At 36.7% G+C, this 144179-nt stretch overlaps 2 protein-coding genes across 2 annotated transcripts; one reads left to right on the plus strand and one right to left on the minus strand.

Annotated features, from left to right (window-relative positions):
• The first annotated feature begins 644 nt into the window (after positions 1–644).
• LOC121388299 (hydrocephalus-inducing protein homolog) lies at positions 645–94580 on the plus strand. The gene is made up of 59 exons (XM_041519587.1): positions 645–675; positions 1758–1882; positions 3520–3721; positions 4271–4397; positions 5284–5783; positions 8348–8415; positions 9020–9347; positions 10391–10580; positions 11640–11756; positions 12804–12956; positions 13477–13580; positions 14254–14388; positions 15480–15621; positions 16988–17100; positions 18144–18294; positions 19053–19190; positions 19945–20073; positions 20641–20970; positions 21642–21755; positions 23317–23505; positions 24996–25205; positions 25988–26125; positions 27764–28051; positions 28817–29004; positions 29774–30047; positions 31992–32186; positions 34949–35095; positions 35585–35824; positions 36218–36320; positions 38605–38703; positions 39960–40115; positions 44481–44642; positions 45143–45385; positions 46621–46760; positions 47737–47877; positions 48776–48959; positions 49829–49970; positions 52442–52522; positions 54711–54947; positions 55747–56033; positions 57874–57956; positions 60655–60831; positions 62062–62213; positions 62448–62708; positions 70500–70682; positions 71999–72118; positions 73564–73896; positions 77780–77981; positions 78598–78697; positions 79515–79614; positions 80450–80701; positions 85777–85947; positions 87779–87868; positions 89448–89589; positions 90271–90702; positions 91591–91824; positions 92686–92782; positions 93167–93433; positions 94385–94580. The coding sequence occupies exons 2-59, from the start codon at positions 1807–1809 to the stop codon at positions 94429–94431; spliced, it is 10404 nt and encodes a 3467-aa protein (XP_041375521.1). The 5' UTR covers positions 645–675; positions 1758–1806; the 3' UTR covers positions 94432–94580.
• A 30553-nt stretch (positions 94581–125133) lies between these two features.
• LOC121388912 (uncharacterized protein KIAA1143 homolog) lies at positions 125134–133874 on the minus strand. The gene is made up of 3 exons (XM_041520450.1): positions 133691–133874; positions 128446–128593; positions 125134–125743 (listed from the first exon to the last, which is right to left on the minus strand). The coding sequence occupies exons 1-3, from the start codon at positions 133808–133810 to the stop codon at positions 125538–125540; spliced, it is 474 nt and encodes a 157-aa protein (XP_041376384.1). The 5' UTR covers positions 133811–133874; the 3' UTR covers positions 125134–125537.
• Positions 133875–144179: the final 10305 nt, after the last annotated feature.

The raw sequence follows: 144179 nt of genomic DNA on the forward strand, positions 1-144179 counted from the left end.
TTTTTTACTGTTTAGATGAATCACGAAAAATTTCCAGTTTTTAGAAATTTCCAGTTTACAGAGGATTCTGTTTTTAAGGGTTTCACTGTATAAGTGATCTTCTTTGTAGGATTATTGTCACGAGCTCGTGTGCATCACGGAGAGAGAAAAGTTTCTTGTTCCTGTCAAGGCAATCGGTGCCCGCGCCATCTTGGATTTCCCCGACGAAATCATCTTCCCAGTGTGTCCAGTCAAGTACCCAAACACAAAAACACTGCTCATCGGCAACAGAGAGGCCAAACACTGCTGATCTGGCGTAAAAACATCGGCAACATCGGCAACAGAGGCCAAGTTCACACTGCAGATTGACAGGTAATCATCTGGGCTGATTGTAAAAACACTGCTGATCCGAAACATCGGCAACAGAGAGGCCAAGTTCACACTGCAGGTTGACAGGTAATCATGTGGCTTGTAAAAACACTGCTGATCCGAAACATCGGCAACAGAGAGGCCAAGTTCACACTGCAGATTGACAGGTAATCATCTGGCTTGTAAAAACACTGCTGATCCGAAACATCGGCAACAGAGAGGCCAAGTTCACACTGCAGGTTGACAGGTAATCATGTGGCTTGTAAAAACACTGCTGATCCGAAACATCGGCAACAGAGAGGCCAAGTTCACACTGCAGATTGACAGGTAATCATGTGGCTTGTAAAAACACTGCTGATCCGAAACATCGGCAACAGAGAGGCCAAGTTCACACTGCAGGTTGACAGGTAATCATCTGGCTTGTAAAAATAAGCTGGAAATGAGAACATTTCTGAGGCTATTATAATTACCTACATATTGACTACCTTTTGCAGAGTGTTCCTACGGTCTTCAGATTCGGCTGTCTGTGCTCCCTAGCACTTGCTTGTTTGAGTATTGAGTCCTTTATTTTCCCTTTCCAACTCTCTTTCTGTTTTGGACTGGCCCACATCAGAACCTGCACCTAAGACAGCTTGCTCTGAACACAATCCATGCAGTGAAGAAATTGTCTACAGCAAAAGCAAATGTTGTGGTAAAAAAACCCAGAATATTGTCCACAGCAAAACAAAATAACTCTACGGCATTGCCTATTGCTGTGGACAATTGCATGGGTTGGAACATGCACATTAAGAAGGTAGTCAAAGGAACAAACCCATGAAATAATTATAAGATGGTTTATGTGTTGAAAATATGCATACCCAGAGCACTAACACCAACTGACTGTTCAGCAAATAAAATCCACAGATTGTTTTTAATTAATTAAAAACCTTGATTATTCCTGCTAAATGGAGGCAGCCATGAAACCACTGTAATAAGCCTATGATCACGATACAGAAAATTGATGAAAAGACTGGGTTTAGGGGGACCTTTATTCTATAACCTTATTCTTGTATCAGTTTACATTGCTGCTGCAGTGGAAACCTGTTCTGAATATATGATCAGGTGAAATGATAAAAATAATAAATTCACTTTGATTTTCCTGACTTTGCCGTATCATTGCCTCCACAGTACAATTGATATCACATTGTAAAACAACAATCAGAAATTCCAATTTAATTTAATAAAGTATTTAACCAAACATATTTCAGTTAATATTAAATATTATGAAAAGATATTTAAGTATTGTTCCCTCTGTTAAAATACTGAGAAAAAGATTATATACATCTGAGCAAAAGTTGTCAATCAAGTTAATTGATGAACAGCAGAGATTTCATAATATGTGTTTTTATGCATGAATGTTTATTTTGCAGACCTTTTGCAGTGAGCCCTGATATTGGCACCCTGGGTGTTAATGACAGTATGCAGGTTACTGTGGAATTCACACCTGAAAATGTTGGTGACATCACAACCGATCTTGTTCTGCACTACGATACAGGTATTACTTGTTTTTTATTGTTCAGTATTCCAGGGGCTGCACGTAGACCAGTGGTAAAGAGCTCGCTTGATGCGCTGTCGGAGTGGGATCAACCCCCATCAGTGGGCCCATTGGGCTATTTCTCGTTCAAGCCAGTGTACCACAACTGGTATATCAAAGGCCATGGTATGTGCTATCCTGTCTGGGAAAGTGCATATAAAAGATCCTTTTCTGCATTAGGAAAGATGTAGTGGGTTTTCTCTGATGACTACTAGTCAGAATTACCAAATGTTTGACATCCAATAGCCGATGATTGATTAATCAATGTACTCTAGTGGTGTTGTTAAACAAAACAAACAAATTTGTTCAGTATTCATTACATAATTACATGGGAGAATGAGTATTTTAGGAGTGTTGGGAGTGCAGTAAAACTTTACAAAGAAATTATGTTCTAAGATCTGACTTTAATGGAATGCCAAGCACCAAAGGCACATATGATCGTTTAGGTATTGGTTTGAAAATAGAAATATAAAATTCTTGTTTTAAAACAAGGTAGCCAAAAGGGTGAGTCTACAGATGAAGATTGTATTGTTTTTATACACCATGCACTGAATGAGATATATAGTGTTAAACCTGTCTGTCCGTCCAGCTGCACAAACTCTGGCAGTGTTTAATAATAATAATAATCATACCAATAATAATAATAATAATAATAATAATAATAATTTTGTTTCCAAATGTATGTCAAATCCAGTTTGTACTGGCTGAACCATATCCAATAAAATAAATTCTAATAAAAAAACTATTATCTCTCAATAGCTTTTTGATGAATTTATTGTTAAATATATCCACTGACTTCATCTTAAGCCATCTTTGACTATTTTAATGACTGACAGATTAAAACATGCATTGGTACCAATACACTTTTTTCTAGTTGTTTGATTAATTTAGCTGTTCATTTCTGACTATTATTCACCTAATTTCTTTTCAACATCACCTGTCCTCAAACAAGTGAAAATCAGAGTCAAAGACAAATACGTCCAAACCAAACAGCGAAGGAAAAAAGAAGAAAGTTAGTCACGTGACCTGAATTAGAGGGAGCATACATTAGAAGAATTTTAGGCCATCCCATTGGCTGTTGGGATGTTAGGACCAGACTACTAGCCATAGGGGGGAGGAAGGAAGGAATGTTTTATTTAATGATGCACTCAACACATTTTATTTATGGTTATATGGCATTGGACATATGGTTAAGGACCACACAGATATTGAGAGAGGAAACCTGATGTCGCTACTTCATGGGTTACTCTTTTCCGTAGGGAGGGAGTGCACTTGTTTGAGGACAGGTGATGCAGCTATAAAAGAGAAAACACCTCAAGTTTTCTCACTAATATCAAAACCTATATTAGCTCAGCCATTTACCTTTCAATTGACTGTTCAAAATTGCGCCAAATTTGCTCAATCAAAATTGCGCACCCCTTTCTCTTTGGCATTAACGGCTCCATTAAAAATTCCATAGCACCACCACCACCCCCATCCCTCCTCACCCCTCACCCCACCTTTCCTGTCATGCGCCACAACAGCTTGTTCTGAATGTGCACGTAAAACCCTATGACCTCACCTGACCTAAGTTTTCTCTTTTGTTGTTATATTTTCAGGTGAAGATATCTACATAGCTCTGTACGGAGCTGCCCAGGACTGCAATGTGAGACTGGACAAGAACTCGATCCGGATAGAAAACACATACATCTCGATGGCCAACGAGAGAACGGTCACCATCCAGAACCGGTCGGATGTGATTGCTCATTTCCGCTGGACACAGTACGCCACTCGGGAGGAGGAGGAACAGCAGAAGTTTCTGTTAGTATTCATTTGATTTGAAAATAATATAACTTAAAGCTGATTCTAGTTTTTGAGCATAGCAAAACAAGTTTCAGCAGGAACAGCATTTTACTGTTAACTTACATGTTACAAGATCTTGGTTATATTTTTAATTTTAGCAAATCCAATGTGTTTCTGGTCATTCTAAAAAAGTACATACCTGTGTCATTTAATTTAGGCTCAGTGGCTTTAAAATGTATTTTGGTTACAGATATTCTCCTTGTTTCATCTATGTGAAAATTTAAATTTAATGACTATTTGGCTACAGATTTGCTAAGCCATCTTAGTACTACGATATCGTAAAACCGCCTTAAGCTGTTACATCACTACGACACTTGCCATAGCATACAATGGTTATACGATATTGTACTGCTAAGTTAGCTTCGAAAATATGGGCCAAGGGCTTTACAAAGCAGAAACAAAACAATAATGAAAGTGCTGTTTGTGTCTAAATGGAGAAGACTGTGTTCCTGTGCCCATAGATTCATTTCCGTACTGACATGATGATTATGTATTTGTTTATTACAGGAAGCAACTGGACCTGGAGAAGGAGGAGCGAGATGACACTGACCGATTCCTGGATGAGTGCATCGCCGACCCGACACTCCGAGACAAACTCTCCATCCTCGGACGAACTTTCAAGAACAGGCAGAAGGTAATCTCACATGGTGGACACTAACCTGGAAATGCATGATGTAGTGGGGGGGGGGGGGGGGGGGGCTTGGCTAGGAGTTACGTAAAGACTTAATGGGGGGTGAGGCTTGGCTGGGAGTTCTGTAAAGACTTAGTACTTGGGGGGGGGGGGCACTGGGCTAGGAGTTCTGTAAAGGCTTATTGGAGGGGGGGGGGGGGCTGGGCAAGGAGTTATGTAAAGGCTTAGTTGAGGGGGTGCTGGGCAAGGAGTTAAATGTAAAGGCTTAGTGGGGGGCTGGGCCAGGAGATCTGTAAAGGCTTAGTGGGGAGTTAGTCAAGGGGACATTGCTCCTTCCAGTTCTGAATATAATACATTAACCACACCACTCACCCAGTGGAAGGCAGATTAATACCTTACTGGCTCCTCCAATTGCTATCATTTTCTGACATCTATGTTCAGTGGTACAGTGCTTGTTCAGCTGAGATGCAAATGATAATAGGATTGTTCGTCCTTAGTGAACCCTTTAAGTAGGTTCCAGTCCTATCCCAGTCAATAACTGATACTGTAAAGCATGAAATTGTTGTGAGTAAGATAATGTGAAAAATGTGCCTGATGTATTGGCGCAATAAGTACTTGACACATTATATTTTTTACCAATAATTCATAATATCATGGTGCATTATTTTTGTGATTTACAGTATATCAAAGGCCATGATAGTATGTTCATGTCTTTTGGGGGAAACGCATGCATAGAATATCCCTTACTGCTATTTTAGTAGTTTAATCATAAGTTGAATCAAAAGCTTGTTATTTAAAAGTTACTTAAATTGTTTGGACTGCAAAGCTTAATTCTTTTTAACATCTTATAAACCTAAACAAAAATCTTCTTTTTTATTTTTCCACCCAGTTTGTTGAAAATGACAAACTGCTGTTCAATGATGAAGTCATAAAGATTGATCCGATTGATGGAGACATTTGGCCAAACTCGACCTTCGACGTGAGCATTGTATTTAAACCAAGGGAGGCTCAGATATACACACAGACGGCCTACTGTGACATAACCGGACGAGAGAGTCGCTTACCACTGCGTATCCGTGGAGATGGACAAGGACCAAACGTTGAGTTTTCCTTCGACACCCTCAAGATGAGCAACATTTTCATAGGCTCTGTGCACATGTATGAGGTTGTACTGTCAAACAAGGGAAACATTGACGCCATTTTCAGCGTCATTCCAAGGACGTCAATATTTGGACCGTGTTTCCAGTTCAATCCCGCTGAAGGGATTGTCATGCCGGGAGGCTACCAAGCGATACAGATCATCTTCAAGAGTCCATACCTCGGAGATTTCTCTGAAGAATTTTCCTTCCAAGTTGATGGCTCACCACAGCAGCTTACCATCACGTTCGTGTGAGTGTTGGAAAATTAGATTGTTTTGCTTTGTGTCTGTTTAAAATATTTCTTTTCAACTCGGCCTGACCTCAAATGGCATTTTCCCCATATGTTAGTTGAGGTGAGGCTAAGTATTCATAAAAGAGGAAATGAACCAAGTTTTCTGCATATTTTGTAGGAGGTGAAGGGTTTTTAAAAAGGCATGCAGATTTTATACTTAAATCAAAGGAAAGAAATAAGAGATCACATGAATGGTAACAGTAAATAGTGATTTGAAACCAAAACCCTCATCCATAAAGTGAGAATGTTACCTGTTACTGACATTGTATCCCACTTTACATCTTTGTATCTTACACATACATCACAGGGTTTGCACACATCCAGGAAAATCCTGGAAAGTGCTTTAGAAAAGTTTCACCCTGCGAAATATTTAACGGCTAATGATAGTTATGCTATTAATTAATTAAATTTGGTCTAGAATACTAAGTGTTTCCTTATTTCTGTTTATCAGTGTTTGTATTGTAATTCATTATTGAATGGGTGGTATATGGCTCGGTTGTAGAGAACTGCCTGATGTCAGGTGGGTCATAGGATTGATCACACTTGTTGCACACTTCAGGGTTTTTTCCCCATCCAGTGTCCAATAACTGTTACCTCAAAGACAATGGCATGTACTGTCTATAGGTGGGAAAGTATTTATGTCATCTTTATTACCTTTTTTTTTTTGACCGGCCTCGGTGGCGTCGTGGTTAGCCATCGGTCTACAGGCTGGTAGGTACTGGGTTCGGATCCCAGTCGAGGCATGGGGTTTTTAATCCAGATACCGACTCCAAACCCTGAGTGAGTGCTCCGCAATGCTCAATGGGTAGGTGTAAACCTCTTGCACCGACCAGTGATCCATAACTGGTTCAACAAAGGCCATGGTTTGTGCTATCCTGCCTGTGGGAAGCGCAAATAAAATATCCCTTGCTGCCTGTCGTAAAAGAGTAGCCTGTGTGGCGACAGCGGGTTTCCTCTCAAAATCTGTGTGGTCCTTAACCATATGTCTGATGCCATATAACCGTAAATAAAATGTGTTCGAGTGCGTCGTTAAATAAAACATTTCTTTCTTTATTACCATTTTGTTCCTGTCCTGGATGAAGGAGCCTACGTAAGTTGACACCTCTGCCCATGACAGCCGTTTGCTACAACAGCTTGCTGTGAATGTGCAGGTTAAGGGGACAGTGAACTCAAACAAGAGATTTATGTGTTGGAAAGATGCATACCCGGATCACCAACACATACTGACACTTTAACAAATGAAAAATACGTAATTTTAGAGTTAATACAAAAACATGATTATTCCTGCTAACTGAGGGAAGCCATTTTGTTTCATTTTTTTGTGAACATCCGGTTGTATAGCTTGGGGTGAAGTGACGTCATCTCCGTCCTACACCTCTATGCACAGTGTAAACAAACGCTCTAATTTACGACAAGGTGCTTTGCTTTCATCAACGGGACTTGTAAAACAACATAAATGACTTGATAGTATAATAAACTGTATAACTAAATATATTTCAATTTGCATCAATAGAACGAAATGGACTTACAGTATTTTTGTCTTTTAAAAAATCCAAAGAAAAAATGCATATTATTAGGCCTATTGGTAGGGTATGTTTGAAAACACTCCGATTATTATTTCAGTACCTGAATTAATTTATGTACAAAACATATCTACAGTTATTTCGACACTTTGACAATGGTGGTTTATTTTGTATTGAAAAATAATATATACTTGGTGCTGGCTTACTGGGATTGATATTATTACAGAACATTGCGATGCATCCGCAAAAATCAGGCACGTTTTGTTTCTTCAGTTCAAAGACTAATTCCTGATGTGACACGTTAGGTATTACGTAACCACTAGCTCGCCAGAAGGCGTATTCACTGAGATGGTACAAAATGGCTGCGCCCCTTATATATAATAGCCGTCATATTTAACCGTTTTATTAATTAACTATACATTGACTATGCATACCAGGCCAAATGCTTTAATTGTCACTTCCTTAAAGTCCTATGACCTGACTGACCTAATATATTTTAGGATAAGCCTTTGGTGCAGCAGTGGGTTTCCTCTCCAACTCTTGGACTATGTATTAAAATAGCCATACGTTAGACACAAAAAAAGCAATAGGTTAAAATGTGTGAAGTTATAAAAAAATATTTTATTCATTTCATTTCACACTGTTGAGCATTAGCTCTCAGTACCAGGGCTCGAAATTAAGAATTTAGAAACCTATGACTATTTTGAAAGGCTTTTGGCATAGGTAAAATGCTAACCAATGGCAATTTTTAGCCTGTCTGCAACAATTGTAAACCATTAACCTTTGCAGCAAATATAAAAAGCAAACATTATCACTTCAACTGACAGCAGTTGTTTTTTATCCAATTGAAAAGCAAACTGCCATCGGTGAAGTACCTGATCAATGGCAATTCATGTCGCAACAACAGCAATTTCTGTCATTAAGTTCAAGCCCTGCAGTACTACCAAATATGTTTGTTACTGTCTTCAATATTTATTTGTTCCTTCTTAATTTTTTCAGTGGATCAGTGATTGGTCCAACCTTCCAGTTTAATGTCCCAAAGCTGAAGTTTGGAACAATTTCCTATGGTGAGTATATTAAATTTAATTAGATTTCAAGTTGTTGCATTTAATGCAGGTTGTGGGATGGTGCATATAAATGGGAAAATATAGGATGTTTCCTCTCTCTAAGACTATATGTCAAAATTATCAAATGTTTGAATTCCAATCGATGTGCTCTAGTGAAATCATTAAACAAAATAAACTTTAACTTTCAGTGAAGAAATTTAATAGTATTAACTAAAGAAACAAAATGGCAGAGTTAAGAAGTTTGTTTTATTTAACGACACCACTAGAGCACATTGATTTATTAATCATCGGCTATTGGATGTCAAACATTTGGTCATTTTGACATATTGTCTCAGAGAGGAAACCTGCTACATTTTTCCATCAGTGGCAAGGGATCGTTTTATACACCATCCCACAGACAGGATAGCACATACCACATCCTTTGATATACCAGTCGTGGTGCACTGGCTCGAATGAGAAATATCCCATTGGGCCCACAAATGGGGATCGATCCCAAACTGACCGCACACCAAGCAAATGCTTTACCACCGGAGTGGGCTACGTCCCGCCCTGGCCGAGTTATTGGATCATATTTTCTATTTTTAAATTGATGTATGATTTTCAGGTTTTCTGAATACCCAGACATGTACTTTGTTGAATACATCGCTGGTACCGATGACGTTTCGTCTGCGGATTCCCACAGACGGTGTCGTAGAAAGTATTTGCTGCACCACTGATCTGAATGGAGAGGAGCCTGAGCGGAATTCCAGTGCGCGAGTTGGACCTCCGAGAGAGTTTGAGATTATTCCTGTGACGGAGACGCTCCTGGCACAGAGCGAGATGAAGATCACTGTGAACTTTGTGTCAAACACGATCAAGAAATACGACGTCGCACTTGTGGTTGATGTCGACAAGGTCGGGGAAGAAGTTTTGTCTTTGCCCCTTTCAGCCAGGTAAAACTTCTTAGTTAAGTTTTAATGGATAAGAATATACAATTTTTACAAAGAATATAAAACTGATTTTTTTTTTCAGTCCACATCTTTTATTTTTTGTGGATTTGTTTTCATACTGATGACATTTTTTCTGATTGATATTGCATCACTTTAGAAAATTTATCTCTGCGCTGTGTCAGAATATTTATCCAAAATACTAAAAATGTTAATGAGTATTTGTGTGACAGTTACTTAGTGTGTCTATATTTTGTATATACAGTTTAAGCATTTGTTCACAAAACTGAATTTGACAAATATATTTCATAAAATTAGCAAAATAGCTAATTTAAGAATTTGCCTGTTTAATTAGTGTTTTATGTTCATGCATTTTGTTTGCAAAGGACACATTGGGCAGCTTAATTCATTTAATTGCTTGCAGTATTTTTCTTATTCTGCTTGAACCCTGCATACTCAACACAGTCATTCCCATATTTGGCAGTATAATGTATTTCTTTTCAACTTAACCTGACCTGAACAAATGTCATATTCACTCCTGTATAAGTAGATTGGTCCAAACATCCCAACAACTAATGGGATGACTTAAAATCTTCCAGTGAGTTTTCTGTTCGGACCAGTCTACTTACATAGGGGGAATATGACATTTATTGAGGTCAGGTTAAGTATTTGTCATTTATTAATTTATTTATTATCCATTTACCAGCGGTGGGGAAAAATAAAATTGTCAATCGGTCTCATGTGACGTCATCACTAGGCTGCCACCAAAAAAAACTTTTATCCAATAAAAAACAGACACATGCTTCGGACTGACAAGAATGACAGATGTGGGACTGGCAAATATATGTTTTTAAAAAATAAAATCAGTCTTGGAGATCAAGAATGGGTCCCATATAGGGATAAAAGGGCTTTTTCACATCCCTGCCATATACTATTATCAGTAAAATTAATATGATTATGAGCGCATTTTCTAAATTGGTCAGCAACTGTTAATCAGAATTGTATTTTGTGTGGCATGAACTAATCTTTCATCTCCCTGTTATTTCCAGATGTGTCGTGCCAGCCGTCACTGTGCTGAGTCCTATCCTGGACTATGGCCGCTGTTTCCTCCGCCACCCGTACGAACACAGCATCAGACTGCACAATGACACCGATCTGCCAGCCAAATACGAGATAGTGCCTCAAGAAAGCCTGGGGGTTGATAACCCCCCAATACTCTATCACAGCCCAGTGCCAAAAGTAAGTCAGAATCTATCACGGACTTGTCCCAAAAGTAAGTCAGAATCTATCACGGACTTGTCCCAAAAGTAAGTCAGAATCTATCACAGACTTGTTCCAAAAGTAAGTCAGAATCCTTAACAGCCCTATTTCAGAAGTAATTTTGAATCCATCACAGCTGTATTCTAAATGTAAATCAGAATCTATTACGGCTGTATTCTAAAAGTAAATCAGAATCTATCACAGCTATATTCTAAAAGTAAGTCTGAATCTATCACAGCTGTATTCTAAATGTAGATCAGAATCTATTACGGCTATATTCTAAAAGTAAATCAGAATCTATCACAGCTACATTCTAAAAGTAAGTCTGAATCTATCACAGCTGTATTCTAAAAGTAAGTTTGAATCTATCACAGCTACATTCTAAAAGTAAGTCTGAATCTATCACAGCTGTATTCTAAAAGTAAGTCTGAATCTATCACAGCGACATTCTAAAACTAAGTCTGAATTTATCACAGCTGTATTCTAAATGTAAATCAGAATCTATCACAGCTGTATTCTAAATGTAAATCAGAATCTATCACAGCTACATTCTAAAAGTAAGTGAATCTATCACAGCTGTATTCTAAATGTAAATCAGAATCTATTACGGCTGTATTCTAAAAGTAAATCAGAATCTATCACAGCTATATTCTAAAAGTAAGTGAATCTATCACAGCTACATTCTAAAAGTACATGTAAGTCTGAATCTATCACAGCTGTATTCTAAATGTAAATCAGAATCTATTACGGCTGTATTCTAAAAATAAGTCTGAATCTATCACAGCTGTATTCTGAAAGTAAGTCTGAATCTATCACAGTTTTATTTTAAAAGTAATTCAAAATTACAAAATTAAATCAGCTAAGTAGTGTCAATGTGAATAACACTTCCAATCAATATTTTACAATAGTTTTACCACAGAGGCATGTTGACATTTATGATCTATTAACATTACATAGTTATGCCTCAAAGGTAAACTTATACACATTAATATTTCTTTGAAAACATAGGTTATAGTTTTGTTCTTTGTTTGTTCACAGGGAGTGATCGCCCCTCATGATGTGTATGATGTGGCCCTGCTGATCGAGGCCCAGGTTTTAGAGGAACTAGATATTTCTGTCTACGTTCACATCTTCGGCTCTCCTGACCCACCAATGGTTTGTCTTCTTTCATTCTTATCACATAGTAACATAACCATTCATATCACACAGTAACATAACCATTCATATCACAGTAACATAACCATTCATATCACACAGTAACGTAACCATTCATATCACACAGTAACGTAAACATAACCATTCATATCACACAGTAACGTAACCATTCATATCACACAGTAACATAACCTTTCCTTTGGCTAAAGCAACCGTGCCTCCCCATCTTGTTTTATCTATGCTAATGTGTTGTCAATAAATATCATCATCAAGTCTTTGCCATGATCAGTCTCTTAAAATGGGGTTAGGTAAGCAATCACATGAACTTTCAAATGAAAGTTATTAAACTTTTTATTTCAAGGCAATTGGTTTACCGTTCTGGTGAAGCTTTCCAGTTGACTAAGGAGGAGAGTGTGCGAGTGATCACTTGCCTTTTCTGACAATGACTGGTCAACCGGTCTATGATATACAACTCTTACAGCCATTTTTAACACTAAACAACTAAAAGAGTATTAGTCTTATGTTTTTCTGCTTGTCTGTACATGGTATGCATGTCACCTCTTGTATATTCAAATAAATAAATATTGGTCATAAGAGAAATCTTTGGCCCAAGCATGCTTATAAAGATGTTAAAGTCAGGAGACTTACCAAGGATAGTAATATAATATGAATATAAATATAATTATGTACATAAGTGTACAAAACAGGGGACAGGGGAGCAACTGCCTCTCTGGTTCTGAAAATACTCAAATTCGGGTAAAAACAATAGAGATATTCAGGCAAAATGAACTAGCCTGAAACGTTTTCATCATATATTTCCATCATTCTAACTACAATATTAATTGTAATCCATGTAAAAATGTACAGTGATTCATTTGAAACCCTATATATAACTGTTTGGTAATAATGTCAATATAAATAAATGTTGTTATCCAGATTCGGGTATTTTCGTTTAATTCAGGGGAAAATCAACCTGCCCTCCTACAAAAAATGGGAGCCTGTATGCCTATGATTATGTATTATGTTTATTAATGTTGTTTGTTTCAGCCTGTGCATGTGACGTGTGTGGGTGAGGGACCTGTGGTTCACATCCTGCCCCTGGAACTCGACTGGGGGCTTGTGCCTGTTCTCACAGATATACCAAAGAAAATATTGCTTGCCAATGAATCCCTCATCTCTGCCAAGTTCACAGCAAACATGGTATGTTACAGTCTTGGCATTAGCCATACTAGTGTAGTAGTTAAACTCAACGAGCTATATCATCTGAGATGTGATGGGTCACATGATTGATCACATGACTGATCATCCTCTGTGGACTGACTTGGTAGGTGGGTCTGGGTCCCCATTCCAACCAATGCCCCACAGGTTCACCAACTATCATGGTACTAACTATGATGTCAATGTTAAGATGGACGTAAGAATAACATCATGATTGAGTTCATTATAATAAAATAATGTTTATTCAGTAACCACTAGAAAATATTAGTACCTGCTCCCATAGATAAGTAGCCATCTTGGCATTATTTGGTGCACTACTATCTACTTTTAAACATAAGTTTATGTACAAACAAGGCTATTAATGTTTGTAATGAAACAAAAATTAAGAAGAAACTATGGTTTGAACAACTGAGTAGGCTAGTTGTGATTTTTATGATAAATTTAAAGTTGAATTTTCATTATCAACTTGTTTGTATAAATTTATTAATTAAAATTTGTTTAGGTTCGCCCGAACACAGTGTTTCAAATAGAGCCGACAGAAGGAGAAATTGGTCCCGAGGAAACGATGACAGTGACAGTCATTGCACACCTTGATGATTGTGTCAGGTAACAATATATTTAATCATGATAAATATGTTGTTAATATTGAATATTTAAACATTGTATTATCTATAGTCATTACTTTTTAATTAACTAAAATGACTTGGAATTTAAGAAAAATTAATGTTGACCTATGTACATGTACAATATAAAATATGTATTATTTAGCCTTTAGAAGGAAATGTTTTATTTAACGATGCACTCAACACATTTTATTTACGGTTATATGGCATCGGACATATGGTTAAGGACCACATAAAAACCCACTGTCGCCACTTCATGGGCTACTCTTTTCGATTAGCAGCAAAGGATCTTTTATATGCACCATCCCACAGACAGGATAGCTCATGCCATGGCCTTAGATACACCAGTCGTGGTGTACTGGCTGTAACGAGAAATAGCCCAATGGGCCCACCGACGGGGATCAATCCCAGACCGACCGCGCATCAAGCGAGCGCTGTACCACTGAGCTATGTCCTGACCCTTAGCCTTTAGAATGTTACCATTGCACCATGAAATGTGGATCAAAGTCTTTGGTATATGCTGTCCTATCTGGAAAAACTGCACTAAAATCAAGAGGTCAGAATATGTATATTTGTTAAAAAGAGAAATCGTAAATTATATTCTAACGTTTGATATTTGATTTTGATCTTTAATTTTGATCTCCCCTCCCACCCAGGTTTCAAGACAAACTTCAAATCAACTTCATTGAGAGCCAGGCACGATTCATTCCACTGACAGCATACGGGCAAGGTACCACAGTCCTCTCTGATCCTCCGATGACACCAAAACTAGATCTGGGACCCAACTTCAGGTAAAATATTAAAATTATATTTCACAGCTGTATTTGATGGTGTGATAACAGGGGCGGCACAGTGTTAAAAATAGTGGTATGGCTCAAGGTTGCCAGACTCTCCTTTCAAATTCACCTGTGAAGGACATTTTCACAGATATAACAAATATAACCCACCAAACAAACATAAAGTGATACAGCCATGCCGTACCTTTTTGAAAAGTGGTATGGCCATGGCCCTACCGGCCACACCGTCTGCACTGCTCTTGGATAAACTAGTTATAAATAATATTGGCATGAGTATAACGAATTTTCCTAGATTTAGTTTTATTTATTTTTTATTTGAAGTATTGCTTATTTTAATACATATTTTTTTGAAGGTGGGTGGAGTAACTGCAGGGTATTATTATATTGTAATACTATTATATTGTTATTGTTGTATTACTATATTGTAATACTATCGTATTACTTCTTTTTTGTATTATCACATGGTAATACTATTTGGCATTATTACATTTGTATTACTACCACTACTACTATTATAACTACTACTACCACTACCATTACTAACTACTTACTACTTTGTGATAGTGGTATTAGGACATTGTAATACTTTTTACGGCTATTGGGAATTGGCAGTGAAATGTTAAAATAATAATTGATATCTGATTTAAAATCATATCAAGGAGAATGAGACATTTCAAATATTTTAATTTTTATGAGATATTTAAAAAACCCACAAAGAAACCCAGGCCTACTGGTTGGGAACATTTATGAATACTAGATGAAATAGGTCACCAGCCTCCTTTGGATTTAAAAGTGATTAGTATGAAAATAGTTCAATTTAGGAAGGACATATTAAAATAGAAATTAATAAAAAAAAATTAATAAGTTGACCTGATATCAGGGATTGAAAGAAAACAACAACCAAAATAAAATATCCAGATTTTAATGTCACCCAAAAACTGTTTGTGTTTTTCGCTCACCATACTTTTCAAGACCCTGCAAGGTTTTTCAGATGTGTTTTGTTCACGGTCATTTTCATCTCTGTGTTACAAAATTCACTAAATTGGAAGACAATAAATTTTAAAATTCAGTTTTTCTGTTTTCAGTAATCGTCCGTTGAAGAAGACGTTCAAACTGACAAACAGCGGCCGACGTCACCAACAGCTGGTCTGGAGTACTGACGGCTTTCAGATCAGCAAGGCCAAGAAGGAAATGGCTTCCTACAACTCAAAGGATATGAAGTTCAAGGTAATGTTTTACAGTATTTATGGATGGGGTTTTTTTCTTGCTTTAGTGGGGTGGGACGTAGCCCAGTGGTAAAGTGCTTACTTGATGCATGGTCGGTATGATATTGATCCCCATCGGTGGGCCCATTGGGCTATTTCTTGTTCCAGCCAGTGCACCATGACTGGTATATTAAAGGTCAGGTATGTGCTATGCTGTCTGTGGGATGGTGTATATAAAAGATCCCTTGCTAGTAATAGAAATTTTTTTGCAGGTTTCCTTTCTATAACTGTGTCAAAGTGACCATATGTATGACATCCAATAGCCGATGATTAATAAATCAATGTCCTCTAGTGGTGTCATTAAACAAAACAAACATTTTCTTGCTTTACTGTAGATCATGTGTGGTGGGTTCCAAATCAGTTAATTCAGGTTTTTTTGGTCCCAACCAGGACTGAAGGAAGGAAGGAAATGTTTTATTTAATGACATACTCAACAAATTTTATTGTCAGACATATGGTTAAGGACCACACAGATATTGAGAGAGGAAACCTGCTGTCACCACTTCATGGGCTACTCTTTTCGATTATCAGCAAGTGATCTTTTATATGCACTATCCCACAGACAGGATAGTACATACCAAGGCCTTTGTTACACTAGTTGTGGAGCACTGGCTGGAACGAGAAATAGGGCTGGACCTGCCCCTCCAGGACTGGTACATCAAAAGTATGTTCTATCTTGTCTATGGAAACATGCATAGAAAAGAAAATTACCTGCCACTTTATGAGTAGAAGTAGTGTTATGTAGCAGCAACAGGCCCATGCATTGGACCGGTATCTGGAGTGAGGTTGCACAGTCTCTAGTATGTGGGATAGTCTATAGGGGGGGGGGGGGGGGGGGGGGAATCCAGATTTGTTTTTCTTTATAAACCATAGAACAAAACAACATACATTTTTGTCCTAAGTTGGGGGGCACAGGACCCCCACCACTCACCCCTGATTCAGTGGGTTTCTTATCTTTTTGTCCTAAGTTGGGGGCACAGGACCCCCACCACCCACCCCTGATTCAGTGGGTTTCTTCTCTTTTTGTCAACCCAGAGTAGTTTTTAAAAAGCCGACAAAACCAACCTAATTTAAAAATGTTGTGCACATTCCCAGAAATACACAGTTTGTTTTTAGGCTTAATTGCATTAGTAAAATTATTTTAAATATTCCATTGACTACCATCATGATCTTAATATTTTATATTTAACTTTTGACTAGAAAGACATGAAGATTATAAAATTGGTCTGCAGTTGCTACACGTAACAAGATATTTTAGAATTTGGAGCAGCTAAAGTTTGGAAATGTAACCTCCAATTGTTATTAAATACAGTGTATTTTATGCTCAGAATCATCCGCCACCCTCCGAGCCACTGATGCCTGTTTTCAAGCTGAATCCTAACAGAATGGATCTGCCTCCTGGCCAGAGTGTCGAGATGAATATTGAAGGATGCGTTGATTCGTAAGTTTGTCCTACTTTTAATCAACATATTTGTCATGTAACATTTGTTCTCTTTTGCAGTTGTGTGCTTTGTGATATCATCTTTGCTTCCTGCTAAAAATCAGACAAAAAGATACTATGATTTTTTTTACTATGCTCCTATACCACTAAGGTTTCAGGCATGTCCATCCCGGGTCTTGATACTACCTTAGTCCCTGCCACTGGCAAAATTGAGGTGTTCAGTGTGTTCATTAGCAGGTGGCAATTGTTGGTGGCTATTGCTGCCACTGTTACTTCCTATTTTCATGCTTACAATTATTAACCTATCTATATTCAGTAAATAAAAACGTCAGGTTTTCTCAAACAGTATCCTGGTTTTAACATAATGAACACCTCAATAGTTACGTAACATCCAACACGCAATCTTTAAAATATATTTTATAGAATATCCAGGGATGCTTGCTTTGTAACACCATCATTGGAGGGGGTTTTTTCATATTTTCCTGGCCTGCCCCCTCACTTCCCACTAGATATGGTCCTGAAATTAAACACTGCATTATATTTATTATATTGCAGGCCTCAGTATTTTCAGGAGCACCTATTCTGTCATGCCATACTTTCCTTACCTGCACCCCCCCCCCCCCATGCCCAGTAGATATGGTCCTGAAATCAAATCTGCATTGTGTGTATTATGTTGCAGGTTTCAGTGTGTTCAGGAGTGCTTGCTGTGTCATGCCATACTTTCCTGACCTGCACACCCCACCCCATGCCCAGTAGATATGGTCCTGAAATCAAATCTGCATTGTGTTTATTTTGTTGCAGGCTTCAGTATGTTCAGGAGCACCTATTGTATCAAGCCATACCTTTCTGACCTGCCCCCTCCCACCACAAGATATGGTCCTAAAATCAAATCTGCATTGTGTTTATTCTGTTTCAGGCTTCAGTATGTTCAGGAGCACCTACTGTATCAAGCCATACTTTCCTGACCTGCCCCTCCTCTACCCCCACCCCACCACAAGATATGGTCCTGAAATCAAATTAGCGTTGTATATATTCTGTTGCAGACCTCAGTATGTCCAAGAGCGCCTGCTGTGTCACGCGATCATCGGACGCCAGGGTGGCAAGGAGCTGATCATGAAGGTGGATGTGTCCACCAACTTCATCACTCCACTACTGGAGTTCTCAACGAAAAGCGTTTTCTTCAGAGTCGACAAGGTAACATTTCTGTTGTCATCAGTTTAATTGTGTTTATTGTTGTAAAAATAGATTTATTTTAAATGGAAAGATGAGGTGAGGCAGGAACAAATTACGGAAGTTGATATATCTACATACATATTTTTGCTACAGTCTTTGCTCAAAGTTGTTCAGTATCAAAAGAGTGGATTTTGACAAAAAAAATTACTATTGATTTTTCATCTCATTCAGAATAAAAAAGATAAATTTTAATTTTTTTATTTATTGATTATCCTATCTGTCATTAGTGGACATAAAAGATCCATTGCTACTTTCCCTATATCTGTTTCTCTTTATTTCCCTCTTTGTCTTTCTCTCTCACTCTCTCTTTCTGTCTTTCCATATCTCTTCCCTTCTCCCCTTCCTCCTATCTCTCAACTGATTGATCGTACTATCGACCAGGGGACGGGATTTAGCTCAGTCAGTTGAGTGCTTGCTTGGGGTGCTTGCGTCGCAGGATCCATTCACCTCAGTGGATCCATTCAGCTGACTGGTTTTTTTAGTTCTAGTGGTGTCGTTAAACAAAACAAACTTCTTCTTACCATCGACCAACTTTGAATGTAGCCATATGTTAGAAATCAAACAGCCATAGTTTAAATTTGTTCTCCAGTAACATAATTGTTTGCTGCTTATTTCAGCTTTCTGGCACTTCTCTAGAGCTGGAGATTGATTAGTAACATTCAGAATAAAACAACAAAAACATTAATTAAATGGTTAAAATTGTTTACTGTTATTTTCAGCTTCCTGGCACTTCTCTAGAGCTGCTGACCAAAGAACTGACCATGAGCAACATGTCCAGTCTGCCACTGACCACAGCACTCAAGTTGGAGAAACCCTTTCAGATCATTCTTGACGATGGCACAGAAGTCTTAGAAACGGTTTGTTGTCTTCCACTTAACAGAGCCAGCATATTAGGTTATGTTGGTGGTAGCCAAAAATCTCTTGAATTTTTGTAGAAAAGATCATGGAAAATGTCATTAAATATCATGAACTGTCATGGAATTTGTTTGAGAACAGAGTGTATGAACCCTATGAATATACATTATGTTTCAAAGTGTTTATAGTAGGTAGCTAATTCATGAAGAGCCACTCACGGTTGTCAATGTTTTCACAAGTGTACAAATACATTGTGAAGTACCCCTCCTTAAAGTGTATGAAAAATGTTTATAGTAGGTAGCTAATTCATAAAGAGCCACTCACGGTTGTCAATGTTTTCACAAGTGTACAAATACATTGTGAAGTACCCCTCCTTAAAGTGCATGAAAAATGTTTATAGTAGGTAGCTAATTCATAAAGAGCCACTCACGGTTGTCAATGTTTTCACAAGTGTACAAATACATTGTGAAGTACCCCTCCTTAAAGTGTATGAAAAATGTTTATCGTGCAAAGGGATATCTTTATTGATGTGCTCTCTCTTCAGTCTGAATCTCTCTCTCTCTCTCTCTCTCTCTCTCTCTCTCTCTCTCTCTCTCTCTCTCTCTCTCTCTCTCTCTCTCTCTCTCTCTCTCTCTCTCTCTCTTCCTTTCTGTGTCAGTCTCAACAAAATAAACATACAGGAGACACCAAAGAGCTGTAATTTAAAATGTGTTGATCTGTCATTTCACAAATATTCCTTTCATTTGTTTTATGAAGGAGGTGACGCTGGATGTGCGAACCTCGTACATCCTGAAGATCCGGTTTGACCCAGCCTATAAAGATGATTCCCACATCCGGACTGTTGATGAAGTTTTACACATCACCTACAAAGAACATCCTCATGTGGTAAGTAGCCTGTATCACTAAAAGATGTTACTCTACAAATTACTCTTACTTACTTATATTTTATTATTTTTGACTTTTACTTGATGATCATGAATTACTGAATAAGGTTTATTATCAATGGTTTTCAAAATACATTAAAACACCTTAAACTATAAAACCCATTTGACCAAGTAAAAAGTCTGGTTATAAGAGGTATCCAGTTTAAAGAGGTTTCATTCTGTACTGATATTTATTAAGGGACCATGAAAAATGTCTGGTTTTGAGGCAATTACTGTTTACAAAGGGTCTGGTTTAGAGAGGTTTCTATAGGCCTTTAGATTAATTTCCAATATTACAAACACAGAATTATATTTTTTAAATAGGCCTGTAGAAAATGTTTGTAATATCAAGGTGTAGCCTAAAATAACACGGTTGGTGGACATTGAGAAAAGGAAAAAAGGGCAGTTCTAAAAATATCCCTTTTTAATTTATTTTTCAGTTGTGCAGTGGAGGCAACTGCTTCCTCTAACCTAACCTCTAATTACGACCATGGATATTATAAAACACATATCTTACTTTAATTTTAAGGATTATGTTGCTCTGAGAGGCGAGGTCTACTTTCCAAATCTGGCCTTTGAAAAGTCCACTGTGAACTTTGGCTGTATCTTGAACGACACAGAAGTGACTCGGTATGTGAACGTCACCAACAACAGCCCCATGGAGGTGAAGTACCGGTGGTCATTCCTGATTGACGACCAGCCGTGCACGGTTATCAACCGACCCCCCGAGAAGCCGTTCCTCGAAATGATCATGGAGGAAAACAAAGAAGTGGCTGATCCAACTGACCAGGTGGAGATAACTGTGGAGAGCTTTGAAGGAGGAGCCGGTTCAGACAATGAGGAAGATGAGCTGAAGGAGGTATGAAAATTAAACCAGATGGTGTTGGTTATTTATACTATAGTCTGTTCCATTCTCCTACAAAAATGTTTTTTTTTGTGTAAATAATTTCAGTTTTGTTTGATGTACAAAGAAAAGTAAAAGTGTTTTGGAAATAACAAAAAAATACTATTTTTGTGTCCAATTTAGAAAACAATTGGCTCACAAATAAAGAACTTGCAGTCAGTTCCATAGCATCATGCTCAGACTACCAACTGCTAGCAGAAACTTGGCCAAAACAACAGCTGCATTATTATTTCTGCAACTCCCCACTTCTGATGGGTGTGCTCATATTAACAACTAATGGATTATACAATGATAAATGAGTTGTAAGAGCACTCAGACTAGCAACTGGACAGTCATACAGCGCTGAACATGGATGTCAAACCATGCCATTGTATTGCATTTAGAAACCAGTTGATATGTTCAGTGTTGTGATGGACGGACGGACAGTTTAAAAAGAGAAACTAGCGCATGGTCATATAATTATTGTGTAACTTATATTGTTGAAATTATTGCTAGACTCAACCCATGTCCGAGTACTCGAGTACTCATGGAGACAATACTGGCAACACAATCAGCCATTACAATTATCAAGAAATAAATTTATAGCATATTGAAATGATGATTTTATGTTGTCACTGTTTGTTCAGGCTGATAATGAGAATATTGATGAGGACAAGGATGATGATATTAAAGAAGGGGAGACAATCGATGATAACATCATGAAGGAGGAAGAAGATATTTCTGATGAAGAATTAGAGAAGGTAAAACTCTGTTACAAGATTATTAAAAAAAACCCACATAATTATAACATTATAAAGGTAAGACAAAATTAAAACATATTAATGAAAAAAGCTTAATGAAATGCTTAGACGGGTCTTGGAGGTTGCCATCCCAACAACACCCACGTTACTAAAGAATTGGAACATTTCTTTTTTGGGACAAAAATTTAATTTGTTCTAGCAGTGACTGTAGTTGTATTTGGGGGTGTTTTTTTTTTTAAATTAGTAAACAGTATTTTAGGATTGAGAGAGGAGATTGCAGCTTTAAGACAAACATAAATATTTGGTTAAAGAGTCCGCTTGATGTGAAATAAAAAATATCATAATTGTGTCACGATAAAATTATATTCAAAATAAAATAAGTGTAAGATTTATGTGGCACAAAACTATTAAAGGGATAGACCCTAGTTTCAAACCATGAAAATTAACACTAAGTTTAGTTAATCTACAAACCTGTGACATATTTGTATAAAGTTACAACTGAGTGAAACATGAGTCTGTGACTTTGAAATGGTGAAATACATTTTAAAAATAGACTAAAACTTGACTCCATAACTTCTCAGATGGATGTGCCTTTTTAAAATATGAGAAGTGCATTTTGTAATATTAAAAACACTAGGGTGACCAAAAACACTTCAATGTACGGAAATGGATAATCTAAACAATAAAATCTAAATAAAGTATGATTTCAGTTGTCAAAAATGGCTCTAATAGTAAAAAATATGCCGTAGTGTTTAAAAACCAGAGTATGTCCCTTTAAAGATATATGGTGAAACTCCTTTAAGCAGGACACTTTTAAGTGGTGTCCATTGTAAAGAAGTCCTATACTGATATTTGAAAAAGGACTGTGAAAAACATCTGGTTTTGAAGGAATTTCGTTTTACTATGGGTCTGAGCCTAATTTCACAAGACATTGTAGGCCTATTTTTGCAAATAAACATAAATCTATGACTAAGCCATAGTTCTTATTACTATACTTACTGACACCTTACTGACAATTTTCACATTTTCATACCTGGGCTCCCAAGCACCATTTAACGACGTGACAGTTACACATTTTATTTTGTATTGAAAATCTCACTGACAAATGATGCCTCAGTTAAATCCAGTGTCTGATTTCATTTTATAAGTCATGAGTTTCTTTTATTTAAGCACATTTACCAAATTGCTCAACTTTGTTTGGCTAACTATATTAACAGTGTAACAAATATATAGTTTCAAGTACACATATTTCAGTTCCTCATTGTCATTAAAGTGCTCCATCTTCCATAATGATGTAATTTTCTGTGTGAAATAGATGCTAAGCACATGTAAATGCATGGGACAAGTTATTTGCTTATTACTTATATATTTTGGGCCAGTGGCTTTAATACTGAATAAAGCTTGTTTTGTCATATAAACAAATGGCTTGGTATAATTGCTAGTCGCAGCCATAAATTTACGATTATTTTTGTGGAATTGGCTCTCTGGTTTTGAGGGCCAGGTTTCACTGTAGTAACTGTGTTAAGACAAAACTATAATACTAAACCATTGCTGCTTCCAGGGTCAGCTTGACATTGAGCAGGAGAAGTCGAAGGATGACATGAAGGAGGACCGAGAGGATGAGATCGCGCGACTCGCATTGAGTCGTCTGTCGTACCGGGCGGAGGACGACGCACTCAAGTCGAACCGAGCCTTGTCAGCGCTCCTTGAGCGAGACCTCGAGATGGTCTCACCCATTGGCATTGAAGAGGTACCACCAAATGTATTCTCTATTGTCTGTGTTAATAATGAGTTGAACCTAGCCTTGTCAGTGCTCATTGAAGATACCTCAAAATGGTCTCAGCCATTGGCATTGAAGAGGTACCACCAAATGTATTCTCTATTGTCTGTGTTAATAATGAGTTGAACATAGCCTTGTCAGTGCTCATTGAAGATACCTCAAAATGGTCACAGCCATTGGCATTGAAGAGGTACCACCAAATGTATTCTCTATTGTCTGTGTTAATAATGAGTTGAACCTAGCCTTGTCAGTGCTCATTGAAGATACCTCAAAATGGTCTCGGCCATTGGCATTGAAGAGGTACCACCAAATGTATTCTCTATTGTCTGTGTTAATAATGAGTTGAACCTAGCCTTGTCAGTGCTCATTGAAGATACCTCAAAATGGTCTCGGCCATTGGCATTGAAGAGGTACCACCAAATGTATTCTCTATTGTCTGTGTTAATAATGAGTTGAACCTAGCCTTGTCAGTGCTCATTGAAGATACCTCAAAATGGTCTCGGCCATTGGCATTGAAGAGGTACCACCAAATGTATTCTCTATTGTCTGTGTTAATAATGAGTTGAACATAGCCTTGTCAGTGCTCATTGAAGATACCTCAAAATGGTCTCGGCCATTGGCATTGAAGAGGTACCACCAAATGTATTCTCTATTGTCTGTGTTAATAATGAGTTGAACATAGCCTTGTCAGTGCTCATTGAAGATACCTCAAAATGGTCTTGGCCATTGGCATTGAAGAGGTACCACCAAATGTATTCTCTATTGTCTGTGTTAATAATGAGTTGAACCTAGCCTTGTCAGTGCTCATTGAAGATACCTCAAAATGGTCTCAGCCATTGGCATTGAAGAGGTACCACCAAATGCATTCTCTATCGTTGATATTAATAATGATAATTACTGTCTGTTAAATACAATTTATCTTATGAATTGTTTCATAAATAGAGGATAATAAACAAGTTACCAGTTATAATCAAATTTATATCCTGAGTGAAATAATTTTCAGTTGTCACAAGCGTTATGAGTGACCACTGGGGTAATAAACATATCTTAAGAAGTGAAAGTAAGTTGGATACATTTTTATGAAATTAATTGTAAGATAAATGGTATCTAATGAATATGAGTGTATTATTCTATTTCTGATATATCTTTAAAAACCAGTGTGGTTTCTTTTCTAACATTTGTGCTTGCAGTTAACTTATATGTTGCAGAACAATCAATTTCAATTTCACTTGCATGCTCAATGAGCAGTAAATTTTGGCCATGCTTATTTCATTAGATGGGTATAGCTGTGGTGACCAGGTCATCATTATGGAGTAGCCAATCAGAGGTAATTAAGTCAATATTTCACTAGTGGAATATTGCTGTGTGATACTAAAAGTCTCATACAGATATAAAATCATTGTTTATTTTCATGTTTTTTGTGAGTTTTGTTTTTTCAAAAGTATTTTTTCTCTTCTCAGGTGTTTGATATCTTGCCTCTATATGGAACTTTACAACCTGGTGACACACAACAGATCACCTTGACCTTTTATGGTCATGCTGACATCTGGGGTCAGGTAAAGGCCATTTGTGAGGTGGAAGGGGGACCGACGTACGAGCTCGTACTGAAAGGCGAAGCCTCGCTTGTAGAGTACACGTTTGATACGAGAAACATTGACTTTGGACAGCAGGTGAGTCTTGTCTTCTCAATTCTCTTTCTCTGTTGTGGGCGGGATTTACCTCAGTCGGTTGGGTGCTCATCTGAGGTGCTTGCATCGCGGGATCGAATCACCTCGGTGGATCCATTCAACTGATTGGGTTTTTTCTCATTCCAACCAGTACGCCACAACTGGTCAAAGGCTGTGGTATGTGCTTTCCTGTCTGTGGGAAAGTGCATATAAAAGATCCATTGCTGTTAATGGGAAAATGTAGCAGGTTTCCTCTGATTATGAATCGAATTACTAAATGTTCGACATCCAATAGCTGATGATTAATTAATCAATGTGCTCTAGTGGTGTCATTGTTGAAGCAATAATCAAGCTGACTTGGATAATTACAGAGACAGTGACATACAGTCAAGTTACATATTAAGTAGCAGGTCCATTGGAGAGAATTTTGAACTGACAAATGTGAATGATGTGGGCGAGGGCATGGTAGTAATAACAGACTTACCGAGGTTCTTTTACCTGCTTGCTGGAGATACAGTAACATTTATCTGTAGATTAGGACATTGTAGCTTCAAAGTGTGTGAGACAAAGGGTTTGAATGTATAAAATACCAAACTTTTAATAGATCTGAATATTTGTAATCAATATTTATATGGGAAGGCTATGAGTTACCTAGGGAAGGGGGAATTATGAAGGATGCTGCACTGACTTTTTGTCTTACCTTCATGTTTAGCACCATTTTTTACAAACTAAGATCATTGAAATTTGGTTTGAGGTTGTTAAGAGGTGTATGTTTTTGTTTTCAGATGTATGATCAGGTAGCCTCATCCGAGATCACACTGATAAATACAGGAAAGGTTGGATTTTCATTCAGCTCCATCAACATGGATCCATCACTTGCCAAACATCCTCCTCCGGGAATCCCTGTGATGGTGCCACACTCGGTAAGTCCTGTCGGTGCACCTCAAATAACAGATTTAATGTTTAGAAATAAATTATAGCAGTGTTTAAGGTAGACAAAGGAAAATAACTTCAGGTGTTACTTCTTTTCTAGAATATTTATCCTCACCTCTCAACTTTTGTATACATCCCCCTCTTTAACAATGAACTGGTCCGAATATTCCAATAGCTAATGGAAAATGTTGCTAGTTTCCTCTGAAGACTGTGTCTCTGAACTACCGAATGTTTGACTCTAGTAGCCAATGGTTAATAAATCAGTTTGCTCTAGTGGTGTCATTAAACAAACAAACTTTTTCGATTCTTATGGAAATGCACAGAGGTGGTTATAGGACGAAAAAAAAGGTTTTTGATTACCTAATTAAAGAGCTACATTTAATTAAAGGGCTACATTGAACCAAAATGTTTTCGATTACCTAATTAAAGGGCTACATGGAACGGAATGTTTTTGATTACCTAATTAAAGGGCTACATTGAACCAAAATTGTTTTTGATTACCTAATTAAAGTGCTACATTGAACCAAAATTGTTTTTGATTACCTAATTAAAGGGCTACATGGAACGGAATGTTTTTGATTACCTAATTAAAGTGCTACATTGAACCAAAATTGTTTTTGATCACCTAATTAAAGGGCTACATGGAACGGAATGTTTTTGATTACCTAATTAAAGGGCTACATTGAACCAAAATTGTTTTTGATTACCTAATTAAAGGGCTACATGGAACGGAATGTTTTTGATTACCTAATTAAAGGGCTACATTGAACCAAAATGTTTTTGATGACCTAATTAAAGTGCTACATTGAACCAAAATTGTTTTTGATTACCTAATTAAAGTGCTACATTGAACCAAAATTGTTTTTGATTACCTAATTAAAGTGCTACATTGAACCAAAATTGTTTTTGATTACCTAATTAAAGGGCTACATGGAACGGAATGTTTTTGATTACCTAATTAAAGGGTAGGGTCTCCACGAGTACTCGAGTACTCGGGCTCAGGTCGAGTCTAGCAAGTCTCAAGTCCATTCACAGGACTCATACCCATACACGGTGGAATACAATTATAAACTATAATACAATGGACAATGTAGGACAATAATTTCAGCAGTAGATAATCAACGATATAAGTTACACAGTAATTATATGATAATGCGTTAGTTTCTCCTTTTAAACTGGCCGTCCATCCATCACATCACTGAACATATCAACCGGTTTCTAAATCCATGTTCAGCCCTGGAATTAAGATGCATAATGCTATTTTACTACATTCCTTAATCTCATCATCATCTAGTGTAAGTGTCGGGTACTCGGGTCCGGGTCGAGTTTGACCATCAAGTACTCGAGTCCAATATTTTGGACTCATGGAGGCCCTATTAAAGGGCTACACTGAACCAAAATGTTTTCGATTACCTAATTAAAGGGTTACAGGGAACTGAAATGTTTTCGATTACCTAATTAAAGGGTTACAGGGAACTGAAATGTTTTTGATTACCTAATTAAAGGGTTACAGGGAACTGAAATGTTTTCGATTACCTAATTAAAGGGTTACAGGGAACTGAAATGTTTTTGATTACCTAATTAAAGGGCTACATGGAACTGAAATGGTTTTGATTACCTAATTAAAGGGCTACATTGAACCGCTGAGTGAACAAGTCCTGACCGTCAAGTTCCTGGCAGCAGTTCCAGAAAAGTTCCACAAGAATTTCCTCATTCAAGTGGCCCACTTTGAGCCAGACACCATCAACCTGTACGGGGAGGGGATGTTCCCGAGACTGTCCCTCGACCTACCCCGCCTCGTCGACGATGGCGGACATTACAACAGTCTGTTGAAGGAAGCCAGGGAGTCCCTGACGAGGAATGTCAACAAGCTGTCCAGCCATGAATGTCATACAACACATGATCACATGATGCAGGTAAATCTGCTTACTTATAATCTATATGAATATAATTACATTTCCAGTCACATTTGCCAGTGTCGTATGATCACAAGATACATAGAGATTATTATACAAGCTTGTGTGCCGTACTGATATGAAACGAGTGTCTGGATTCTTGTATTGCCTAAGTGAGAGTGAGGGAGGGTAATACATGAATCCTGACACAAGTTTTGTAAAATCACTACAGTTCACACACAAGTGTAATAATTTCTTTATTATCCATAATATTATTTTTATGAATAACAAGCTAGGACCATGTCAAAACATTTCAAATGTAACAAGAAGAAGAAGACAAAACGACATCATTTTCCAAAATGACGTCATTTTGGTAAGACAGAGCTAAGACTGGGGAAGCCCATTTATATTATGATGTCACTTCCCAAAATTACGTCATTCGTTGTGTGTGTGAAATCGTTATGACACATGTGTCATACTGGTTATATTTTCCTGAATATCTTGAACTATGTGGATAATAAATGTTTTTACAGATATGTTTAAAAACTTTTGCTTTTAAAAACTAATTACTGGATTTTGATTAGATGACATCACTAAAAGCCTGAATGTATACTTTTGTATATATAACACAGACATCACAACATTACAGAAAAAAAATTGTTTTTCATTTTGTGGTAATTTATTGATTTATAACTGTCATGTTATTATATTTTAAGGTCCATGAAAGTTGCTCTTAACCAAAAGTAATGTACAGTGTTAAATAGGGTAATATGCATGCTTTTTCAGCCTGAAGCAATTCCATCCGACCTTGAGCTGCAGATGGAAATTGAGCGGTTGGCCGTGCGAGACTTTGCCCTGGAGGTGCAGCATGAAACAGCACGCCTAGAGGCTGATAACATGCCCAACAGTAACGAGAGTCGGCAGACACAAACCTCCATTGACTCTAAGCGGAGCAAAAAGAAACACAAGCTCAAGTAGGAATGAAATCATGAACTTTCCTTTTGTCATTAAATAAAACACAAAGTGTATATCGATGAAATTCAAAGCTACTGCACCAATTAACATGACATTTGATAGTCCATGATGTTGACCTACTGCACCAATTAACATGACATTTGATAGTCCATGATGTTGACCTACTGCACCAATTAACATGACATTTGATAGTCCATGATGTTGACCTACTGCACCAATTAACATGACATTTGATAGTCCATGATGTTGACCTACTGCACCAATTAACATGACATTTGATAGTCCATGATGTTGACCTACTGCACCAATTAACATGACATTTGATAGTCCATGATGTTGACCTACTGCACCAATTAACATGACATTTGATAGTCCATGATGTTGACCTACTGCACTGATTCACATGGCATTTGATAGTCCATGATGTTAACCTACTGCACTGATTCACATGACATTTGATAGTCCATGATGTTAATCTACTGCACCAATTAACATGGCATTTGATAGTCCATGATGTTAACCTACTGCACTGATTCACATGACATTTTATATTCCCTAATGCACTGACTTGCATGGAATTTGACAGTTCATGTTGAGATGTCTTTATATAAATATTCCTAACTTTTCCTTATTTTCTGCAGTCACAACTAGCTAAAGCATATTTACTAAGAAACTGAACAATTAAACCATTTTTGAATAACTTGAATAATAAATATATTTTGACCAATTATGGTATTTAAATAATTCTTCCAGTTTTGTGTCTTTCAGACCTCGATTACCAGAATATGTTCTTGACTTTGGTTACGTTGTTCTGGGTACTGTGAGGACACATGTGGTCCACGCCACAAACACCGGCCCGTTTCCTGTGTCATTCCAAGTTGAACATGAAAACATTCGTAACTATGGGTTTCACGTGGAGCTGGACAGAGTGAGGGATTTACCAGGGGCTCCCGATCATGAGACTGTTGACTTTGTGGTCAGTTTTGACCCTCGGGGAGCAAATCTTCCACTGGGAGCAGTAGAGACTGTTGTTCATATTAAGGTATGGAATGTGTATGGAGCAATAGATGGTTGTAAATACTATTATCATTAAATGGAAAGTGTATGGAACAATAGATGGTTGTACAAATTATTATCATTAAGGTATGGAAAGTGTATGGAGTGATAGACGGTTGTACAATTATTATCATTAAGGTATGGAAAGTGTATGGAACAATAGACGGTTGTACAAATTATTATCATTAAGGTATGGAAAGTGTATGGAGCGATAGACGGTTGTACATATTATCATTAAGGTATGGAAAGTGTATGGATCAATAGATGGTTGTACATATTATCATTAAGGTATGGAAAGTGTATGGAGCAATAGATGGTTGTACATATTATCATTACGGTATGGAAAGTGTATGGAACAATAGACGGTTGTACATATTATTATCATTAAGGTATGGAAAGTGTATGGAGTGATAGACGGTTGTACAAATTATTATCATTAAGGTATGGAAAGTGTATGGAGCGATAGACGGTTGTACATATTATCATTAAGGTATGGAAAGTGTATGGATCAATAGATGGTTGTACATATTATCATTAAGGTATGGAAAGTGTATGGAGCAATAGATGGTTGTACATATTATTATCATTAAGGTATGGAAAGTGTATGGAGCGATAGACGGTTGTACATATTATCATTAAGGTATGGAAAGTGTATGGATCAATAGATGGTTGTACAAATTATTATCATTAAGGTATCGAAAGTGTATGGAGCAATAGACGGTTGTACATATTATTATCATTAAGGTATGAAAAGTGTATGGAGCAATAGATGGTTGTACATATTATTATCATTAAGGTATGGAAAGTGTTAGACCTCTGGGAGCAATAGAGACAGTTATACAAATGACATATTATTATTATCATTATTAAGGTGTGTAAAGTATTATAACTCCATGAGCAAAAGAGACATACTTTGTACATATTAAGGTATGGAAAGTGTTATAACTCATATAATTGGTATGTCAAAGGCTGTGGTATGTGCTGTCCTGTATGTGCTAATAGCAAAATGTAGCGGGTTTCCTCTCAAAACTTTGTGTCAGAATTATCAAATGTTTTGACATCCAGTAGCTGATGATGAACTAATCAATGTGCTCTAGTGGTATGATTAAACAAAACAGATTTTTTCTGTAATGGATTAGTGGGGTGTTGGCCAGGGGGACATTGCTCCCCTCCAATTCTGAAGATAATACATTAACCACCCCACCCACCCATTGGTGTCACTTTATTACTCATATAGATAAAAATAACTTTATTTATATTGAAATGGAACGAAAAACCTGAACGTCATATGATGCCATACAATTGGTACTCTACAACCTTACCAGAACATTAATCAAATGAGTCCAGTGATAAATTGGATGTTAAACTTGATTTCATATCATGTTTATGTGCCTCATCAAATAATTTTCATTGTCACATGCTACAGCTCGTGACAATTGAAAATTATTTCACTTGGGACATAAACAAGATAAGAAATGGAACATATGTAAATATTCTATATAGAGAATACTACGAGTTGTTTTAAAACTTGTCTAACGAAAGAAAACGAGTTGGATATATTTTTAAACAATGAGTTGTAAGATAAATGGTATCTAACAAATATCCTGAAAACACAGTTTTAAAATAGATTAAAATGCTTTTTTTAATGCAAACATATTTATGGCCCTTGTGCTTATAGTTAACCTGTGCATCACAGACAAGTCAATTTCAGGTCATCTTGTACGCCATGGAGTGATCGATTCAACCATTCGTTTTTTTCATTGGATGGTATGGCATAGGTGACCTGGTCATCACCTAGGAGCAGCTAGTTGTATGTCTTTAAAATGTTAACGCACGTATATGTGTTAACAAGTATGTGTTATAAAAAATAACGAATGATGTTCCCACAAACTGGTGTGTAAGAAAGTAATTTACCTCACTGTATTGTTAGATTGTGAATGGGCCGGCCGTCTGCATCAACCTGAAGGCCAACGTCACGATGCCCGACATGGAGATCTCCGACGACGTGTTGATGTTTAACGAGGTGCGCTGCGGGGAGTGCAAGGTGGTCACTGTGCAGCTACACAACCACCAACATGTGCCTTGTGAGTGGAACTCACTGCCGCTCGACAAGGACCGCAAAAATGTGAGTCATCAGCTTTCTGAGTTTAGTTTTTAAAAAAGCAAGGTTAAATTATTGTTTGGTAACAGTTTATTGTTATTCAGTCAAATGACTGGTTACTGTGTTTGTGATCTTTTTCAGTAAGAAGTTATAATGAAAAATTATGTGATGTTTGACTTATGATAATGAGATAATAATGATTGATATTCGTTGGAAAATCTTTTACAATTAATTTAATATTTCTTTTAAGAATAACAATACTGTTGTAAGTCTCTATCATAAATACTGAATATTAATTTCATATCTTTTTTATAACCAATTTTTGATCAGGCTTTACAGTCATAAGTGTATCCCATGATATTTGTGTATGTATACATTTTTTTCCCTCTCACATATATGTTGTAATTATAACCACATTGTATTTGTGTACTATGTGAATACAAGATCAAATAAAATTGAAAAATGTAAAAAAAAAAGGTCAAATGGGATAATAATTATTGATATTCATGGAAAAATCTTTTACAACTAATTTAATATTTGTTTTAAGAATATCAATAATCTTTGTAAGTCTCTATCATAAATACTGACTATTAATTTCATATCACTTTATTGTTTATCAATTATCTCTTTTCTTAGCAATAGTATAATATGATTTTTTATATTGTTTCAAAGATATTTCTTTCTTTACATACATATCCTGACCTCTAACTTATGGCACTCCATGCCATCACCCCCCCCCCCCCCCCATTCCATGGACTGGCTAAAATCTTCCATTGAGTCACTAGGCATGTAATATAAACACATGGCCTGCAGATCTTGACTTTAAAAATATATTACCATATTGATACCATATATATTCACATGCTAAGGGGAGCTACAAATGACTCTCCTTGAACTAGTTTCAGGGGAGTGATGGGGAGTGAGAATGATAGCTCCTCTTAAACGATGAGGTCCGAGTCTGGACATACATGTATATTATGTGATAGCTCCACTTAAACAGCGATGTCTGGGTCTGGGCATACATGCATATTATGTGATAGCTCCAATTAAACAGCGATGCCTGGGTCTGGGCATACATGCATATTATGTGATAGCTCCACTTAAACAGCGATGTCTGGGTCTGGGCATATTATGTGATAGCTCCACTTAAACAGCGATGTCTGAGTCTGGGTATATTATGTGATAGCTCCACTTAAACAGCGATGTCTGGGTCTGGGCATACATGTATATTATGTGATAGCTCCAATTAAACAGCGATGTCTGAGTCTGGGTATATTATGTGATAGCTCCACTTAAACAGCGATGTCTGGGTCTGGGCATACATGTATATTATGTGATAGCTCCACTTAAACAGCGATGTCTGGGTCTGGGCATACATGTATATTATGTGATAGCTCCACTTAAACAGCGATGTCTGGGTCTGGACATACATGTATATTATGTGATAGCTCCAATTAAACAGCGATGTCTGAGTCTGGGTATATTATGTGATAGCTCCACTTAAACAGCGATGTCTGGGTCTGGGCATACATGTATATTATGTGATAGCTCCACTTAAACAGCGATGTCTGGGTCTGGACATACATGTATATTATGTGATAGCTCCACTTAAACAGCGATGTCTGGGTCTGGGCATACATGTATATTATGTGATAGCTCCACTTAAACAGCGATGTCTGGGTCTGGACATACATGTATATTATGTGATAGCTCCAATTAAACAGCGATGTCTGGGTCTGGGCATACATGTATATTATGTGATAGCTCCAATTAAACAGCGATGTCTGAGTCTGGGTATATTATGTGATAGCTCCACTTAAACAGCGATGTCTGGGTCTGGGCATACATGCATATTATGTGATAGCTCCACTTAAACAGCGATGTCTGGGTCTGGACATACATGTATATTATGTGATAGCTCCACTTAAACAGCGATGTCTGGGTCTGGACATACATGCATATTATGTGATAGCTCCAATTAAACAGCGATGTCTGGGTCTGGGCATATTATGTGATAGCTCCAATTAAACAGCGATGTCTGAGTCTGGGTATATTATGTGATAGCTCCACTTAAACAGCGATGTCTGGGTCTGGGCATACGTGTATATTATGTGATAGCTCCACTTAAACAGCGATGTCTGGGTCTGGGCATACATGTATATTATGTGATAGCTCCAATTAAACAGCGATGTCTGAGTCTGGGTATATTATGTGATAGCTCCACTTAAACAGCGATGTCTGGGTCTGGGCATACATGCATATTATGTGATAGCTCCACTTAAACAGCGATGTCTGGGTCTGGACATAATGGATATTATGTGATAGCTCCACTTAAACAGCGATGTCTGGGTCTGGACATACATGCATATTATGTGATAGCTCCAATTAAACAGCGATGTCTGGGTCTGGGCATATTATGTGATAGCTCCAATTAAACAGCGATGTCTGAGTCTGGGTATATTATGTGATAGCTCCACTTAAACAGCGATGTCTGGGTCTGGGCATACGTGTATATTATGTGATAGCTCCACTTAAACAGCGATGTCTGGGTCTGGGCATACATGTATATTATGTGATAGCTCCAATTAAACAGCGATGTCTGAGTCTGGGTATATTATGTGATAGCTCCACTTAAACAGCGATGTCTGGGTCTGGGCATACGTGTATATTATGTGATAGCTCCACTTAAACAGCGATGTCTGGGTCTGGGCATACCCCTTACATGTATATTATGTGATAGCTCCACTTAAAAAGCGATCACTTATTTATCTTTATTTCAACATCAGGCTGACCGACATGTTCCAATGCACCTGCGTCGAAAGTTACGTCAGGAGAAAAAGAAGCCACTGCACTTTGAAATGATGCCACCGACAGGAATGCTGATGCCTGGACAAAGGACCAATGTCCAGGTCAAGTTCATGCCAACTGAGGAGGTACAAATTACAACACTTTCTGTTTTTTAAGTATACAGATAGGGTGACAAACTATAGGAATGTTCTGAACATTCTGGAAATTTTCAGTATTTGGAATTCTGGAAGCTTACATTTTTGGTGGGGGTTTTCAGATTTGTTAATAAAAAATAAACCATATCAGACTGAATTCTGATAACAAAATATTTATATAATTGGATACAATTTATGCCTATAGCTTATTGTTAATTTGTAATATATGTTTACAAAGTGCATTTTTGTGCACTTCATATAATTTCTTTTCCATAAGTGTATTTGCAAAATTCATAAGGAAAATCTCTGTAATAAAAACATCAGTATTCATTCATAACAATTTACATGCTTATGTATTATTTTCATTGTTCATACATTGTGATACTTGTGAAGCAAAGGTAAAAGTTTGCGTTATTAAATATATTTTATGTAGTCGTTGCCAGATTCTATGTAATCATAACCTGGCTGTTTGATTTTCAGAAATTTTATGAGCACCGGATTTCAGTTCGGATTGCTCAGAGCAGTCAGCGGATTTTGTTACTGTGTCGAGGTCAAGGCCTCGAGCCCCGTCTTGAGTTTGAGCAGAGTCTTGTTGAGTTTGGACCAATTCTTCCACATAGCAGTGGTGATGAACAGGATATTGTGGTGAAGAACCCATGCAGCTTTCCCATCGAAGTCTACAACCTCGAGTTTGACACAAATTATCTAGAAGAAGAAAAGGTGAGAATAACAGAACATATAATCAACATGGGGTGGTTGAGAAAGCTTCATAACAGGCCCGTAGGAACAATGTGTGAAATGGGAGCACATGCTATAAGAGGAAGAGAAGGGTGTTTTATATTTAGTGGAAGAAAAAAGTAAAGATTTCACCACCATAAGAGAGCAGCAAGCATGGTATATCAAGGATTATGCCATTTGTTGTGCTGTGTATGAGAGAGTGGTACAGAAGTGAGGTGTGTGTATTTTTCTGACAATCTTTATCAAGTGTCAGTTATCTGATTTTTGCATGTACTATTTACTCATTAGACAGTGTCGGGTATATCAGAATAGGATTATCACACTCTGTTCTTATTCCGATGTGCCAGGGTGCTGATATATTGTTTTGTATTACAGGTACTGCGGCTGATGAAGGGTTATGATGAATACAACACGATACTCCTCCCTCCCCGCCCTCCAGGAGACAAACTTCCCACAGAACTGTTGGACTATTATGAAGGTACAAATTGTGAAACAGTAGACACTTAATTGTCTAAGATTGTCACAGTTTAAATTGAACAGAATATGTTGTAAGCTGTTTGACAATTCTGTTTGAAAATGTTTTGTCAAATCCAGTTTCTGTTAACCAGATACAATGAGGCCTTAGGGGCAGGATGTAGCCCAGTGGTAAAGCGCTCGCTTGATGCGCGGTCGGTTTGGGTTATTTGGGTTAGTTGGGTTATTTCTCGTTCCAGCCAGTGCATCACGACTGGTATACCAAAGGCGGTGGTATGTGCTAACCTGTCTGTGGGAAAGTGCATATAAAAGATCCCTTGTTGCATTAGAAAAAATGTAGCGGGTTTCCTCTGATGACTATATGTCAAAATTACCAAATGTTTGACATCCAATAGCCGATGATTAATGAGACAATGTGCTCAAGTGGTGTCGTTAAACAAAAAACTCTCTTTTTTTCCAATCAGACCTTGACCTTAAGTTTTGTCAGTGGTAGCACACTGGGCTACCAGGTTATAAAATCTAGTAGCCCTCAGTAAAAACTGATACCACAATAACTTTAATACATTTTTTAAAAAGAGAGAAAAAAGCTAAATAATTTATTTTTATTTAAATATGTTGTTTTAGGGTCTGCTTGTTTTAAATCATGAACAATATACTGTGAAAATATATAACTACATTATAGCCCTTAATGAACAATAAAGTGTTTTGTGGAGTGACTGGACATGCCAAGAAATTTAGTAGCCCGACAAACAACCAGGATTAGACAACTCGTAGTTCGAGTCAGAAATCGGTAGCCAAAACACCCCGGGCTACTGCTAAGGTCGAGTCCTGTACAATGCAGACACATAAGAGCCCACTAAATATACTAAAACACCCCGGGCTACTGCTATATCATGTCATGTCATAGGGTTTTACGTGCACATTCAGAACAAGCTGTTGTAGTGCACGCCTGTCGTGGGCGCAAGAGCCGGCCTTGGCCGGCTCCTCCGTCCATGACAGGAAAGGTGGGGGGGAGGAGGGTGGGGGTGGGGGTGGTGCTATGGAATTTGAATGGAGCAGTTAAATGCCAAACAGAAAAGGGTGCACAATTTTGATTGAGGGAATTTAGCGCAATTTTGAACAGTCGGTTGAAAGGTTAGGGCTACTGCTAAGGTCGAGTCCTGTACAATGCAGACACATAAGAATCCACTAAATATACTAAAACACCCCGGGCTACTGCTAAGGTCGAGTCCTGTACAATGCAGACACATAAGAGCCCACTGAATATACTAAAACACCCCGGGCTACTGCTAAGGTCGAGTCCTGTACAACGCAGACACATAAGAGCCCACTGAATATACTAAAACACCCCGGGCTACTGCTAAGGTCGAGTCCTGTACAACGCAGACACATAAGAGCCCACTGAATATACTAAAAGACCCCGGGCTACTGCTAAGGTCGAGTCCTGTACAACGCAGACACATAAGAGCCCACTGAATATACTAAAAGAGCCCGGGCTACCGCTAAGGTCGAGTCCTGTACAACGCAGACACATAAGAGCCCACTGAATATACTAAAAGACCCCGGGCTACCGCTAAGGTCGAGTCCTGTACAATGCAGACACATAAGAGCCCACTAAATATACTAAAACAATTCTTTAGGTTTTTTGGTGAATTTATTATAAAACATTTTTGCTAAATTTAACTTGGCTATTTCTATCATTTGAGGTTTTTTCTTTCTCAAAAATAAAACAGAAAAAGTGTTCTTTAAACATACATTTGTTTGTGTACAATATCTTGAATTAATCTTTCAGTGAATACAATGAAATATTTTCCCCAAATTCAGTTGCTGGTTGTCATGACATGTGTCACAACTTTTTGGTACAGGTTTTATTTTGTTAAGAGTAGGAATCAATACTGATGGAAAGAAATATGGGATCACACCATCATGAACAGCAAAGAGTGACTTAAACCAAAACCCTCATATACAATGTCAGGAAGTTAACCATATTACTGACATTCAATCTCACAATACATCCTTGAACTTAATATGGACATTACAGTGCTAATAGTGACTGATATTTGGTCTACAATACCTTTTTTCTCAGTATATTTATGGAAGTGTGTATTTATGGATGTGCGTATTTATGGAAGTGTGTATTTATGGATGTGTATGTTTATGGATGTGTGTATTTATGGAGGTGTGTATTTATGGAAATGTGTATTTATGGATGTGTATGTTTATGGATGTGTGTATTTATGGATGTGTGTGTTTATGGATGTGTGTATTTATGGATGTGTGTATTTCAGAACAAATGAAGAAGCTGGAGGAAGAGGAGGCTCGAGAGCGTGAGGCGGAGGAGGCAGCCATGTCGACAAGAAACGAGCAAGAGGGAGCTGACAAGGAAGGTAGTGGATCGTCAAGTCAGCTACAATAACCGTATTATTGCTTTTATGCACTTGTATGTCATATGGGAAGGACGTAACCCAGTGGTTTCAGCCAGTGCTCCACGACTGGTATATCAGAGGCCATTATATGTGCTATCCTGTCTGTGGGATGGTGCATATAAAAGATCCCTTGCTACTAATGAAAAAATGTAGCAGGTTTCCTCTCTATGACTGTGTCAAAATTACCATATGTTAGACATCCAATAGCCGATGATTAATAAATCATTGTGCTCTAGTGGTGTCGTTAAACAAAACAAACTTTGTATGTCATATATATGATACCATTTAGCATTGTCTGTTTATTCATTCATTCATTCTATTCCATCAAATCACATCCCTATTTGCACATCCCTATTTCTATTCCTGTTTTCATCTCAAATCATATTTCCATCCCCATCCCAATTTCCAAGCATTTTTCCATTTCCATTTCTACTTCCATCTCCATCCATATTTCTATTTCCTTCCTCATCTCCATTCCTGTTTCCATCTCTATCCCTATTTCTGTCTCCATCTCCATCCCCATCCCTATTATTGTCTCTATCCCCATACATTTCCATTTTCATCCCATCTTCATCCCCATTTCCATCTTCATCTGCATTTTCTTCTTCATCCCCATTTCCATCTATACCCCTTTTTCAGTCTCCATTCCTGTATCATTTTCATCCCCATCTCCATCCCTATTTCTGTCTCCATGCCCATCATGATCCCTATTTCTGTTTCTATTTCTATTTTCATCATTATTCTTATCTTCATCTGTATTTTCATCTCCATCTCTATTTCTGTTTCCATCCATTTATTTACATCGCCATCTCATCTTCATCACTATCATTTTTTCTTGTGTGTTGAATATCTTCCAACATATATGACTCAAGATCATGGAACTTGGTGTGGTTGTGTACTCTGGGAAGCTGGTATACCATGTGCCTTCAAAGTGACCTACTTTTGGCACAATACTGTGATGAGAGTATCTTCCATTATGAATAAAGCAGAGTGATAGTTCAGCCAATGAGTCATATTAAAATTAGGTCCCTGTGTCATACTTATATAACACTGAAAATAAAGAAAATTGTCTGATGAATGTCCATGACTTTACCTAGTGGGGAGGCAAGGGATGCTGTTGCGCCCCCCAAACAAAAGTCATTTTTATTTCAGAAGTATCCTTTTTGTCTAACTATTGTAATGTTTGTAATGAAACTGCTTGGGTTGTTTTTGTTCAGGAGAAGGTGATGATGAAACAAATCGAGATGCTGAATCAGAATTAAAGACAGATGCTACCCCTGTTGTCATGACGACAGCTCCATCACAAGTCGACACACCCAGAGAACTACTGGTTAAAGATACTTCCTTTGATGATGATAAATTATCATTAGATGGTCAGTTTATTTTCAGATATTTACAAAATCAAATCAGTTATGGGCTATGGGCAACTGTATTAACGTGCCCCTATCCACGAAGGTTCAGGCACGCCCACTACGGATTTAGCCTCTGACTTCGCCAGTGACCAACTCCGGAGCAGGAGGGGGGGGATTGAGTTTGAAGTGGACGGAATTTGGAATGAAGCCATTTAGTGAAGTCCAGCGAGAGCGCGGACCGACTAGCAGACACCAAGTGATAGCCGTGCTGTGATTGGCTGAATTTCGATTCCTTGGTAAAACCTGTCAAAATCCTAAGTCTACTGAGAATATCTGCATCCAAAACATGTCTGGACTCTAAGTTAAGCCAAAAATTGGTTAAGACTGCTCGGCCGAAAAGGTTTTAAGGTGATTTTGAGCAATTGATCGGGCGCCAAAGTAAAATGAGTCGGACTATTTATAAAAAAAAATAAACATAAGAATTTTGAACTCGATCGAAAATGTTTAAAGTCCAACTAACCCAAAAAGGAGGTTGTTACCTGTCCTAGTTAAGGTTGGCGTAGTGGGATTCATGGCGAGGTGATGATCTGTTCAGGCTTGAAGGACGGGAGATCTGCGTTGAGGAGCTCGAGGTTCTTATCAATGACGTCCAGATAAATGCCTCGCAGCACGATCTTCATGATGTGATGGATGGTAGTGTTGGCATATCTGGGCTCAGAATTCCCTGCCTGAACAGTCCGTCCTGCTGTGCAGTCATATAAAGATGGTCGATGTTTCCTTCTGTTAATAACTGTATTTGGTACTTCCCTCTTCTGTCTGTTATTCTTCGCCAGTGGTTTTCCGACCAAGGTCCGGTCAATTGGCGGGGGCTGGAGTAGTCTCCAAAGATCGACGCCCGATACTTGGGATGGAGTTGGTCGCAAGTGATAGCCCAATCAGAGCGGTTGGGTGTTTCCGTTTCGGTGGCCGTTGACACCTTCCTTCTCTTGAGCTCTCGTTGCCCCGCTCCTTGGACAACAACTTTTGGAGGCGCTGGTGGGTTAGCTGGGGGGTCCGTGATTACCACGTGCCCAGTATCCATCTCAGCTGATGGGTCCACAGGAGGGATCGCCACTGTCAGTGGAGCTGACAGCTTTGGTCCCCCCTGTTCCGCTCCTGGCAAGTGCTTCTGTCGAGTCTCTGGGGGCGGCCAGGCAGAATGACCCGCCCCCGGTGGTTTAGCCACCGGGTTTGGGTCACTCTGTATCGCCCCTGTTGGTCTCGTTTTCCTCTTTGGAACAGGAGGGACTGCCCCTGGCGGTTGAGCCGCCAAGTTAGGTCCCCCCTGTGAAGTCTTAGGTCGCCGCCTCCGGATTCTCCCCTTCACTGCAGGTGTCTTGTTGGCTCCGTAACACAAGGTTACAGTGGCATTATCCCCATTGTGCTCGATGCGGTACTTGACCAGCGGGCCAAGTACACGCAGCACAGCCCCCAGGTTGGGGGGGAGAGCGATCACCACATTCTCGCTAATCAACTTCATCGCTTGAAGGTCAGCTTGGGAATGAAATCAGTTATAATAATAATAATAATAAAATCTTTATTTATAGAAGGTAACTCAGTTAGTTCTAGACTATTCTTCCCTGAGGCCTAACAACTCTTTCTTAAATCTATTATTAATACTTCTTTCATGGATTTACTAAACATTAAGAATCATACTCTGTGGCAGCCTTGTGTAATGTTTCAAATATGATGTGACATAATTTGTAAATAATATATGACATCATGTAACTAAAAGGCACTAACTGCAGTAAAAATAAAAAGGGAATTCCCCATTTAAAAGTTCCGGTCCATATCACATATATGTGCGATACAAAATAAATTTATCACACTGTTTGAAAATGTCTTTATCACTACAGTAAGATTGAATAGGTATATATAAAGTATAACATAAAGTCTTGAGTATTCAGTTAACCATTAATGACATGTAATTTATAAAATGTTAAAGTCCTAACTCGGACTTTGTGAAGTTTTCAAACTTTAAGTACATGCTATTTGTATGGGAAAGTCATAGTTAAGACTTGGCATTAAGCTTATAAAACTTGATGGTCTAGACTCGAGGCATTACGAACTTTTATGTAGTTAATGTCTGAGTGTAAAACTGTATTTATAAGCACCCTCTGGAGTGTGGACTTCAAAATTCTAAAACTAGAGAGTTTGAAGACTCGGTGGTGTAAGAAGGTGCCAGAAAGTGTGGAGGCACACACACACACACACACACATATATATATATATATATCTATCAGAGATGGGGTAATCGTAATCAGTAATCGTAATTGATTACATTGTTTGAGAATGTCATGTAATCGCAATCGTAATCGATTACATTGCTAATGTAATCTTAATCAGCGATTATTTTCATGATTACTTATAATTATTTACTAAACGTAGATGTGTTTAGCATCAACTCCAGTAACAGTGCCTATAGTTAGAAGCAGTACTGGTCAGTCAGTAGAACTGATTTCCCATTGTCTACTACTCTCATAGTAGAACTATTATTTGCCTTGAGAAACAGGGGATCATAACGTCTGGATTATTAAATGAATGTTACCCAGGGGATGAAGACATACATTCACATAATGGTATCTATCGTGTTTACGTTTACTATAAAACCACTTGAATGAATACAGTGTTCTAGCTAGCAATATATAAAAGGGCGCTGAACCATTCCCCAGTTTTGTGTCCTAATTCATTGCCTTCAAAAAATGAATAATATATATATATTTGTTTTTATAATAAAACACTTGTGTTCCTCTGAATGCATACACAGCGTTATCACGGGTCTGAATTCAACTAAGAAATGCTTGACAATATCTCGTTTTGTCACAGGTGTGAAAGTTCACCAATGGTACAGTGGCAAACTTTCTTTTCTTTTGTTAGTGGTTACGATTGTAGACGGGCAGCCAGCCAGTCGTATCAAGCTTGATTCCATGGGTAGTCATCCTCACCCTGTCACAGACACAACCACAAATAATGTAACTAATTAAGCAAACACCCAATTGAAAGTAGTCTATCACGATAAACCTTGGTTTATTTTTCTTTAAAATAGCTTAAACTATTAATATATCTGATAAAAATTCCTGAAAGCTGATTTTAATAGATGTTCTACGAAACGCAGTGCTTCTAATGATATGAAAATAAACACATCCAGACCTAGATACTTGTAATTTTCACCAATACAAATGGATCCTTATAATATGGCACAAAGCAAACTAGCAACACTGTTTAATTGATGTATGTAGGTATAAATGTGTAATTTAATAAAACCATAACTGCAAATCGATTCATTAATATTAGTCATTTTTAGAATGTCAACAATTAAATGCAATGAGCAACTTGTGCACATGTACATGTATGCAGATATCAATTTAATTATTTATTTACTTGTTTGTTCTTTTCTTTCGTTTTTTATTTCTTCATTTATAGGTTTTTAAAAAATAATAATTTATTTTAATTTGTGGATGGTATTAAATGGTATACATTCTAATTACTAATTATGGCTTATTTCAATAATATAACAAAATATATATGTTATGCATTGATACAATAATTATACCTATGGTTATGGGTACCTTTTCGTCATTAATCCAAATTTAAGAATAATAAATATGGTTTTGGAAACTGATTCCCTCCCTGTAGTATACATACATTTATAAATGTTTGAAATAATTTAATAAATAATCCCAAATTATCCATTATGTCTTTCAATGAATGAAATCAGTATGGTTGTGAAATAAAGTGCATAACTTCATGGTGGTAACATCATTTCACTATTTGTGTAGATTTGTGGAAATGTAATCATGATTGTAATCATGATTGCTAGACAATGTATTTGCAATCGTAATTCATTACTTTCAATTATCTTGTAATCATAATTGTAATCGTAATCGTGACATTCTAAAGTAATCGTAATCATAATCGATTACTTTTGTCAAGTAATCGCCCCATCTCTGATATATATATATATATATAACAATATAAATATAAAACTAAAAATATAAATATAAATACATATAAACCATCACTGCTGCTACTGGATCAAGAAAAGTGCTCCCCTACTTCCTACACCAGGGAGACTTTATTAAAAAATCTCGGAACTGTAGTTTAATATTAGTCATACAAGTAAGATGACCTGGCCCCATGCTTGTAGAACTCTTAAGAGTCTCAACTGAAGATTCTAATAGAGTCTGAGACTTTAACACCATACAAATTGGACATCATCAGAGTTTTGAGCCTAGTCTCTTAAGAGCATTTGAGCCTAGACTCTGAGAGCATTTGAAGCACTGGCCCTGCTATTGCATACAATACAATAAATGTTTCAACTACTGATCATTGTCTACTAACTTGCAGACAAAAAGGAACGGGCCAGCAGTACTGGGGTTGGTGAGCTAGAGATTACACCTGTGTCTGCAGCCATTGCCCGCCATCTTGGAATAGACCTCACTCCAGAGGGAAAAGCAGCTCGCAACAGACGTGGAATTGCTGTCATTGTACATGGTGCCCCCATGTCGGGTAAGTCTGTGTTTGTTGTCATGAGATGATTATTCATATTGTAAGTGTATATTTAGCTGAAAGTAATTCCAGCTCAGATTTTCAAAGACTGATAGAACCCAATATTGTTGAAAGGTTTTTCTTTTAATGCATTTTTCTTAATCAGGTTTTACTGCTATTTCATCCAATCACCCTAGGGTACAGTTTTGAACTTAGGGATGTAACTTTTTGAGGATTTTTCTTGTTCTTGTAATTATTAGAGTTTTGTTTCAGGGTGTTGTTTTTACTGTCATACCCTGTTAAAGCAAATTAACTCATGTCCAATTTTAGAGTGTTGGAAGAATTTTCTTCAAGATTGCTAAATGATGTAAATTATTGACTATTGACAAAAAAAACAAAAAACATTTATGAGTAATGATATCCTGTACAATTTATATACATCCTTTTTGCATCATAATACTGTGATCAACCCTCCTTTTGTGCATATTAAAAAAAAAAACATTTATTATTTTAAATTACAGGTAAGACTAGCACAGCTGTAAAACTTGCCAAAACATTCAAAGCAGCTATTCTAACTGTTGATGGGGTTGTCATGGAGTCGATATCCAACGGAAACACTCCTGCTGGTAAGAAAGCACGTGAACTTTGTTCTGAGGCCGCGAGGAGAGCTGAAGAGCTGAAGGGATTAGACGGGGAGGAAGGAGAGAAGAAACTCGCTGGAGGACTCAGCGTGGAGGCGGTGACAGCGCACACTCAGGGAGTTGGTAAGTCGGCCATTTTACACCTTTTTTCTTTGTTATTAAATGTTGTGTATTTTTGTTTTCTTATGTTAACCTGACCCTTTCACCTTCTGTGGTTCCCCTTTTATAAAGCTACTAGGTCTGACCCTTCCACCCCTTTTAAACAAACTAAGAGTCCAGATATTTTCATTATGTCAAGAGTGTCTATTATCTGAGTTAACTACAAGTTTCTATGTTAACCTGACTTCTCATTTTCTTTGCTACCCTAAACTCACTATGTCTGACCTATCCAACAACACAAAGGCTAGATTTTTCCATTGTGTCACAGGTATATAATTATTTTCTGTGAATTAAATACAATTTCCTATGTTAACCTGAAACTCTGGTTTTCTTTGTTTCAATCTTCCCCTCCTAAACCTACCAGGTCTGACCCTTTCAACAACCTAAATGCTAGGTCTGCCATAATGTCAAATGTATCCATTCATGACACTCAATTACAATTCCCTTCTCTCTTTTTTCATTGCTAGTTCACCACTATTGTTATATTATTTCAGTACATTATGCAATTTTATACAATTTATGACTGTTATTCATTGATAAATTTGCATACAATGAAAAATAAATAATTGTCTTGCCTCAATGAAAGAAATAAAAGAAATGTTTTATTGAACGATGCACACAACACATTGTATTTTACGGTTATATGGCGTCAGAAATATGGTTAAGGACCACACAGATATTGAGAGAGGAAACCTGCTGTCGCCACTTCATGGGCTAGTCTTTTCGATTAGCAGCAAGGGATCTTTTATATGCATCATCCAAGAAACAGGGTAGTACATACCACTGCCTTTGATATACCAATTGTGGTGCACTGGCTGGAATGAGAAATAGCCCAATGGGTCCACCGACGGGGTCAATCCCACACCAACTGTGCATCGTGCGAGCATTGTACCACTGGGCTACGTCCCGCCCCAATGAAGTCAGAATGCAAGATATAGGTATTACTTTTCCAGTGGCCATGGTGACAATATCAACTTTGGCGTTTAGATACAATGTTAAATTTTTGCATTTAGCTCCATTTTTCACAAGCCATAAATCCTAGATCAATGATACTTTATTTATGTATATTTTTTTAAACTAGATTAATCCTGAATGATACATCACAGATTATTTTTTATTTACCAAATTAGTCTATGGTAGGCAGGACATTTAATTCCGTGGTATTCTTGTATAACACTGGTGTGTGTTTGTCACAGCAGGTACTGGAGCACAGGCTACTAACCGCAAGACAAGCACCATCACAGACTCGAAGACAAAAGACAAACATCATGGTGGAAGCATTCTTGGAGCAAAGACGGTCGTAAACACATCGTCCATCGAGGGCGGGACAGGAAGTCAGGTACTAACACAAAGTTGTCATCAGCAGAACCATGTTGGGGGGAGGGGGGTGTCACATGGCTTCCGTGACCCTGCCACTTGCTTGAAGTGCCCTTTTTAATATTTTAAAAATCTTTCTTGAAAATTCATCATGCAGAATTTGTCACATTAAACTGCACCGAAAACAGGTCTCTGAGTATTTTTATATCAGATTTTCTGTGAGCATTCCCCATAATCCCCCTAGACCGCTGCTCCCTCCGACAAACTCAGACTTGCCATGTTTACAGGTTTGTGACCTCCACTTTACAAATGCCTGGATCTGCCGCTGGTTGTGACTGTTGTATCGCCACTTTAAAATTTAAGTGACAACAACATTGTTCAGTAAATACGGTTTCACTATAAACACTGTGTGACACGACTGATATTCTGCCTTATAATGTAGCAAATTAATGTAGCCTGGCCGTGACAAAAATATTCCTTTCTTTCCCTTTCTTCTGTATAGAGATAATGCAGAGTTACAATTTGGTACATATTTTAGACGTGTTCTTGCTGTACTTTTGTCATCTGGAAATAGTTAATTGTTGTTAATACTTAAAAACCCCATCTTGCTTGATATGCTCAGGTACTCATCCATAAATGGAAGAAAATATGAAAACAGATTGTACATAATAATAATTATTTTTTTAAAATTTCCAGCTAAACATTTAGGCAGACAGCTTTTGCTGATAATTTTCATGTTATTTCAATATTTGAATAATTATGTCATACGAATAATTGTTTTCATTAACAAGGCACATTTAATGTCCACTTGTGTTATAATTAAAGACATCCAAAACTTGTAGACTCCTTGGCATGTGTTTTAAATCCTGATTTGTTGTTTGTGCTGGAGTGTTGTTAACCAGTCAGACATTCAGATATAATAATTAAAGCCAGTTTAATACTTTGTCCCAGTGAGTTGCAATGGCTGACAACTTCAATTTGGTATTTTTCACACACAGGTCCCGAGCAGCCCTCCACCGCTAGCTGCCCCTGTGGCTCGCCGACTCAGCATCAGTGCCAGTGTGACCGGGGAGGATGGACTGATGAGTTGCTTGCTGCCTGAAGAGCTCCTTGTGGAAATCCTAGCTGAGAGAATGCAAGTAAGTGTGAACCATATATATAGATAATAACTAGTTAATGATGTCGGATATCTGCTTTATCCTGTGAAGGGAAGAATGGGAAATTCCACGAGGCTCTGCCGATCGGAATTTCACATTCGGCCTGAACAGGATAAAGTAGATATTTGACATCGTTAACTACATGTAGTGATTATCTTTTTCCTGCAGACCATAAAAATTATGTGAAAAAGCTATTATTTCTGTTATTTCAGCCACATTGTATGAGGTCCTACAGGTTAAATGAGCTGTTTTGTAATGTAGCTATGCATGTGACGTCACATGAGTGACATCAAAAGTCATATCCTGCTACTATACAGATATGACTTTGCTTTATCCATCATCATATTCTGTCAATAGAAATGGTGGTTGCAGGATTAAAGGCCTTCACTGTCCAAGTGCCAAACATCTGTGATGATGTTAATTGAGTTCAGGACTCTGCGTAACTCTTAACATCCACTCATCCTATAAGACAAGTCTCCATTTGTGTCCCATACAGATGTATCTGTTGTTAGTCAATTAGTGTTTAAGTTGGTTGTTAGTTTGTTAGAACAGTTGAATTGTAATACACAAAAAAATATCATTTGGGCTGAGAAAGCAGACAAACCATAACTTAGAGTTCTGCAAGTTTTGTGTAGGAGTGCCATCTAGTGCCCCACAACTTGTACATAAAAAACTGTGGTAGGTACTGTGCTGTCTGTGGGAAAATGCAGTAGGGTACCTCTGTCAGTTTTTTTAGCCAAGTCTGAAAATAATTATATGCCAAATAACTGTAATGTAAAAGGTGCTGAGGTGTCAATAAACAAATATTTATTTCCTTCCTCAACAACAGCATCAAACTGAGGACAGTGTGTGTAATATTTTGTCTGTGTTACGTTCCCAGCTTGACGACTGTCACCGTGGTGTTGTGTTTGATGGACTGGAGACTCTCTTCTCCATGAACGTGCTCACCACTGCCAATGCCATTCTGAAGTCATTCAACAACCGGCGCTTCATCTTCTTCGTCACCCTCAAACTCGACTACAACATCCTGAAAGAGCAGGAGAAGAAAGAATTGGAGGAGAAAGGTCAGTTTAATGAAGTTTTATCCACTTTTGTTTCACCTAAGTTAAAAGGTGAAATATAGTTATTACCTTTATGGCGGCAGTGGTCACGACATCAACTTTTGCATTAATGTTTAACGTTTTCATAAGCTATAATTCCAAGGTCAGTGAAACTTGGTTTATAGTTGCATCACAGTGCACCAAAACGTTTTATGATAGGTGAGATACTTAATATTTTGGATTTTTTTTTATTTAAAGGCAGTTCTGTGCCAGTGATCTCCTACCTGCTTGCAGCAAGTTTATAAAGGCAGATCTGCCCTACCTAAAGGCAGGTGTAAGTTTAACTGAGTCAACATTTTTATCTAAAGACAGGTCTGCAAAGGGTCATCTACCTGTTTACTGCATATTTAGTGGCTTCATCATTCATCTCATCATTATCTATATTAGATTATATTTTATATACGATAAAACCTGTCTAAACCAGACCCTGAACAAACCAAAATCCTGTCTAAACCGGCCCGAATTTTTAATTTCTAAAATGTGACTATCTAAACACTTGATCCTGTGTAAATCGGATAAATATTAGGTACCCAACATGATCCAGGTTAGACTGGATTCACTGTATATATATTTCATTGTCTGTGTTAAATGTGCATGGCTGGTTCTGTTTGTGTTTTTGAGGAGGTGGGGAGTTTCGAGGAGAATGTGGGGTTTTTTTTAATATTTGAAGGAGACTGGGTTATTTTAGGGTCACAGAAAGTCATATTATTCAGATCATGTTTAATATCATTTTGGTAGTCAAAGAAAATAATTTGTTATATCACTTTTTGATGTTAACTGAAAGTAATGTTATTATTTATGTGTATGTGATTGTTTTATTTGTTTGTGACCAGAGCGACTTGCCAAGCTGGCCGAGGAGGAGGAGAGACGCAGACTGGAGGAAATGTCTGAAGATGAGTACGATGCTCTCAGCGAGGAAGAGAAGGCGCACGTCGACAAGAAACGACTCGAGATCAAGAAACTCAGAATTAAAAAGTAATTTTGTTGTTTTTCTGTTTAATATATATTTTATTACATACCCATTTAATCTTATTATAGTAATGAAAACATTTTTAATCAGTGTAATAAAATTTTATTTTATTGTAGTTAGCTTTAAAAAGACTTTTTATAATTATTATCTCCCCTTACCATTGTTAAATAATGTTATTATAGTAACCGGCCTCGGTAGCATCGTGATTAAGCCATCAGACATAAGGCTGGTAGGTACAGGGTTTGCAGTCCGGTATCAGCTCCCACCCAGAGTGAGTTTTAATGACTCAATGAGTAGGTGTAAGACCACTACACCCTCTTCTCTCTCACTAACCACTAACTACTGTCCTGGACAGAGCCGAGATAGCTAGGTGTGTGACCAGGACAGCGTGCTTGAACCTTAATTGGATATAAGCACGAAAATAAATTGCAATGAAATAAATATTACAGTAATATAGAGATTTACTTGTGCTAACATTTTTTTTGGTCAAAAAATACATTAGGGTAAATAATTATCTACAGTAACATTATATAATGATAGTAAATGTGGTAGAATATTTGTTTTATCCTAATTGTTTATTCCATTAGTTTGTCCATCCAGACTATTTCTAGGTTAATAATGGGAAAAAAGAAAGTAAATTGGATTTTAAGTTGCTTGGAACAAAGATGGTCTTTCTTTTTAGACAGAGTTAAGGCCCGTTATTACTCTTACAACCGGACTTTGTTTTTGGTGTAGTAGCTTATGTCAAAATATTCTTGAATTGTATTTCACTTGTTTCAGTGTGATTTTGAATGTTAGACCAGTTATACTAATTTTGGGAACTTTGGAGGGAGTGGCAGTTGATTTTTTTTTATTAGAATTTGCATTTCATATTATACCATCTATTTTATTTCTCTCTTCCAGATTTCAGATTAATATATATATCATATGGATTTGTAACAGCAGTTGTCTTAAGTTGCAAATAAATGGATATATATGATATCGGTAAAGAAAAAGGAAAAGGAACTAAGCAATTAAACATAATTAATTGTTTTGATTGTTTGGGGTTTTGTAGTTACTTTGTAAAATGTTATTTGTTGGGGCTAGGTTTTTTTTGTTCTTTTAAAAAAATTAATTTAGGTATTCATTTGTTCAGTTTGTTTATTTCTTTGTTTATTTCTTTGTTATGTTTTTGTTATGTTTGTTTTGTTTTTTTATGTTTAATTTTTATTACTGTTCATTTTTAATTCTAATTTTGTGATAAAGAATGTTTTTTAAGATAAGCAATTTTATTTTTTGTTGGTAGTTATAGGAGCAAAACAAGGTAAAAGTTTAAACTTCTGTCTGTCTCTAAAACTGTAAGAGATGTTATCTTATTTCACTTTTCATGATTTCAAAACTGTAAATATTAGCACAAAATGTGCATGTTAGAAGCATTTTGCATTGTATTTTGTATCTCACTAATGTAATTTACTAGAATATAAGACTTTCTATAATTTATTCATTGCTGTACATTTCTGTGATTCACTCAGCTGTTTATTATTTACTCAGAGGTTTTATGATTCACTTTACTACCGTTATTTTATGATTCACTTTACTACCGTTATTTTATGAATCACTACACTGGACTTAGGATTTGTCATGATTCACTAAATTTAAGGAGTTTTCAGGATCAAATCACAAGGTGGTGTTTTTTAGATTCACTCACTTTTTGGAGTTTTAAAGATTAAATCAACTGATTCACTTAACTTGAAATATTTTCAGTCACTCAGTGGTAGCACGTTTGTTTATTCTGTTTTAATAGTTCATTTAGCTTTCAAGGATTTTAGATATGATTTAAAAATATTGGAAGAAATATAATTACTTAAGCATCAAACACACAATTTAATACATGGTATATATACACTGAAGGAATATCATGCTATCTTACTGTGTAATATATACATGTAGATATATAACCAAATGTATGTACAACATTTGGTTATATACCTATATATTGCAAAGTTATATGTATCACAAGATAAAATGTTTGCAAAGGTTTAAAATAAATTAATCTTTTACTTATTTTATTCAATTTTTTCTAACTTTTAACTGGTTAATGTTATAATACAGTGTAATAATAATAATAATAATAATAATAATAGAAATTGTAATAGAATTTGTTTTTAATTTAAAATAAATTGCTAAATAAAATAAATGCTGGAAATGATAACACACTCAGATGGTAGTTGGTCTTCGTTTAACTTAAGTGTTCTTTTCTGGAGCTACATTTGGTTTAATTTGGTTTAACAATAACAAATATGCATATGAGTTATATTTTGCATATATGTAAAAAAAAAAAAAGGGAAATGTCAAGATTGTATTTACAGTTTAATGACTTGCCTGTACTGAACATCATGGAAGATCAGGTATTGATTTGTGTTCTGAAATAATGTTACCATTTTATTTTAAAGTATTTCTGAGAAATTTTATTTTATTTTGTGTTTTCTGTATTTAGAGAGCTTGAAGAAAAAGCTGAAAGGGAGAGAAGAGAGCGAGAACAAAGAGAAGAGGAAGCAAAGAGACAAGAAGAGGAAGCGTAAGATTCAAATATCATAATTTTAAAACATTGAAAACTAGAATGTATTGAAAGCAAAAAAAAAGAAAAAGAAATGTTTTATTTTAACAACACACTCAACTCATTTTATATGGCATCAGACTTATGATTAAGGATTACACAGATATTGACAGAGGAAACCGGCTGTTGCCACTTCATGGGCTACTCTTTTTGATTAGCAGCAAGGGATCTTTTATATGCACGGTCCCACAGACAGGGTAGTACATACCACAGCCTTTGTTACACGAGTTGTGGTGCACTGTCTGGAACGAGAAATAGCCCAATGGGCCCACCGACAGGGATCGATCCCACACCGACAGTGCATTGAGCGAGTGCTGTACCACTGGAGTATATTGACAGCAATTGCACTTGCATAATTGACTTGTACATCATGACTTGCTCATCATAGACAGCACAGGACATAGCCCAGTGTTAAAGTGATTTAGGATCGATCTCGATTAGTGGACCCATTGGGCTATTTCTTGTTTCAGCTAGTGCCTCATGACTGATCTATCAAAGGCCATGGTATGTGCTATCCTGTCTGTGGGATGGTGCATACAAAAGATACCTTGACACTAACGGAAAAGATAAAAATTGAGTGGGGGTTCTTCTCTAAGACTATATGTAAAAATTACCAAATGTTTTTGACATCCAATAGCCAATGATTAATAAATGAACATGCTCTTGTGGTGTTGTTAAACAAAAACAAACTGTAAATCATAGATGAACCATTAGTATTTGTAGTGTTACTTTCAAGGAACAGTTTGAAATGGACATGTAGCCCATCGCCATGGAGTGACCAATTGAATGTCTTTAAATCAATCTCCAACATATATTGGATATTGACTACTAATATAAATCTCACATAATGTTCTGTTATATGGGTGTAAAAGCAATATATTACAGTCACAGACCCCAGTTTCAAACCCTTGAAAAGGGACAGTAAGTTTGGTTAATCTACAAATCTGCAATTTGGATCAAGTTAAAACGAATGAAATAAGAGTGTGTGATGTTGAAAAGGGGAAATACCCTTAATAAATAAACTAGAGCTCATCTGCATAACCATTCATTTTCTGAGGTACATGCATTTATAAATATATGACCACAACTAGTATATCAAAGGCTGTAGTATGTGCTATCCTGTCGGTGGGATGGTGCATATATAGAGATTATTATACGAGCTTGTGTGTCATAATGATTTTACGAAACAAGTGTCCGGATTATAGTATTACCCTCACTCTCACTCGGGTAATACATGAACCCTGACACGAGTTTCGTAAAATCAGTATGATTCACACGCGAGTGTAATTATTTATTATCCAAAATATTATTTTTGTGAATAACAAGCTAGGACCATGTCAAAACATTTTAAATGTAACTAAACAGGGACGACGAAATGATGTCGTTTTGATAAGCGTTTACACTGGGGAAGTCGCATTAAGTTATGACGTTGCTTCACAAAATTACGTCTAATTCACTGTGCACATCAAATCATTATGACACACGTGGGTCATACTGATTATATTTCCCTGAATATCTTGAACTATGTGGATAATAAGAAGGATTCTGCTACTAATGTAGCGGGTTTCCTCTCTTAGACTATATGTAAAAATTACCAAATGTTTGACATCCAATACCCAATGATTAATAAATCAATGTGCTCTAGTGTTGTCATTAAATAAAACAAACTTTTAAAATAAATATATGAAAATTAATTCCGTGGTATTACATGTACAAACAACAGGATGACCAAAAAACTTCATATGTATGGAAATGGATAATCTAAACAATAAAATCTAAATCGTGTCTGTTTTCAGTTATTAGAAATGGCTCTAATAATTATAGCATTCATCAATTATTATGTTTATGTCCCTCGTGAAATAATGTTCAGTTGTTACAAGCTTTAGAAAATGACAATAAAAATTATTTCATGAGGGACATAAACATGATATGAAATGGTTCAAGTTTAATATCCTATTTAACCATAATCGATTTCAATTTATATCACTAAACTGTCTGTATAGTTATTGTATACCAATCGTGTGACGTATCACACTTGACATTCTAGTGGGACATGACGCTTTGATATGTCCCAAGATATTTTTAACCATATGGGTAATAATGAGAAATATGTTTAAAAACTAGAGTTTTGTCTCTTTAAACTTAACAGGAAGAACAAGAAGAACAAGCGAGGTAAGGGAGGACAGCAGGACAGTAAAGAAAAGGACAAGAAGGGAGCGCCGACTGGACGTGGGACGGCTCAGCCCGGGGCAGAACGCGTCGGTCAGAAGTCTCAGGGGGGACCACGGCAACACGACAGTGAACATACGGGCAAGGCCGGCTCCAGCAGTGAACGCCCCGAGTCTCACCACACGGAGAAAAGTGACACGTTCATCGAGGATGTCAAGTATGTAAATAACTCTGTGAGGTCTCAGTTTACATTTTATTCTGTGAGGTCTCAGTTCACACTTTATTATTTAACGCCCCGAGTCTCACCATACAGAGAATAGTGACACGCTCATCGAGGATGTCAAGTATGTAGATATCTCTGTGAGGTCTCAGTTCACACTTTATTATTTAACGCTCCGAGTCTCACCACACAGAGAATACTTTATTCTGGGAAGTCTCAGTTCACACTTTATTATTTAACGCCCCAAGTCTCACCACATGGAGAAAAGTGACACACTCATCGAGGATGTCAAGTATGTAGATAACTCTGTGAGGTCACAGTTCACACTTTATTATTTAACACCCCGAGTCTCACCATACAGAGAATAGTGACATGGTCATCGAGAGATATCTCTGTGAGGTCTCAGTTCACACTTTATTCTGTGAGGTCTCAGTTCACACTTAATATTTTTGTTATGTTGTTTTAATACTTATTTTCATGCTTATATCTAATTAAGGTTGAAGCTTGCTGTCCTGGGTACACACCTCAGGACTTTGTCCAGGACAGTGGGTTAATGGTTAATTGTTAGTGAGAGAGAAGTCAGGCTACTGGCTTTACACCCACCCACTGTTGATAAACTTGTTCTCAGTGGGAGCCAGTACCAGAAGTTGAACCCAGTACCTACTAGTCTTAAGTCCACAGAAGCTATTACTGTTTACTTACTATTGTGTACCATGTGTTATACACCAAATAGCCACAATTTAAGATGTGCTGCAGTGACAGTAAACAACAATTCCTTTTCTTTTCTGTTTTCCAGAAGAAAGAAAAGCACCAAAGACATAAAACCAGGCAAACTGAAGGATGGGGAGCTGCAACCTGGGTCTGGACAGCCTGAGGAACAGGCCCGGGATCCCGCTAAAGAGGCAGAGCTGCTTCTGATGCAGCGGTTCCGGACATTCGAACATCTACAGAACGACCTGTGTTATCTGCTCGAATTCTGGGACAGGACGTCTCTGCAGGTTAGACGGCCGGTGACCCCTTCAGAGAAATCTGATGAGGATGGGGCACAGCATCCACCTTCGGGGAAGAAAGGAAAGGGCAAAGGTGAGTCTTTCATTTTATTAGTTTCCTACCACTGCAATTGGAGAAGACTATAGGTTTTGTCCAGTCTGTCTGTCCGTCTGTCCGTCCCACATATAGTTAGGGGTTTTCTGCAGTACCTCAAGATATTGAGCTGAAATTGTCTGTATAGCTTTATTATGTAGAGTTACAGATCAAGTTTGATGTTCATGGGGATTTACTAATTTTGACAGAATTATGGCCCTTGAACATAGAAGATATAAAAATTTGTTGGGCCTGATAGGGGACATGTATTTAGCAGCAGTAGCATAACATTACATGACCTGTCTGACTGAGCTCATTTGCTATTAGGATGAATGGGGAATTTCAATCATCAAGCATCATCAAAGTTTAACATTGTTACCTTCACAGGATAAAGCCAACACCCTATGTCATTAACGTGTTATTCTTTATTTAACATTGTTGGGAGTGCAGGCCCATGGGAGAGGAAATTGTGTGGTTCTTGGGGTGGTGGGAGGTACAGGCTCTGCTCATTTCTACAGTCCTTGAGTGGCACAAAGATCAGCTGGATCACATGGTAGGAATAGCAGAGCCGGGATGTACCTCTGCAGTGAGTCACAGACATGATCCAGATCCCTTTCAGTGAACTCAGTGTGGGAGTTTTACCGGTCTCGGTGGCATATCATGGTTAAGCCATCGGACATGAGGCTGGTAGGTACAGGGTTCGTAGCCTGGTACAGGCTCCCACCCAGAGCAAGTTTTAATGACTCAATAGGTCACTACACCCTCTTCTCTCTCATTAGCCACTAATTATTAACAACTAACCCCCTGTCCTGGACAGACAGCCCAGATAGCTGAGGTGTGTGCCCAGGACAGCATGCTTGAACCTTAATTTGATATAAGCACGGAAATAAGTTGAAATGAATGAGAGGGTTTTTTGGTACCATTTCAACCAGTTGAAGTGGAAAGGCTACTGGTAAAGGTCAGCATCAACAGGATGTAGTTTAGGGATAAAGTTTAAAGTTTGTTTGTTTATAGACATACAGTAGAATACACTGATGAATTCATCAGAGGAAACCTACTACATTTTTTCATTAGTATCAAGGGATCTTTTATATGCACTTTCCAAATGACAGGACAACACATACCATGGCCTTTAATGTACCAGTCATAGGACACTGGTGGGGACAAGAAAAGCACAATGGGTCTGCTAAGGAGGTTTGATTCTACAACCCACACACCTGAGGCAAGCACTGTACCAAGTGAGTTAAATCGCACCTCTAGAGGCAGACCTTCTGAGGTGGGCCAAGACATAGCCCAGTCGTAAAGCATTTGCTTGATGCGCGGTCAGTTTGGGATCGATCCCCATCAGTGGGCCCATTGGGCTATTTCTCGCTCCAGCCAGTGCACCATGACTGGTACATCAAAGGCTGTGGTATGTGCTATCCTGCCTATGGGATGGTGCTTGTAAAAGATTCCTTGCTGCTAGTCGAAACGAGTTGCCCATGAAGTGGTGACAGCAGGTTTCCTCCCTCAATATCTGTGTGGTCCTTAACTATATGTCCGACACCATATAACTGTAATTAAAATGTGTTGAGTGTGTCATTAAGTAAAACATTTCCTTCTTTCCTTTCTTACTTCTGAGGTGTGGTGGGTAGCAGGATCAATCTCCATCAGTTGACACATTAATATGAAACGTAGGTAGGTTTTTTTTATATTGATTACAAGGAAATATAAGCAGGCATTTTTCCCCTCTCTTGAATGAAAGAGATTGAGGAATTGGGATCTCATCTAGCTCCATCATTAGTACATGTATATGAATACAAATTGTAAGTATTATAGTAATAACTGATATATCTTTCAGAAAAACATGACAAGGAAAAAGAGAAAGAAAAAGAGAAACAGAGGCAGCTGGAAAAAGAAATGGCAGAAAAGGCTGCAAAAGAGGTCAAATATATAACAGTAAACTTAATAAACTACATACTAATGAAGCTGATTTCTTCGCTCACTTACACTGTTTTAAAAAGAGATTGTCAATGTGAAATTTGTTTTTGTGTGTTGAAGGTTTCAATTCAATTGAATGTGAAGAAACTATTTAATATGTAGTAATTAAGTGTAGAATATTTATATGAGACTTTATGAAAGATACATTAAATTTATTTGAATGTAATATAAATGTGTTATGGGCAGGGTCACCCAGCAGTTAACCTATTTAAAGGTATATCCACAAAGATTGTTGACTTAAAATATACACTTTGTGTATGTTCCTGTCCCATTGACTTGTCATTTTAATGGCAAGAATCTTCCATTGTCTCATGGGCATTCTGTCAGTCACATGATGAGTCAGAGGTTAGATTATGTATTCATGAGAAAAAAAAGAGAACCTTTTTCTTTAATGTACAAACAGATTGGTAATTTGTTGAATATGATAACTATGTATCTTTTTTTTCTTCTTTTTTTTAATCATTTATTATCCCCAGCCAAGTTTGACCATGTCAAGGTTGGGGAGCCTTGATTTCATGGCCTTACAATAGAGTTGCTATATAAGTGAAAATGCATAATATTAAAGTAATTTAACATATAAATATATTTCTAGTGTTCCCATATGGTTGGGGATTGGCAAAGAAAGCCAAGATGCTATGATTCATATCTTGGAAAGAGTTGAGAAAAGTAGAAGGAAAGAAAGAAAATACAATAGAATAGAAAGAAATTAATGAATGAATAGATAGATAGATAGATAAATAAATAAATAAATAAATAATGGGGGGGGGGGGGGACTTAAAATCTATGCTACGAAAAGAGACTTATATTTCGAAACGAAAAAACCTGCAATTACAAACGAAAAGACCTGTAATTCGAAACAAGCTATTTATAAGAAGTTTCAGTTAAAAAGATTAAGGTCCATTGATTATTGAAAATTTCATGTTCACAATTTTTGTATGAAATAAACCTTTCGATTTCAAATTTGTTTCGCAATATATTTTTAACTCCATTTATATTTAATACTTTTTTCTGTACTTTCATACTATAAATATAATATTTAATATTGATAATTAACCAATTTACAAAGTTGCTGTGTTCATTATTAACCATACCAAACATAACAATATCTCGGTTAAAACAAATATCAATTCCAGTTTCAGTCTGTATCCAATGTTTTGTAGCTCCCCAAATGTGGTTAACCTTATTGCAGTCAAAAAATAGATGTGGTATCGTTTCTGGAGAATTTTGACAGAAGTCACAAGCATTTGAATCAACATAATGTATCATGTGTAAAAATTTATTTGTAGTTAAGATTCTATGCAGTATTCTGTATTGAAACCATGATAAGGTTGAATCTTTTACACATCGAAAAGGAATAACATAATACTTTTCCCATTGCCTGGTATCGTACATAAATCCTTCTTTTGCATATTTTAATTGTGCTTTGGGGGTTATAGTTTGTGAAGTTATCATATCATAAATATCTTTACAACCTTTTTTGTCTTTTAATAAACATTTTAGTTTAAACGGAAAAACCGGATTTTTTTTAATTGTGAACATGTCATCTCTTTTTGTAACAAGCTTGTTTATAAATGATTTAATAGCACTTGTAAGTGAAGCATATTCTAAGAAGTTTGTATTTATATGATATTTTGTTGCAAACTGTTCGTATGTATAAAAATCACCTTGTTCATTTAATAAATCATTTATAAATATAATACCGTTATCTATATAAATTTTGTATATAAATGGTTTGTTACCTATACATATTTTGCTATTATACCAAATATTAATGCTTAAAATATCCTCAACATTTTGTGGTTTTTGATATTTGTGTATCTCTAACCAGCTAAACAAGGTGTCTTTCCAAAACGTATTTCGGACGTGTTCAATATTTCGCATTAGGAAATAATCGCCTTGTATAATCAAGTCTTTTAAAGATATGTTTGTAACCGATTTAAACAAAGTTATCCACTTTGAGTTATTTAAAAACATTCTTCGAATCCACGTGCATTTTAAGGCTGTTATAAAATTTGATATGTTTATCATTTTAATACCACCTGTTTTGTAATTTTGTATTATTAGATTCCGTTTCAGTTTTTCAGTATTGCTCTGCCAGATAAATTTAAAAAATAATGTATTTACATTTTTTATCAATTTGTCATTTGGGTTTGGTAGCGCTATTAACAGATGGGTTAGCTTTGGCATTATTAAAGTTTTCAGTACTGTTATTCTTCCTAAAACTGTTAATCTTCTCACAGATCATAACCTCATTAATTTTTGCATTTCTATTATTTTAGAATCATAGTTCAGTGCAATTATTTGTTCCATGTTAACTGCGAAGTTGATACCGAGCAAATTAAATTGTGTTGCGCCCCATTCTAACTTCCACCGCGTATGATGGAACACATCCTTAGAAAACTTTTTCTTTCCGATCCATATAGCTTTTGATTTAGAAAAATTAATTTTTAGGCCTGATATATATGCATAATAATCTAAAACCTTCAATGTATTGTACATAACTATGTATCTTACTGAATATTCCTTTTAAGTCGAATTAAATGTATATATATTTTCCTGTCATAATATTTAGTTGGGCTATTTAGTAATTCAGCTTCTGTATGACCATGCCTTCAATTTTGTAAATTTTGTCCACTCTCAGGCGGCCATGGCTGCTGCCATGCAGGGTGAGGAAGGGGAGAGCACTGATGCAGAGTATAAGGAGAAGAAGGAAGATGACGGGATCGGAATTCCACACCTCATTATTGACTGTGCAGACAAAACCATTGACCCGGGGGAGAAGATTTTCAACACTGAACGGCTGCCCTCGGTGGAACAGGTAAAATAGTTGTATCTTTTTGGATAGTTAAAAATAAATGTTTAAATAAGTGCAAATAAATTATGTCTTATGGGCATGTAAAGGTCAAAGCTCTGGTTTTATGTCTTTTTCTTTTCACATTTTATTCAGCTACATAATACATATCTCCATGATAGCTGCAGTTGGATTGGTGAACTGTATGTCAGAGATGTCTTACCATCCGACAAGTGAAGATTGGACAATTGCTCTCAACACACAGACTACATCTTTTCATACATTCATTCATTTCAACTTATTTTCATGCTTATGTCCCATTAAGGTTTAAGCACCTTGCCATGGGCACACACCTTTGCTATCTGGACTGTCTGTCCAGGACAGTGGGTTAGTTGGTAGTTGGTTAGTGATTAGTGAGAGAGAAGAGGGTGTAGTGGCCTTACACCTACCCATTGAGCCCGTAAAAATGCACTCTGGGTTGGAGCCGATACTGGGCTGCAAACCCTGTACCTACCAGCCTGTTTTCATACATAACCTGACCTCTGACCTATAGCACTTCCCCCATAGCCCAGTGGCTATAAATGCATCCATTGTATCAGGGTCATTCTGTTCCAGTCAAGTGATAGGTCAGATGTTCAGTTAAGTATTCTTTTAAAGATAAAACAGTCATGTGATAGGTCAGAAAAAAAGGAAGTTACTATCACTTGACCAGAACAGGATGCACAGGAATCATTGAAAGAGTTTAACCATTTTATTGGCCTATAGGGTGTATACCACCAAATCAAATTCCATAGATGACAATAGTAACATGTGGCTAAAACTCCTACCTGCAGTGTATCAATTGACATAAACAGAAAAAATTGGGGGTAAAGCTGCTCATTTCAGGGATAATGGGTAGGGTCTATGACTACTCTAGTTCCACACAAAATTTGAGTACTTTTTTTGACATGTACTCCATACATGTTTCAAGCACAAGACTACTTGACAAAGTGGTACTAGATGAAATAAAAAGGCATACATTTTTTGCCCAGATGAAACTATTTTGTTTTACAACCAACACACTCACATTTATCACCAATCACAGGACTTGTGGTGTTCACTTCTCTATCAAAAGTTGGGTGCACTTCTAACTTTGACCCAGCCGAAGTGTAGTACTACCATTAGGATGTTCAGACCTGGAGGTCAGAGTAAATATTCATAAAAAGAAAACAATGATCAAAGTATTCTACAAATTTATTATCTCTTTGTTTCTTAAAGGTGATGGACGGTCTTGGACTTGGTCCACATGGTCCTCCCATTCCGCCACCAGCTGAGTTTGCTGTCGTCCCATATCCCGTTAAAAGACGAGCACCACCTATCTCAGAGTTTGGAGGAAGATACTTGTTTGTGGCCTCATCACTAGATGACCCGTAAGTATGGAATACAACATTTGAAAACAAATTATACTGAAGTATTATTACATTCTTTGGGATGTCCTTAAGAAAACAGTTGTTTTAATATAACCCTACCCATCATAATATAATATAATATATTATAATAGTTGGTTAGTATTTTATACTTGTCAGATGTTTTCTACCTGTTTGCTGGAGGCTTAGTATGACTTTGCAAAAATGATATTAAAACGCTCATGTTATTTTTTTTAGAAATATTGGGATCGATGAGAAGTTTAAGGATGAAAATATGGACGAAGAGAAATCTGTTACCCCAGACAACAAGAAAGATGACCACCCGACCCCGACGAAGGTCAAAGGTAAAGGGTCAGACAAACAAAAGGCTGTGCCTTCGGACAAGGAGAGGAAGCGCAGTGCTGACCGCAAGAAGACTCTGGGTCGGCGCGGATCGGCACAAGTCCCGTCCCCACCCCCGGGGGTCATAACACCAACTTCGGATGTCGATGTAATGAGGTAAATAACCTTTTAAACTGCTGGATTCATTTGTGATAAAAACATTGTTGAGGGGATATAAGTTTAAAACCTTTGCTGACATATTTTGATATAAAAGTTTATAAATAGATGAAATAATGTTCATATGTGAAAGAATAAGTATTATTTACTTCGGCTTTTGAATTTAAAACAAATATTTTAGAGCAGTTAATGTTCAGAGTTATGCAAAATATTTATGGCCATTATTCACAATCACTGTGTTTTGCTGACCACAATTTGTTTTGGAAAACAAATATGATTCATATCTTACTATTTTGCAATATTTATTGTTGGTAAAATTATAACATTTATTATCAAATTAGCTGTAGCAAAATGACAGCAATATTGTTGTCAAGCAAAAATACTTGTCAAACACCACTTTTTCAACTTAAGAGTCTCAGGTATTTCTCACAGTAAATCAGCCATAGTTTTCAGTGAAATATTTCTGATTGTTATTTTATTATTTTCCACCATGCCATTTGCAAAATGGAATGAAATATAAATGAGTCAATGCACTCTATGCAGTATACAGTGTCTCGACTTGCAGAGCACCACGTGAGATATCTCACATGCAGTATACAGTGTCTCGACTTGCAGAGCACCACGTGAGATATCTCACATGCAGTATACAGTATACAGTGTCTCGCCTTGCAGAGCACCATGTGAGATATTTCACATGCAGTATACAGTATACAGTGTCTTGACCTGCAGAGCTCACCACGTGAGATATCTTGCATGCAGTATACAGTGTCTTGACCTGCAGAGCTCACCACGTGAGATATCTTGCATGCAGTATACAGTATACAGTGTCTTGACCTGCAGAGCTCACCACGTGAGATATCTTGCATGCAGTATACAGTATACAGTGTCTTGACGTGCAGAGCTCACCACGTGAGATATTTGCATGCAGTATACAGTGTCTTGACCTGCAGAGCTCACCACGTGAGATATCTTGCATGCAGTATACAGTGTCTTGACCTGCAGAGCTCACCACGTGAGATATCTTGCATGCAGTATACAGTATACAGTGTCTTGACCTGTAGAGCTCACCACGTGAGATATCTTGCATGCAGTATACAGTATACAGTGTCTTAACCTGCAGAGCTCACCACGTGATATATCTTGTATGCAGTATACAGTATACAGTGTCTTGACCTGCAGAGCTCACCACGTGAGATATCTTGCATGCAGTATACAGTGTCTTGACCTGCAGAGCTCACCACGTGAGATATCTTGCATGCAGTATACAGTGTCTTGACCTGCAGAGCTCACCACGTGAGATATCTTGCATGCAGTATACAGTATACAGTGTCTTGACCTGCAGAGCTCACCACGTGAGATATCTTGCATGCAGTATACAGTATACAGTGTCTTAACCTGCAGAGCTCACCACGTGAGATATCTTGCATGCAGTATACAGTATACAGTGTCTTGACCTGCTGAGCTCACCACGTGAGATATCTTGCATGCAGTATACAGTGTCTTGACCTGCAGAGCTCACCACGTGAGATATCTTGCATGCAGTATACAGTGTCTTGACCTGCAGAGCTCACCACGTGAGATATCTTGCATGCAGTATACAGTATACAGTGTCTTGACCTGCAGAGCTCACCACGTGAGATATCTTGCATGCAGTATACAGTATACAGTGTCTTAACCTGCAGAGCTCACCACGTGAGATATCTTGCATGCAGTATACAGTATACAGTGTCTTGACCTGCAGAGCTCACCACGTGAGATATCTTGCATGCAGTATACAGTATACAGTGTCTTGACCTGCAGAGCTCACCACGTGAGATATCTTGCATGCAGTATATAGTATACAGTGTCTTGACCTGTAGAGCTCACCACGTGAGATATCTTGCATGCAGTATACAGTGTCTTGACCTGCAGAGCTCACCACGTGAGATATCTTGCATGCAGTATACAGTATACAGTGTCTTGACCTGCAGAGCTCACCACGTGAGATATCTTGCATGCAGTATATAGTATACAGTGTCTTGACCTGTAGAGCTCACCACGTGAGATATCTTGCATGCAGTATCCTAAAGGTTGAATCAGTATTGTTTAACACTGATCCTTTGTTTTAAAAATATGTCCTAATCCAGCTAAGGCAAATTTTAGTTATTTCCTTTCCTTTTTTTTTTTCCTTTTTTGGGAGTTAAGAGGTTTGTATTATTTTATTACAGACCAACATTCAATGTAGATCTATATAGATGTAAAGAAGTAGTAAAATTAATTACTTTTTTTTTTAATTTCTCATCAGAAAAGTCTGCTCCATTCCTAAACAAATACAATTTTAAAAATACAACTTCACCCACCTCCCCAGTTTGAAAAATAAATTGGATAGAAATCTACAGTCCGTCCCACAGGGATCACATTTTTTCATACTATGAAGTTTATTACAAGTTATTTATTTCTGAGCTGATTGATTTGTAAATTGCACACACAGATTGTATTTCTTTGTTATTTCCAAAACACTTTTACTTTTCTTCTTACGTCAAACCAAACTGAAGTTATTTACAAAAGACTTTTTAATAGAATGATGGGATGGACTATGGCATTTATTTGATGATGGCTATAATTGTGTATGACTATATGACTGATTGCAGCGTGGCTGGTGATGGCCCAGCACTGGCTGAGCCTAAAACCGTTAAGTAAGTATCGGAGGTGGGCATGTTGTCACTATATTTTGTACACTATTTATAAGTGTCTAATTGCGTGGTAATTTATCACATAGGCTTTTTAATCACTTAACAAAACACTAATTCATTGGACCGAATTTACGAACTCTGTTTTCCTTAAATACATGTGTTTAAAATTGTAAATGTATGTAATTATATGCATGTAAGATAAAAACAGGCTTTGTAAATTTGGCCATTGTGTGTTGTTTTGTTTATTAAATAAGTTTGTTTTAAATTAATATTTAATTCAGTGATATATTACAAAATAACAATTGTGAGATAAATTGTCATGTGAACTGAACAGTAAAATTAGTGCATGTAAATATGCTACAAATCTTTTGTGCATAATTACAACTTTAAAAAAAAAGTGTTCAAAATATGGTGAAATGGTACCACTCTAGCATTTATCCTCAGTGTTCTGATCTGTAGTTAGCCCTTCAGCTTCCTTTAATGTTTTATTATTGCTGCATTGCTAAACAAAACAAAAAACTAAACAAAAACACTACTGGAGGAGAGTTTAGAATGAACAAAACAATATGGTGTTTTGTTACTTTATTTGTGAAATAACCAACACAGACCTTTGGCTTAGTCTTGTCTCTTCAAGGTGGTGATGTCCCAAAATTACCAGAAAAACATGTCATGGGTACATTAAATTTGAAGTACTGATAAGTATTTTCTGGAATTCATAAAATAGTATTGACTATTGTTGCATGACATCAGAGTTTGTAGTTGTGCATGTTTTTTGTACGAATTTAATAATACACATATTGGAATCGGACAAGGAAAATATGAATGTATTAGACTTAATAAAGCAGTTATTAACTATATTTCAGCCAGTATCAGGTTTTATGGACCCAAGAAACATATGATATATTGACTGACCAAAATTAGTTACAATGACTTATTTTCATTGTGTTTATGTTTATCTGACAAACAAACTTGTGTGTTGTGACTAAATTATTCAGTAATACTATTTATTGTTTTGTTTGAATTCATTTATAACTAAATTATATATCTTTTCTTTTGCATCGTGTAGTCATGCTTACTATACTAGGGTCTCCATGAGTACTCGAGTCCTCGGACATGGGCCGAGTCTAGCAAGACTCGAGTCTATTCACAGGACTTGAGTACACTTGCAAGGAAGAGCACTCTCATTTAATTATATGTTTAACATCATTTTGCCATATGCTTGCAGCCAGTTACATACTGCTATGAGAACGTGTGGAATGCAATACAATGGCATGATTTGGCATCCATGTTCAGTGCTGGAATTAAGATGCATAATGCTATTTTACTTTATTCCTCAGTCTCATAGCCATCTAGTATCGGGTAGTTGGGTCCAGGTCGAGTTTGACCCGTGAGTACTCGAGTCCAATACGTTGGACTCGAGGAGGCCCTATACTATACATCTATTTACATAGAGTGTGGGCTGGGATGTAGGTAGCTTAATTAGTGGAAGAGCGCTGTGTGACATGTGTTGGGTCCAATACGTTGGACTCGAGGAGGCCCTATACTATACATCTATTTACATAGAGTGTGGGCTGGGATGTAGGTAGCTTAATTAGTGGAAGAGCGCTGTGTGACATGTGTTGGGTCCAATACGTTGGACTCGAGGAGGCCCTATACTATACATCTATTTACACAGAGTGTGGGCTGGGATGTAGGTAGCTTAATTAGTGGAAGAGCGCTGTGTGACATGTGTTGGGTCCAATACGTTGGACTCGAGGAGGCCCTATACTATACATCTATTTACATAGAGTGTGGGCTGGGATGTAGGTAGCTTAATTAGTGGAAGAGCGCTGTGTGACATGTGTTGGGTCCAATACGTTGGACTCGAGGAGGCCCTATACTATACATCTATTTACACAGAGTGTGGGCTGGGATGTAGGTAGCTTAATTAGTGGAAGAGCGCTGTGTGACATGTGTTGGGTCCAATACGTTGGACTCGAGGAGGCCCTATACTATACATCTATTTACACAGAGTGTGGGCTGGGATGTAGGTAGCTTAATTAGTGGAAGAGCGCTGTGTGACATGTGTTGGGTCCAATACGTTGGACTCGAGGAGGCCCTATACTATACATCTATTTACATAGAGTGTGGGCTGGGATGTAGGTAGCTTAATTAGTGGAAGAGCGCTGTGTGACATGTGTTGGGTCACAGTATGAATCATTTCTGATGGACATGAGTTTTTCCCATTCCAATTAGTGCCACATGTCTGGTATATCAAATGTTGTTAGTACTGTTCTGCCTATTGGAACGTGTATGCAAAAGATCCCTTGTGGCTTTATCAGTTGAAGTAACCTATGTGATAACAACAGGCTTCCTCTCCTCCTCTTTCTTGACCAAATGTCTAATCTTATATTAGACACCAAATAGTGTAGTTTAAATATGCTCGTGGTGTTAAGCAAACATTCCTTTCCTTTCCTTAATATAACAATAGACTGATGTACTATCCATTTCCTATTATAGAAGTGTACCGTATTGTTGCTTGCTAGATCACTGAACCGTGTGTTTAATTGGAAGTCTTTTTTGTTTGCTTGTTCTTGAAGCCCATATTTCTCTGTTTTCCGTAGCTGTATAATATTATTATTTTGTTTTCAAAAGCCACAAACTTCATCACTCTGTTGATAGTTGGCCCAGAATGTTATCTTGGATATATTAATAATGTCTGAAAAAAGCTAGCTAGTTGCCTTACATTCCCTATTTAAAATGTTTAATACAGGATAATTTATTATTAAAATGGGATCATTGATCTTCAATCCCTGTATTATATTATTTCAATTAAAAATTAGTTTTACATGTTTTAATATAGATAAGAATAAAAATACATAGTTTTGAAAATATTTGGATCATACCATACACAGCCTGGCAGATAGATACTTGAAGATAAATTAACATTGTTGTTTTTATTAATTGCCTACTAATGTTCATTATTTTCGTCATTCAGTGGTTGTAGTACATTTTTTAAATAGTGTCTTGCATGCCCATACCTGTAGGTGAGGTTTTCGGAGGTGTGTGTGTGTGTGTGGGGTGGGGGGGGGGGGGGGGGGGGGGGGGGGGGGGGGTGTTAGTGGGGTTATTTAGTTTTGGAGGGGTGGAAGTAGAGGTTATCGTGAAATAACATTTACCACATTATTAGAGCACTTTTTCTACAATTCAAAGGCTTTGTATTGGACAACGCAGTGGGTATTCGATGTTTTGTTAATGGTGGTTTTATACCTTCTATGTGTCACTGAGCTTCAAGCTTTTTACTTAACCATTCATTCAAAATATAATACATGAAATAAAATAGTATCAGAGAAATGATGGTACATCTACCTTAGTAACAATATTTTTTCTAAGGATGGAATGAGATATCTATTGTTGCCCCAAAAGCTACTGTTAATAAAATTTTAAAATTCATCATTTATACACCAGTATAATATTAAACACATAGTATCAATCATTTAATTTAGTATAACATCATTACCCGGTACATGTTTTATGATGTATTGCACTTTTCAGTGTTTGAAATATCGCAGTACTTAGAAATCTATTTGTTCATCAATATTATCTCTTGTTCAAATGGGTTGTTTATTTAATATTTAAAAAAAAAAAAAAAAATTCATTGTCTTAAGCTTAAATTAAGTTACTGCTGTGTAAATGTTTACTTGCTCGTCAGATGAGAAAAGTATTGAAGTACATTAAATGCTTGCCTCTGAGCATATTTCCACTTGTTAAGACAAATAGACAAGTGCTTCTTTCAAATGCTTAAGATTATTCTTTAGTCTAATTGATTGTCTGTCGCTCAATGGTGTGATCATGACACTGATATTTATTATACAGGTCTGGGTTTGCCTCGGCATTTTTTCTTTCTTGCTGTGCCCCAACACTAATAAACTTTTATTCTTTAGATGGGGAAATTTTTGTATACCAGTTGTTAGTGCCCTGTATCATAGTGCCTATTCAAGCAGTATGACTGAATTTCCCTTTGAGTGTGAAGCTGTGATCATATTTTATAAAAGATATTCAAAGCAGTTAGAGCAAGCTAGATGGAGAGCAAGCTAGATGGCATCAGTAGTTGACCGGCATTAGAATTAGTTATAAGCTAATTGACTTAATGCTTACAATATTGTAGTACATGTAGATCCAGTATTTAGTTCACAGTTGAAACATATTGATGTCATTCTGTTATATACAGTAATCTCTCAGAACTGTTGGATATGATATGTAAATCATGCATTAATATACAAATAATATAGAATCTGTAATATTGTAAAATTAAATTTTTCAAAATAGATGTCCTCAGTATTCATTGAGTTAGTATTAAATTTCTTGTAAAAAATGCTATCTCAGTATGCAAGGTAATTTTTTGAATCTTCAAATTAATAAGCTAAACTGAATAAAGACATATATTAGAAAATATTCCTGTAGATATTGTTAATGAACTATAAAGGGCCTGCCTCTACCCCCTATTTACTTTTGGTTATAAGTAATCAATTTTGCCTTTGTAGTCAAGGGACATTTTGTTTGGTTTTGCATTCTGATTCACTTTGCAAGTTTCAAAGTTTCAGAGAGCTCTACACAGTGCTAAAATATTATGCATTAAATAGTATTTGCTGATTAATTTTCAAATTATCAACTGTCAAAAAACAAAATGTACGTTGGTTTAAGATTAAGGGCCGTGTTTATCAGTGCCACCGATCTATATTACATTGATGTTACAGGTGTTCCTATTAGACAAATCCAAGATTCACTCCTGACAAATAGAGCTACATGTATCTGTATTGTATCTTCCTCTTTCAAACAGGGCACGACATAGCCCAGTGGTAAAGTGCTCTTCTCACGTCATACGATTAAACTCCCTTGGGGAACCTATTCTATGACTGGTGGTTTTTCTAAATTCCAACCATGGTGTGTGCTGTCCTGTCTATGGGATATTGCATATTAAAAATCCCTTAGCAATAATGGGAAAATGTAGTAGGTTTCCTCTCAGACCATATGTCAAGAATGATCAAATATTTGACATCCAGACGTGGATTATTACAGTGTGCTGTAGTGGTGTCATTAAAGAAAACAAACTTTAATGTTTTTAACCTTTCTCCTTCAGACTGTCGATATTCCGGTGGATCGTCCCGGCTAATGGCGAGGTTCTTCTCCGGCTGAGGTTCCAGTCGGAAGAACTGGGACAGTTTGATCAGACGCTGAACTTTGAGATCGTCGGCACCAGGCGGCGCTACCAGCTCTACTGTCGTGGAGTGTGCGCCTTCCCATCAATCAGCAGAGAACCCAGGTAAGACTCAGTCTTTTCATTCTCGTTAATAAATTACAGAAAGCTGACCTTTTGGTTATGTGTATTCAGAGGCGGATCTAGGTGGGGGTCCTATGAGCCAGGCCCCCCCTAAATTTGCAACAGTTTTATTATATATTAATTTTCATTTTTTTCGATCCCCTTCCAAACCTTCCCCAAAGTTCCTTTGGCATTCTGCCTCATGTCATTGGGGGCCCCCTAAATGGATTTTCTGGATCCGCCACTGGTATTCTATGAATTAATTTCATGAAGCTAATATTTTGGTTATGTGTATTCTATGAAATAATTTCTTGAAGCTAATATTTTGGTTATGAACTAATTACACAAAGCTGATCTTTTGGTTATGTGTATTCTATGAATTAATTTCATGAAGCTAATATTTTGGTTATGTGTATTCTATGAATTAATTTCTTGAAGCTAATATTTTGGTTATGAACTAATTACACAAAGCTGATCTTTTGGTTATGTGTATTCTATGAATTAATTTCATGAAGCTAATATTTTGGTTATGTGTATTCTATGAATTAATTTCTTGAAGCTAATATTTTGGTTATGAACTAATTACTCAAAGCTGATCTTTTGGTTATGTGTATTCTATGAATTAATTTCTTGAAGCTAATATTTTGGTTATGTGTATTCTATGAATTAATTTCATGAAGCTAATATTTTAGTTATGTGTATTCTATAAATTAATTTCTTGAAGCTAATATTTTGGTTATGAATTAATTACACAAAGCTGATCTTTTGCTTATGTGTATTCTATGAATTAATTTCTTGAAGCTAATATTTTGGTTATGAATTAATTACACAAAGCTGATCTTTTGGTTATGTGTATTCTATGAATTAATTTCTTGAAGCTAATATTTTGGTTATGTGTATCCTGTGAATAAATTACACAAAGCTAATCTTTTGCTTTTATCAAATTAATTGTCCTGTTTGCTGTTATAATAAAAAAATTATTGGTTTGGCTGTCGATGTCATGATCAATTATAAAAATTCATAATCAGGTGTGAGGGAAATTTTAACTGTACTTGTACAGGTCTCCAGTTTAGATGATGGAAGTGATGTAGGGGCCTACATTTGTAGGTGGGTTTTTTCATGTGTACATAAACATTTAAATAGTTATTAAAGGTAAACTTTGCAATTTGTAAGATCTATCCTGTTTTATACAGGTCTGTGTTTCTTATAGAATTAATTTTATTTTGTCAGTTAAAGCTAAAACAATTTCAGTCAATGTTATTCTGGTCACTTTTATCCATGAATTATGCACTAAGAAATGTTTCAATGCTTTCTGTTAGGATTGTGTTTCCCCAACGCAAGAAGAACAAGAAGGATGATGAGATTGTGCACAAGAAGTACATCCTTATGACGGAGACCTTTGAGTTCGGACCGTTACTCGCTGCCAAGTCCAGAGAAAGGTAATGTGTGTAAAGCTGCTTTCACATACACACTGTGTCTGGCATGCAGCAAATGGCATGTGTTTTTTCTTGACACAATGATATTCTGAACAGTTCACAGATACTCAATTTGTAGCAAATTCTGTCATACAACTTAATGGTAAAAAATAATAAATGTTTTGAAGTTCCAGATAATTTTTATACGCATTTTGTTTTCTGTTTTCTTTTTATTTAAGGGCTTGGTGGCTGTTATTTGTTTTTAACACATGGGTATTGGCCATGTTGGAATTATCCAGTTTTAGTATTGATTATTTTAATTAGAAAAAAAGAAGAGAACAAGTTTGTTTTTGTTTTTTCCATTTGTGTGTTTCACACCACATTATTATTACAGTATTACTAAAACTAAGATATTGTATTGAGGTCTGTAGACAGTCAGAACTGGTTAGTTTCGCTCTTTCCGAAAATGACACCCTCACACCTAATTTAAAAAAAACACAAAAAAAACAAACAAACTTGCGTGTGCTGTAACCTCACTGTGGTGCAGGGGTGTAACATTCTCTTTGAGACTGGCCAATACAGCACAAATCCCCTTGTTTTCTTTGGGATACAATTGAAATTTTGAGTGAAAGTCAGTATCTATCTGTGATATTTGTATTTTGCATTTCTTTGCACTGTGTTTTTGTTTTTGTGTTGATGTTGATCATCACTTTGTTTGTTTGCATTACCATAGTTTGACACCCAATAGCCGATGTGTTTTTCGTGCTGGGGTGTTGTTAAACATTCATTCATTCATTCATTCATTTTAAAAAAACCCAACATTAATACCATTAATGTTGGTGGATATAATAGGTGGGATGCAAATCTATAAAAGTTGAATAAGTAAATAAATTTGCTTTGTTTTTGGATGTTTTAGATTTGTTTAAACATTAAACCTTATGTTTTAAATGTTTTTTTATGTTTTAAATCATGATTTCTGGTAGTAAGACCTGGAATTATTTTTGTGCATGTGTGTAATTAAACTCTTTATTCAACTCCCATCTTCTTATCTCTGTTTGACATGCAACAGACAAATATTTTTCATGCTGGATTGACATCAAACATTTATTTATTCATTCCATCATCTTATACAGGTACCGGGATTGGGACGTAGCCCAGTAGTAAAGCGTTAACTTGATGCATGGTCAGTCTAGGACAGTGGGCCCATTCGGCTATTTCTCATTCCAGCCAGTGCACCACGACTGGCATATCAAAGGCCGTGGTATGTACTACCCTGTCTGTGGGATGGTGCATATAAAAGATCCCTTGCTGTTAATCGAAAAGAGTAGCCCATGAAGTGGCGACAGTGAGTTTCCTCTCTCAATATCTGTGTGGTTCTTAACCCATATGTCCGACGCCATATAACCGTAAATAAAATGTGTTGAGTGCATCGTTAAATAAAACATTTCCTTCATTCCGTCTACCTACAGGTACCGAGAAGGCCGATACCCTGAGAACATGCAACAGATAACAATCCTGAACACGTCTCCCATGGAGGCAGACGTCAGCTTCTGTTTCCTGACGGACAGCAAGGCGGACACCTACCTGCTGGAGCCGTCCGGCATGGTGCTGAAACCAGGCGACATGGAGACGCTGACCGTGTGGGCGTACCCCAAGAGTCCCGGCCGCTACATCGATGCAATCGTGTGCTGCGTGAGGGAGAACCCCGAGCCCATCATCTTCAACGTGGCGTGTGACGCGTTCAGGCCGTCACTGGAGCTCGACAAGAAACAGTTGCATTTTGATAGAGTGTTGCTACACAGGTACATATAGAGCACGTAGAGAGCAATTGTTGATAGCTGCACTTTGATAGAGAAAACTTGTTGATAGCTGCTCTTTGACAGTCCTGCTACACAGGTACATATATGTAGAGAGCACTTGTTGATAGCTGTACTTTGATAGTCCTGCTACACAGGTACATATATGTAGAGAGCACTTGTTGATAGCTGTACTTTGATAGTCCTGCTACACAGGTACATATATGTAGAGAGCACTTGTTGATAGCTGTACTTTGATAGTCCTGCTACACAGGTACATATATGTAGAGAGCACTTGTTGATAGCTGTACTTTGATAGTGTTGCTACATAGGTACATATATGTAGAGAGCACTTGTTGATAGCTGCACTTTGATAGAGTTCTGCTATACAGGTACATACATGTATATGTAGTGAGCACTTGTTGATAGCTGAACTTTGATAGATGTCCTGCTACACAGGTACATAAATGTATATGTAGAGAGCACTTGTTGATAGCTGCACGTTGATAGAGTCCTGCTACACAGGTACATATATGTAGAGAGCACTTGTTGATAGCTGAACTTTGATAGAGTCCTGCTACACAGGTACATATATGTAGAGAGCACTTGTTGATAGCTGTACTTTGATAGATGTCCTGCTACACAGGTACATATATGTAGAGAGCACTTGTTGATAGCTGCACGTTGATAGAGTCCTGCTATACAGGTACATATATGTAGAGAGCATTTGTTGATAGCTGTACTTTGATAGTCCTGCTACACAGGTACATATATGTAGAGAGCACTTGTTGATAGCTGTACTTTGATAGTGTTGCTACATAGGTACATATATGTAGAGAGCACTTGTTGATAGCTGCACTTTGATAGAGTTCTGCTATACAGGTACATACATGTATATGTAGTGAGCACTTGTTGATAGCTGAACTTTGATAGATGTCCTGCTACACAGGTACATAAATGTATATGTAGAGAGCACTTGTTGATAGCTGCACGTTGATAGAGTCCTGCTACACAGGTACATATATGTAGAGAGCACTTGTTGATAGCTGAACTTTGATAGAGTCCTGCTACACAGGTACATATATGTAGAGAGCACTTGTTGATAGCTGTACTTTGATAGATGTCCTGCTACACAGGTACATATATGTAGAGAGCACTTGTTGATAGCTGCACGTTGATAGAGTCCTGCTATACAGGTACATATATGTAGAGAGCATTTGTTGATAGCTGTACTTTGATAGATGTCCTGCTACATAGGTACATATATGTAGAGAGCACTTGTTGATAGCTGAACTTTGATAGAGGCCTGCTATACAGGTACATATATGTAGAGAGCACTTGTTGATAGCTGCACGTTGATAGAGTCCTGCTATACAGGTACATATATGTAGAGAGCATTTGTTGATAGCTGCACTTTGATAGAGTCCTGCTATACAGGTACATATATGTAGAAAGCACTTGTTGATAGCTGTACTTTGATAGTGTTGCTACACAGGTACATATATGTAGAGAGCACTTGTTGATAGCTGTACTTTGATAGATGCTACACAGGTACATATATGTAGAGAGCACTTGTTGATAGCTGAACTTTGATAGAGGCTACACAGGTACATATATGTAGAGAGCACTTGTTGATAGCTGAACTTTGATAGATGTCCTGCTACACAGGTACATATATGTAGAGAGCACTTGTTGATAGCTGCACGTTGATAGAGTCCTGCTATACAGGTACATATATGTAGAGAGCATTTGTTGATAGCTGTACTTTGATAGATGTCCTGCTACATAGGTACATATATGTAGAGAGCACTTGTTGATAGCTGAACTTTGATAGAGGCCTGCTATACAGGTACATATATGTAGAGTGCACTTGTTGATAGCTGCACGTTGATAGAGTCCTGCTATACAGGTACATATATGTAGAGAGCATTTGTTGATAGCTGTACTTTGATAGATGTCCTGCTACATAGGTACATATATGTAGAGAGTACTTGTTGATAGATGAACTTTGATAGAGTCCTGCTATACAGGTACATACATGTATATGTAGAGAGCACTTGTTGATAGCTGAACTTTGATAGTGTTGCTACACAGTTACATATATGTAGAGAGCACTTGTTGATAGCTGAACTTTGATAGAGTCCTGCTATACAGGTACATATATGTAGAGAGCACTTGTTGATAGCTGAACTTTGGTAGATGTCCTGCTACACAGGTACATATATGTAGAGAGCACTTGTTGATAGCTGAACTTTGATATTCCTGCTACATAGGTACATATATGTAGAGAGCACTTGTTGATAGCTGAACTTTGATAGACTCCTGTTATACAGGTACATACATGTATATGTAGAGAGCACTTGTTGATAGCTGAACTTTGATAGATGTCCTGCTATACAGGTACATATATGTAGAGAGCACTTGTTGATAGCTGAACTTTGATAGAGTCCTGCTACACAGGTACATATATGTAGAGAGCACTTGTTGATAGCTGAACTTCGGTAGATGTCCTGCTACACAGGTACATATATGTAGAGAGCACTTGTTGATAGCTGTACTTTGATACATGTCCCGCTACAGAGGTACATATATGTAGAGAGCACTTGTTGATAGCTGAACTTTGATAGACTTCTACTATACAGGTACATACATGTATATGTAGAGAGCACTTGTTGATAGCTGAACAATGATAGATGTCCTGCTACACAGGTACATATATGTATATGTAGAGAGCACATGTTGATAGCTGAACTTTGATAGAGTCCTGCTACACAGGTACATATATGTATATGTAGAGAGCACTTGTTGATAGCTGTACTTTGATAGATGTCCTGCTACACAGGTACATATATGTAGAGAGCACTTGTTGATAGCTGAACTTTGATAGAGTCCTGCTACACAGGTACATATATGTAGAGAGCACTTGTTGATAGCTGTACTTTGATACATGTCCCGCTACAGAGGTACATATATGTAGAGAGCACTTGTTGATAGCTGAACTTTGATAGACTTCTACTATACAGGTACATACATGTATATGTAGAGAGCACTTGTTGATAGCTGAACAATGATAGATGTCCTGCTACACAGGTACATATATGTATATGTAGAGAGCACTTGTTGATAGCTGAACTTTGATAGAGTCCTGCTACACAGGTACATATATGTATATGTAGAGAGCACTTGTTGATAGCTGTACTTTGATAGATGTCCTGCTACACAGGTACATATATGTAGAGAGCACTTGTTGATAGCTGCTCTTTGATAGAGTCCTGCTACACAGGTATATATATGTAGAGAGCACTTGTTTTCCACCAACTGAGTTAATAGGGAAGTTCCCACTAACAGGAGTCCTGTGTTCCACCAACTGTGTTAATAGGAAAATTCTTACTAACATAGGGAGTCCAGTGTTTCAACAACTGAGTTAATAGGGAAATTGCCACTAATATAAAGAGTCTAGAATTTCAACAACTGAGTTAATAGGAATATTCGTACTAACATAGGGAGTCCAGTGTTTCAACAACTGAGTTAATAGGGAAATTGCCACTAATATAAAGAGTCTAGAATTTCAACAACTGAGTTAATAGGAATATTCGTACTAACATAGGGAGTCCAGTGTTTCAACAACAGAGTTAATAGGGAAATTCCCTCTAACATAGGAGTCCTGTGTAGCATCAACTGGAAATTCCCACTAATATAGGAATCTAGAGTTACAACAACTGAGTTAATAATTCAAATGAGAATTATTTTCTAACACGTTAGTTTTGAAATAATAGAATATCTTTGCATGAAATCCATTGTCAACTGTGTGTCTTTCTTGCCAGTATTTGTACTAGAATCTGTATGTGATAAGTTGCTCTGTTTGTAATGCTGCTGACTGTCACTGCAGGAAGGACACGAAGACCATCTTCCTGAGAAACAGTACAATGCTGCCGGTTGCTTGGAAACTGGACGGCTTGGAGAGTCTCGGGGATGATTTCTCCGTGGCGGCAGATTCCGGGGTGGTGGAACCCAAGTCGGAGTACGCTCTCCACGCTTACTTCCGCGCCATGAAGACCGTACAGACCAGCAGGAAGGTGATCAAACTGCAGGTGAGTTATAGCACTAAAAGTGATCACAGCACTATTGCAGCCAGTCCAGTTCAGTGTAACTACTTTAATGAAGACTATAGTTCTAAAGTCCTTGATATATAGTTAAGCAGTCTGGATGTAGTCCATGGGCCAATACCCACAAATTTACACTTGTTGGTACCATTTTGAGAAACAAAGCCTTACTATATGTTTTTTGAAAGATCATCACATTGGGCATATTTTTCAGTATGATGGACATCCCCCAAAAGGCATTAAGCTACCACTTAGGATTGTCCATCATTGCTGAACCATATGCCCAAGGCGATGTTCTTTCAAAAACATATAGTGAGCCTTTGTCTCTGAAAATGGTACCGACAAGTGTATTGGCCCATGGACTATAATACTGAACAATAAAGTAGATGCAAATGTTAATTTACTTTTCTTTAAAAGTATTCAGTTTGAATTCTATACTGTAGTGTTTATATGCTTGGCTATGTAAAAGCAATAAAGATGAGACACCTACAGTAAAGGTGGAGTTTACTGATTAAAGGGGAGCTTTATTAATAGACATTTGTCTATGTCTTACATTAATTTTCTGGGATTCTTTACTGTGTTAATCATTATTTTTCTCTTATAGATTTTTGATGCTGATAACATCATAGGTCTGATTGATCAAGAACCCATCCAAGTTATTGCAGAAGCTTATGATGTTGCTCTTGACATGAGCTTTCCAAAAGGTAAGGTTTGATTGGTATTCTGGGTTATTCTTGGCAGTCTTCACATTAATGTTTTCAAAAGTTTTACTATATATGGTTATTATACTAGGCTTCCTTTTCCGAATAAATAGTGCTATAAATATAGTTTTTTACCCATACATTTCAAAGTATCTTAGTTCCTATCTAGGTGGCTCACTAGGAAGTGATATACAGTAAAGTACTCTTATAAGAAACTAGAAGGGACCATGATAGTGAGTTTGTTATAACAGTAGTTCGTTGTACACATTTGCATAAGTTGGTTACTAATGTGTAGGGAGATAAGATGGGACTTTACGATTAGTTCGTTCTATGCAGTAGTTTGTTGTAAGCATGTTCATTGTAAGTGTACTTTACTATATACATGTTCCACCACAGTTGTTCATGATGTTACACTGTCAATGGATTTGTTAATATTATGTTGTCAGTTGCTTTTCCTTATAATTATTTCACAGGGACACTGTTTAAAACAATTATTAATAGTAAATAGGATGCTAAACAAATTACCATTTCATATAGAATTTTAAAAATAAGTTCACTCAAGACAAACTAAAACTAAAAACTAAATGGAAGCTTGTTTAATATCATATTATAATTATTATGCCCAGTGAGATGATCGTACATGCTGTTCTGAGCTAAGTTTTGGTGAAATAGACACCCTTGGTGTAGCTATGTTATTGAGGGGTTTTGTCTTCATTGAAAAAAAAACATTTACTACATTTGGTATATGTGTCTTCTGGTAATACAAAAATTTTATGTCGAGTAGAGCAAGTAAATACTTGCTTGCTTTTTATGTGTTTAGGTGCCGATGGAGGACTTGATTTTGGAACAATTCGAGTATCTGAGGAAACGAAACAGACATGTACTCTGAAAAACAAAGGCAAATATGAGATTGCTTATTGGTAAGTACTTTAGATTATTAATTTAATTGCAACATGTTATACACCCAATTTTTTTATAAATATCAGTTACATAAAACCCCAGTTATGTTAGATTATGATGTAATTGTGTCTTAAAATATGTTTGATTCTGTGACATTAAGAGAATTTTATGATTTAATCAATAGGCCTGATTTTAAGAAAACATTGCTTTTAGAAAACAAAACATAAAATTTCCCCCGATTCATTTTTTTTATCTTTGGTGAAACTGAGTCCAGGGCCTGTACTTATAAAACTTAAAGTCTAGACTTTAATATATTAAAGTCCAGACTTTAACGTAATGCTATTTGAATGGCATTGCCATGACGTTAAAGCCTGGACTTTATTAAAGGGCTAGTAACAGAAAAGCACAATAAATTTGACGACCAAACACTAATAGTGCACTACCACTTCAGGGCTCAAACTTAAGATTAGTTTTTTTTACTTCTCATTGGAGAAATGGCCAACCAACTGCAACTTTGACTCTGCCTACTGTTTGAAGAGTGACTTGTGCAGCCAATAAACATGACTGAGCATTTATTTTTCTATATGTAGACATATTTCAAATGTGCAAATTCTGGCAGATAATGTACACTAGGTGTACATATTTTACCATCATTGAGGAGCTTTACCAATGGCACTTTAGTGATGCTCCCGACCTACGGCAATTTATATCTCAACAACGGCAATTGCCATCATTAAATTCCAGCCCTGCATTCTTCACATATATAATATAACATTGTGGTAAAGAATTATGTATTGAATCACTTTCTGTAATTGGTAAATTCAAGCACTGTGAATTTTATCCGTTATATTTTAGCTTCCTGTTTGAGAATGCCGACCCGTCTAACCCTGACGTGACCAGTCTGTTCTCGGTGATCCCTCAGAAGGGTTCCCTGAACCCGCTAGACCGACCCACCCAGGTGCAGGTGATCTTCAAATCCCAGAAAGAGATCACTGTCAAGGAGCAGCCCATCCTCAAGTGTCAGGTTATTGAGCCTGTTCTCGGGGAAGGGGGAGAAGTCATTGCAAGCATCCCTGTGAAGGTGTCCATTAAAGCAGTGTTCAGCAAGTGAGTGCATTTTCTAGTGTTGTTATCCATAGGAAGAGGTCATTTCCAAAATGCAATATACACCAATTTCCTGATGTTCAAGTTAGCATACTGTGAAGGTATATTGGTGTTAGAACAATATGACAATAAACTGCAATTTGTACTCATGAACAAGGATGTAAAAACAATAGTCTGTGTGGTGTACATTAATTTCCAGATATTTGAGTTAGCCTACTGTGAAGTTTTATTGATGTTAAAACATTATGACACATAAAACACAATTTGTATTCGTTGACAATAATACATGCTAAATTTCACAATATGATGTTTTGTGAAAATGATGCAAATTTTATATGCATGCATTTTTCCATGGTTTAGAGTACTCAATCCCACAGCCAAGATAGCAAATACCATAACCTTTCACATACCAGGTGGACAGCACTGGTTGGGATAAGAAAAGTCATTCAGAGATAATAATTGCACCTCAGACAGGCATTTCTTTTCATCATCACCTGTCCTCAAAACTAGTGCATGTTCCCTATGGTTAGTAGACTGGTCCGAACATCCCAACAGCCAATGGAATGGCCTGAATTCTTCTACTGTGCACCTCTTTCTGTTCCGGTCACGTGACTAACTTCACGTCTTATGGTTCGGACGTCCTGGGTTTTGCTCCGTCGTAATCTGAGCAATTTATCCTTTTTACTTGGTTTATTTGAGACGTTAATGTCTGTAACACATTTCAAAATGTTGTTATGTTATTGTTGTACAATTATTTTGGTTGTAATCAGTTTATTAAAGTGTTCTTTTTTCAAATTATTAATTCTCATGTGTGCCGGTCAACAGTCTTGGTTGCCATTTTTAAAATGGCGGCTTCTTGTTTTGGACTTGTACAGACGTATGTGTTTGTTTTTTCATTACAGAGATAATTGAATATGACAGACACTAGTTCTACTAGAGTGGTGTGTTCTTGCATAAAGTGTAAGAAGTCCTGGCTTGGAAGACCCGCATGATGTGTGTCCAGGTTGTTACCCATCTTGCGACATGACGAGATATTTTTTGTCTTCCACTTGGACTGTCGGAGTTTACCAGCTACCTTCGGGTCCTCGCCCAGTGGGTTAAGAAGACTGAGTCAGCCTTGGCTCCTGCACTTCCGCAGTTTTCCTTTGAACTGTTGTAGAAGTACTGTATTACTTGTTGCTGACATTCACTGCAATGTTGCCACTATGGATATCTGATGTCGGTCCAGTGGTTCCTGCAGGTCCTTCAGCTATTGTTCTCCAGCTGATCAGTTATTATCGACGACTCTCGTTATGGTGTCTACGGCCCCGTGTTACGTGCGAGATGGCTCCTACGCTGGTCCATGGGGGTTCCTAGCTGATTCAGTTCTTTTGCAGACCAGCAACCACCCAGTGTCTATGATTGCACTATCTGACGGCTGTTTTTTCTGCTCAGTGCCGATCATTCTTGAGATGTCAGAACACTGTCAGTTTCCCAAATCAGCTGTTGCTGTTAAGGTGGAAGGAAGATACCTTTACATTACACCTTCAGATCGGGTTGCTACTCCAGTTACCATCTTGGTTACCATATCAACTCAATGAGTTGCGGTAATCCTCGCTACACGGTCTTCAACATGCCAGCGTTTGCGGGAATTTAGCATGGGTTTTCGTTTGCTGTCATCGAATCGAAGATTACAAACATTACGGTTTGGGGCTAAAGATAGTACTGTACACTGAGCCGGTCAACCATTACTGTCAACCCCATGAAGAATGCTTTGGACTGTTCCACTGTTCGTCTATTGATCAGTGACGTTACAAAAATATTCAACGAGTCGATCACTACATCCATTGGTGCCGGAAGTTTGCAACTCGATTGTCACTTCTGCGGTCTCCGGAAGTTATCAGCGCTAGGTTTGTTGAGTTATCATTTGGACAGCTGCCTCCTGCAATTTCAATGAATTGGCATGTTGGCCGTTAGCAACTATTTTCTAGTTGACATCACGCGGCTTTGGGTTTTTACCACATCCGTTTTTACGGTCTATTGCGGATTATCAACCTACCGTCAGCATTTATGTACGATGCAGAGAAGATCGTCTTTTGGCTGCTTGCCTAGTATCAGCCTTTGAGACTGTCATGGATACCAACCGTATGGTATTTGCATTGTTTCACTGCAACATATATCGGGAATATAGCGTAGTGGGCCGCTTAGCCGTAGGTGACTCTTGGCCATTTTCCAGGATCACTGTTCTGATGTCCTTGTTTTTGCATCACTGAACGACTGTCTCATGAAGTACCAGTGCAGGACGAACCTGTGACATTCCATGCTTAACAGAGTCTATTGGGTCTTTTGACATCACTGCAAGACTTCACTCTACGAAGCTGGTTACGTTACATCGCCTCCAAGTCTTCATGAATCCATTTTCATGTTGGACAACCCCAGTCTGATGATCAGCCTTCCCGACAACCTTTAGCTCAGTCTCCAGTGGTGGTCTTAGACAGAATCTCCTTGTGGCCATTCCAAGTGACAGATCATCTGTTCGTGGATGCCTTTCTCGAAGGTTGGGGAGCATATCTCAACAGTCAGACAACATTGGAGCTGTGGTCTTCCGTTGAAGCAAGTTTACACATCAACGTGTTAGAGCTTCTGGCAGTGTTCAATGCGATACGTCATTGGTGTCAGCAATTGATCCAAGCCTCTCTAATGGTAGCAGCCAACAACGTAACAACAGCTGCTTACTTCAATCGTCAGAGCGGAACTCACTCCGCCAGCCTGCTCGACATCACTTATTACCTGTTTGAGCTGACAGATGCAATCCCGCTGCAACTCAGAGCACGCCACATTCCAGGGATGTTGAATGTTCAGGCTGTCACGTTGTCATGACCGTCCGCTCTACAATGCACCATGTGAATGCTCAACCCAGAAGCGTTCCGGTGGGTGTGTCACAGGCTGTGGACACCAAACGTCGATCTTTTTACGACACGCTTCAATCGTTAGCTGATCTCGACGCATTGGCCATCAGCTGGGACGGTCTGGATGCTTATGTGTTGCCGCCACCGATACTCCTTCCAAGAGTACTTCAGCGATTTCATCTGTCTTGCGGCACCAGATCCTCTACTGCCATCAGATTGGGATCACCTCCTGCTTCACCCCACGTCGAGACAGCACCATCCAAATCCAGGCTTGTTTCAACTACTTGCATGGACATTATCTCTGAGTTTTTAAAGAAGAAAGATTTCTCTTCTCAGCTCACATCGGCGGTTTTGAAAGCTCACCGGGCATCCACAGCTACTGCATACAGTGTCTGGTTGTTATGTTTTCATTGATAGTGCATCAGACAACAGCTGATACCTCAGACTTTTCGTGTCGAGAAATTGGCAGAATTTAAGCTGTATCTCCAGTCAACATTGAAACTCAAAGGCTCCACTATTGCTGGTTACCACAGTGGTTCAGGACTCAGCCACTGGTACCAAGTTGGCTACTGTTCCTGAGATCCACTCCATGATCAAGGGTTTCAAACACGATGATCAGGTCCAATGTTTTCGGCCACTGAAATGGGACTTGAACCTGTTTCTGAGGGCCTTGTCCAAAACACCTTTCGAACCCATTGCTGAGGCATCTTTAGAGGTTTTGACAAGGAAGACGGTGTTCCTGCTGGAGTTTGCTATGGCGGCGAGAGTGTCAGAGATCCATGCTCTGGATGTGGACATAGTGCGCTTCCATCGAGACAACACATCGGTTTCACTGGGCCTCCTGATGAACTTTGTGGCTAAGAACCAGCTGCTTGATCCAGCGCCTCGCACCTACATTTGTATGCTGTCCAAGTACACTTCCATTGTGGGTTCCCACGATGTTGAGGACTTATCATCATGTCCTCTTCGAGCCTCCGGCATTACATTGAGAGAACTCTACATTGGATCCGGTTCACGATTCTGTGTGCTTATCAGGCAGAGGATTATCCTCCACTGTCGGCATCTAATTCACATGAGTTTCATGCCTTACCCTCCATCATTTCGCTGCATTGCAATACACACATTATCAGCATTTTATCTGGGTGTTATTGGGCCACAGACTCCATTTTCGCGAACTGCTACCTGAGGGATGTGTCTACCGAAGATGTCGAGGGATTCCACCATCTGTGTCCTGTGGTTGCAGCTCAATCTCTAGTCAACACTGGTCATCCTCGTCACTGCTGATGTCTGTCAGAAGTTTCGTACTGGATGGAGACAGAACTTTTGTCAGGATAACACTAGTTAGTTTAATGCACTGCACACTAACAAAGTGTTTCCACCTAATTGAACTAACTTTTCTCTGCGTTACTAGTAAGAAAAAATCCAGGTCTTGTTGGTTCAATGTTCTGATGGATGAATCCACCATATTGTGTAAGTATATGTACACAATAATGGCATGGGAGGTTACCTAACACCTGCATCCCTGGTGGCTACGCATACACCACCCTGTCAGAACCCTTTTGTTGGAGGACGAATTTGTGAGCATTTACATAATCCACGGCTTCGTTCCTCCACACACCGCTGACAGATGCCACCATTACCGCTGTCAATACTAACAGCATGGGTATTGGTCCGTTATAGGCATCTCATGGAGAATGGGCGAGCTCTAGTTGGCCTTATTCTTCTACTGTCATGGGGAGAAGACTTGTGTATCTTCTAAGGTATGGAACCCACCATCATCTGTCGAATGCTGCACTAGTTTTGAGGACAGGTGATGTTGAAAAGAAATAGAGAAAACTTGGAGTGTTTTCTTTTTTATAGATACATCACCTGTCCTCAAGGGATGACACCCACCCAACCTCCCCGCTTCCAGTTCTCTGTGCGATCCGCTCAGGGAAAAGAAGGAAGTTACAGTCACGTGACTGGGACAGGAAGGGGTGCGCAGTAGAAGAATTCAGGCCATCCCATTGGCTGTTGGGATGTTCTAATAAAGCTCAATTCTATGATATGATACATGGTATTGTGATTCTTCTGAATCTCAATATGTGTTAATTCCTTCTTTAATTATTTTGCTTTAATTTTACTGCCGAAAATTACATTAATGTTTCTTTTGAGTTAAGTATATACATGGAGTTTTTTTCTTTTCTTCAGGTACAATATACTGCCAACGAATGACATCAACTTCGGCTCACTGTTGGCTAATAGCAAGAAGACTCGACAGTTTGTGATTGAGAACAAGGGAGAGTTCGACTTCAGATACACCATCTCCAAGAGGCTGAAGGAAACAATGCAGCAGGCAGCTAATGTCCGATCCACTCGACCGTAAGTTTAAACATTTAAACATTTGGTGTTCAAGACGATTAGTCCAGCAATTTCAGTAAATCTGGAGTTGTATTTGGCTAAGCTTGTCTTTGGCTAAGCTTGTCTTTAGTGCTATTGTCCACTGGTTCAATTCCCAGCAGTGTTTTTTTAGTTTTTTTCAATACTGAAGTTAGGAAATATTGTGCTTAATACTTGAATGAGTGACCACTTGAGAGTGTCAGTTACTGTAAACATAACAATGCTTCACAGTTTGTATATCAAAGCATGGGCGTCGATCAGTGGGGGACAGGAGGGATGTGTCCCCCTCACTTTTCAACGCCGGGGGACAATCTATATAAGTGTCCCCCCCCCCCCCCCCACTTTTTCATTTAGCAAAAGCAACAACAACAACACCAACAAAACCAACAACAGCACTAACAAAAAAAACAACAACAAACAAACAAAAATGAAAAGTTTAACCACTAATGTGTAGCTTTACGATTTTCATTGACATTCCTTTATCACACACACACACACACACACACTAACACGTCCCTCCCACTTTTAAAGCCGGATTGACGCCCATGTATCAAAGGCTGTGGTATGTGCTACCATGTTTGTGAAAAAAAATTAAATGAAAAAGGACTGCATGCTCCAAATTGGGAGGAATGCAATTCCTGTTTCATTTTATGGATGGATGGAATTGTTTAACGTGCACATTTAGAGCATGCTGTTGTAGCGCACACCTGTCCTGGGCAGGAAAGGTGTGGGGTGGGTAGGAGGGGGGACTGCCTGCACTGGCAGGTGCAAGGCAACACCAGCAGTCCGACCCTAGCCGGTAACAGGCAGAGGTTTAATGCATGAGCGATGGGATATATTTATACTGCTTTAGGGAAGAATCAGGTCCCTAGATCTTCTGTTGCCTTGGGCCTGTTGTTTTCTTTACAAAAATATAAACAGGAATATATTACTCTTGAAGGAAATCCTATTTAGAATAAAAGTCATCATTGCATATTGAATTTATATTATTTTTATTGAATTTGTAATCATAGTATATAGTATGTTCGTAGCCATTTTGTTTAATAGTACTCTATATTGGTATTACCACGGGTTAGTCTGGTTAACTTCCCTTGCTATAACATATTGCTTTTACTAACCACTGTATGCACAGCACTATTCACTTTCATTTCATTTCAACTTATTTTCGTGTTTATATCCAATTATGGTTCAAGCACGCTGTCCTGGACACACACACCTCAGCTATCTGGGCTGTCTGTCCAGGACAGTGAGTTAGTTGTTAGTTGGTTAGTGGTTAGTGAAAGAGAAGAGGGTGTAGTGGCCTTACACTTACCCATTAAACACTTAAGAACTCACTCGGGGTTGGAGCCGGTACTGGGCTGCGAACCCTGTACCTACCAACCTGTAGTCCAGTGGCTTAACTACTGTGCCACCGAGTTCGGTACTATTCACTTAAAAAGGAGTACATAACTCTGATTTCAACTTTATAAAAACAATTATTAACTGATATATGCGACTAATAGACTGATAATGAATACCACCATGTTTCAAACTGGACACAGTTATACATGCTTATTTATTTTGATGCATAAATTATTACTGTGATTTGGTGAAAGTCTAAATCTCTAATCTGTAGTCATTTGTAATTGATTATAATTTATTTGTATTTTATTAATTTGATACTTCCAAGCTGGTTTTGCCAAGGGTCATTCGAAAGCCAGCTACCACATATATTCATGCTGTAGCACTTTTTAATTTTTCTTTTTTAAATTTTTCAATACCACTTCTGTCTTTTCTATCACATTCTTGCCAATAAGCTTCCTTATTTTCCTAGGCCTGTGAGGGGAGACAAGCGAATCAAATCCCGAGATGGGTCAAGTTCAGGGCGCTCAGTTGCTAAGCCCAAACGAGCTGAATCAATCAGGTATATAGCATATCGGACATTTTGGTCAAACTTCAGGGACAATGTTGATACTTTAAAACAACAACAAAATCTTTTAATTTCTATTTTAAAAGCAAGTCTTTATAAATCTAAAATGTTTTAAAGTAGTCATGTAAAACTTTTCAAAGTACCTGTATAAAACTTTTCAAAATAGCGACCATCAAACCTTTCAAAATAGTTGTCAAAGTTTATAAAATAACTACATGTATGTCACACCTTTTCAAAGTACCTGATCATTAGCCTTTAGCATAATTTCCCAACTTATTTTTAGAGCTGTTGAGATGTGTAAAACCGATGTTTATACTAGCGAAAATTAATTCTTTAAAGATTATTTGAACAAAACAAGAAGAACAACATTTGTTCTTCTTATTCTTGTTCAAATAATTTTTTCATTATTTCAAAAGCTCCAAAAATTAATTAGGCAATTCTTATGTTCGAGGCTGATGTTATGTCAAAGTTTTCAAAAAAGCTATTGCAAATATTTCAAAGAAGCTATGTGAAATGATTGAAAGTGAAAAACGTTTATTGATATATTTGTTTATTTTCAACATTGTCTCTTGTCAGCATTGTCTCATGGACTGGAAGTGGTGTTTTGTTTTAAATGCACTTTTGTCTTTCTGTCACACATACTTATACTTTGTTCTGTAATGTACTTAAATTTTGTTCTGTCTTGTATTTTCTTTTTTCATTTTCTTTCTACTTTTAATTTATTTATCTTTAGCAAATATTCACATAGCTCTTCCTGTATATTTTTGCAGAAATATAATTGGGTTTTTAAGGAAATGTGTGTATATACTGATGGAAAGAAATATGGGAACAGATTAAATTTGAAATGTTATGTCAGACATTATGTCTGCAAAAATACAAAAATGTAATGTTGGACTGAATATCAGTAACACAGTTTACTTTCTGATACTATGGAAGGAAGAAAATGTTTTATTTAACTACACACTCAACACATTTTATTTATGGTTATATGGCATCAGGCATATGGTTACGGACCACACAGATATTGAGAGAGAAAACCCACTGTCGCTACTTCATGGGCTACTCTTTTCGATTATCAGCAAGGGATCTTTTATATGCACCATCCCACAGACAGGATAGTACATACCACAGCCTTTGTTACACCAGTTGTGAAGCACTGGCTGGAACAAGATATAGCTCAATGGGTCCACCGACGGGGATCGATGCCAGACCGACTACGCATCAAGCAACTGCCTTACCACTGGGCTACGTCCCATCCATTTGTGCAGTCACACAACTATTTGCTTGTACTAATTATGTGTTCCTTGTCTTCTTTCCCTTAGTATATAAATGATCTAGTTTTCATATGTGTTGTTTTGGAGATGGTCTTCTTTGTGTTTTCTTAGTTTTTGCTGTGACATACTAACATTGCCAATATTTATCAAATCGTTTGAGATAGGTATTTAAGATAAAGCATCTGATAAGCATTGCATGTTCAGTATGGAACGTAACAGTATTTTGTTGTTTGAGGGTTAAACATTGTTTTAGACCCTTTTTAGAACGTCATTGCTTATTTTAACATTGATTTCTTTAGACAAGATGCAGGCACGGGACAGTCACGTTTGGTACAGGGCATCTTCACCATCTTCCCGGCGTTCGGGATCATTCTTCCCAACGGCCACCAGACCATCACAGTTGACTGTGTAGCAGAGCAGCAGCAGGGACACTTTGAAGAGGTTAGGATTGTGATCATAATATGATGATTAATGTGCTTTTCCAGTTGAAAACCGATTAAAATTTTCCACATGTTTTTTTTTGTATTGTCTAAACAGTGCTTCCAGGTTTTCTGCTTTTTAGTCTCCTACCAGTCCAACTGGAGGGGACAATAGGTTTCATCTCTGTTCTTCTGTCTGTTTGTCTGAATGACCTACATATAGTTTTCCGGACTTTTGTTTTCACAATGCCTCATAATATTGAGCTGACATTTTGTGTATAGCTTTATCATGTTCTGCTACAGGTCAAGTTTGACTTTGATGGTTTTTTATCCATTTTTCACAGAGTTATGACCCTTGAACTTAGGAGATATGACAATTTGTTGGGCCCAGTAGGGGCCATTTACTCTTAGTACTCAAGTACTCTTGGAATGTGTTTCAATTAAAAACAGATGACAGGATTCCAGGTTTGTTTTGTATTGTCTATACAGTGTTTCCAGGTTTTTCTCCATACAAAAATTACAAACCCTCTAAACACTGGATCCTGTCTAAATGGGATAAATATTAGGTCCCCAGCATGATCAGGTTTAGACTGGTTTCACTGTACTATCTTTTTAATTGACTAATTTAAGTACCAAATGAAATAAAGCAAAGTAATGAAAATTTAAATTCACTAAAATTTTAAAATATTTCTACATTCCATAGGACCTCTCAGTAGAAATCACTGACCGTGAACCGACAGATAATCGGGGTGGAATCCCGTACAAGCTGATCGCTGAGGCGTGCATACCATCCATCAACACCGAGGACATTGGCTCCATCTTCGAGGAACACCACGTCTGCAAGAACCTGAGCGTATGGCAGCACCTGAACCAGATTGAGAGTGGGGGGATCTACGGGGAGGAGGAGAGACGCTTCGTCTTCAACAACGTCATCGTTGGCAGGAAGGCGAAGGCCAGGTTTAAGATCTCCAACACCAACAAGGTTCCCTGTGACGTCGTCTTCACGCTGAAGCCGATGACAACGAAGGGGGTTCCGAAAATGCTGGATATATTCGAAGTGGAGCCTGCACGGGCTCAGATAGCAAACCACAGTCACACGTACATCACTGTCACCTTCACACCACCCTCCATGCAGGTGGGTCGTCTTAGTATTTATTTTGTTTTAGCTTTTGATTTATAATTACGAATGTTTTGCTGTTATACAATTCTGCTTGGATAATATTGGTAAAAAATTAAATGTTATCTTTTGATAAAATGCAGAAAAGTATGTCATTATGGCAAATCGGACATCATTGGGAAATTAAATTGATTAAAGGACAAACATTCTCTAAACTACAATTTGTGGTTGTTATACATGGATAAATTCACCTAAGAATTGTCATTCTTATATAAAATTTGGTAGTGAGTCTTTTGTGTTATATATTTACATTTGGGGTATTTTTTAGTTAAGATTGTTATAAATTGTAGTTTTGATTTGTATTCTTTTTTGTAAGAAAATTACAAATTGTTTAAAAGAGTATAATTATCAGTTAGTTGTTGTTGTTGTTGATGAGTTTTTTGTTATCAGCTCATCGGGTAGATGTAAGGCTACTACACTGTTTCACTAACCACGAACAACTAAATATTAACCTACTGTCCTGGACAGATAACTCAAATAGTTGAGCTGTGTTACTATATAAAAGCTTACTTGCTTAATTGGATATGCTGGCCTCAGTGGTGTCATGGTTAAGCCATTGGACATAAGGCTGATAGGTACTGAGTTCGCAGCCCGGTACTGGTTCCCACCCAGAGCGAGTTTCAATGACTCAGTGGGTAGGTGTAAGACCACTACACCTTGTTTTCTCTCACTAACCACTAACAACTAACAACTAACCCATTGTCCTGGACAGATAACCCTTATAGCTGAGGTGTGTGCCCAGGACAGCATGCTTGAACCTTAATTGGATATAAGCACGGAAATAAGTTGAAAATAATTGGATATAAACACAAAAATAAACAAGCCCTGTATGTCTGTATGTTTCAGAGCTTCAGTGCAATGTTCGAGGCAGCTATTGATGGGATGGGTCAGAATCAGACTCGGGGCAAGTCGCTCGTGTTCGAGGTATCGGGAGAAGGCAACTTGCCGAGGATTACGATCGGCAAGCCAACCATTCGAAACAAGAGAGGACAGCCACTGCTGCTGTTCAAACGGATATTGATAGGAAGGTCGCAGTCACTTCCTTTGACCTTGATGAATGATGGAACACTTCCAAGCAAAGTGCGTATATTATATCTGAACTATTATTCCTACTTTTTCTGTCTTCTTTTAATATTTGTTCTTTTCTTTGCTTGTGTCTTCTCTTTTTTTCTCTCCTTAAAGATACATTGTATTTCAACCAGTAGTCCTTTCCCTTTTCTTCATTCCCTTCATTTTTTACTTTATCAAGTGAAAAGACAAGATATATATATATATATATTTCATTTTTTACTTTATCAAGTGAAAAGACAAGATATATATATATATATATTTCATTTTTTACTTTATCAAGTGAAAAGACAAGATATATATATATATATATTTCATTTTTTACTTTATCAAGTGAAAAGACAAGATATATATATATATATATTTCATTTTTTACTTTATCAAGTGAAAAGACAAGATATATATTTATATATATTTCATTTTTCTGATGGCAGTAGTGTCAACTTTTGTGGTAAAGTTTAATATTAAAGTTTCATGTTTTAATCAATTTCTCAGACCTAGGTCAGTGAAACTTGGTTTGTAGTTGCATCTATGAATATTCATCAGTACACTGAAAAATGTTATGGTAGGCGAAAGATTTAATTCCGCAGGTCTTGTTCTTCTAGTTGCTTTCCTCTTGCCTTTTTATTTCCTGCTCCATTTGCTTTGCTAAATTTGACTTCTCTAACAAATCTAATACTAAAACCTTATTGATACTGTGATATTAAGACCTTGTTGATTGTCTGTATTTTCAGGTTTTGTTGATAGTAGACTATCTTATACTTAACAAAGTTTCGCTAAACCACAGAGTTTAACAAAACATAGTTTAAATGATTAAATTGGTAAGATGTTGTTGACAAACATGATGTGACAGTAACAATTCTTTGTTTACAGGTTGATATTGACTTGATTGATCCAGACAGTGTGTTCATGCTGAAACCTACAGGAGAGACCAATAACATAATTGGAGACATTGATATGGATTATGAAGGTATCATCAAATATACATACGAAAGTCTTCTTTTTCTTGAAGAAACCGCCCATATTTCTAAATGTGCTGAGATGTTGTTAAACAAATATTCCTTTCCTTTCATAACTGGTTTAGCAATAACCATGGTATGTACTATCAAAAGTGTATATGAAAATTGTCCTTTTTCTCGAACTTGAAGAAACCGCCAATATTTCTAAATTCTGAGATGTTGTTAAACAAATATTCCTTTCCTTTTGTGACTGGTATAGCTATAACCATGATACCATGCTGTCAAAAGTGCATTTAAAAATATCCTTTTCTTTTAATTTGAAAAAAAAAAATAGCCGATAAACGTATCAACAAATATTATTAAACCAACATTCCTTTCCTTTCTCTTTTTCACAGCAGTGAGAAAGCGGCCTCACACGGCGTCCGTCGTTGTGAATGTCGGCAGTTGCGCCACATTCGACGTGGTCTTCAGCCCGAACATGACTCAGCGGTTCCAGGCACACGTTCGTCTGTCAGTGATTGACAACCAGTACGAAGACTCCATCATCCAGCTGGTTGGCGAGGGTTATGAGGACGACATCACCCTCGACAACATACACAGCATCATCAGCAGGGTCGACCTCGAGACTGAAGAAGGAAGCATGGCTGACGATGATGTGGCAGGTAAATAAATTAGAGAAGGACACATTTTTCTCTTTATTTTTTTCTATTTTTTTGGAAGAATTCTGGAATCAGATATTGGGTTATGTTGAATAGTCAGTGTCCTTCTCCATGAAATTACAGAATTCCACAAAAAGCAAACAAACATACCTATTCAATCTTACTATAGTGATAGAGACATTTTGAAACCGTGTGGTAAATTTATTTTGTATCACACATATGTGCAATAGGGACCGGAACTTTTAAATGGGGAATTCCCATTTTCTTTTTACTGCAGTTAGCGCCTTTTATTTACTGACGTCATATATGATTTACACATGACGTCACATCATATTTGAAACATTACACAAGGCTGCCACACACGTTAAGTAAATCCATGAAAGGAGTTTTGATCATAGATTTAACAAAGTGTTATTATGATGTTAAATTAAAAACCGTTTCTGTAAAACATAAAATAAGGAATGTAATAAAAACAGAACTTCACATACGTTGTTTTCGCTTCCTATTTATTGCACTCGTTTATTTTGTGAAAGAACATATTCTTGTGCAAAATAAATTCGTGCAATAAATAGGAAGCAAAAACAACATATGTGAAGTTCTGTATATATATTAAGCATCTATATTTTTGTTTAATGATAGCTGTTTTGTCTGTTCGTGTGTAATTATTACATCAGGCTAATTCAGAATGATAAAACTGTTACCATAATCAAAAATTGTATCTCTGCACAGAGATGAGTCAAAGGGAATTTTTTTACAAGGTTGTGACTGCTATCATTAAATAAAGACAAAACATTCTTTATGATCTGTCTGCAGGAGGAAGATAAGAAAAGGTGTGGCATGAATGTATAGAATGTACCCTGTAAGATGTATTAATTTACCTTCAACACCAGTAGTTGAAAGACGTTTACTGTTAACTGAATTGATCCTCTTTTTTCCCCCATTATTTACATGCAGCTGCCAAGACCCAACTTGATCCGATTTGGCGACTGCTATATCAATGAGCCGAGGACCTTGACGTTCTCGATGACGAATCACTCGAAGACAGACGCTGTGAGGTTCCAGTGGCCGGAGCATGAACAGCTGAAGTTCTCGCCACAGGTGGGCCATCTTCACGCGGGCTGCTCCAAGGACTTCTCCATCACGTTCAGGTCTGAGAGTCCTCACACCATGGCCGAACACCCAGTGCAGTGTACCGTGACCAGGATCACCTTCGACAAACCTACTGACCAGGTGAGAGACATTATACTACTTTCCTGGGTCCTGTTTTACGCAGCAATCTTATCCCTAACATCACCGTAAGTGCATAGTTACCTGGGCCCTGTTTTATGCAGCGATCTTAGCCTAAGATTACCTTAAGTACATAGCTACCTGGGCCCTGTTTTACAAAGCAATCTTAGCCCTAAGATTACCTTAAGTACATAGCTACCTGGGCCCAGTTTTACAAAGCAATCTTAGCCCTAAGATTACCTTAAGTACATAGCTACCTGGGCCCAGTTTTACAAAGCAATCTTAGCCCTAAGATTACCTTAAGTACATAGCTACCTGGGCCCAGTTTTACAAAGCAATCTTAGCCCTAAGATTACCGTAAGTACATAGCTACCTGGGCCCAGTTTTACAAAGTAATCTTAGCCCTAAGATTACTTTATGCTATGGTTACACTCTCAAGGATGGCCATCCCGAATTACTACGGATTCAATCCAGTATTATCCCTAGTAATCCGTAGTAATCCATGTTGGATTCTTGATCATACGTAGGTGTGGTTCCAATCCATACTAGTTTTTTTAACGTGCTCAAAAAACTACTTCGAATGGAAATCCGTTCTTATCCTTACTAACCCATACTAAGCCCATACCAATCCTTACTTATACGTACCTATCCCTACTAAACCATTCTACCCTTACTAATATGTAATAACCCTGTATAGAGTGCCATGCCACAGACTCAGTCACACTATCAAGAATCAGGACGCCGGGTTAGCCACGGATACGATCCGGCATTATTCGTGACAATCCATTGTGGTCCGTACTAAACTGTACTTGTAGCACTCCCCGTTGTCATCTAACCCCCTATCCTTAATAATCCTGAGTTTATCCGTCGAAAACCGTAGTTAAACCGTGGTGCATCCGTTGGGGGACCACGGATACACCACTATCCGGGGGTCATCCGTTAGGTTTTCATCCGTTGTGGATCCGGCCAGACAATCCTTGACAGTGTGACTGGGGTTTTAAGTACATAACTACCTGGGCCCTGTTTTACAAAGCAAACTTAGCCCTAAGATTACTTGAAGTACATAAGGTAGCTAAGATCGCTTCATAAAACGGTGACCTGCTCATACTCTTAATAAGCAAATGTCTCAGGTTTGAAATATAGGTGTATTACCTATGTACAAATAAATTGCACATATATGATTTTCAAAGTTACAAAGAGTTAAAATATGAGTATTTGACAACATATATGAATGAATGCTAAATAATTAAGTAATATATAACTATTTTTCTGGTCATACATTTTAATAATCAAACTTATCAGAGATAAAATAATGGGTGTTTGACCATTTCTAAAAATCAGTTGGTAAGTAAATAAATAAATAAATAAATAAATAAAATTAAGATAAAAAATTTATGTTTTTATTTATGTTAATTTGAAAACATTGTCCTTCAATAAAATGCAGAAAATTATATACTTATGGAAGATGGATCACAACAAAGACAAATGAAAATTATTTATTTGTATTTTTAATTATATTATTTGTATTGAATTTAATATTATACAGTATTTCTTTTAATTTTCATACAATTTGTGACAATGTTCCATTGAAAAATTACCACAAAATGAAAAACAGTTCTAGTATCAAAATCTAATTATCCAAAAATGTTTTATATATATATATATATATAGAGGTTATTAACGGAGTGTTTTTCAGTATCGTCAATATCATACATTTATATTAGGAATAAAAACTGTATTATGCAAGCCTCTGGCTCTTTATCATATAAGCTCAAGCTTAATACAACGTGTTTTTGTAAACTGTACACGCAACTTTAATTCCAGTCCGCCATTACTAGATATTCAAATGACGTAAGAATATGTGGTGCAGTGTATTTTTGAATGGAAATGACGTCAAACTCGAATGATGTCATTTTGGATGTCCTTACATCAAAATAAAGTTATGCCTAATGTGTGTTTTTTTCTGAACGCTGGACAGCTTTCAGTGTCAAATTGCCATTGAAATGTTTTTATTTGATGACTATGAATGCATACGTCAATCATGGAGTGTCACCCAAGTACGTTTTTGCTTAAATGTCAATAAACCTAGTGCTGAGATTTACATCTAATTTGCAAAGTTATCAAATTCTTAAAGTATGTGATCTGAAAAATATCACATGCTTTGATTGCACTGAAAATGTAAGATATTATATGATATATATATATATATATATATATATATATATTATATATCAGCTCCACTTTGATATCTACAGAATCCATTTTAATCAGGTGTTGTTATGCCATCTTATTCAACTTACCGTACTAGCTCAACAACAATACTATACGACCCTGAGTGTACACCCGCGCATGGGCAGACAGTATATCCTCATTTTTGATTCTGCAGTCCTACATTGCGGTCGTGTTCATATTTACATATTCGTGTTACATACTAGGTAATTAGAGAATAACTAACTTACTACAAGGAATTACGAATGATCTGTCCCGAGTGAATTAATGTTGTAAACCCGAGCCTCTGGCGAGGGTTTTACAGCATTAATTCACGAGGGACAGATAATCCGTAATTCCTCGTAGTGAGTTGGTTATTCTCTTTATTACCCATTGTCAGTCTTTAACGATTTTAAAAGTATATTTACGTTCTCGCTGCTGTAACAACTAACAAGCTCTACCAGCCATAACAATATATTCATATGCGCCGTTACCGGTGCACACCCAACAGTATCCACCAAAGAATAGTTCTAAAAAAACCCAGTCAAAATAATAAAATAAAAACATTTTTAAACATTTGTATATATATTTTGATTTTTAATTCCGGAAATCTTGTCTTTTTAAAGCCAGCCAATCAGTGACTGTAGAAGCAATCTGCACACTGTGCAGAGATAGAAAAAATATTACCCCGTATATTTGAGCCCATATGGGTTTTAAGTATGAATAATGATGAAAATTAGAAACAAATTTTCTAAGATATCAGTTTTCTCATCTTGGCACTTTGGTATGTTTTTATGTCTGCTGATTACATAAAGCATACTGTTTTTCCACAGATTGTTGACTGGGATGACAGGATACAGACCGTCAAGTGGATAGACTGTCCCGGCACACCTGTACACACAACAGAAACCAGGTATGAGATTATATGTTGCAAAGATGGGAGAGAGTAAAGACATTGAAATAAGTCCAGAATGGTTAACCAAGTTACTAGGGCGTTGCCATAAAAAGTCAAATGAAAACAATCGTGAAAAGTGATTATAGTGATAATAATGGGAATTGTAAACTTGATGTGTCTTAACCTATAGGTTACCATACAATCTGCTTATTTTGATGCCTGGGTGTAGCTTAGTCGTAGAGCACTTATCTGCAGGTCATTGGGCTATTTCTTGTTCCAGCCAGTGCTCCACAACTGGTGTAACAAAGGCCGTGGTATGTGTTATCCTGTCTGTGGGATGTTGCATATAAAGATCCCTTGCTGCTAATCTAAAAGAGTAGCTCATGAAGTGGCAACAGCGTGTTTTCTCTCTCAATACCTGTGTGGTCCTTAACCATATGTCTGATGCTGTATAACCGTAAATAAAATGTGTTGAGTGCGTCGCTAAATAAAACATTTCCTTCCTTGTGTGCAGGCTTGTAGGAAGCCCAGAATTAATGCTACGGCCTATGAGATAATGCCCCCACCCATATATTTTTATTAGATGTTTTTCACTCAAGTCCGGTCAGGTCATAGGGTTTTACATGCACATTCAGAACAAGCTGTTGTAGCACACACCTGTCCTGGGTGCAGGTGCTGGCCTCGGCTGGCTCCTCTGTCCAGGACATGGTTTTTCATTGCATCCTGGGACATTTTAAAGCAAAACTGTATAGACTAATGACACCGTTATAGCTTGTTGATTAATTAACCATCCGCTAATTTGGTATTTTTGACTTAGTCTTCAGAGGAAACTTGCTACATTTCATCATTAGCAGCAAGGGATATTTTATATAAACTTTTCCACAGACAGGACAGCACAGACCACAGCCTTTGATTATATGAGACATAGGACACTAGTTGGGACATGAAAGAACTCGATGAGTCTGCTGTTGAGTTGTTATTCCATTACTTGATTAGTATTCAAAATATACTTCAACTTGGAATTGTAAGTTTACTACTCGAAAATACCCATTCAGAGGACATTCAAAATGAATGAGTTAATGAATGAATGAATGAATGAATGAACAAATGAATGAATGAATGAATGAATGAATGAATGAATGAATGAATGTTTAATGACACCCCAGCACACTCGAATGCTGTATGAATCATTAGCAGTTTTTGTAATATGTTTGGCAGTGGTACCAAGTCGCATTCCCCGTCACCCCAGACAGTGCGACCAGTAAAGAAGAAGGTTGTTGAGACTGAGCCTGAGCCGGCCTACACTGCGGTGTCAGAGAGTACACGCAACATAGAGCTGCTCGTGTCCGGAGTGGCTGACCACAGCAAGTTCAAGTGTAAAGTCGAGTCCATACACTTCAAGGACACACTGATGTTTCAGACCAGGCTTTTTCAGTAAGTTCTTTCTTTCTTTCTTTTCTTTTCTTTTTTACTTATTTTCGTGCTTATATCCAATTAAGGTTCAAGCACACTGTCCTGGGCACACACACCAGCTAACTGGTCTGTCTACGCAGGACAGTAGGTTAGTGAGAGAGAAGTCAGTGTTGTGGCATTACACCTACCCACTGAGTCATTAAAACTCGATCTGGGTTGGAGCCAGTACAGGGAACAAACCCATGCAGTGCCTACCAGCCTTAAGTGCAACTGTTTAACCACTTGACCACTGAGGCCAGTCCCAGTAAGTTGGATGTTTTTTTTAATTTATAACTGGACCTCTGAATATATGGCACTTTTCCCTAGTCTAATGGACTGGCACGAATATCCCAACAGCCAAACAAATAGCTAGAATGTTTCATAATGGAATCATGTTCAGGTCATGTGGTAGCTACTTCCTTCTTTTTCCTTCAGGTTCAGAGGTCAGGTTAAGTTTTCAAGAAAAGAGAAAACGACACAAGTTGTTTTAAATAGAAAAGTTTCTGTTCTTTCAACAAGTTGATTTTTTGGGGCTAGGTGGGGGTTGATGTTGAGAGGGAAGGGGTGTCATTGCTTATTATAGTAAACCAGGTTGTGTATTATATTGTTATATTTTTGGTTCACTGTTTAAGATTTTTGGTTTTTTGAAGAATTTAGTATTTTTATATCCTTCCAGAATGAATCTGAGTAACAAAGGCCAGGTACAGATGGAATACAACTGGCAGGTTGTTATGGACAGTTTCACTCCCATGATGCAACGGTCTGTGACCTTCATCTCTCAAGAAGAGAGGCCTGAATCCAGGGTCGATGTTGTGGACTCCAGTTACATCCCCTTTTCTATAGAGCCTTCGTACGGCACTATTCAGGCAGGCAAGAAGGCTTCATGCATTGTCAAGTTCTCTCCCTTGGATGTCAGTGACTATGAGGCAAGGCTGGTATGCAGGTGAGAAGATATTAACATTATTGTTTGATATTTATACATGGTCTTCATCTTTTCATTTATACAGTGCGTGTAAAGAATATTTGTCTTCATAATTATTCTTAGTCAATTATTGTCATAAAAACCCGTTTTACAAGTGCAAACCACCATATTTCATATATTCATCAAAACATTGTCTAAATGATATGTGAAATAGCATTGTGTATCTTTATTCTGTCATGTTTGTAGAGACAATGACTGGGATGTGAAGCACATTGATTAATGAAAAGTTCAAAAAAAGACAGAAATTGTTTTGTTTAATGACACCACTAGAGCACATTGATTAATGAATAATCGGCTATTGAATGTCAAACATTTGTTAATTCTGACACGTAGTCATCAGAGAAAATCTGCTACATTTTTCCTAATGCTGCAAGGGATCTTTTATATGCACTTTCCCACAGACAGGAAAGCACATACCACAGGCTTTGTCCAGTTGTGGTGCACTGGTTGGAACGAGAAAAAACCAGTCGGCTGAATGGATCCACCAAGGTGGTTCAATTCTGTGATGCAAGCACCTCGAGCGAGAAGTCAGCCGACTGAGCTAAATCCCGCCCCCTAAAAGGTTCAAAGATAGAAAGAATAGTCAGAAGAGGAAGAAAGGCAATGGAACTCTTCTCTCTTTTTAGGCTTCTTTTTTTTGGGGGGGGGTATTAAAAAAAGAAGATAAAGAATTTTTATGATTTTAATAGTCTTCTAGAATGAATCTGAGTAACAGAATAACAGAGATTTCAAGTAACAAAGATATAGGAAAAACAGCACAAAAGTTGATAATAAAAAATGTTTTAATCTTAAACATCATTTATTCTTGATGGCATGAATAATCCCAGTAGTTTTAAATAAATATTTAGTTTGTCTTTTTTATTTCTATATTTTATTTCCCAGTATCCCCAATCTGGAGGAGACTGACCAGGGTCCTGTGGTTGGTGTCAAGGCTCGCAGCCTGATGCCGTACTGTCACTTTGAGCTGGAGGACTCGGACTACATCAACGGGGCCAGACGGAACCCCGAGCTGCGCGGACCGGGAGGCTCCCCTCCGGGCTCAACCCTCGACCCCAACACGCGGGTCATAGAGTTCAACTGTGTGGGGATCTCAGTCAGAAGTACAAGGTACAACATGGGATTTTTTAAATTACACGTATTAAGTCTACAAGTGCACAAAACCTATCAGCTGAGCAAAACGTTAGTTACGACAGTCATAACGATATTACTCTGACACAGGTATTAGTTCGGTGGTGTCATAATTAAGCCATTAGACATAAGGCTGGTAGGTACAGGGTTCACAGCCCGATACCAGCTCCAACCCAGAGTGAGTTTTAATGACTCAGTGGGTAGGTGTAAGACCACTACACCCTCTTCTCTCTCACTAACCACTAACAACTAACACACTGTCCTGGACAGACAGCCCAGATAGCTGAAGTGTGTGCCCAGGACAGCGAGCTTGAACCTTAATTGGATATAAGCACGAAAAATAATTTGAAATGAAATTTTAAAAAAGCTCATGTAGTCTGCACATCTTAACATATTTGCCAAATATGGCTAAAAATTTTAAACACAATTATAGATGATATTTTTCATGACCACACAAGACAAATAACCTTGGTAAAATTGCCTGCAAAGTAACTTTTGCTCTTTCATATTCAGTAGGGTTTGTGGAAAGAAACAGGTGATCACAAACAGACACCAAAACCAGTGTTAGAAAACAACTGTTATTGGCAGTGAATCCCACATCACTAACATTCAGTCCCATGTTACATCCTTGTATTTTGTACAGACATTAGGCAGCTAATAGTGAATTAAAGTGGGTCCATAATGCAAAGGATTCCCTTGGCAGGTTTTTTCACTTATTATATTTGTTATTCTATATTACTAAATAATAATCAACTGTACATTTGGTATGCTCCCATTTTACAATAACAGCAAAATGAGGTGGTAGTTTGTTTAAAGGATGAGTAACTCCATATTTTTCTGATCAGTCAAAACTGATATTTTTGCATGTCAGTTACAAAATAATTATACTTCCTAAAAATGGTTGGCACATGTTTGGGTTTTTTCGATATTGTGACATTTTAAACAGATTGTTTTTCAGACATGGATATTGTATTGAAATGCATGCAAAAGTTAATAGTAGAGTGCAATCATAAGGGCTTTTTTATTTCATAACTTTAAATACAACCAAAGGATGACATGGTGACAAAAATAGTACTTGAAAAGTGAAAAAAAAGGACATGTTAATTTTATTGCCCCTCCTCGCCCCACCCCCCCAAAAAAACCCAACAAAAAACAAAACCCACATGATTGTTACATTATACAATGAAAGCCTTCTAAACCATGGGAACAAGTAAAAACACACGTTTAGAGAGGTTCTCTTCTGTAATAATATTTAAAAATGGACCATGAAATTTATTTTTTTGAGGCTTTTCATTGTATAGACAAATATCGTTCTAAAAGTCTTGTTTTAAAAGTCTATGTATGATGTTTGTAGAGAGTTTGGCATCGTGAACCCCACAAACCAGGCGTACAAATTTGAGTGGGTGTGTTTGGACGAGGTGGACCCCAAGTCTCCGTCCTGCTTCAGGTGTCTTCACACAAAAGGAGAAATCAAAAGCGGCAGGAAATTTAAGGTAAGTTCATTTCCTTTTCATACATCACCTGACCTCTAATCTATAGAAAATGAGAATAACACATGACCGAAAGATGTTATGCTGGATGTTCTGGGAGATTCTAGTCAGTCGCCTGTTGGAATGTTTGGACCAGTCCATAGACATGGATGGGGGTGGGAGTGTCATAAGTCGGAGATCAGATTAAGAAGTATTCATGAAATTAGAAAAAACAATCCCAAGTTGTTTTCATTTTTAAGTCACATTATTAGTGCTTATAAGCACTGTTTTACAGTATGTTAACTTAGTAATTTTACATATGTGACATATTTATTTTAATGATATCCTGTAAAAATATATTCTATTGGGTTAGGAATATAAAATGTGCAGATTGCTCAGGGTCCCTATTCTCAGAAAAGTCTAACTTTTTGTTTATGTTTGGCAGTGCTTACCTTTAAGTATGAGTAGCATATTATTTTCAAAAGCTGGTCAAAAATGTAAATGTAACTTGGAGTTAAAACTTAGATGTTTAACTATTTTAACTTTCTAAGTGGAGAAATATGCCTGTGACACTAGGAGTTTGATTTGGTAGACATAGGATGTACATTGTATATATACCACTAGGAGTTTGATTTGGTAGACATAGGATGTATATATACCACTAGGAGTTTGATTTGGTAGACATAGGATGTATATATACCACTAGGAGTTTGATTTGGTAGACATAGGATGTATATATACCACTAGTTTCGACTGGTGGAAGACATACATTTGTGTTCAACAATGTAATATTTTTATAAAAATCATTTTACATTCTTTTACATTTTTCAGGTTGTTTCATTTCATTTCTACTAGAATAATACTAATGGAATCATTCTGTCAATATATTATTCCTAATACATTTGTCTTAATAACACTAAACTTTTAAAACATTTACAAGCAAACCGATTACTTCTTACATTATATTTATATAATTATAGTTTTCCTTAATTTCTTACAGGCCGTGTTTGACTTCACGTCCACAAGAGTTGAACTGGTAGAATCATTCTGGGAGTTTGTGATTCCCGATCAAAACATCTGTGTTCCGTTTCTGCTGGTGGGCAACATGAGTGAGCCGAAAGTGATGATGGACCGCTCGCACCTCAGCTTCAAGGCCCTGCTCATTGGACGACAGAGCACGGAGACCGTGTACATCATAAACAACGAGGAGACTCCGTTCAGCTTCGCGTTCGTCGAAGACTCGTGTCATGCCGAGGGATACTCCACACACATTGGAGTCGTGCCCATGTTTGGAACCATCGACCCAAAGTCAAAGTGAGAATTTTTTTTATACAAATATACACATTTTGGGGAATCTGAAATCAAAGTTAGCATTTTTACAAATATACATATTGTGAGTAAGAATGTTTACATAATTCACTTATTGTAGGTATTCGAAATTCATAATAATTTTTTTTACATAATGCACATATTGTATGTATCCGAAATTCATAATAAGAATTTTTATTAATGCACATATTGTAGGTATCCGAAATTCATAAGAAGAATTTTTATTTAATGCACATGTTGTAGGTATCCGAAATATATAATAAGAATTTTTACATAATGCACATATTGTAGGCCTACATTCACCCATCCTACCCATGGACAAATTGGGACAGCCTACCAATGAATCAAATGGCTGTAGTCTTCCATTTTGTCAAGGATTCCTCCCTTCTCCTTTACTCTTAGGGTCCAAACACAAATTAGTGTTTTGGCTCTCATTTTTTAAAATTCATACTTTCCTGTTCTTAGCCTCAAAGTTTTCTCTTTTTTTTTTTTTTTATAAAATATTTATTACGGTATTCAAAACATTTATGGGGCGGGATTTAGCTCAGTCAGTTGAGTGCCCGCTTGAGATGCTTGCATCACCACGGTGGATCCATTCAGCTGATTGGGTTTTTTCTCGTTCCAACCAGTGCACCACAACTGGACAAAAGCCATGGTATGTGCTTTCCTGTCTGTGGGAAAGTGCATACAAAAGATTCCTTGCTGCATTCGAAAAATGTAGCGGGTTTCCTCTGACTACGAGTCAGAATTACCAAATGTTTGACATCCAATAGCCGATGATTAATTAATCAATGTGCTCCAGTGGTGTCGTTAAACAAAACAAAACTTCAAAACATTTTTCTACTTGTTTGACCAGAATTCCTGTGGACCTGCTGTTTTCTCCCAACACGGACAAGGAGGTGAATTTCAACCTGATGTGTGTCGTCAAGAAGAAGCTGCACCCACTGACCCTGAATGTCAAGGCCGAAGGTTACTCCATGAACTCCACCGTGTTCTGTGAAGACTCCACAGGCAGAAGTGTCGAACTTACCGACCGTGGTATCAATGAGATTAACTTCGGAGAGGTTTGCATTTTCACCTTAAATCCAAACTTCAAATAATATTAAGATGACCATATCAGCTTACACTTCAGACATGTCCACCCTAGGCTTAGACTGACATCTCAAAAACACTGACCCTAATTATTAGGAATTGTAAAATGATTTTTATAACCAGCATGCAAATGACATAATAATGATCATTTGCATGAAATTCTGTTCCCTGTATTTTATTGCCTAACTGAATTTTCAGGTTGAAATCAATGAAGAAGCAATCAGAAACCTGTTTGTGATCAACTCTGGCAAGTTCAACTTTGACTTCAAATGGGAGTTGTCTGAAAAATACAAGAAGAAGAACATGATAACAATTGACCCAGTCGGTGGAGGAGTTATGCATGGAGAGAAACAGAAGTGTCAACTTTCCTTCTGTCCACCCAGCCGTCTGTCCCTTACAGGATGTGACCTTGACCTCAAGGTAAACAGCATTTATTAGAAAGAAGCTGGTCAAGCAAACTTTGTGTCAAGTTTGGATTTAAACAGTTTTTAAAAAGCAAGACCTTTCCAGGTGCATATGCCGGGGGTGGGGGGGGGGGGGGGGGGGGGGGGGGGAGAGTGTTTTGGGGGTCGAAAGTCATCCTTGTTCAAGCAGATTAAAAAAAAAAAAGTAATTTCTGGTAGAGCATGACATGACACCCACACACACACACTATAAACTTTGCTCACCAGTCTCGACCCACGACTGCTAAACTTCCTGCCCTTTACAGATGGATGCAAGATATTACAATTATAACATACAAAAAGGAAGAGTAGGAATTGTGTGGAGGGTATGGAAGATTGCACGAGGATATGAACAAATAAGAAAAATGGGGCATAGTTTTAAACTTGATGATCTAAATGATCAAATATTTAAAATGTACTTTAGATTGCTATTTTTGGTTGTATTTTTCAGATCTCAAATGGACCAACCTACAGTATGAGACTTGTTGGTCAAGGCGTTATGCCGGGTTTGCACTTCTCTTTCCACAGTTACAAATTCGGAAACTGTTTCATTCACCGCGCTGGAATGCCAGTACACTCTACCATCCTGAGAATCACCAACAAGGACAAGAAAGAGATCAGGTATGAATGTAGTCATTTTCTTTCTTTCTTAGTGTGTTTATAAATTTAATTAAAGAATTTTTAAGGAAAAAGACACCTTTCAGTTTTAATTCATTTTGTTTCTTAGCATCTTAAGATTTTTTAACTATGGCTATATAGTGTCTGACATAAGGTTATTTTTGACACATACTCACACACACACACACACACACACACACACACACAGAGAGAGAGAGACAGAGAGAGAGAGACGGAGAGAGAGACAGAGAGAGAAAGCGCATTCATCCACATACGCTAGTACTACTAAAAAGCACCAAGGGATCTTTCGTATCCACTTTCCTATTGATAGGACAACACATACCATGGTCTTCAATGTACCAGTTGTACTAATTATGGAACAGTGGTTGGGGAAAACACCAGAGTCCGCTGAGTGATTGATCCTATGACTCGTCACATGTTGGTCAATAGTAATACAATGTTTTGCATATTTAATAAAGTGTCCTGCATAAATTAAGGGATTTAGTGCAGGATACTTTGATGATAGTTTGATGTATTAGTGTGGTCTTAGGCAATTATTAAAGTATACCCTCTTTTCAGTTAATGTTTTAAATAATAGTAGTATACCCTCTTTTCAGTTAATGTTTTAAATAATAGTAGTATACCCTCTTTTCAGTTAATGTTTTAAATAATAGTAGTATACCCTCTTTTCAGTTAATGTTTTAAATAATAGTAGTATACCAGCTTATAAAGTTTGTGATTTAAATGTTTTTTAAGTCTGTTCTTCTTGTGTGGGATTTTTTCAGTATTTATTTTTATGTAAACCCAAAATTTATTAAGTTTTTTAATTGAAACATATCTCTATAAGCTCATAAATTATTGAATTGTTTTTATATGTGTGTTTTTTCCAGTCTGAATTTTAGAAACACTTAAATCATTTGTGTTATCTTTCAGTGTGGATTGTCTTTATGAGCCCACAAATCATCTTCATCACACATTTGAAGCTGGAGTCATTGCACCCAACAGTTCTCTTGAAGTGACCTTCACCTTTTATCCAAGGGAAGCGAAAAAGTACCATGATGTAGTCACTTTTGAAATCAATGGTCTATCCAAACAGAGTATCGACTTCTATGGACAAGGCACAGAAATGAAGGTAGGTTTTTGGAACATTAATAATAAAAATAAAACATTAATATTTTCTAATTTATGATGTTCAGAGTCAAGGTAGTGAGCCAGCAGAAATAGTGGTAAATGACACTTAAGTTTGGCAAACTAATAATGTATTAAATTCACTACATTTAATATTAATTTGCATCTTGTGATTTGGCAAACAACAGTTTGAACCCAGTGCAGGGGACAATATTTCAAAATCTTAGGTCATCAAAAATAAGTTCTCATGATTTTTATCTACTGCAGGGCCGTAGATAGTGGTTTTTTAAGTATGTAAACCTCCCTGAAATGGCTGTAAAATGATATTTCAGAGTGTCTAGATTTCAAAATGTCCATGGAGGCATGTCTCCGGGACCTCCTAGTATCTTCCCCTCCCCCCAAAAAAAAATCTAGCTATGGCCCTGTATTGCTCAGTTAAGTGATCAATTATATTTGCATAACTGATGAATAACTTAATATAACACATGTGTTGTACTGTTCTGTATTAAATTCACATTCCAAATGTATTTTAAACAAATTGATTTTGTAACAAAATGTGAAATAATTTTCAGCTGTTAATTTTAAAACATAGTGGTTCATAACATAAGCAACTGGCAGTTCACATAAATTTAAGTTTGTAACCGGAATAGAATAGAACTATGGTTTGCATGAAATATTGTGCCATACTGCATATATAAAGCATACATGACTAACTTTAAAACATTTTTTTCCAGATTGAGGTGGCTGACCCAGAACACAAGGTGGTCAACATAGGACCCCGGTATGTGGGTGACGTTGTGAGGAAGTTCATTCCCATCGTGAACAACAGCCCCGCCCCCATAACATTCAACCTGTCAGTCACGCCGTCATCAACAGCCCTGCAGGATCCAAATGTTCTGTCGGTGTTACCGGCCAGCAGCATCACACTCAATCCGAAAGGTGGAACGACTAAAGTAGAAGTATCCTTCAGGCCAAAGTCCAGAATACCACAGTTCACAGAGGAGGCAAGTGTCGGTGGATTTTGGGCGGGGGATGTATTTGGATGGGATATTACTTGGGTTTAGTACAATGTCCATTTTCCACTTTTCTGGAACATTTTCAAAGAGAAATTAGTAGAACGGTTTCAATGTACAATTACGCTTGTAATGTGACAATTAACCTATGTACTTCCTAACATGTGTGAAACAATCACTCATTGATTGAATGGGGTTTTTTTGCATGCTAAATGTGGAAATGCATGCAATGGTTAAGGTACTTTGTATATATGAATTGCACTGTACTGATAAAATCATGCACTAAACTGCATGAGCAAATTAATGTGTAAGTACTGGGCCTAATCACTAACGTTTTCTTCAATAGAGAGCCTAGATAACTGACTGTATGTGGCAAGGACAGCATGTTCAAACTCTACTTAGACATCGAGGACTGAATTTATAAAGCCTGTTTTTATCTTGCATACAAGTACCGTATTTTACAGAGTACAAAACGCACCTGTGTATAACCCGCAACACCGTTTTTAACACATTTTACAGGACCAATTGATATATAGCACTCGCCGCTTTATAAGCAGCACATTACTTCAAATATTTACGGTAAAGTGCCCAACAGTTTACACAGGTTTTTAGGCAGTGGTCACATGTATTCGTTACTAAATATATACGTGTATGCTTTTGTATTTTTATGTAATATATCTAAAAAGACACTTGTTTATATGTGCTTTAAAATTAGTTACGATTATACTTGCTATTTCTTTGTTCTCACAATTTGGGTCAGGAATAGACAAAGGCCTGAAAGCATTGCAGGTAAAACTTGCATTTATCATTGCATTGGTGAACTCTCGATGTCATACACATGTAGAACAATGAAAATCATCAGTTCCAATAGTTAACTTTCTAAACACAATAAAACATCATACTAACAGAAGTGGCTTATACATTATGTGAAACTGATAATAAAATTTGTATACAAACCGCACCGTTATATAAACTGCCTCCCTCGGACTAGAAAAAAAAAGTAGTTGGTTATACTCTGCAAAATATGATAACTGCGGTAGAATCTTGTTGGGTCGAACTCCGAAGGGTCGAATACACCTCAACATTTGAATCAAAAATGAAGTCCCTAGTTACACTTACACTATGTTAATTGAATGGTTAGGTCGAATTACTTGATGGGTTGAACACTTTCTCGAGCACCGACGGGGTTCGAACCAATGAAATTCATGTGTATATACATTTACCATGCTTAAGAAAAACATGCTTTGTAAAATTCGGCCCAAGAAGTTTGTTTAGTTTAATAATACTACTAGAACACATTGATTTAGTAATCATTGTCTGTTGGGTGTCAAACATTTGGTACATCAGCTACATTGTTTCATTAGCAGCAAGGGATCTTTTATATTTACTTTTCCACAGACAGGCAGCATACACCACAGCCTTTGATAACCAGTGATGGGCCACCGGAAGTGATTCAATCCTATGATGCAAGTACCTCAAGCGAGCGCTCTATTGACTGAGCTACATCCCATTCTGCTTAGACATAAGAAAGCAAGCACAGTGAAACTGGTCTAAACTGGATCATGCTGGGGATCTAATATTTGTCCGATTTAGACATGATCTGGTGTTTAGAGAATCACGTCTTAGAATTTTAGAAAATTTGGAACCATGAAACTTGGCTGGTATTGACAGGTTTCATTGTACAGTTCAGATGACACTGATAATTATTAGACTAAGTACTTCTAATTGAATCTAAAGATTTTAATGAATATTATTATTATTATTTTTTTTTTTTTGCTGCAGGTGTTCCTAGAGTGTGCAGGACTATATCAGCCACTGTTTGTGATCAAAGGGTCGTGTCTAGGGATGGAGATCACCCTGGATACAGAGGCCATCCCGTTCGGAGCAGTCGTTCAGCGCAGTCAGAGTTCTCGCAAACTTGTGATGAGCAACACGGGAGATATGAATGCCAAGTAAGTTTTGTTAATGTGAACGACAAAACGATCATGTCTCAATGATGGGTGGATTGATGGTGGGTGGGTGGTGAGTGGGTGGGTTGGTGGGTGGATGGATGGGTTTGGGTGGGTGGGTATTGGGTAGGTGGAATTGGATCAATGGGTGGGTGGATTTTGGTGGGTCAGTCAGTGGATGGATGGATGGGAGGGTGCTATTGGGTGGGTGGATTTTGGTGGGTCAATCAGTGGATGGATGGATGGATTTTTGGGGTGGGGATTTATGGTTGGATGGATCCTATATATGGATGGAAGGACTGTTAAAAGATACTATTAGAAGAAATAACTGTGAAATCCAAACATTTTAAAAACATTTCATAAAAAAAAACCTTCAGAAGCTGGAATCAGAAATGATAAAATAGTCCCACAATTTCAGTGAAGACTTTTTCAATCCAGATCAGGATCAGTTGATTCCTATTGGAATCAGTTGATTTGTAATCGAATCAGTGGATTTTAGTTATTTGAAGTTGTTAGTTACTGTCATAGTAGAAGAATTTCCTTCAGTACAATTATTGTCGAGTTTCATTGAGACATTTAGTCTTTTTTATTTAGAACAGATAGTAATGAATGGTAAAGATTCTCATTTAATTAGATATTAATTTATACTTTGACTTATGTAGGACCTTCATTTTTATTTTAGTAATATTAATTTGCTAATTTAGAAATCTACATGCTTTGACTTGTTTTAACTGTTTGTTTCTCAGGTTCCGGTGGGACATTAAACGATTTACCCCTGACTTTTCCATCTACCCGGTGGAGGGATACATCACGTCTGGCATGGAGGTGACCTTCGACGTGACCTTCCATCCTCAGGAAATCAGCCAAGACATAAGATATGACGTAAGATTGTTTTGCTTTAAATATTTGAATCATCGAAAATATTAAAATATATTTAAAGTAATTTTATGATAATTCAGAATCTTTTTTTAAAAGCCTGTACTTCATGGAAAATGTTGCCTTTGCTTATATCTTTACCTTTCATCACTGTTCAGCAACATGCAAACATGAATACAGTGGAACCCCTCTAAACCGGGTATACGTAAAAAGTCCAGTTTTAAGCGGTATCCAGTTTAGAGAGTTTATGTTCTGTATTAATACTTAAAAAGGGACTGTGAAAAACATCTGGTTTATTGGCAATCTGGGTTTGAAGGCTTTCAGTGTATATGATAGGTAGTGTCCATGTCTGTATCAGTTGTTTTTTTAACTGAACAAAATTGGTCTATACGTAGAGGGATCTTATAAAACTTAAAATGGGATCATTCATGTTTTAAGTTTCTTAGCTTACTTGTTTAGGCTTTGCTACTTATGTACAATTCAAAATAATAAGACACTGAATGATCAGAACTATCAAATCATATGCTTACTTGCCTAAACAGGGTTTTTTTCTTCTATTTATTAGAAGCTGCGATGTTTCCTGGAAGGTGGACCGCACAGTTCTGTGACCTTGACCCTGACTGGCATGTGTACGAGTGTACCACCCGTGAAGGAGGTTCAACATTTCTCGACCCATGTTCGACAGAAAGACGTGAAATTCATTTCTATACCGAATCGTACGAACCAGACATGGCAACTGCGACCGGTGATTGACGGAGAACACTGGACCGGACCTGTGACTCTCACCGTGGAGTCACAACAGACAAAACAGTATGAGTTGGTCTACAAACCACTGACCATGACCCCAGAAAATAAAAAACATCAGGTATTTTAGACCATTTCAGCAATTTAAATGAGTGTCTTGGGCAGTGTCACATTTGTTGTTGGAAGGGTGTGGGGGTTTGTTGTAGAGTAGTTGCCCATCTACTTATTTTTTTGTGATACCAGAAAATAATATGTGGATACTTTAGACCATATTTTGATTTGTTAATATTTTGAGAAGTGGTTTGCTGGGGTTAAATTATTATAGTGAACTGGCTGCAGTGCTGTACATTTGGAGCTCTGGATAACGGTCTGGTAATCCATTCCCTGTTGGTCTATTATTATTTGCGGTGAGTGCAGTGTGCAAAATGGCAGGAAATATGAAGTGGGGAATGCACTGTATACAGTGTACAGTATGTTGACTGGCAAGATATCTCACCTGCAGGAGTCAGAAGGTTAAAGAAATGTCTGATATGTGATGGTGTGACTTGTCACCTGTTATTATTCAGTGTTGAAAATGATATATATATATATATATATATATATATATATTTGTATTAATTGTTTACAGGGTTCGATATTCTTCCCACTGCCTGATGGAACTGGTCTTCTCTATAACCTGACTGGCATGGCCGAACCACCAAAGCCAAGTGGTAGAATTCAGAGAGACGTTCCATGTAAAACGCCTTACGTCGAAGTAATGTCAGTGCACAACTGGCTTAAAAAGCCACAGAGGTAACTAATTAATATTTTGTTTTCAGGATAATTATTCCTGATAAATTCTATTAGTGGTAGAGCACTCACCAACGGCCTCAGTGGTGCAGTGGTTAAGCCATCAGACTACAGGCTGGTAGGTACTGGGTTCGCAGCCCGGTACCGGCTCCAACCCAGAGTGAGTTCTTAAGGGCTCAGTGGGTTGGTGTAAGGCCGCTACACCCTCTTCTCTCTCATTAACCACTAAACAACTAACCAACTAACCCACTGTCCTGGACAGACAACCCAGATAATTGAGGTGTGTGCCCAGGACAGCGTGCTTGAACCGTAATTGGATATAAGTACAAAAATAAGTTGAAAAAAAAAACTAAGTGCAAGGGGCTGTAGGACTGTTTAAACGATGTTCTAGCCCCATTCATATCAAATTTTATAATTTAATCTCAAAGCTTTTAAGTCTTGTGCATACAATTGGCATGTTTTCAAATTTTATTAAAGTTTTTAAGTCAGTGGCAAAATTCTGGACTTTAAAATTGTATAAGCATGGTCCTGGAATGTTATTTAACATTCCAATCCACTGTTTGATATTATATTTTTTCAGATTCCGTGTGAAAACAGAACCAGTAAAGTCTGACAAGCTAGAGGCGGGTACAGTCGTGAAAGGCATGGAGTTCGTTGATGTTCCAGCCAGCGGTAAGAAGGATTACAAACTCACCTTCTACGCCTACAAGGAGGGAATGACAACACTGAAGGTAATAGTGTACAATCAAGCTGATATTACATTGTTACTTTTAATAGACTCATCTTTAGTGTAGATACTTTGTAAAAAAAATATATAAACAAATACAGTAAAACCCCTCTAAACCGAACACCCTTGGGACCAAGTAAAATGTCTGATTTTAAGAGGTATTTGGTTTAGAGAGGTTAAGTTATGTACTGATTTTTTTTAAAAGACGGTGAGAAACGTCTGGTTTTTAGGGAATTCTGGTTTAAAGAAGGTCCGGTTTTGAAAGGTTTCACTATATTAAGTTTTCAAAAATTGCTTTCTGGTATTTCAGGTTTTTAACAGTTAGTAATATACTGCTGAAAGTAAGATGAATGCATGAATGTTAAATGACACTCCAACATAAAAAATACATCGGCTACTGGGTATTAAACTAAGTTAATGCATGAATGAAAGTAAGATGAGTCTTCCTGTTTTTCATTTTGAAGAATCTTATGCAAAGGATCATAATATAATTATTACATACAAATATGTACAAATACATAGTTTCCCATACAGTTAAATCAAATAATTTCAGGGTACTAATTTTTTATTTCAGTTTGTTTTACTCATTTAATGGTGTTAAGATCCTGGTCCACATAAACTTCTTTAGTGCATCCTTTTTTCTTTTATTTTTAACAAGGGAGACAATGTCTTTTAAAAATGTCTATATCATTTCGCTGTTAATTACCATTCAGTATGTTTTGAGCATTATGGATATTTAAACTAAACAAGTCATTATAACAAAATAGCCAAGGATTAATATATCAATGTGCTCTAGTGGTGTCGTTAAACAGAACAAACTTTAATTTTCTTCTTTTGTAAGTTATTATAAATTATGAACAGAAAAAAGGAAAGTAAATGTTTTGAGCAGCCAGTTATTTTAAATGTTTTATAACCACTCATTGCAGGTGACGTTTACTAATGAGCAGACTGGCGAATATCAGTTTTACGAGCTGACTATCCGAGCGACGAAGCCCGGCGTGATATCGACGATAGAGCTGTCGACCCCGGTGCGACAGACCGTGCCCCACACCATCAAGCTGTACAACCCCTTGACGTACCCTGTGGTGTTCACGGCTCAGTGCAACATCAGTGAAGTTCTCATGCCAAATGCTCTCAACGTGTCTGCTGAGACCGAGGTAAGTAAGAGGTTTAACTCGATTTTGATGCTTATGACAAATTAAGGTTCAAACACAGCCCAGACTAAGGATTTTCGAAACTATCTTAGTGCTACGAAATAGTAAATACATCATAGGCTATCACGTCACTACAGTACACACCACAGTGACGTCATAGCTTACAATGATTCGACAGTTTCATACAGGGCTCGAACTTAATGAAGGCACCGACGCCGTAGTTGCAGTACTAATTGCTGTCGGTCAGGTTTTTTGCTGATAGATACAAATTATTGCCGTCAGTTGAGAGGATGAATTTTGGGTTTTGTATTTGTTGCAAAAGTTACGGATTTTAAATTGCTGTCAGTGAGCATTTTGCATGTGGAAAAAACATTTCAAACTCTTATGTTCAAGCCCTGTCATAGTGCTAAGATAGCACTGCTTATAAAAAAAATATCTCAAACTTGCATGCATGTAAAAACTGTTTTATAAGTACATGCTCTGGACACACAATTCAGATATCTGAGCAAACCCAGTACCTACCAGTCTTAACATCAGTGGCTTAACTATTAGGCTAGTTAAAAAAAAAAGTGTGTTATTACCCATCAGGCTTCTGCAAATTCAGTTATGGCCATTGAAATACAAAACAAAATTAGAATATATTTATCGCACCATAATTTTAATACACTTGATCATGCTATCTAATAACTGTTTGCTGGGTTTTTTCCCCCACAGGGTCAACTGACATTTGAATACCAACCTCTAAAAGTAGGGGAAATACAAGGACGACTTGAATTTAATTGCAATGACCTTGGCCTCTATATGTATGACATGGTACTGAAGGCCACACCAGCAGGACCCGAGAAAGCCTTGTACTTTCGCACAGGCCTGGGTCAGAATAATGTACAGGTTGCCAAGTTCTTCAACTTCGCCAAACAGAAAACGGACTATTCCTGCAAGGTGAGTAAATATTAAAACTTTACAGATATAGTTTATTCAAATCTCTTTCAGCAGTCATTAGTTTTTGACACCAAATGCATAGATCTTTACAAATCAAAGCTTTCTTAAGCTAACAGTCCAGCAGTGTTGGAGGGGGGTGGTTAATACCCCTCAGTGGAAGTTGATTTATTGGTTATATTTGGAGCTTGACCGGCCTCGGTGGCGTCGTGGCAGGCCATCGGTCTATAGGCTGGTAGGTACTGGGTTCGGATCCCAGTCGAGGCATGGGATTTTTAATCGAGATACCGACTCCAAACCCTGAGTGAGTGCTCCGCAAGGCTCAATGGGTAGATGTAAACCACTTGCACCGACCAGTGATCCATAACTGGTTCAACAAAGGCCATGGTTTTTGCTATCCTGCCTGTGGGAAGCGCAAATAAAAGATCCCTTGCTGCCTGTCGTAAAAAGAGTAGCCTATGTGGCGACAGCGGGTTTCCTCTAAAAAAAAACAGTGTCAGAATGACCATATGTTTGACGTCCAATAGCCGATGATAAGATAAAAAATCAATGTGCTCTAGCGGCGTCGTTAAATAAAACAAACTTTTTTTTTTTCATATTTGGAGCTGACATAGGGATTGGGTGTGTTCTTAACACAAGAATACAATTATAACCCAGTCTGGACATGTAACAGATAACTCTACCTGTGGCCCACAGCTCCGGATGTAGGTTTATTTCAGGGGGTGTATGTTGTAGTGTTGGAATAAAGTACTCCTACAGCCAGTAGCTAGTGGGAATTTCCCTATCTGTTCAGTTGGTAGAGCACTGGACTCTCATGCAGAGTATTAGTGGGTTATATCTCCTCAGTGAAGATTGATTTTCATAATGTATTTAACCAAATTTTATTTTGCAGGTTGACAATCCCATTTTCCACATAGACAAAACAATGAATGAAGTTGATTGCTTTATTATGTTTTTCAATCCATTTAACCAAATTTTAATTTTTCAGGTTAACAACTCTGATTTCCATGTAGATAAAACAAATGTGGTTGATTTATCTATTAAATTTTTTAATCAGTTTACTCAAATTTAATTTTGCAGGTTGACAACCCTGATTTCCATGTAGACAAAACAATCACTGCTGCTCCAGGCTCGGGCACAGAACCATCTGTTGAGGTGACCTTCGAACCATCGAGAATAGGCGAGCACCGTGGCATGCTGATGGTGACCTCGCCCATCGGAGGAGAGTACACCTTCCCCTTGTTCGGGACATGTATGCCGCCCAAGCCGCAGGGACCCTTCATTGTGAAAGCCGGATCCACGACGCCCATCTCATTCCGTAACGTGTTCTCCAGCACGACACCATTCACGTTCCAGGTGGACAATCCACTGTTCCATCTCACCAAGCAAGGGGAGTCGATTCGCTCGCGCAAAGATCACAGGGTTGTCGTCGGGTTTGACGGGAACGACAGCGGAACAAAGGCTGCTGTTATGGGAAAGCTGATAGTGACCTGTGCCCGGTCGGCTGGAGGGAATACCAACGTGCAGTGGGTGTACTATCTGAAGGGTGTCACGCCATAGTTGCAAAAACACATTCCCCATGTCATGAACTTTTTGTTGTGAAGTGTAAACTGAAAAGTCGAATTCAATAACTCTTTTTTTGAATAATTTCAGATATAACTGAATATTCAGAAATAATAACAGACATTTGACCTTTTTTTTATATATATATATCAACCGACATAAAACTTTCCAATTTTTTATATAGACATGTCATTTTTCTTTTTAACAGTAATATAATTTTAAAATAAAATATACCAGTACAACAAATGTCTACTGACACACTACCAAAATGATTAGTTCACAGCAGAACAGTTTTTAAAAGAATGACCCTTTTAAAATTGTTTTTATTTTGTCCCTTTACGAGTGATTTTTTGTTTCAATGGCTTTTTATTAGTTTTTTTAACATTCTGTGGTTTATTTTAATATAACCATGTCAAAAATAAAGTTACCATTCTTAACAAGAACTGTGCGTAATGTGATGATAAAACCATACACTGGTATAGTAAAAGCAAAAGCAAAAGTACTGTTCTACCAAGAAGTTAATTTTTCAGTGTATGTAATACATTCAGTGATATTTTTCATACATCCTTTATAAAAAAAAAAATATTACATATACATTGAAACCCCCATCTAACAACCACCCTTGTTCTAAGACTACCCAATATTTTATCTAAGACCAATATTTTAAACACTGGAATATTTTCTTATTATTTTACAATAAAAATACTCACGTATTAAGACCACCCACTATTATGAATTACGATTCATTGTAGTATTCTATTTTTTACATATCCTCAAAATACAATTTTAAAGTAAATTTAAACATCCTTTCCAACTAAAACCTATCTGCAGCCCTAGCACTTTTAGTTAACTTATGCATCACAGACAAATCAGGTTAACTTATATGTCACAGTGCGATCAATTTTGAACATGCCTTTTTTCCATTGGGTGTTATGGTATTGGCGACCTGGTCATCACCTAGGAGCAGCCAGTTGTATGTTAAAAACAATTGTTATCACACATATATGTGTTACTAGTATGTCTTACTAAAAATGAAGAATGATGCTCTCGCCAATGGGCATGTTAGAAATTATTTTCTTACATACCCGTTGGTGAGAACATCATTCGTTATTTTTAACAACACATACTTGTTAACACATATATGTGCGTTAACATTTTAAAGAAATAGACTGGCCTGCTTCTAGGTGATGACCAGGTCACCAATGCCATATCATCCAATGAAAAAAAATAAAGGTCAAATCGATCACTCCGTGACTTACAAGTTAACCTGAAATTGACTTGTCTATGACGCACAAGTTAACTATAAGCGCAAGGGCCATAAATAGGTTTTCATTGGAAAAGGCATTTAAATTTATTTTAAAACTTGTTTTTTCAGGATATGTAAGAAATAGAATATAACATCAGTGTCTCTTAGATATCATTTATCTTACAAGTCATTTAAAAATGTATCCATCTCACTTTCGCTCATTAGATGTTTTAAAACAACTTGTTGTAAAATAAATGGTATCTAACAGTATTCTCTTTTTAAACACTTATGAAATATGCCATTAAGAAATAGAAAATTAATGAGAAAGTGTAAATTTGTAATAAACAAAATAATTAGCAAGCCTTATAGAAACAAGAACTTTTTTTTATGTATGTGAATTCTTAAACATACAAGAATGCTCTTTACTGAAATATGGTTTATGGTGAACCACCACCCCACACATATCTTTATAGTAAAACTTTGTTTTTGACATGGTTTCCATAGTGTTGCTTTAATATTATTTTATAAAAAGGAAGAGAAATTGTACGACTACAAAGATTTTACCCCTAAAAAACAAAGGACCCTCTGTCGGTGCTGCTGTTGTTTACATTAACACATTGCAAAATGTTCCATTGTAAAATATCATGCATAGTGTCAAAAGAAAAATGGTGTATAAACCATTGTCAACCCGTCCATTTCTGGAGAAAACGGTTTCTTCAGGTTTTATGAATGTGATATTTGTATATATGACTGTACAGAATTATTTAATGTGACATACAGCCTATTATAAGCTACAAATGTATGCTTTTAAAATGTACATTTTGGTGTAAATTTTGTATCATACAGTAAATATTCCAAAAAAATGTCTCATCTTAAACTCATTTTGTTCCAGTGGCATGTGATCTATATTATATATTTCACATAACCGAACCAGAATTTTCATAATTTAGCTTGACGATGGAGGAAGCACTCAAGATCTCTTTCCATAGACTGTGGATTTGTTCCCATTCATCTGATACTCCACAACTGGTATGTGTTGTCATTCTGTGGGAAAGTCAACATAGACAACTTTTTGCTAATACAAATTGCAACAGGAATTTTATCTTGCACATTAAATCATGTGCCACAACTCATATGTCCGACATCATATACAATGTGGCAGGAAAATATTCTGTTATTTATGCATAGATTTTGTCTTAAATTTTAAATTGGAGAATCTTTAGAGGAAAACTTAGTTTGTTTAAGGACAGCACATCGATTTATTAATCATTGGCTGAATGAGAAATGGCTCAAGGGATCGATGCTAGACAGACCACAGGAGGTGAGCTCTTTACCATTAGGTAAAACGAGGAAAACAAAGCGTCCTTTCTTTGTCTAGAAGAATACCCTATAATACTGTACTATATATTTCTTTTACTGCCCCCCCCCCCCCCCCCCCATCAATTTTGGTTGGGTATAGTTCTGGTACCTTTTTTATAGTGAAACCCTTCAAACCAACCCTAAAAAAAACCCAGTCCCTTTATTAAATGAATACCAAACAGAGCCTCTTTAAACCAGTTACCATTCAAATTGAGACTCTGTACTTGATCCTGTGGATGTCCGGTTTAGAGGGGTTTCATTATACAGTATTTAATGTTGCTGTGGCAAAATTGATACACAAAAGAAATTGTAAACAAACATGTTTCCTCAAAAACCTTTTTATTCTTTGTAAAAACAGCATTTTCAACATCAGTTTCCATAGTATTTGAAGAGGTTTATCCAAGATTACCCTGTAACACTTCTGCAGTTTTTCAACACAAGACTGTCAGAAATAAGTATCTCCAAGATGTAATTAAATAATGTCATAAACATGATATAGCCCATATATAGTCTGGTTTGGTGGGATTTTGTGACATCCTACTGAATCCAGCTCCTTCAGTAGAGATCCACACGTACAGGAAAGGAAAGGAAGAAGGAATGGTTTTATTTAATCATCAGCTATTGGATGTCAAACATTTGGTCATTCTCAAACGTAGTCATCCAAGGAAACCTGCAACATTTTTCCATCAGCAGCAAGGGATCTTTTATGTGCACTTTCCCAGACAGGAAAGCACATACCACAACCTTTGACCAGTTGTGGTGCACTGGTTGGAATGAGGGAAAAAAACAATCAGTTGAATGGATCCATCGAGGTGGTTTGATCCTGCAAAACAATCACCTCAGTTGTGCACTCAACCAACTAACTTCATCCTGCCCGTTTTATTTAATGATGCATTTTAATTAGTTATATGGCATCAGACTACTGGTTAAGGACCATAAAGATAATTAGAGATGAAACCCACAGCCACTACTCCATGGGCTACTCTTTTTGATTCATTAGCAGCAAGGGATCTCTTTCTATGACAGTATTCCACAGACAGGATGATACACCAGTTGTGGAACATTTGCTAGAACAAGAAATAGCCTAATGGGCCCACCAATGGGGATCGATCCCAGACATGTATGCAGGACCTTTCTAGGGAGCAGGTTTTTCAATATTAGGGTGAGATTGTGGAGTTGTCGCATTCGATCCACATTTAACTTTGATAGTTTGAACATGTTTGATGAATTTTTAGAATTAAAGTCTTTGTTTTTCTCCATATCCATGGCTACAGCTCTCATTACTTGTCTACATAATTCAGATGTCACAAAAATCAAACCCAATTCATCTTCTCATTCTAATTCTGTTGTGCAATGATGATGTTGAAACAAATCCCGGGTCAAACCAAAACACTGAAAATTATGAACAATTACCAATCTTCCACTTAAATATACGTAGCTTACGCAATAAACTGTGCATACCAGAACTTTTGGAAATACTTACTGACTTTCTTATCCTATGCTTCACAGAGACCCATCTTGATAATCAGGAAATAAAGAGAGGTCACTATGACGAACCGTACCAAAGAGACTGTACCAATCACGAAGGGGTATTGCAGTTTATGTCGATTCACATCTAGCCCAGACATGACGATACGACTTAAAAACGCCTCATGATGAAATAATATGGGTACAACTTAAACTTAAACAGAAATCACTACTATTATGCGTGGTATACCGCCCAAATACAACACCGACAACATTCTGGGACAGGTTAGACTATTCGATTATTGTCGGTGACCTCAATTAAGATTTACTCTCGTCAAAATAAAACAAGCTGCACGAATTAATAATGCACAAACACTTGTTCAATGTAATTGACACCCCGACATGGGTAACAGTGAACAGTGCAACACTTGTTGACTCAATTCTTATCACAAATGCATGTGAAATCAACGAGAGTGGCATTATACCGTTATCTGTGATTGTTAGCGATCATAAAATAACATGTAGTATTAAATAATTTTAAATGCACTGCTAGAGCATACAAAAGAGTAATATGGCTTTATAATAATGGTGATTTCAAAAAATTGAATAATTTATGAATGAACCATGGCAATTAATATTTGAAACTTCATAAAATGTTAATATTGCATGCAATAATTTTGAAACTGTAATTTAAAATCACATTAAAAATAGTATACCGCATCGCACTGTTACCATTCGACCTAATGATAAGCCATGGTTTGATAGTAAACTACGAAAAGAATTACGAATCAGAGACCGACTTTCAAAAATAGTGCTAAAATCTAAACGATCAACGGATGAACGTAAATACAAAACTAAAAGAAACAAAGTTAATAATATGAAAAAAAGAGCTAAAGAAGAATTTGCTAACTCCCTAGACGAAAAATTAAGAACACTTTGTAGTAAAAATAAAACCACGTACTGGCAATATGTGAAATTTATTTTAAAAACATTGATACCACAAACCATTATACCACCTATTAAAGATGCAACATAAGATGTGCCTGTATCATATACAAATTTTGAAAAAGCAGAAATGCTAAACAATTATTTTCTATCAATTTCATTAGTTGATGATGCAAATATTGCACTTCTGAGTTTTAGACAACATTGCAAGGAACCTTTGGAAACCTTGACAATAACCACTGATGAAATAATAGACATTATTAAAATATTAGCACCTAATAAAGCAAGTGGTCCAGATAAAATAAGCCATAAACTACTAAAACGTATTGCCAATTCCATTTCGATTCCTCTTCAATTGCTCTTTAATAAATCACTGATCTCAGCAGAATTCCCTACCAATTGGAAAATTGCCCACATAAAACCACTATTCAAAAAAGAAGATAGAAGTTCACCAACAAATTAGACCTATATCATTAATAATTTGTATTGGAAAACTATTTGAGAGAATCGTGTTTAAATACCTGTATAATTATTTCACATTCAATAATCTACTTTATAAGTATCAGTGTGCTTACCGACCTAACCACAGCACCATGTATTAATTAACTGAATGGTATAATAAAATTTGTAAATCACTTGACAATAAAGAATATTTCTGTGCAGTTTTCTGTGACATGTCCAAGGCCTTTGATCAGGTATGTCACGGGTTTAATCTACAAATGTAAACAACATTGCATCAGAATCAATCTCTTAAAATGGATTAATAATTATATTTCTAATAGGAAACAAAGAGTGTATATAAATGGAACGTTGTCAAATTATGGAACTAAAGGCTGGAGTACCTCAAGGATCCGTTTTAGGTCCCTTATTATTTTTTATCTATGTTAACAATATTTCTGATGAATTAGACTGTGTAACAAGGCTATTTGCCGATGATACAAATATTGGAATATCATCAAATGACATTTCAATTATAGAACGCCAATCTGATTCAAATTAGCTCCACTATTACATGTGGATCCAACACCAGCCAGTTGGAGCTCATGTCCACCAATCAAAACCTTACTTGCAGAATCCTGCCAGTGATTTAAAAATAATTTGAAAACATTCCGAATTATCCTGAGGGTATACGACATGTTTCGTGTGAATTACGAATGCCTTAAAACATGTTTTATTTTATAAAATAAATAATTTGTAATGTAAAACTGAAGACGGATTCATTTTTTTTTTTTTTATATAATAAATAATTTTTAATGTAAAATTGAGGACTGATAACCCACCCTGTATGTACTGGTATGGTTCGCTGTACTGCGGCCACTAAAATAGACTCGCCTGATATTTTTAGAATTTGTATGCTCCCAAATAACGTTATAAAAGGCAAAGTGTGATTGGTCAATATTTAAATTATTATTTACAGACGAAATGTTACCTGAACATTGGGGACTACGCAGTGTTGTTAGCAATCCAATTAAAATTAGTTCTACTGGTCTAAATAAGGCATTCGTAATTCACATGAAACATGTCGTATACCCTCAGGATAATTCGGAATGTTTTCAAATTATTTTTAAATCACTGGCAGGATTCTGCAAGTAAGGTTTTGATTGGTGGACATGAGCTCCAACTGGCTGGTGTTAGATCCACATGTAATAGTGGAGCTAATTTTAATTAGATTGATAGAACGCGATCTAAACATTAATTTGTTGAAACTTTATGAATGGTCAAACAAATGGTTAGTTATCTTTAATCCGAATAAAATGAATGTATCACTGTTTTCTCTAACCAAAGTAATTAATGAACCATGCCTTGTATTTGGTGACACAACTTTAAACAAATCAAAAATGCATAAACATTTAGGTTTAACTTTAGCAGATGATGCAAAATGGTCTAGTCATATTCTAAATGTATGCACATCGACGTCGGTAATGATCTCAGTATTAAGGAAATACAGACTGTTATTAAATCGTCAAACTCTAATGCGAATATATAGTACTTTCATTCGTCCTGTCCTAGAATATGCTTCATAGGTCTGGGATGGCTGTTCTCAGTTAAACACAGATAATTTTAAAAAGGTAACTAGAAGCTGCAAGAGTAATCAATGGCATGCCTAAATTTGCTTCACGTAATTCGCTATATATTGAAACTGGTCTTACAACACTTGCTGAAAGGAGAAAAACAAAAAAGCTGTGTACAATGTTTAAAATAATAAAAGGAATGACTCTTGATTTCTTAACTAATTTTATTCCACAAGGATTAGAAAAAAAGGGTTCCTTATATGTTAAGAAATCGGGAGGACATATCTACACCTTTTGCTAGAACCTGCTTATTACAATCATCATTTATTTATTTAGCAAGTGATTTATAGAATAATTTAAAGCCCAACAATTAAAAAGTGTGAAAAAAATATCGTCTTTCAAAAAAGCAGTAGCACCAGTGGTAAATAAAGTTCCATATTATTTTTCCTGTGGAAAAAACCCCAGAAAATATATTACATACAAGATTACGACATGGCTGTAGCCCTTTAAATGCCGATTTGTATAGATGTAGACCCTTCGTGTAACTGTGGATACAGATTAGAAAACAATATCCATTTTTTCTTTCAATGTAAAAAATATTAACAAAGACAGATTCTATGTAATTCCTTACAGCATTTTCAACCAATAGATGTTATATGGTCGAAGCACATTAAGCGATGCTAATAATAAAGAAATATTTACTTATGTTCAAACATATATTAAAAAAACTCATCGTTTTGATTAATAAAGTATTATTTAAATTACCACAAGGATTATTTGTAAATGTGATAGCAAGTTTAATTGTACTATTTGTGTAATCTTTTCCATCATTTTTTTTTGCTTTCTTTCTTTCTTTCCTTCACATTCTTTTGTATATAATACATTTCCTTCCACTGGTTATCCTTGAATGTATACATGTAGTTTATATTTACAGCTATGTAATATAGGTCGCCAAGTATATTGTATGAATATAGAAGAGGGCCTCGTAAGTTGTCAAACTTGTGCCCAATTCTTTTGTTCTTTGTACAATAAAATATGTTTGCAAAAAAGGGAGTGGGTGGAACTTTTTTTAAAAGGCACCTACATATACATCATTCCATGTATTTTACAGTATAACATGTACTCAGTTTTACAAGTACACACACACATACATATGTGACCATCTGCCCAAGAAACACCAATTAGACCAAAATAGTTCACATTCATTATGTTTATCTGTTGAACATTGGCTTTCCATGGCCCTTAAGTCTAGAAGAAGGCACTGCATTCCACCCAGCACCCTCCTACTGTATCCACCCCTGACTAATGCTTCACTCTTTTCACATGATGGGGAAACCAGAAAACACTGTCAATTAATCATGTATCATCTTCATCTTCGTCATCAAACGATAAAAGATTTGAGTTCCTCACTTCTTTCACCAAAGATTTTTTATCCTTTTTTTCTTCCTTTTTTGCTTTTTTGGCCGAACTTACAGACAGTTCAGATGTCTTCTCAGCATCCCCATCTCTTTTTGTTGGTTTTGTGAACAGAATCTTTCCATCTTTTGGTTTTGTAGAGTCAGCTGTAAAACAAATTTAATTCATTTGTTATAAAATACAATTTCTCCAGGTCAATTCCAATTAATATTTTGTGGACTTAAATAATATGAAAATGGCAACTGTATTTCATAATTATTTAACAAAATGTGCACCTACTTTTAATGAAAACCTGAATATATGCATAAATTTAAACCTTAAGTACATTGCATGAACCATATTTAGATATTAATATTGCATGAGTTCTCTCCCTTCATTAAAATGTGGTAAAAATGTTTTTACCCAATTAAACTTCTCTGCCTTAAAAACTATAATTAAAAAAAAGCTGGAAATTGAAAAATGTATCTTATGAAGATTTCAAGACAAAATGGGAGCAGTGGTATAATTTATTTCAAACATCCTAAAAGTTTATTAAAACTATCAAATATTGAGATATATTTATTTCTAAAATACCTTCTTCGCACTTTATACTCCTTCACACACCTTTTTATAATACTTTCTGTTATCAATACTAATTCTGTACATAACATCTTTTCCTTTTTCAGTTTTTTTCCTTCTTGGCCCCAGATAATAGTAATTTAAAAAAATCAACAATAAAGACAAATAAAACAAAAACAAAACAAAACATTAACAACAACAATATACATAAAGTGTGTGGATTATATTTATTCGTGTGTATATATTTTGCCATTTATATGTATATATATATAAAACTGTGTACATCATATGAAATTTTAAAAATATTGTGAGAGTGAGATCAGGGCACCCCAACCCTGACACTGCCATTTTATATTCTGCAGGGTACAATTTGTTTTTAATGTCTAACATGCATAGATTATATTTTATATTTTATATTTTAATTATGGTTATATGGTGTCAGACTGTGGTTAAAGGCGCTCTGTCATGTTATGGTTATGTTATGAGTTAGGTGTAGGGTTTGGGTTATGAAAATCATACAGTAAAAATAAAGAGTCATTAACTTTGTCAAAAGGTTAACTTAAAATATTTAAATCTGTAATAAAATTTGGGTATGGCGCCATACCCATTTTACCCTGCTACAGTATATGAATAGCATAATATTGCCCCTGCAGTATTATAATAATAATAATAATATATGAATGAATGAATGAATGAATACATATAAATCAATAAAATTATCAGCTGCTGAGAGATTATCTGACAAATAAAATAAATACACACCAACTACGGACAGTACACAAACTAACAGCAGGGGCTTGTAACTGAAAGCAGTCGGAAGGAAACGTGTTATCTGTTTTCAAACCGTCAATGTGCCATTATTGTTACAGATAAGCATAATTAATAACTATGATTCGGTAACAGTACTAACAGTTTAGCTAGTTTCGCAGATCGGTACGGTTAGTGACTTAAATATGGCGGCATTCTCAGAAGTATTATTATTATTATTATTTTAAATTATATATTAGCCACGAACTGTATTACATATAGCAGGCCGTTTAGTTGTAACAACTGGAAGCAAATTGCTAGTGCGTCACCAACTACACTCGAAGTGGTGACCAATCACAATTCGTATATTAACGATATATCAGTGTTCGAGATTAATGGTATCCCGATATCCCGGGGATACCAGAATTTAATTTTGGATACCAGACTTCAAGAACCCAGTATCCCACAGGGATACCATATAATACTAAATTCTCAGGTGGGATACCAGATTTTGAAATCTCGAACACTGTATATAATGGTTATATATATAAAATTCGAAGGTACTTTACACAGCTGTCATATATATAGCCTCATCAATACTCGGTTTTGTCGTACATTTTAGACTCATGATAAAAGAGTTCCAATTTTTAAAAATAAAGCTGCTCACAGGTTGTCATGGGATTCCCTCAATCGTGGTTTAATTAAAATGTTTTGGGTGATACAATAGCGAGGTTTGGTATTCCAAATTAATGTAATTGTCATTTAGAGAAATAAGGCCCACTAAATCTGTGACATAATGAGAGGAAAGCCACAATGGGATACTCTTCTTTTTTTTTAATGAATAGCAGCAAGGGATCGTTTATATGCTGCATCCCACAGACAGGATAGTACATGCCATAGCCTTTGTTACCCTAGTTGTGGAACACTGGTTGGAACAAGAATTAGCCCAATGGGCCCACTGACAGGGATCGATCCTAGATGGACCGCACATCAGGCAAATGCTTTACCATCAGGCTATGCCCTGCCTCTGGTTCTTAAAAACGACACCACTAGAGCACATTAATTAACTATCATTGGCTATTGCATGTCAAACATTTGATAATTCAGACACGTAGTCATCAGAGGAAACTCGCTACATTTTTCCTAATGCAGCAAGGGATCTTTTATATGCACCATACCACCAACAGGATAGCACATACCACAGCCTTTGATATACCAGTTGTGGTGCACTGCCCTTGTACTTAAAAATTGGGAAGCGTGATGAGGTGCTGTGGGTTGTTTGTATGAGAAGAGACCGGAAAACCTGCAACTGCCACATAAACTACTTCAACTGATAAAGCAGCAAGGCACCTTTTATATATATGCACTTCCCCCATAGGCCTTTGATATACCAGTCATGGAACATGGTTGGAATGGGAAAATCCTGACTTTATCTGGAGCAACTGACCCGACAACCCATCATACCTTGACAGCCAAATGTTCTACTATTGAGCTACACCAGACTCCAGACAAAAGAGGAATCCTACAGTGTACACAAACACACCTTGAGTTTTCTTAGTTTCTTCCAGTTCTTCCAGTTTGTCTACTTCTTCAGCGGTTAAATCACCTTCTTTAAGTACAACTACTACAGGTTTCTCATCATCATGGCTGTCTTGGTCCTCACCTTCCTCATCAGATTCTAGTCGCTGCCGCTGAAACAAATTTGTAAGAAATGTATTATATGGATGGTTTGGTTCCAAAATACAGCAAGAAAATACTTTAAATGTTTCTTAGTCTTACAAGCCTTGAAATAAAAAAAAATGGTGTGCTTGACACAATGTCCTGCACCAATCAATTTGTGCCTGACATAAAAGAAATTGTACCTGTCACAAAACATTGTAAATAAAAATGAAATAAATTATGTTTTATGTTGTTTAATAATTGATATATTTAATTACTAAATAACCAATGCAGTAATTAAGGCAACAGTCACCAAATGGTGACATTTATTATTGTTATGTACTTACTAGTCTATGATGCATTAATATATGTCCTCTGGTAAAGCTGTATCCTAACCGGCCGCGAGCTATAATTTTAGAAATGGATTTCAATTGTCATATCCTAACCGCACGTGTGTCATCAGTGTCTTGTTTGTGGTAATATTCTATATTTTTGGTTGCCGAGTGATCTTTAGCATTTGATACACACAGATTTGTGGACCCTTTGATCCACGCGTCTGAAAAATTGTGATTATACTGCATTTCTTTTTGAAAATGTTTGCAGAGCGAGCACGTCATAAGTGTAACCTCGCCTTTGGTATTTCCACAAAGAGGCATTTGTTTTAACTAAAGCCTCCTTTTGCCATTTTTATTCAGTGCTAGATTTTAAGATACTACTCTGCGGGATATTCGTTTGGGAATTTTTGGGGCACAATTTTATCGGCGGCTGCCCGCCGCGGATACCAGGAACAGGAACAGTTGATTTGTCATTATCGGTACCTGTCTGTTCTTTTACAGCAAAGACTGAAGTTATTTTGTTCAACATCCTTTAATTGTTAACCACAAGGCAATTTGAATTGCAAACTTTAAACGAAAACGCCACAGGATGTATACGCTAAGTACGAAAGGTCAATTACTAATATGCGTGACATCACTTTTTACAATGTAAGTTCCCGCAAAATAGAGACTATGAAAAATCCTACTAAACAGGTACGCGGACTGTAGATAAACTTCGTCTTGGACTGTCAAGTGCCCTGCGAATTGGTTCGAATCCCACTGGTACACATTTGTGTTTTTTCATTTGTAATCAATATTTTTTTAATCGGTGCATTAAGTGTATTCGACTCCAAAACAGCCGGCTTTTACTACAACTCGAGCTTCGGACATGATGACCGGGGCGATCGACATTGTTACTGACAAGTTACAAATTTGTACCAGACAATGGCCGTGACCGGCCGCTTATTTCAAGGCGTGGTCTTACATGTACCTGTTTCTCTATCAGTGCATGCAGATGTAGTACATCAGGGGCCTTTTCCACAAAACTTTGTAAGTTTACGTCTGCGACTAGCAGTTATACTGGGCATACATTTCCAAGTGTTTGGCATCTATTTTACACAGAAAATTACATTATTACAGAAGATGGAGCATTTTAAGGACAAAATAAAATGAAATATGTGTACCTTTAACTATATTTGTTGTGCTATAATATTAATAAAAACTGTGGTTTAGTCGTAGATTTATGTTTACGTGCAAAACTAGGCTTATGATGTTTAGTGAAATTGGGCCCACGACTTTACAAAGCCGAGGCAATAAATTGTAACACTGTCCAAAATAAACATGTATTCATTATACACATGGACACATTAAGTACAAACATGCTGACCTCAAAAGATTTCACCTTAAAACTACTCGAATGTTAAGCTTGAATTAGATTAAAATCAGTGTGCAATTGTGGTTGAAAACATTTAAGTGTCATACGGTCTCCCTGTTAGCAAACCTTTAGAGTCCACCACCAACCCAGCGAGCCTTGCCGTGCATCTCCAGTAGATTGAACCCAAGCACCTGGCCCCAAAAAGCTCTGCTAGGAGAGGTCAGGACCACCATCCCTGGCATCACTGTGAAGAAAGACCAGAGTGACATTGTGCTGAAGGCTCTGACCATGGAGGAGATAGACAAACGCTACCCTGCAACAACCTGGACCCACATCTTCACTGATGGATCTGCAGAAAATGCCACACGAAATGGAGGATGTGGCGTCTACATCAAGAGACCAGGATTGCCTCCCGTTTCTCTGTCAAAACCAGGTGGAAGTCTGTGCCCCAACTATAAAGCTGAACTCCTGGCACTCTACAAGGTTACAGAGACTCTGAAACTGTGGGAAAGAAAACCCAAGAAAGCAGTCTTCTTCTCACAGTGTTTCTGCCAGCAGGGTAAAAGGGTAAAATTATGTACCCAAAAATAATTCTAGGGTAAAATTACATACCGGTACTCAAAATAAATCCTTTTTTTATCCTTTTTTTTGGCACCATACAGTCCATATCAGTCTCATACTTTGGGGTTTTAAGTCTTCAACAAAGACTTGGAGAAAAACTATGCCCTTTGTTGAAATAACACATTCTCTTGAACAAAAATAGAAAGTGAAAAGAAGTCCATCTAAGCAATTCAATTATGTACAAACAGAAACACTTTCTAAAATTTAAAAAATATGGGACTGTCACTGTGTGTGTGTGTGTGTGTGTGTGTGTGTGTGTGTATGTGTGTATGTGTGTCAAAGCATTGCCATGGAATTCAGTTAAACCTAGCATTAATAGATAGGACCAAGTCACCAATTCCAAATTCCAAATACTACTACGGGTGATGAATATTTATGAAGTGTTGGAAAGTTTTTCTGTAGACGTTCCTTCGAATTAGTTTGGAGAAATTGTCTCAGTTATAATTTATACATACATTTTGAACGATAAACCGAAATCGTAATTCTGCACAAGGCAGAGTTGAAAGTGCATTTGGCAAAATTATGATTGCTCCCATCAGGTGCATCGTTCATAGGAGAACTGGCACTTAAAAGATGTTACATCCTGCACATAATTAAGTACGAGTAGCACTTGCTGTAAGTTATGTAAGATCAACTTTGTATATTTGTGAAAAATATTGTATTAATATATTTAATTTATACATTCATGTGCTTACAAATTTTCTATCATTTGTTTATATGTGAAATGTATTTTATCTTGATGGGCAAGGGTTTTTTTTTTTTAAGTTCATAAAAAGAACAAATAAAATAAAACTAATGACACAAATACAATGTATTGACACTGTAAACCTTTTTGTTATTACTTTTATGATGTTTTTAGGTTATCAGACATCTAAATAAAATATGTACGCGCCATGAATGGGAGGGGTTGAATATCACACGCAAAGAGCGTATGGGAGGGAGGGGGTTTATGACATACTCTATCAAAATGTACCAGTGTAACAGTGTAACCAGTCCCGGTTAGGGTAAAATAAAAAATAAAAATGAAGTTTGTTTAAAACGTTGAATAATTGTATTCCGGTGTAGACCTGCACATGAGAGGGAAGGATGGGTAGTTATGAATGGTTCCTGTTTATTATATGCAATAATAAGAATATGTTTAAAAGGTAGGCTACCATTTTAACCATACTAAGCCAATACTTTGAGGTACATTTTTGCAAAATTGGTTCCGTTTTCGCCAACGAAAATGGTTCGTTTTTTGTAGTGGTTCCATTATAACCTGATCCCATTAGCTAAATTTCAGCCAACCGTTTGTGGCTTATGTTTGCTAGTCTTTGTTTGGGTTTTTTACTCAACACATGAAACCGAATGACTTTTTTCGAGAACAGTCAATATGATGGAAACTTTCAAGTTTATTTGCTGCAAAAGTCACACACGACAAGGTTCAATGTATGTCACTGTGTGTGTGTGTGTGTGCGTGTGTGTCTGTTAGTCCAAAGGGACGTAGAAAGTGTGGTAAAGTGTGGCTCTTTCTATGTCCGAATACTGTTACTTACCCTATATATAGCTGGTATTCAAAACTTGTGGCACCATGTTTCAACCGTTTCTCAACCGAAATAGTGCAACAAATGGACATACAAACCCAAAATGTAAAACTTACCGTACTCACTAAATCCTGATTGAGTACCTGCATCACTATTAACACATACCTGTCAACTCTCACACATTTGGCGTGAGTCTCACGCATTTGTAACAAAAATCACGCTCTCGCACAACGTTGCTATAATCTCACTTTTTCTAAAAATATTTTATAATCGTGGTTTATATTTTAGAGCTGAATGGAATTATATGCTGATTATGCAGGTCTTTGAAATTGTTATCTATTAATAATAATACAGCATATGGAACGTACCCTCGGTTCAATACCAACACTCACTCACGGGTGCTACCGATGACCGATTTGTAATTGTATGGTTTAACATTAACCGTATTAATTAGTAAAACTTGCACTTGCTCATTTTAAACAAAATTATAAAAAAAAATTCAGAGATTTCCATTTTGGACTTAAACAAAGAACAAAATACTTCGCCCTGGACCTGACCAAGAGCTTGCAGTCTCTGGACTCTGACTTCTAATTTTCTCATGCCTAAGAATTGCCACAGGTTGACAGCTCTGTTAACAAAATATATCTTCCAACGACAACATAAAAAAATGTGCTCACCATTTTAAATTTGATAAATAGAGGGAAGCAACTCACACTGCACTCAAGTATTGACTTAATGTGTACCCTGCACTGTGTGTCTGTTCCTGTGTGTCTGTGTACATTATGTGTTTGTGTGTGCCTATATATCGTGTGTGTGTGTGGTATGTGTGCTAGTGCAGGCCCGTACGCAGGGGGGGTGCGAGGGGTGCGTACGCACCCCCCATAGTTTGCCGAGGTCCATCCATGGGTGTATAAAAAAAAAAAAAATAGTCCGACGATGTGACAAATTTACTTCTCAGAATGCAGGAAATGCATCTCCTGTATTCTAGATTTAAATAAATTTCTGGGGGACATGCACCCCACCATATAAATTACTGCGGACGGGCCTGTAGTGTGGTACTGTGTGTGTGTGTGTGTGTGTGTGTGTGTGTGTGTGTGTGTGTAAAACTTCAAATAAATAGGTGAGATCATGTTATTTTATATTTTTTATTTGTGACACCCAATAGCCGATGTATATTTTTGTGCTGGGGTGTCGTTAAACATTCATTCATTCATTCATTTTATTTTTTATTTATGTTTTGGGCCTATTGGCTATAGCTTAGGATTTTAATAACTGGACAATACTTTGTAGCAATACCTTCGTATCAACATCGGGTCCTTCTTTATATCCAATTTTTTCCTTAAATTGTCGAATAAAAGCTGGTTCCTCGTTCTGGACATACTGAACACCGTGCGCCTTTTTTCCTCGGCCTGACATTGTGTTTCAAAAACTACATATACTAATAAAACTACACGATGAAATGGAAAATAATAAATACTGGACTGTCCACATCTCGCAGTTACGCGTACATGTACATTTAACGAGATCAACAAGATATCTACTGGTGAATGGTCTATTAACAAAACCGTAATTCCGTTGGACGCGTGGAAGGGAGGTAGATGCCTAGATGGGTGGGGTGGGGGTGTATGGTGGGGGGTTGGGAAGGGGACACTGCCCACCAACACTGAAGCCGGAGGGCCAGAGTACGTGACCGTCCAGTTGAAAGGTGATCTAAATTGTTTTGGGTTTTTTTTAGTCCAGAATGTAATTACGACCTGAGGCTGAGTTGATTTAAATAAATATTCTTAACTGTTTTATATACATTTACGTCGGAAGATGCCCAAGCACGGCGGAGCAGGAAGTGGGGCTCTAGCCCCTCCAATAATTTTGAATAAAAATATTACTGGTAATAAATCTTAAGGCAGAAATGATGTAGAATGCAGGAAATTGCATTTCATGACAACTAGTTTTCAAAATTTATGGGAGAGCTTTGCACCCTTGATCTCAGTCGCCCCCCCCCCCCATGTCGACTTGCTTCCGCCGAGCCTGATGCCGACAACTTTCAGAGGTGCCAGTTATTAAATGTGAGGTCATATATATTAAAACAATTTAGAATGTTTATAATCAACTCCTGTCATATTAAAACAAAATCTGCAAACATGGATATCAATTATTAGTTACATTCTTGTGAACTGTCGGAGTATATATATATATATATATATATATATATATATATATATATATATATATATATATATATATATATATATATATACATATACATATACATATACATATAGACACACACACATATTCATTCAAATGTTAATTTTGATCGCCTTTCAACGGAGTGGGGCTTAGCTTCTCCAGCTTTAAAGTTATGGGGACCTATCCCAACCCCGCTTCCGGTGCTTATTATTATGTGTGTATGAATGAATCTTTTATGTGCACTTTCCCACAGACAGGACAGCATATATCAGATTACAGACTACCAGGCCTTTGGTATATACCAAATCCGCTGCGCTGGTTGGGACAGGAAAAAGTAATTAGAGAATAGATCCGCCTAAGGCTAGCGCTTCGTCAATTGAACTTTTTAAAATTCAAATTCTTTATTGTTTTACGTTTTTACAACTTATCAGCATTATACAAACATAAACATAACATAAAATAAATACTGTACAGGATAATGGTGGAGAGTAATTTATCCTATTAAATACATAATATATACTTTTATATACATACATATACATACACGCACACATACATACATACATATATATATACATACATATATATACATACATACATATATACACATACATATATATACATACATACATACACACATGCACATACATACATACATGGATGCATACACACGCGCGCGCGCGCACACACACACAAATAAATAAATAATTCATCATATCATAGTTTTACTGACTAATATATTAGTTGGTTATATGTCAGTATTGAGTATATACCAGAGCTAAAATATACTTTGGGGCTACCCGGTACAGATTCTGTATTGTACAGCATTAAATAATGTATTCCAATAATTTATTTCTTACATTATTTGCTCGTACTAAATATGTTCCGAGGTTATTAAGTTCTTTAATATTACCAGTGCTTAGAAGTTGAATAAGTTTAAAAACGCTTGGATGTCTTTGGTAATAATGTTTCATAAATTAGGTTCTTATATTATTGAATCTAGGACATTGGAGATTAAAGAGATACTCGTCTTCTATATCATTTTTATCATAAAGTGTGCATATTCTTTCAGATCTTTCAATGTTTTTGTATCTACCCAATTCTATATTTAACCTATGCGCACACATTCTAATTTTAGCTATTTTTTTTAAGTGACAAACGTCTAATGTTGTTGTTTTTTTAAAGATAAGTCTGTAAGTTAAATTCATTTACCAAATACAGTCAAACCTGTCTTAAGCGGTCACACAAGGGAGTAGATAAAAGTGGCCGCTTAAGACAGGTGGCCGCTGAGTACAGATTACCACATATATAGTCTTTAAAATATTTGTTGTTGTTTCTTGTTTTACCGTCCGTATTGCTAATCAACGGATGTGTGCTTTACAGCTGACTATAAATCAACTTTTGACATGTCGTCTCCTTCAGAAATAATGCAAATGGAATGTATTAAATTAACTGTTCTCAACAAGTTTTTTTTTTTTTTCCATTTAATTATTTAATTCCTACTTCATGCGGTGTATTGTCATAGTAAGTGAACCTACAAATGTCAAGCGTAGCCTGGCCAGAGGCAATTAGATGCATTCCTGAGTCAGACTTTCTTTATTGATACACATAAGAGATGTCGGGACTGAACGAGTAGGCCTACTAGTATTCCTGAGGTATGAAGATCGGTTATTTGCTGCACCTTATCGCTCTTGTTATCCCTTTTTATATAATAGTAAAACTTTACTGTGGCCGCTTAATACATGTATTTTAGCGATTTGGGATCCGATTTAGGTGGCCGCTGGCCGCGTTAGACACGTGACCGCTTATTACAGGTGCATTTACATTATACATCATTTGGGAGGGAAAAAGTGGCCGCTTAAGGCAGGTGACCGCTGATTACAGGTGGCCGCTAGGACAGGTTTTACTGTATTGATATAAATTTGCTTTAAAGAGTCTTAGTTTTCTTATAATACACAATGGAAATCGTCCTAATTCATTATAAACAAAATCGTTAAATGTGCCTTTCCATAGCCCTAATATTTTTTTTACAAAATTGTAAATGGATATTTACAACGTCTTGACCGGGGTGAAAACCCTACATTTCCGTTCCGTAACTAAAACCACTATTTACATAGGTCACTGGTGTCAAATACAGATAGCATTGTCTCAATTAAAATAATTCTTATTACACACACTGAGTAATGAGAATAATGCTTTACGACCTTGCTGTGCTGCTCTTTCCTGTGTACGGTTAAATTAACCGTTATAAAAAAAAAAAAAATATGCCAAGATAATTAAATTCATTTACAATCTCTAATTGGTAACCATTATAAAACCATTTTTTATTATTTCGAACTTTGCCACCATTTCTAAAAATAACAACCTTAGTCTTATTTGTATTTTCTGTTAAATCGCATTTATAAGTATACTTTGATAATGAATCAAGCAATATTTGCAGTCCTTCTGGTGTTTCAGATAAAAGTACCATATCATCAGCATAATCAGCATAAAAATATATTTAACATTTGTATTTCAACATAAGGACAATTATCCGATAGTAATTGCATCTCACAGTCATTGACATACATAGAAAATAATATGGGTGACAACACTTCTCCCTGAAATAAACCGTTACTACATATAAAAACAAAAGTGAGAGAACGCTATTATATTTGACATAACATTTTACATCGTTGTATAAAGACCGTATCATAGAAATCATTTTCTTCTCGACGCCCTGTTGGATTAAATTATATCACAAATTTATGATAATATTTTAAAATAATATTTTATTAATTGTAAGGATGTTTTAATGTCATGTCTACTCTTGTTTAATGCCATGTCTACTCGGGTCATTCCCGTACGCTTGGTCAGTTGGTTGTATAGTTCCTGTCTTTAATTATACAGGTATTACTCTATTTAGCTGTTTTGGAAAACTGTTCACGTCTATCTTAAATAATACGTAGATTGATAGATTTTGACCAAAGAAATAACGTGATTACTGATGCACAGTTTGGGTTCAGAAAACAGATGTCAACTATTAATGCTATTTTCATTCAACAGTACTTAATAGATATAACACTTAAGAATAGAAAACGTTTTTATTGTTGTTTTGTATATTTAAAAAGCTTTTGATTTTGTTAACAGGCTAAATTTGTGATATAATTTAATCCAACAGGGCGTCGAGAAGAAAATGATTTCTATGATACGGTCTTTATACAACGATGTAAAATATTATGTCAAATATAATAGCGTTCTCTCACTTTTGTTTTTATATGTAGTAACGGTTTATTTCAGGGAGAAGTGTTGTCACCCATATTATTTTCTATGTATGTCAATGACTATGAGATGCAATTACTATTGGATAATTGTCCTTATGTTGAAATACAAATGTTAAATATATTTTTATGATGATTATGCTGATGATATGGTACTTTTATCTGAAACACCAGAAGGACTGCAAATATTGCTTGATTCATTATCAAATTTTATTCTTGTTTAATCCGTGTATTGCATCAGAATGTTCCTTTTTTGATGCGTTAAATGAAGAGTCAGTAGCATATATATTGATATAATTCGATAGAAAATCATTTACTTAATGGCTGGTGTTAGGTTCATTAGAAGCAAGATTACAAAAATTATTTTTAAAAGTCTTCGTTACTTAACTCCGATCTGATATTGTTTTCGTTTCTTCGAGTGTTTGTAGAAATGCTTTGGGTTATATTTATGTAAATAATTCAACATGTTACCCTGTTGGTTCTTATATTGTCTTTTCAATTTAAATTATAATTTTCTTTATGTATTTTGTTTTCAATGGGATTAGTTCGGTACGATTATCATTTGTTTTGTTAGCGTTAAAAATTCGAACAGTTTTTCTGTATTCTTGGTACCTTTGTTTCAACATAACATTAAACTAAGGTTTATCTCCACCTTTAATCTTGGATGATCCTTTATCGTTCGTACTAGTTTTGTAAATTTTAACGGAGCAAAAAAGCAAAATAATGTTAGTTCATTTGTAAATTTGTCAACACGTATATTTATATTTTCCTGGCTGGTTTCTTTTAACGTACATATATATTTATCCAGATGTCCATCTGTTCAGCAATTTCAACGATTATATCCTGATTGTTTTCTTTATTCCATTCTACATTGATAGTATGTCTGAAAAACAATTAAAGTTACCCGACTCAAACTCTTGAATTAAGCCGAAACATGAATAGCTTACAAGTACATAGTCTATAAGGCAAGTGATATTTGTATTATAAAACGTGATATTTCCATTTCTGTCTCCAGAATGTCTACCATTTATAATTCATAACCCGCTTGTTTTACAGAGAGATAAGATTTTTCTACCAAACTGATTTATAGTTGTGTCTTCATTGTTGCGTTGTATGATATCAGTATCAGGAAAGTATTCTACAACATTTTATAAGACTGTCGTGTACAATGAATTCGGGACTATAGTCCTGTTCAATTGTTTAGACGCTATGGGTTTTTTTGCAAATGTTACGTTTAATTCGTATTCAATCCTTGTTTTCTGTACATTTGCATGCAAACAAACCCAAACCCCGACAGATTTTATCTACAATTCATCATCTAAAATGCACGAAGTTGACTTATTTCCATTTTACAAAAATCTCTGTATGTTTCGAATACAGGTTCGTTCGTTATAGATAACTACGGCTATTTGCATAACAAAAGATTAGGATACGAGGCTACGTGAAGGCCATTATAGTTTATTTCACTGAATCAAGGTAATGAATGTTTTGGAATGTAAAATGTGTACCAGCTTTTCGTTAAACATATACGTAAAATTACATGTAACCATTCCATGTACATGCAGTTTATTGAATCAATTTTGCCAATATATTATTTATTTGATTTTTATTTTATAAATGAGATATTTACATACCGTACCTAACGTTACACAACTGGGGTGTAGTAACAAACAAAAATCAGCTTACACAAGGTCGGGGTGTTAGGTCTAGTAGGCACTCCCCTTTTCACAATTGTTTTCTTTTAATTGGGATTCTTTGTGGTAAAATGTATAGTATTTATAGTGGTGCTTGAATTTTTTTCCTGTTTCTTTTTAACACCAGCAGGATGAACACGCTATTTATTTAAACAATATTTGTAGGCATATAGCTCCTTTAGTTGACTTCTTCTTTTTTTCTTCTTTTTTTTAAACACACACACACACACACACACACACACACACACACACACACAAAACCCACCACCTAAGACATATAGATATCTAGAATGGGGTGGTGGACAACCTCTAATGGTTTCCACAGTCGGGAGGGGGTACAATAATTAAGCCATATTGTTACTAGTATTCATAAAGTGTAGGACAAAAATAAAACCCGTATATTTTCGTCCTTGAGTTAGGAAGGGCCTGTGTAATACTGATCTTAATTCGGACAGTTCAAATTTAACGTTTGATTATAATATCAATGTTCGACTCGGTATCAACTAAATAACTTACACATTTCATTAATAATGAGGATATTTTTACTTTAAATGTAAACACGATCTGTAAAAATAAGTATGTCCTACACTGACAATGTCCGACTTAAAATTAAAGCGAATCACGATCGAATTTTTAAAATGTTATATTTTGCACCATATTTGTGCTTATTTAAAACAAAAATATAAAAAATGAAATTCAAAGCACACCAGCTATTACACATAGTAATTAATAATTTAATACTAGCATCAACATTAATAAATGGAAAATAACATTGAGCCCTCCATACACACACACACACACACGCACGCACATCTATTACGAGGACGAAAATAAAGATATTCGTCTGTTTAGATATTGTTAATAATGAATACTGTTAAACTATTGATTACTTCTATTTCGTTTCCTTTCCTTTACTGTCCTTTCAGTTATTCAATCGTGGGTTTTTTCAAAATACTGTTCAGGACAACGGATATAACCTTGTATAGGTACCGGAAAGTATAAGGCCACTATATTCATGCACAGCAGAAGCAAGTAGACATTGGGGGGGGGGGGGGGGGGGGGGGGGGGGGGGGGGGGGGGGGGGGGGGGGGGGGGGGGGGGGGGGGGGGGGGGGGGGGGGGGGGGGCTAACTGAGATCGAGGGAGCAAAGCAAATTTTGTAGGGTTCGGGGGTATGCTCCCCCGTAAAATGTTGAAAAACTAGATGTCCTGAATTGCAAGATTTATTACTAATAATATTTCTAATTCAGAATGCCCCCGGAGCCCCCTAGCAACTCCGGCCGTCGATTACGATTTGGGCTGTCGATTACGCACCGCCGCCCCCCCCCCCCCCCCCCCCCCCCCCCCGCCCCCCCCCCATACATTTCTGCGTACGGACCTGAACTCGAGTGATGTGGTATATGTTGATAGCTATGGTCTTTTAAATTTATCATTAATTTCTTTAATTAATTTGCTGACTTTTCTTAGGACACCTGTTTTATTACTAGTCATTAACTCTTTAAATTTTAGGGTACTGGGGTTCACATAATAATATTGTTTTAGGAGTGTTTTTCGAGACTTAGTAAAGAAGGCACAAGTGAATAGATAATGATATTCATCACCAATATCGTTAGAATCACAAAATGTGCATAACCTATTTTCTACTGGTGTATTATTCCACCGTCCTATTTCAATCGGGAGATACTGATTTGATGTTCTGAATTTAAGAATAATGATCCATAGCTTTTCAGGCATTATGGTGAGGTATTTTTTTAAAATTAGCTGATTTTTTAAAATCGTATAATTTTTTCCTCTAGACGATGATACAATGTTATTGTTCCACGTTTGAAAGTACTGGTCATGCTGCCTCAATTTGATATATTCAAGAAGTTGTGGGTTTTTTGTTGAAAATCTTCGAGACAACCATATATCAGTCATACCTAGGTTGTTAAATAATTGTTTGATATGTTGAATCCAAGTGTATTTGTGTCCATTTACGGACGAGTCTTGTAACATAAATGCATGCAATAAAAAGGATAGTTTTGTTTGTTTTCCTGATAAAATTGTGGCCCAGAAATTTATAATTCTTTGTTGAATAATTAGTTTAATCGGTCTACGTTCTAGTTCTCCGTATAACATAAATATCGGTGTACCTTTTTTAACAGGGAGCAGGCGTCTCATGAAATTTATGTGTATGTTTTCAATGATGTCAATGTTTTCATAACCCCATAATTCACATCCATACAGAAGAATAGGTAATACCATTGTGTCAAACAATTTTAACTTACTTTCTATTGATAGATTGTTATCTTTAGATTTAGATAAAGCAAAATACTTGCTTTTGTAGCTTGTTGGGATAAAAAAAATTCTTGTTGTGTTGAACTTGTTTTTCTTATTAAAAGTTAAACCTAAGTATTTATATTCTTTAACGTTTTCGAGAACCTTATTTCCGATGGTAAATGTTTTCTTGTAATCATTGGTTGTGCCATCAAAAATTAATATTTTTGTTTTGTTGACATTGATTTTAAGCTTCCAATTATTACAATAATTGTGAAACATGTTAAGGGTATGTTGTAAATCACGTGGGTTCGTTGCTAGGAGGGCTGTGTCGTTCGCATATAGCAGGGAAAGCAAGCAACTACCAGCTTCAAGAAATATATCGAGATCATCGATAACAGGAGATACTCCAATGCAGTTTTGGCTAAGAAGATACGTTTCCAGGTCATTTAAGTATAAAGAAAATAGGACAGGTAATAAATTTTCACCTTGACGCACGCCGATGTTACATGAGAATAGTTCCGAGTATATATTTTTAGTACAAATGCAAGCTTTAATACCTTGATACAGTTGGTGGATAATTTTTTTTAATTTTCCATTTATATTATTGTCTAATAATTTTTGCCACAGGCAGATTCTGGGGATCATATCAAAGGCCTTTTGAAAATCGATAAAAGCACAGTATAGTTTCTTTTTCCTATTTTTTAAAATTTCTATTAAAGAGTGAATACTAAATAGATGGTCGGTAGTAGAATAGCCTTTTCGGAGTGCTGTTTGGGATTCCCTCAATATGCTATGTTCGTCAATAAATGATTTTTTTTCATAGTATGCAGACGATGCAAGTTTTATTCTCGATGGTAGTCCAGAGTCCCTACACAGTGCATTGACAATTTTAGATTATTATGAACAAGTATCAGGGCTAAAAATAAATTATACCAAATCAAAGGCTATATGAGTCTCAAAGGATGTCTTTCTTCATACCAATGGAAACTAGGATGGGGTGCAGAACAATTTACTTTACTTGGAATTAGATTTTCAGTGAATTTAGATAAAATTATTGAACTAAACTACGATTCAAAAATCATGGAAATACAAAAGTTAATAAAAATATGGTCTACTAGAAGACTAACCGTATTAGGAAGAAGAACAGTTTTAAAATCTTTAATAATGCCCAAACTAACCCATTTATTTATAGAATTACCTAACCCAGGAGAAACATTGCTAAAACAACTAAACACATTATTTTTTTAATTTATTTGGAATGGTGGTTCTGAGAAACTGAAGCGTAGTTTAATAACCCAAAATTATAAAAACGGAGGTATTAAAATGATAAATACACATAATTTTATAATAGCTTTAAAAAGTACTTGGATTAGACGAATGTTTAATACTAATCCAAAGTGGTTTAATCTGTTCAAATCTATTACGCGCTTATCCACAATTGACTTGATTATTTACGGCGACCATTACATAGTGAAAAAACAAAAGGAAATATTAAATGTATTCTGGAGAGATACCCTACACAGTTGGCTACAAATACAACAAAAACAAAATCCGCAAAGTATAGATGACCTTTTAGGTATTAACATCTTGTACAACAGCAAAATATGTATAGACCAAAAACCTTTTTTCTATCATAAATACATTGAAAATGGTATTATTTTTTATAAGTGATCTATTAAATGAATTAAGAGATTTTATGGTGTATGAAGAATTCATACAAAAATATCAAATAACTACAAACTTTTTACAATATGCTTCATTAATAAATGTTGTTAAATATTTTATATATAACTCACACGACCTAACCGACGACACCTTTATTATGTTAAAACATCCAATTTTCCCTTTTTATGCTAAATATTTATTTTGTTCAAAGATAAACGTGGCTGCAAATATATGTACAATATACTAAACACCCAAACAGTAACACCAAAATCACAAATAAAGTATGCCAATGAAGGGTTTGTATGTGATCTACAGGAATGGGAAATATATTATATTATACCTTTTCATAACGTAAAAGATACGACTTTATCCTGGTTTCAATATAGAATTTTACATAGAATCCTGGCAACTAATATTTTTTTACACATGATCCATTATATAAATTCTAATATTTGCAACTTTTTAAATAATTATCCAGAAACCTTGCAACATCTATTTTTCAAATGTGATAAGGTTCATAATATATGGAAAAATGTAAAAGCATGGATACTATCTAAAACAGGAATTGAAATTAATTTCAGCAAAGATATTGTTTTATTTGGTATGATTAATAACTAAAACAGTTATTTTGTAAATTGGTTAACAATTAACGTCAAATATTATATTTATAGTATAAAAGTACAGAATTTAGTTTTTACATTTTAACAGCGTTAAAGACAAA

The sequence above is a fragment of the Gigantopelta aegis genome, chromosome 14 (assembly GCF_016097555.1).
Source record: "Gigantopelta aegis isolate Gae_Host chromosome 14, Gae_host_genome, whole genome shotgun sequence".
NCBI classification, from domain to species: domain Eukaryota; kingdom Metazoa; phylum Mollusca; class Gastropoda; order Neomphalida; family Peltospiridae; genus Gigantopelta; species Gigantopelta aegis.

Bases quoted from the DNA above. Each gene is read 5' to 3' on its own strand.
- LOC121388299 (XM_041519587.1), top strand. From the start codon at position 1,807: ATGCAGGTTACTGTGGAATTCACACCTGAAAATGTTGGTGACATCACA. The intron at 17,101-18,143 runs GTAAGTTTGTCC...ATTCTGTTGCAG, and splicing joins ATTGAAGGATGCGTTGATTC to ACCTCAGTATGTCCAAGAGC. The intron at 47,878-48,775 runs GTAAGTGTGAAC...TTACGTTCCCAG, and splicing joins TCCTAGCTGAGAGAATGCAA to CTTGACGACTGTCACCGTGG.
- LOC121388912 (XM_041520450.1), bottom strand. From the start codon at position 133,810: ATGTCAGGCCGAGGAAAAAAGGCGCACGGTGTTCAGTATGTCCAGAAC. The intron at 128,594-133,690 runs GTATTGCTACAA...AATTTGTTTCAG, and splicing joins GACCCGATGTTGATACGAAG to CGGCAGCGACTAGAATCTGA. The intron at 125,744-128,445 runs GTGTGTTTGTGT...TTTGTTTTACAG, and splicing joins AGAAACTAAGAAAACTCAAG to CTGACTCTACAAAACCAAAA.